Genomic DNA, 143,196 nt, shown 5'->3' with positions numbered 1-143,196 from the left:
ATCACCTGGAGCAGGGCACATGGAAACACATCCAGGTGGGTTTGGAATGTCCCCAGAATGTGACTTTAGGAAAAAGAACACATGCCTGGAGCTCCAACCCCTTCCTTTGGGTCTGTGCCAGCTCACCATCAGCAGCCTGGTGCCAGGTTCAAGAGCAATATCATGGCCAGAGAGTTTTATGGGCTGTGTCGGGCTCTGGCTGACACAAAGCAGCCAATAATTTATAGCAATCTCATGTACTACAAAGGCAAAACATGTCCCTCTTGGATGGAGCTCTGCAAGCCTGAGGGATAAATCAGCTCCAGCAGGCAGCAAAGATGAGAAAAGCAGAAAAAAAAGACCCAAAATGTTCTACTTGGATCCTGTGGAAGGAGGGGACAGAAGGGGCCCTGCAAATGCCCCCCTGGTGTGGGGTGTGTGGGCTGTGCTGTGGTTTCTAAACCCTGCCTGGACCTCCAGCATCTCCTTCCATCTCTTTTGTCCATGCCCACATGAGAACCTCACCCTCCTGGAGCCCACCTGGGCTGCAGGATGAGGAGATTTTGTCCCCCAGAGCTGTGGAGGGGCCGGGGGCTGCACCCCAGGAGCCATCGTTGGGTGGCAGGGGTGCACTCAGAAGCCACTCCTTATTCCTTATTCCTTATTCCTTATTCCTTATTCCTTATTCCTTATTCCTTATTCCTTATTCCTTATTCCTGCCTGGAGAGGAGGCATGGCCACAGCACTGCTCTCAGGTCTGGCACAGGGCTTGTGCTGTTGGCCAACAAATCCATCCTCTGGAATAATCCCAGGACACTCAGCTCTGCCTGAGATGCTGCCAGGAGGAGCAGCACCCATGGGTGCTTTCTGCAAGCACCACCTCAGCCTACACAGAGCAGCACAACCCAACCTCCCTGCACCTCCAGAGGGGTTTCACTGCACCAGCAACCAGAGTTCCTCACACCAGGACAGTTCCATGATGGTTCTGCCACAAGGACTGGGCTCCCTGGCCTGCTGATCGCTCATTTCCACCCTGTCTCAGGCTGAAAGCTGTAGCTGGATGTGTGTTCTGTTCCCATCTGTCAGAGCTGGGGCAGTTCTCTGCTGTTCATGCGGCAGTTTTTTCTTTATTGCTCCCACACCAACCCTCCCTCCAGGAGATCTCTGCTGTCCATGGCCACTGAGTGTCCCTGCAGGGCTGATCCAATCCCAGCATCCCATGGGGAGATGCTCCGCCCAGGGGAGGAGCCAAGCATTCCTACCTGGATCCAATCTGAGCCTGGCACAGCACAGCAGCCTTTGCCCCCTGCATTGCCAGAGGAGCAGCTTTCTGCTGCCCTGCATGGCCAGAGGGAGCCCAGGCCCATCTGCAGCAGCCCTGGAGCTGCAGAGGAAAACTCCCCCCTTGTGCAGGATCCCTGCTGCAGCAGAGCCACAGCTGGCACTGCAGGAGGGCTGAGCCCCCATGGATGGGGCTGGGACACTGCCCTGACACACAGGGGGCAGGGCATGTTCTCAGTCCATCAGGAGTTTTGTTTTTTGTACTATTACATTTGTATTTTTAAAATTTTCCTCATAAAGAACTGTTATTCCTACTCCCATATCTTTGCCTGAGAGCCCCTTAATTTCAAAATTATAATAATTCAGAGAGAGGAGGGTTTGCATTTTCCATTTTAAAGGATGCTCCTGCCTTCCTTAGCAGACACCTGTCTGTTCAAACCAAAACAACCAAATTTGCTCACCACGGTCTCACAGGCTGGATCGCTCCCAAATTATACGTGTGCCCTTCAATTTCTCAGCTAAATTAAGAGTTGTTTTTCTTGCAGCCAACCAGATAAAAACATGGAAAGACATCAGGAAACTCAGCCTGTAACAAGTCACACTTTTCCTCTCTCTTCTCCTCAATGTGGTGAAATTTCCAAGGAGAAACCATGGCGGAGCTATTAGTCTTTGTTTTTGGGAAGAAAGCAAGCTGATTAAAAGCAAACAAAAAGCAAGAGCTGTGGAGTCCCAGAGGCTCCCTTGCAGGAGTTCCAAGGGGGAAAAAAACGAATAAAAAACTGGAAACGTTAGAGCAAGACATTTAAGCTTTGAAGACCATATCAGTTATGGATGAATTAAACCAGACAGTAATTAGCACTGAAAGCTACAATACCTGAGGAGATGGGGAAAATTGGTTTCTTCATGTTCATCAAGCCCCTCCAGGGATGTTCCTGCCAGGATGGGTTTGGGGCCAGGCTCTGTGTTGTCCCTGGCAGTGTCTGCACGTGGTGGCTGGGCTGGGACAGGGGTTATCAGCATAGAAACACTGCTGCCTCCTGGTTTGGGATTGCAGCAGTCAGGAAAATTAATCCACAAACACCAGAGGTTTATGTCCAAAAAGGAGACAGAGGAGTCCATTTTTGTTTTATTTGAATAAAGGGAGAGGCCATGGGGCATTCCCCTGGGATCTCTCAAGTTTCTGGAGGATGCAGTCTTCCTTTTTATCCCAATTTCCCTCTCTCTTTCCCCATTGGCTGAGGTACTTGAGAGGTTCAGACTCCCTGGAATGCCTGATACCAGAGATTCCCCTCTAATGTACAACACTCCCTTTAATTTTTAATTCTTACAGAATTTAGGGGTTTTTCTTCCCCATTGTTTCTTTCATCTTTCAAGATCTAATTTCATTTATCAGCAAACCTGCAGTTTATTTGTAAAAGCAAACATCTTTTTCCATTCATCAATCAGTGCAACCCTACCATTGTTCCTTTCACCTCTCAGTGCTGGTTTTATCTGCCAGCAGACCCACAGCTGGTTTGGAAAGACAAATCCACCATTCCTCTCAAGCCCACCCTGGGAGCCCTGCCTGGAGCAGGGATGGGACAGCAGCCTCTGTGCTCCCCCAGGAACTGTGCTAATCCCCAGGATGATGCCACTTGGAGCTGGAGATAAGGAGGGAGCACAAAACTCCTCCAAGAGCCTTGGGAGGCACCTGAAGTTTATCTGCTCGGTGTCTGCTGGCTGGAGATTAAAGCTTTTATTTCCTTCTTTCCAGCGGCAAGAGAAAAAAAACCCAAACAGTAAACAGGGGAAAAGCCCATCCTGCATGCAAAGCATGATCCTCAAATAAATACCACAGCTATGTTATCCCATTAAAAAAGCATTTAGCTTTGAGCTCAGCACACCTCGAGCTGCAGGAGCTCTGGCTGTGGAGGGGAGGGGGATTGGTGGATTGGTGCCTGCCAGCTGCTCCTGCCTCTTGGCAAACCATTTCCTCCTGGGGCAGGAATTATTTAACAGAGCCACTCGACTACAGACCTGCCCAGGAGTTAATTTACTCGAAAAACCAATAAATTAGGTTAGGTACCTCTGTAGATCAGGAGTCCTGAGCAGAGATGGGATCCAGCTCTCCAGGAGTTCCACCTTTCCTTTATAAATAATCCTGTCATGCTCCCCTTGCTCTGCCCATCCTGCCTGGAGCTCTTGAGCTGCAAATTCCTCTGCTGGTCCTGCAGAAAAGGGATGGCTGGAAATGGATTTGTAAAGAGTTCTCAGTGTGCACCTGTATGCAAACTTTGAGATAAGAAATGGTGACTTAGAAATGCCATGGAAGGGGACAGACATTGCTGAGAGAGAAATGGAAAAAACAACACTGACAGAGTCAGAATAACACTGAAGAAACAAGTTACAAAGGATGGCCTTGCCAAAAAGACTGGATATTTTGGAGAAATAGAACTATGAAAGGTGCATTGTAGTACGACCCACAAACAGTAATTTTAGATTATTTGCTTCGAGGCATTTACAGCATGGTGTGGCAAAAGCTGAATGTTTTTGAAGCATGGTGTGGCAAAACCAGCATGGTATGGCCAAGAAACACTTATAGTGTATTGTAATTAGGAAATAGTTGGCTTCTGATTGTGATGGAATAAATTATAACATCTGTATTGTCTCACCCTTCACATGAGACTGAAAGTGGAATAAAAGTTTTTAAAACACCTCTCAGTTACCCCATCTCTGGGTCGGGAAAAGGGTATTGTCCAACAGCCTGGAGCTGGGAATGGAACTCTTGAGCTGCAAATTCCTCTCCTGGCTCTGCAGAAAAGGGATGGGTGGCCCATTGTGCTCTGATGGGCCTCCAAGGGCAGCGAATCACCCAACCTGCAGCAGATGAATGGGAAGGAAACGCTTCACAACACCGGGGCAGAGATAAGGATGCTCGGTGGGAAGAAAAAAATAGGGAGATCTCTATCAAATAATGTGCTCCTGTGTGATTCTCACAGTGGGGAGGCTGGGCTGGGCTCCCTGGCACTTTGGGAGGGAAATTCAGCACGGTGGAGATTACACAAAGCATTAAATTCTGTTTGCACTGCAACAGAGTTGATCAATTTGCATTTTTTTGGAGGGGGAGCTGGTAAAATGAGGCAGCAAGGGCCAGCTCCAGCCCTTCCACCCGTGTGGGTGCTGAGGGTGGGTGGCACTGGTGGCTGCACCAGCTCGGGTTTGGCACACTGGGTTTGCAGCTGCATCCCTTGTCCTTGGTGGGGTGACAGGAGCAGGGGATGTGTCACCCACCTCCATGGAGAGAAGCCCCTCTGTGGAGCCCCTCTGCCCTCAACATCCCCAACTCTTCACAGGTCCCTCTCCTGCTGCCTCTTCTTTACTTCTTTTTACCCCCCTCCCATTTTACAGCTTTTATCTCAATTCCAGCAGATCACAGCTGACCCTTCCTGACAAAACTTTCATCCCTTTAGATGGGAAGGATGTGAGAAATTCTCATGACTGCTGCCTCAGCAGCACATTTCAAACCCTGCCTCGGTGCTCCCACTGCTGAGGAGCTGGGAAAAGGGCATGGGAGAGATGATACTCACTTCCAAAAATTTAAATGGTTTATTAAAACCTTATCAAAAATACAACAGAAGACTGAATAGGGAAAATATTATGGGAGCAGAGGATTTTTCCCACCATGTGCTCATCCACACAATGGATGTTCTGCATTTTAACCCGTTTGTTCCTCCTGAAGTTCTGTCCATTGACTCCTCCTTCACTGTCCAGTGGTGGAGATCACTTCTTTACATCTTGATTGGAGGTCAGGTGCTGCCATAATAACAATCCAACCCTCCCAAATGTCCCAGACCCAGGCCACCCCATGATAACAACACAGGGAGGTAAAACACAACTATAAATCTTTAAAACTTCTCCTAACACATGATATTTGCCTTTTAATTGTGAGACTCAACCATCCCATTACTCATTCATCACAGGCAGCACAACACAGCAGGAGAACTGCATCCAGCAAGGGCTTGCTGTGGTTTTAAAAAGCTCTGGACCAAGCGTTTTCATCCTGAACCATAAATTTGAAAAGCCTTTTCACCCTGGAATATTTAAGCTTCCTGCTGAATGCCTCAGATTACCAAACATCCTTCACATGAGGGAGTTTGAGGATTCTCCTCCCATCATTTTGAGGCTTCTCCTGCCATCATTTCCCCCTAATCTTAGGAGAAGAGGACAGAATGAGGCAGGTACAGGGCTGAAAGCCATGCACCCCTCCCTGTTCCATGTCCCCATCTGCAGAGCTGAGATAGGCTGAGCCCTCCTTGTGGATACAGCTCTGAGCAACCTCAGGGCCACTAGGTGTCAGTGGAGACTGGGGATGGGGAGGGCGGAAAGGAAAAGTGGAAAAAAGGAAAAAAAGAAAGGAAAGGAAAAAGGAAAGAGGAAAGGAAGGAAAAGGGGAAGGAAGGAAGGAAGGAAGGAAGGGAGGGAGGGAGGGAGGGAGGGAGGGAGGAAGGGAGGGAGGAAGGAAGGAAGGAAGGAAGGAAGGAAGGAAGGAAGGAAGGAAGGAAGGAAGGAAGGAAGGAAGGAAGGAAGGAAGGAAGGAAGGAAGGAAGGAAGGAAGGAAGGAAGGAAGGAAGGAAGGAAGGAAGGAAGGAAGGAAGGAAGGAAGGAAGGAAAAATCACCCACCCCTTCCCACACCAACTGTTTAACATCCCCTAAACTCACCCACCCCTGCTTAAGACCCTCCTAAACTCCTCTGAGCCTGCAAATCCTTTCCTTCCCTTTCCAACAGGCTTTGCCCACAGGTGAAGGATTATTTTGGTTTTTCCCAGAGGATGAAGCACATCACAGCACCAGGCAGGCTGGGATGCTCCAGGGCAGAGGGCAGCCCCCGTCCCAACCCTCCTCTTCCTCCTCCCTCTCCTCAGGAGCTTTTCTGCTGCCCCTCACTGCCACGTCCACCTGGGACCCTCTCCAGCAGGCTGGGCTCACTCCCAGCATTGACACATAACAAATAAATACCAAATGCCTTATTTTTGTGGAAAATGAGGTGTGGGGATGTTACCAAGCAGAGAGATTTGATTTTGTGCTCACTGAATTATGACACATCAGTGGCAACCTCCCAATGAGATGCAGTTTCACATCACCAGTGGATGACTATTTAGACAGAGTTTGAAGTAATTCCTCAGCTTTTCCCAGCAAAACACTTCAAGATCACCTTTTTCCCAGCAAATATACCCTGCAATTTCCTTTTCTAGTAAAAAAAAATAAGTGCTTTGCATCAAATTCTCAACTATTTCTTCTTGTGGGCTGAAGGTTCAGAGCTATTAAATGCCACAGGAGGGTAAAACTCTCATTATCTTGCCAGCCTGGAGCTCCCTTTGTCATCCCTGTTTCCAGACCTGGCATCCATCCCTCAAATACAAAAACTTCCATTTTCAATTGCATTTCTGTTCTTCCAAATATGTTCCAAGACTCAGAGGGCTACAGAAGAGCAGCAGGGCCCACACCCCAAAAGCCCACACTGATGAGAAGATTTCACTTTATTTGAGCTTATTTTTTAATTTTTCATTCAGTTTGATTTTTGGTTTATTAATAAACCATTTCTTTTTCATGGTTTATTGGCTGAAGAGGTTTTTGGAGATAAAGGTTGCCTTGCATCCATGATGGGTGGATGGAGAGAGGTTTGCTGGGCTGGAATCACCTGTTGCCAACTGAAGGCAGAGTCAGGGGATGTTCTGCTGAATTTCCTGAGATTTTAGGCAAGATGTGCATGGATAGGGGATTTTGTAGCTCTGAGCTCTGGGCTGACAGGGAAAAACCAGCCCTGAGAAGATTTTCCAGGGAAAAAGCAGCCCTGAGCATCTCTTTAAGGGTAAAACCAGCCCTGAGCAGCTCTTCAACAATAAAACCAGCCCTGAGAATCTTTTCCAGGGTAAAACCAGCCCTGAGCAGCTCTGCCATGGTAAAACCAACCCTAAGCAGCTCTTAAAGGGTAAAACCAGCCCTGAGAGGCTTTTCCAGGGCAAAACCAGCCCTGAGCAGCTCTGCCATGGTAAAACCAGCCCTGAGAAGCTCTTCAAAGGTAAAACCAGCCCTGAGCAACTCTTCCTGGGCAAAACCAGCTCTGAGAATCTTTTCCAGGATAAAACCAACCCTGAGAGCTCTGCCCCATGCACACCCAGGCCTGGAGGTGCTCCCAGGGATGCTGCAAACCCTGAATGGGATTTGCACTTTATTAAACCACCCCAAAGATGCTTTTGGAGCCACAGGGATGAGGGGAGGCTTTAAGAGCCATTTAGGCCAAGGTCTGGCTGCCACATTTCAGGGTGGGAGTGGGACAGAGTGAGGCCACCCCTGAGCCCCCTGGCAGGGCCACGGAGCAGCCCTGCCCTGAATAATTCATCAGCCCCAGGAGTGAGAGCTCCATGCCAGCCTTTCCTGGGCAGGGCTGATCCAAATACAGCCTCCATCCCGGGATCCACAGGGCCTGGCCAGGCTGGGTGCTGCCTCAGAGCTCCCAGCAAGCAGGAAAACAGCTATTAGGCTTTTTGAAGCCTTCTGAAGGGAATTAAAATGGAATTAAGTGGCTTGCTTCAGCTTAGTCAGTACAAATAAACCTTCAGCTTTTGGATTAGCAATGCCGGAGCAGGAGCAGTGGCTGCTGGAATTTTTTTTCTTTCCATTTTTCCCCCCTTTTTTTATTTTTTTCCCTTCCCTTTTTAATTTCATTCTTGTCATTCAGGGCAGCAGAGTGTCAAAGCAGGCTGGATTTTCTCCAGGCAAGCTCAGCCTTTGCAGCCACGGTGCTACTGCTGTCATCCCTCATGGAAATAAAGGAAGAAGCAAAACCAACCACCCCAAAACTTTAATCCCAATTCACACTGGTGCCTTTCACCCGCACAAGAGCCCAATGCAGATCTCATTTTTCATGTATTGGGGAATACTTGGGAAATAAATGAGCAGTTTGCTCTGAAATCCAGAGCAGGGCTGGCACAAAGGCAGCCAGGGTGATCCATCCCTTCCCTGAAATACTGAATTAATGTGAGGAACACTCATTTCTTCAGGTACCTGACAGCCAGCTTGGGCCTCAGTTTACCCCACTGCAAAAACCCACTGCTGATTCCTCCAGTGCATGGATGCACAGAATCATTTAGGTTGGGAAAGACCTTTAAAATAAAGTGTAACCTTTAAAATCAAGTGTGACCATTAACTCAGCACTGCAACTGTGCTTATTTATATAAATATAGATAGATATAGAGATATATATAGATAGATATAGATATAGATGATATAGATATAGATTAGATATAGATATATAGATATAGATTTAATCATGGAAGCAGAGAATCATTTATGTTGGAAAAGACCTTTAAAATCAAGTGTAACCTTTAAAATCAGGTGCAACCATTAATCCAGCACTGGATATCAACTTGTAACTGTGCTTATTTATATAAATACAGATATATAGAGAGATAGATATAGATATAGATATAGATATAGATTTAATCATGGAAGCACAGGTTGGAAAAGACCTTTAAAATCAAGTGTGACCTATAACCCAGCACTGCATAACTGGATATCAGCTTGCAACTGTGCTTATTTATATGAATACAGATATATAGAGAGATTATATAGATATAGATTAGATAGATATAGATATTGATATATAGATATATTAGATGTAGATATAGAAGATATAGATCATATAGATATAGACTAAATATAGATATATAGATATATATTTAATCATCAAAGCAAAGAATCATTTTGGTTGGAAAAGACCTTTAAAATCAAGGGTAACTATTAATCCAGCACTGGATATCAACTTGTAACTGTGCTTATTTATATAAATACAGATATAGAAAAATATAGATATAGATATATATAGATTAAATATAGGTATATAGATAAGATATAGATATATATAGTTATAGATATATAGATTTAATCATGAAAGCAGAGAATCATTTAGGTTGGGAAAGACCTTTAAAATCAAGTGTAACCTTTAAAATCAGGTGCAACCATTAACCCAGCACTGCATGACTGGATATCAACTTGTAATTCTGCTTATTTATATAAATACAGATATTTAGAGAGATATAGATCTAGATATATATATATATATATATCTAGATATATAGATGAGATATAGATATAGATTTAATTATGGAAGCAGGGAATAATTTAATTATGGAAGGACCTTTAGGATCATGGAGTGCAACTGTTAACCCAGCACTGCACAATTGGATATCAGCTAGCAAATGTATTTGATTTATATAGAAATGAATATAATTATGGAAGCACAGAAAAGTTAAGGTTGGGAAGGACCTTAAAGATCATGGAGTCCAACTGCTAACCCAGCACTGCACGATTGGTATCAGCTTGCAAAGCTGTCTGTGTATCTATAAATGTACACACATACACAAAAATGCTATTTATAGTGGGAAAAATGTGAATTTCTGGCTATGATGGAGGACAGACACACTCAGAAGGGGTCACAGCTTTGCAGCCTGGAGCTGCATTTGCTGAGTTGAGCCAAGCAGGAGGCAGGACAAACAGCCAGGAAAGTGGATTAAGGAACCAAACCCACCCCCAGAACAGCCCTGCTGACCCTCCCTGCTGCTGGGGATGTCAGAACCCAGGACATTGCTCTGGAGGGCTCCAGACCCTGGCAGGGGGCTCAGAGACCTTGGCACGGGGTCAAAAACACCTGAGCCTTTGATTTTAGCCCATGGAAACAATTCCCAACTTTGTGTGAAGAGTTACAGGCCACAAGGGTTTGAGAAGAATGATAGTTAATTTGTCACAGGGTGAAAAAGTAGAATTTTGGGGATTTAGAATGGAGGTTCAAGAGGCAAGATGGAGGAATCTGGGCATGTCCTGCCCTTCTTCTTCTCTTTCTTGTCCTCCATCACCCAGTGCTGACCTCTTACCAAGTCTTTACACATCTCTTATTTTCCAAACCTCTGCTTTCTTGGGTGTGAACAACACTCACCCCCTCCATGGCTACCACAGAGGGAGGAGGTGTCACACACCTGGGGACAAATCCCAGAGCTGCCACTCTCTGCAGCCCAGGAAGGAGCAGATCCAGCCAGGCTGCAGGCATAAAACCCCAGCACAAAACACCAATCCAACCCTCCCCAAAACCAGTGGGGCTGCCCTGCCAAAATGTGAGTGTGGGAGCAGCAGCTCCTTCAAAGCCAGACTTTGCTGCCTCCAAGATGCCAAACCCCAGTGCCTCCCCCTCTGATGCTATTCAGCTTGACAATGTCTCTTTGAATAAATCCTCTGCCTTCCCAGGCCCTGTGCTGTCTGGCATGTAAAACTTGGGCTGTTAAAAGGATGTTCATCCCTGTTTTCCTCTCCTGCTGCTCACCTCAGGGCAAGGTTGAGGTGAGTTCCTTCCCCATGTGGATGCTCCAGTGTGGTATTTTTGGGGACCTTGTGGAAGGGAGGAATGATGAATCTGACTCCATGTTCTTAGAAGGCTAATTTATTATTTTATGATCTATGTTATATTAAAGAACACTATACTAAACTATATGTCTTGGTTTGGAAAGACAGGAGTCTGCTAAGGAAGGCAGGAGCCTCCCCAGAAATGGAAAATGTAAACCTTCCCCACCCCTCCAAATTGCTATACATTTTAAATTAAGGGGCTCGCAGGCAAAAATATGGGAGCAGGAAATAACAATTCTTTAATAGGGAAAGGAAAAAATAAAAGGATAAAACCAACAATGCAGTACACTGGAACAACACTGCCAGAGTCAGAAGCCAACCTGACACCCTGTGGGTCAGGGTGTTGGCAGCAGTCCCATTGGAATTGTGGCTCAGCCCTCCTGCATGTCAGGGCGGGTTCTGCTGGAGCAGGGATCCTGGAGAGAAGGATGGATTCTTCCTCTGAAGATCCAGGGGAAGAGGCAGCTGCTGTTCCTCTGGGGAATCCAGTGGAGAAGCTGTGCTGGTGTTCCAGAATCTCCAGATTATATCCAGGTGGGAATGCTTGGCTCCTCCCTCTGGGCTCCCATCTCCCAATGGGATGCTGTAGTTCTTATCAGCCATGCAGTGACATTCAATAGCTGTTATCAGCAATGTCCCCCCTGAGGGAGGAGTGATTGTGGTCACTCAGAGAGAGATAAGGCAAACTGCCCACTTGACAAAGGTAATCTGCCATACAGATGGTAATGGAAAACATCTTGCTTTGCAATCTGACACACTATACTAAAGAATAGAGCAAGGATACAGACAGAAGGCTGAAGGGTACTAATGAAAACTTGTGACTGCTTCTAGAGTCCCGACACAGCCTGACCCTGATTGGTCATTAAATTAAAACAATTCACATATTGGATAAACAATCTCCAACCACATTCCAAAGCAGCTAAACACAGCAAATGAGATAATATTGTTTTCCTTTTTCTCTGAGGCTTCTCAGCTTCCCAGGAGAGAAATCCTGGGCAAAGGGATTTTTCAGAAAATGTGACAGTGGCACTCCAGCCAGCCAGGGTCAGGGTGGGAGCAGCAGGGCCCTCATGGGGGCTCACTGGGTTCCTTTCAGGGTGCCAAGAGACTAAAACTGCTTTGTTTGAGCCCTCTGGGATGGGTGGTGCAGGAAAAAAAGGCTAAAACACATCTGGGGAGGATCCTGCCCCTGCGGGTTCACCAGCCCTGGTGACACCCCCTGACTGGGTTTTGTCTTTGCCTTGGCTGTGTATGCAGGGACAGCAAAGCACGAGCTGGCCCCACCTTCAGACACACATTTCCATCGCTGCTGGGCTATGGAGGGCATGCAGAGCCATCTGGGCATGAGCCCTGTCCCTGCAGAGCCCAGGGCATGCACAGGATCCCTCCCAGCCTGGGGAAACCCAGCTCAGGGACTTCTGAGACTGCTCCCACAGGCTCTGGCTCTGGACAAGATGTGCAGGGACACAAACTGGACAAAGGGACAGGGAACACATCAGGCAGTGTGGGATCAGCTTGTTCCCCACAGGAACCTGCCTGGGTTGGGAGCATCCCCTCCATGTCCCCAGATGCACAGGCACTGCTGCAGAGCTGCCTGGCAGGTGACGAATTTGGCCCTGGCCTAAAAATGTCACTTGATGTTCTCCTTCCCCATGACAAATGGGCTGGGGTTTGATGATAATCAAACTGGGGGCAGAACTCAGGGAAGCTCCAAACACAGACACAGCAACTGAGCTGTCCAATAAAACTTAACCCTTGAGCATCCTCTCTTCAGAGAGAGGATATTTTTCCAAGACAGAGGAAATATGTAAGAGCTGAAATGAGGGATGCAGGACTCCAGGCAGCTCTCCAAAATGCAGTTTATTGTATCTAGGGTGTCACAGCAGTCCAGGGTTGTAGGTGACAGAGCTGTGCCTACAGCTGTCAGCTCCAGCTGCAGGCAGGCCTGGAGACCCTTTGGTTTTGGTTACAATGCATTATAGACTTTTCTTTGCTGAGCATCTTAATACAGTAGAACCAATCTATACCTTAACTTTTATCTACAGCCTATCATAACTACTATAATTACCATATTCATGTTACTGTTCTCCAATCACTAAAAGTTAGTACATTACAGTTTAAGCTAGAAGTTGGTTTTCAGTTTTCTTGCAGTGGAAAATTCTGAGACCTCTTTTCTACTTGCAACATTTGCTGCCTTGTTTGCCTGTGCTCTCTTTCTGCTTGGTACAAACATCTTCTTGTTTGTGTGGGTTTATCCTTTGCTCTAAGCCATAAAAACCCCTTCTAACTAACACACCATTTGCCTCCTTGGTTAGCCAGCAAGACTGGCTCAGCAATTCCTTTCTTCTATATCAAAACTTGCTTCCATCTCTATTCCTTCTTCAGATTCTACATTTAAAAATCTTTCTGCTAAGCACACATATCTGTGAGACTTTCCTGTCAAACTTTCATCCTTCCCAACAGAAACTCCTTCATTTCAAGCAGCTGCTGTGTGGCCCAGGCCAGTGGTGAGGCAGAGGCAGCTCAGGAGCCCTGGGGAGGGTGGGCAGGGCTGGAAAACCTGCAGCAAACAGAATCCAACCCCTCTGGAGCACCAGGCTGCTGCCCCAGCCTGGAGCTGGTGCACGGAGTCACCAGGGTGAGCTTCATCCTGCTAATTAAATAATTGCCCATGATTGCCTGCCCTACTGGGATCATGGCCAACACCCATCACAGAATCATCATCCACCAGGAGATTTATTTGTTACTGAGGGAGGGAAAACAACAGCTCAGTTCTGCTGCCAGGCATGGCCTGGAGCTCGTGGGGGTTTGTGTGAGCAAGCTGGGACCCGAGGGCACTGGGACCATCCTGGGAGCCTCAGGCTGGACTGGGGGTGATGGTTTGTTCTAGCATACAAACCATCTGAGGGTTTAAAAGAGGCTGAATGAATGGGCAATGTCCTTGTTCCCATTCTCTGATTAATGGGGTTTGCTCCATCATTACCTGATCAGGGGAGAGAAGCTCAGGCACTGCTAGGGAAAAACAAAGAGCAAGCAAAAAGAGAAAAATGCCTACAATAGAGCTTTGCTAATAAAATCCATGACAAGGATAATAAATGAACCTTTCCTCAGCTGTCCTTCCTGTCCCAGAAACCATCCCTTGCTCTAAAGCACCACTGAATTTTTTCTCTTTCCAGCACCTGCCTGGCACTGCAGGATTTTTTTCCCAGCTTGGAGAAAATCATCTGAATCTGATCTCAGGGACCAGATCCTCATAAAGAGTGGAAATCTGTGAGCAGCTGTCACTCCTCACTGGGATATCCAGGCTGAAAATAAACTGTTTTTAGGGATTAAGATTTTGATATTATGTATTAATTCTTACTGGATTTTATCAAAGTGATAACAGTGAGCTGGGATCCAGGAGCACATCCCACACCCCTGGGCTGCAGGGGATAAATCCCTATGTTCTTACACAAGGCCAAGTGAAAACCACAAGTTTTTTTTGTGTATGTGCAGAATCTGATTTTTCACTCCCTGAGCATTGAGCAAAGCCTGGATTTGCTGGAGGTGTGGGCCAGCACCCCAAGGATGTCACTCTTGGGGCTCCTGGGATGGGACAGACAGCAAACCCCTGAGTCTGCCATGCATGAATCAAGATAATCAGGATATTTCCATGGGAGTGAATCAGCTCCTCAGCCATTTGCAGATGGAGCAAGTGTGACAGTGTTCACAGGGGTTCTTGGATGAGGATCTGACTCCATGTTTCAGAAGGCTGATTTATTATTTTATCATATATATTATATTAAAACTATACTAAAAGAATAGAATAAAGGATTTCATCAGAAGGCTGGCTAAGAATAGAAAAGGAGAGAGTGATAACAAAGGTTTGTGGCTCGGACTCTCTGTCCAAGCCAGCTGGGCTGTGATTGACCATTAATTAGAAACAATTAACATGGGCCAATCACAGATGCACCTGTTGCATTCCACAGCAGCAGATAATCAGTGTTTACATTTTGCTCCTGAGGCCTCTCAGCTTCTCAGGAGGAAAAAATCCTAAAGAAAGGATTTTTCATAAAGGATGTCTGTGACAGGGCAAGGGCCAAACGCCCACAACAACCACAGCAAACTCCTCTCACCAGCCCTGGATTTCCACACATCCCCTGTTCCACGGCACCCTGGGCTGGCACTGCAGGGTCCCATCCCTCCTCCAGCCCCAGCACAGGGGTCACTGGGCAGCTCTGAGACACCAAACCAGCCCTTCCCCTGTCCCAGTGAATCCATCCAGCTGCTGCAACCCCTGTCCCCAGCTCCCCTCATTCCCCATCCCTGACACCAAAGGCAAAACCTGCCCAGGACCATTTTCCCCTCTTATTTTCCAATTTCACATTTTTGCCCAGCCCTTTTCCCTGGCAATGAGCTTCCACAGAACCAAAATCTGGAGGATCAGAGCATTTAAATCAATTTCCACAGGATGGATTTGAGTGGACAGGTTGTGCTTCAAACTCAAGTACCCTCCTGGGGATTCATTACCCAAATCCATCCACTTCCCATTTGTTGCTAATGGGAGGGAAGATGAGTTTTGAATAATTAAAAGGTGGCTCCTGTCTGCCTGCTGCTGCTCTGCCCCTGCTCCAGGATCCCAGCCCAGCCTCTCTGGGAACCCTGCAACCCTCCTGAACTATTTACCAACCCTGCAACTCCTTAAATGTTTACTGAGGCTCCTCTAAATTCTTTAGGAACTCTACAAAACCCCAAACTAATTACAGAAACAGAAAGTGCGCCAGTGTTTCACCACCCTCATCACAAATAAAATAAGTTTATTCCTTATAGATATAAGGACATGTAAGGTCTGAATCAACCCTCTTTTAGTTAAAATATATATATATATAAGAAAGATGTCCCATCACAAGCTCTACTAAAAAGTCTGAATCCCACAAATTCCCAGCCAGCTGTTTGCAGGACACAAGCAGGATCCTGGCTGGGATGTGGATTCTGGGCTTTTCTGTGCACATCAAACTGAGCACCAGGTGAAACCAGACCTAAAACTAAAAAATCACAGCTTAACACTCTTCCACATTCAGGTGTGGAGCTGCTGGATCTCCAGAGGGCTGGGCTGCCCAGGCACTTTGGATGGCACTCACAAGGGCAGGGGGGAAAGTGATGACAAATTCCTCCAGTTAATTAAAAAGCCCCACTTCAGCAACATAGCAGAGCTTTTGAACTAATTTATGAGCGTTTATTCATTTTGTCCCAGCACAATCTCTGTGGAAATGTAAAATTCAGCTCCTGCATGATTTTTTTTTTCTTTGCATTGACTGGAAGGAGAAAGAACGAATAGATTCTGCTAAATTAATTATCAGCATTGATTTCTTGCCTTTTTCATATTTTTATCCCAAGACAGAGCCCTCAGTAACTTTGAAGAATCTCCAGCACTCAGGCTTGGAAAATTGATCTAGCAGGTTCTGTGAAGCAGCATTTCCAAGCTCCCCTTCCTCAAAATACACTCTAAATGTTAATTTGCATGCTCGAAAGGAACCAGGTGATTTGTCATTATATTTGCCTCCTCTCCCAGATGTAGCTACTCGTTCCCTTCTTAATTGATTTTCATATTTAGACTCAGTTCTCAGGAAAGTAATTTGGGGGCTGAATTGGGGACAGAATTAATAGCTGACAACAAATGGGAACTTGGATGAGACTTCATTAGGGCCATCCGAGTGCCCAGGCTGGGCCTCTCTTCCTCCAGCACTTTCATTTTTGTCATCTATTATAAATCATTATGGTGAAAAATAGCTACAGAATGGAGACTCCTCGCTGCTTCTGCAAAGCTGAGGTGAAAACTGCCTGATAAGGAGGAAGAATTTGCAAACATTTATTGGAATAAAAGGCCTGGAGGGTCCTCCTGGCTTCATCTTCCATTGCTGGTGGGAGATCAGGTGTGCAGGACCAGGGAATGCCTGCAGCCAGACCCAGAGCCCATGGGGATCATCTCCAGCAAGGTGTGATGTGTGTCCCCAGCCAGGTGTCACCTTGGGATGTGTCCCTATGTCTGCCTGCAGGATCTGATGGGTGTCACCCTGATTTTTTAAGATTTTGTTCCAGATGGCAAGGCAAGTTGTTTTCCATTACCATCTGTATGGCAGATTACCTTTGTCAAGTGGGCAGTTTGCCTTATCTCTCTCCTTGAGAGACTACAATCACACCTCCCTCAGGAGGGGACATCAGCTGATAACAGCTATTGAATGTCCCTGCATGGCTGATAAGAACTACAGCATCCCATTGGGAGATGGGAGCCCAGAGGGAGGAGCCAAGCATTCCTACCCGGACATAATCTGGAGATTCTGGAACACCAGCACAGCTTCTCCACTGGATTCCCCAGAGGAACAGCAGCTGCCTCTTCTTCCCCTGGATCTTCAGAGGAAGAATCCATCCTTCTCTCCAGGATCCCTGCTCCAGCAGAACCAGCCCTGACACTGCAGGAGGGCTGAGCCACAATTCCAATGGGACTGCTGCCAGCACCCTGACCCACAGGGTGTCAGGCTGGGTTCTGACTCTGTCAGTCTTGTTTTGGTTTACTGCATTATTTATGTTATCCTTTTATTTTTTTCCTTTCCCTATTAAAGAACTGTTATTTCCTGCTCCCATATTTTTGCCTGAGAGCCCCTTAATTTAAAATGTATAGCAATTGGGAGGGGTGGGGAGGGTTTACATTCTCCATTTCAGGGGAGGCTCCTGCCTTCCTTAGCAGACTCCTGTCTTTCCAAACCAAGACAGTTTTTCTAAGCTTTCTGATGTTTACATTCTTGTAACCAACTTTTTCACATCCTTTCTGTAAATAACTTATTGTTTTGCATTCTTTTATGAAAGAGGAGAAATTTGATAGACTGTTGGTTTGTCCAGTGTCATTGGAGAGGCACTGTCACCCTCCAATCCACTGTCACTTTTGGAAATCTATAAATGTTGGAGTCAGAAAATAAACTTCCCTTTTTTCTCCTTGAGAGAGCAGTATGTGTGTCATTTTGTTTAGTGACAGATGAGGAGGGGACAGGAGCCCAAGGAGGTGCCAGGACTTTCACAGCAGAGATTCTGTGTCCCAAGGCACCCAGGAAAGTGCAGCTGCAAAAAGCAGCATGGGAATCTCCTGGAATAATGGCATTCCAGGCCTTTTACAGCTGGCACCCACAGCCCACACAGGACACACAGCAGTGCTCGTGTCCCCTCCCTGCCTGGGGACCCCAAAGCCAGTGGGATGCTCCAGGTGGCCAAATTCCTGTGAACTTTGGCTAGGAGAAGCCCAAAGCCAAAAAACTCCTGGTGCAGCTGAGCCCTCCTGCCCCTGGGGCTGCTCTGAGCATCACAGGGCAGCTCCAGGGGATGGCAGAGCCCAGGAAAGGCTTTGGCAGCTTCACCCATCCCAGAGCTCTGCTCAGCATCACTTCATGGACAGCCAGGAGGGAACCAGGCAGGGCAGCACTGTCCCCAGCTCTCCTCATCCCCTGTTGAATTTCTGAGGTCCCCCGTAGAAGGAGAGGACTGATGAATCTGACTTTACGTTCTTAGAAGGCTAATTTATTATTTTATATTACTATATTATATTATATTAAAGAATACTAAACTAAACTAGACTAAAGAATACAGAAAGGATACTTACACAATGTTAAAAAGATAATAATGAAAACTCGTGACTCTCTGCAGAGCCCCAACACAGCTTGGCCCTGATTGGCCAATAAGTCAAATAAACTCACATGAAACCAATGAAACAATCACCTGTCAGTAAAGAATCTCCAAACACATTTCAAAGCAGCAAAACACAGGAGAAGCAAATCAAATAATTGTTGTTTTCATTTTTTCTCTGAGGTTTCTTGGCTTCCCCGGAGAAAATCCTGGGCAAAGGGTTTTTTCAGAAAATATGATGGTGACAATCCCCCATCACTGCTGGTGCTGAGACCAAAGGCAAAACCTGCCCAGGGCCATTTCCCCCATTTCCCAGCTGATGGGAATCAGCAAAGCAGCAGAAGTTCCCTGGCTGGATCAGCTCAGGAGCTGCACTTCCCCTCCACCTCCACTTTTAGCACCTGAACTTTTAAAAAACAAAAACCAAAAATACATGCCCAAACCAACCCATCTTTTAAGGAAGAACTGTTTTTTCCATCAGTACATTTCCCAGCCCTGTCTGACTGGAGAAAGTTTTATCCTCTCTCAAAACACAGTTAATTCTCTTATAAATTAACTCACACAGTGTCACAGTACATTACCTCACCTCAGAATATTTTTATCCTGAACTTGCTGTGGCTGATGAATGGAACAATGCATGGATTTTCTCTGGGGGTGTTTTACCCACAATGGAACTTATTAAAATACAGCTGACTGCAGAAGAAAGAGCACTTCCTCAACAGGGCCAGGGTCATCTGGTGAAACCCCAGATAATGAAGAATGGTTTATGGCAAAACTGTTAAATCAGCAGCTCTTGTTTGGACCAGCTCTGGGATTTCCTGTAACCACTGGAAGCTGCCAGGCAAGGTGCCATGGACCAGCTGGCTGGAAAGCAGGGGGGAGAATGGCACAAAGCCCCCTCAAAGGGGGACAACTGGGCTGAGCCCTGACAGTGATGATGTCCCTACCACCTGCAGTGGCCAGGGAGCTGTGCCTGCTCTGGTGGCTGCTGTGATTTATTCCAGCATTTATTCCATTTATCCCTGGCTTTGAAAAGCTGTTTGTTTACAGAAGGGGCCACCAGGCAGAGCAAGGTGGGTTCATTCGTGTATGTGTGTTTGCTTTCTCCCTGTGCCATCAGTGTGACCCTGGGGTGTCTCCATCTTTCCAGGACAGGTTTCCACATGTCCAGGGCAGATGTGTGCCAGTGGCTCCAGATGAAGGCACCAGGATGCCCCCAGCAGCACCAAAGCTGCTCAGGAACGTGGGGCTGGGGAAAGCCCTGGGCACGGGGGATAAACCATGGCAGAGCCCTAACCCTGCACTGCTCCCTCCCCCAGAACAGAAAGGAGATGCAAAGCCCATTTCCCTCCCTTTTACAGCTGAGTCAGGGAGGGGCCATTAACCCTTCCCCACCCAGACACCCTCCCCTGCAGCCCATCTGCCTCCCCCAAATGGTGTTTCCATGTGGGTCTCACCCCATTTCTTCCCTTTCCAGTCCCCCATCACTTCCCAGGGTGTTGTTTGGCTGCTGCAGGCAGTGCTGAGGAACAGCAGGAGGTAAATAGAGCAATTTTCTGGAGCAAGGTTAGCACTGAGCATCAGAGGAGCAAACAGAGCTGCTTAAAGGACTGAGGAGCTGTGGGAGATGTGGTGGTGCATAGGTTTGAACAGACAGGTGTCTGCTAAGGAAGGCAGGAGCCTCCCTTGAAATGGAAAATGTAAACCCCCTCCTTCTAAATTATTAGAATTTCGAAATTAGGGGCTCTCAGGCAAAGATATGAGAGTAGGAATAACAGTTCTGTACTAGGAAAAAATAAAACATTTAAAAAATATATAAAAATAAAAATACAGTAATACAAAACAGCACTGCCAGAGTCAGAGCAGTCCCTGCCCCCTGTGTGCCAGGGCGGTGTCCCAGCCCCATCCATGGGGGCTCAGCCCTCCTGCAGTGCCAGCTGTGGCTCTGCTGCAGCAGGGATCCTGCACAAGGGGGGAGTTTTCCTCTGCAGCTCCAGGGCTGCTGCAGATGGGCCTGGGCTCCCTCTGGCCATGCAGGGCAGCAGAAAGCTGCTCCTCTGGCAATGCAGGGGGCAAAGGCTGCTGTGCTGGGCCAGGCTCAGATTGGATCCAGGTAGGAATGCTTGGCTCCTCCCCTGGGCGGAGCATCTCCCCATGGGATGCTGGGATTGGATCAGCCCTGCAGGGACACTCAGTGGCCATGGACAGCAGAGATCTCCTGGAGGGAGGGTTGGTGTGGGAGAGAGAAAGGAAAAACTGCCCCATGGACAGCAGAGAGCTGCCCCAGCTCTGACAGATGGGGATAGAATACACACCCCCTGCCTAAACAGAGGGGCAGGGAAGGAAGGAACAACATCCCTTAGGTGCAAGAGGAGCAGGATGCCACCCAGCAGCCAAACTGCCCTGTGTCCAGGGCTTGGACTGGCTCTGGTGACACCCAGGGGTGCCACCTCAGAGCCGTGTCTCAGTTTCCCAGCTTGGCCTCACAGCTGCTCTGCACTGTCACAGGCTCAGCAGTTACTTCTCACACGTCCAAAGTACAGCGAGAATCTCTGCTGAGGGATGTAAATCCGAGTCAAACACTTGCTGTCTGTGTCTCCAGGGGAGAGCAGACAGGGATGAGCTGAGCAGCAGAGCCCCAGCTGGGACAGGGCAGAGCCAGAGCCTCGCGGTGTCCCTGGGCCAGGCTGAGACAGGGACAGCCCTGGGGCTGTGCTCACTGCTCAGACACCCCCAGCAATCCCCCCTGGCCTCCCTGCCCTGCCCACAGGGGTGGTCAGAGGTGCCAGGCTGCTGGAGGAGAGAGGGAACTGCCCCGAGGATTTTATGGGAACTCCCCCTGCTGTAGGTGCACAGTTCGGGGTCACTGGGATGGGGCTGTGTGTGGCACAGTTTGGGGTCACTGGGGCTGTATGTGGCACAGTTTGGGGTCATTGGGGCTGTGTGTGGCACAGTTTGGGGTCACTGGGCTGTGTGTGGCACAGTTTGGGGTCGCTGGGATGGGGCTGTGTGTGGCACAGTTTGGAGTCACTGGGCTGTGTGTGGCACAGTTTGGGGTCACTGGGGCTGTGTGTGGCACAGTTTGGGGTCACTGGGGCTGTGTGTGGCACAGTTTGGGGTCATTGGGGCTGTGTGTGGCACAGTTTGGGGTCACTGGGCTGTGTGTGGCACAGTTTGGGGTCGCTGGCAGTGGGGCTGTGGCCCAGCCCCATCCCCAGTGGGTGCACTGTGAGCAGCAGGAGAGCAGCACATGAGCCAGGGAGTGCCCAGGGGTGCTGAGCAACCACCCAAGGGAGCAGAGGGCACACAGGGGCAGTGCAGGAACAGCAGAGGTGTAAAAGGTTGGGTAAACAACATCAAAGAGTAGATGCTTGCAGCCTTCTGAAGTGGTCTGGTGTTATTCTGTATGGGTTGAAGCCTTCTGAAATTGTATGGTGACACTCTGCATCATGTCCATCTCAGCTGTGACACCCTGTGTTCATCCAGCTCATGCCAGCCCCTTCACCTCCACCCCCCTGACCTGGCAAGGCTTGGCTTGCACCACCCCAGACCCCATCCAAAACTTTCCCTTGTGCTGATTATCCTGCCCACAGCTCCCTGGGACCATCCCTCCCATCTTTTCCTTCTCCTCCAGTGGCAAATCTGCCCAGAGCCCCCAAGGAGCTCCTGGGACAGCCCCTGCTTCCCAAATCCCTTCATAATGAACGGTGAACACTTGAAAATCTGACCCGAGGTGGCTGTTGTTGAGTCATCCTCTCTTTAATTGCTTGCAAATATTGCTCTGTCTCACAGTGTGGGCTGTAAATTACCTTCAAATAAAGTGTGGAAGCTGTTTTGCAGCTAATATATTGTTTCTTGGCAAAGTTTGGGATTAAATGGATCTTCCTGCTGAGCTAACAGCCCCTTTCCCTGGGAATTGGGCTGTGTGAGTGCTGGGATGGGGCTTGCTGACCTCTTCTGGACCTTGCCTGCCCCTTGCAGGTAGGAAGAGCCACGGAGGGTGGGAAAACAAGAACTGGAGGCATCCAGTCCATCTGCTGTGATGATATTGGTGCCACTCACTGAGAGCCCCAGGAGTGCCAAACACTATTTATCAATATTTCCCAATACCCCCTAAGGTGAGTCTTTCTGAAGATTTCAACATGAGGGTTCATTAAGTGACTTCAAGTGAAAAAAAAAATAATAAAAGCTGCTGTTCAGCAGTACAGATTTCCCCAGAGGCTTCTGTTATTATCATCTTCCCAGTTATGAGTGATTTATTCTTAATGTTCCTGGCTTGGAACTGCAAATCATTGCTCCCGTTGTGAATCCACTGGGAAGAGGGGACAGCCACCAGAGGTGCCAGCATCCCTGTGCCTTCCCCAGGTGTCCCCAGGGCCTGGGCTGTCCCTCTGCTCCCCACCAGCCCAGGGCATCACCCCTGGCTGATGCCTCTTAAGCCCCAGACCTGGGAGATTCAAGGTTTTGCAGGAATTTTTTAGATTTGGGATGGAATCTGAAGGTTTTTGCTGTGGGGTGGGGAAGTCTTTGGGGCTGTGCCATGTGGAGTCAGGCAGGACTCCTGCCAGCAGCCAGCCCTGCCAGGAAAATCTCCAAGAAAATCTCTGTTAGAATTGCCCCCAGATTTAACCCCATTTATTAATTCCCAATTCTGCACTCTGAATGTGTCCATCACCAAAATACATCTTAAATTAATTCCCATCTCTGGACTCCAAGGATATCTGTCCATCTGAGATGCACCTGTCCCAGGGAAGGTGGTGGGAATTGTTTGGGAATTTGAGGACAGGGATGAAAAGCAGCAAACAGCAGAAAACACCTCTCTGGAGAGGAGCAGAGCACCTTGCAGAACAGATGGAGGCCAAGCAAAGGAAGGAAAAGTGTGACAGTGGTCACAGGGGTCTTTGGATGAGGGAAGAGACGAGGAGCTGACTCCATATTTCAGAAGGCTTGATTGATTATTTTATGATATATATATTACATTATACTAAAAGAATAGAAGAAAAGGCTTCATCAGAAGGCTGGCTAAGAATAGAACAGCAAAGAATGATAACAAAGGCTTGTGGCTTGGACTCTCTGTCCAAGCCAGCTGACTGTGATTGGCCATTAATTAGAAACAACCACATGAGACCAATCCCAGATGCACCTGTTGCATTCCACAGCAGCAGATAATCAATGTTTGCATTTTGTTCCTGAGGCATCTCAGCTTCTCAGGAAGAAAAAATCCTAAGAAAATATTTTCATAAAAAGATGTCTGCGACAGAAAAGGTGCCTCCCTTCCACGCCTTGAACTGTTGGTTTCTTTTCCTGGCACAGGATCAGATGAATTCCAGAGTTGCAGAGGGGCTCAAGGCTGAGCAAAAGTCCCAGCAAGGATTTGGCCCTGGCACCAGCAGGTGACTGCAACAGGATCTCCAGTCACATTAAAATGACAAATTTCCAAGCACGAAGCGATGACTTGGATGTGCTTTGTGTATGACTAACACAAAATTAGATTTCACATTGTTTTTAGATCGTTCTCATAGACACCCTGGGAGGAAATGGAAGGAATTCTTTGAAGCAAAGCATCCCCTCCCAAGAAATCAAGGTTATTTCAGGGGTTTATAACTTCCTGTTGGCCATCCAAAAACAGGAGGCAAAATCCACAGCGACCTCAATCAAACCTCCCCCAAACTCCTGTGCCCTTCTGTTTACCTAGAAAAGGCAAATTAAGAGTTAAGAAAGGCAAATTAAGAGTTAAGAAGGGGAAATTAAGGGTTAAGAAGTGCTACAGCTTTTCTCCCAACCTACCTCCATAACTCCAGAATGAAGGATAATTAATTGATGAAGGCATTTGCTCTGCAAACTAAAATTAGGTTTTTTTTTTCCTTTCAGTGTGTGCAACCCAAAAAATTGGTGATACCAGGGACTGCTGCTGGGGGATGGATCCTGGGCAGGTGTGGGTCAGTCCTTCAGTCCTTCAGGCCTTTCCACAGCAGCTCCTGGAACAAAGCGGGATTTTTCAGGATCAGCCAGTGAGTTTTGCTACATTTCAGCCCCAAGTGCTCTCCAGCTCCCTGAAAGGAGGTGGTGGACAAGTGGGGTCAGTCTCTTCTCCCATGTAACAAGCACTGGGAATGAATAGGAAAAGGCTCCAGGTTGCACCAGGGAAGGTTTATTTCACTGCTAGGAACAATTTCTTCGTGGAAGGGTCAGGCATTGGAACAGGCTGCCTGTGGGAACTCAGCACATCCCTTTGGATGTCCAGAGTTGCCAGGACCCCATTGAGGGGCTCGGAGACCCTGGCACACAGCCCAGAACACCTGGGGATTTGATTTTGACCCTTGCAGCGAATTGCCAGCTTTGTATGAGGACCTGAAAGTCACACAGGTTTGAATAGTGTAATAATAAAATATTCACAGGGTGAAAATGTAGATTTTAGGATTTTTGGTATGGGGGTTATGGGGACAAGATGGAGGAATCAGGGCATGTCTAGTCCTTCTTCTTTCTTCTTCTTGTTCTCCATTTTCTGCAGTGATGTTGGCACTTTGGGATTGGTTTAGAGTAGAAGTGCACTGTCTAACACAGGTGATAGGTATTGGGAATTAAGTGTAAATATGTTATAGGTAGTTTGTAGTATAAAAGGACAACACAGAGTGCCTGTGGCTGCCCTGCTGAGCAGATCTGGGCAGAAATAAAATTTTATAGATAAGAATAAATAAACAACCTCAAGACCGAAAAGTGAAGAGTCCAGATTCCTTCTTCAGTTGCGAAGGCTGAAGCAGAGACATCCTGCACATCTTGGGACAGGGAACATCAACAGCAACCCGAGGGCTGCCCAGGGCTGTGGTGGAATCACCATCCCTGTGAGAGCTCAACAATTGTGCAGCTGTGATGCTGAGGGACGTGGGTTAGTGTGAGCTGGCACTGCTGGGTTAATGGCTGAGCCCCATGGGTTTAGAGACCTTTTCCTACCTTAACAACTCTGTGATTCCACCCTAAGCAGAGGCAGAAGGAATTGATTCCACCCTGAAACAGAAGGAAGGAGAAGGAAGGAGTCTGTTGTCTGTCAGTCCTGCACCCCTGACAGCTTTGAAAAACTCTGCACATCCCCTCCTCCCCATCTGCTTCAGACACCTCCACTCGGGCCTGCAAAGGGAAACCACAGCTCCTAAGACACACAGGGATGAATTAGATTGATTTTTCTAAACAAAGATGATGGATGGAGAGGCTGTGGCTGTTTTCTGGGGGTGCCCAGTTGGGCTGCACAGCAGTGCCCTCACCAGTGCTTGGAAAACATCACCCACCCCTCAGGAAAAGCCTGGTGCAGTCAACAAACCATTTCCTCCACCAGAAATACCTGGAAGAGAGTAAAAGAAGTGGAGAGGAAGGAAGCTGTAAAGCAGAGGAAGCTGGAAGGCATTCCTAACCCCAGCATGGGGACACTCAGGAGCTGGAAAGGCATAAAAGAGAATCTGGCCTTTGTTCACTCCTGGAGCCACAGCACTGGCAAAGATGAGCAAGAACAATAAAAATTCTACCAGTCCGAGGTTTTCCTGGATGAATGTGAAGGCTTTTCTCAGTAAGAACTCTGAATAGTGTGAAAATAATAACATAAAGCATTTTTGTTGTCTCCAGGGAGGAAGATGCATATAAAGGGGGTTTTCCTGGCTGGGTTGTGCTGGGTACAAAGAGCTGCCACCCTAATTCCAAAAGCCACCTTGAAGGAACACTGGAAGGAAATGTGTCCTTCCCTCCTTCCCTCTCTCCTTCAGCTAATTTTGTATTTCTCTTTCTGGCTGTGCTGCAGAGTAATGAACGTGGGTGATTTGCCATCAGATAAATTGCACACCATTAGCTGCCTGTTTAGAGACCATATTTCCTCTTCGTGATGAGAGCTCAATATCTTTCCAATGAGTTATGGCTTGGAGATCTTCTAGACCTGGACTGTAAGTACCAAGCAATTACTGTGCTGTAATTCCAGGGCGTAATTCCAGGGCTGCTCTCCTCCCTGCTGCACAGAGCCTCTCATCTTCCTCAGGTTCTCCAGGTTTAAAGGAATGGATTAATGGCAGCTCTTTTCCAGCAGCTCCCTTTTCCCTTCTCGTTTTCCATCCCCTGCCCAGCGATGCTCAGTGAGCTCCAGGGCTGCAATTTGCAACAGGAGTGGGTTGGAAATCACAGCAAAATGGCCAAAATCTGATGCCTACACACAAATTAAACCCTGGTGCTGCTGGCCCATTGTTCCCAAGCTCCCCTGGAGGGACACACACATCCCAGCCCAGCATTTCCAGGGATGCAGCCCTGCACTGCCCTGCTCCCACCAGTGCTGGGTCAGGGCCACCTTCCTGTTTGCATCCTGCCTTGGAGTGCCTGCCCAGAGCAGAGGCTGGACAAGATTAAGAGAATAAAGTGGGTATTTATTAAAGGCCTTCAACAGATACACCCTGAACAGTCAAAAGCCTCCCAGAGTCTGCAATGGTCTCAAGATGTACCATGGCCATGAGATTTTCAAACAATTTTAACTTTGGTCCACTTACAAATCAGAGGTTAATACTCCAGTTACAGCTTCAGGTAATGAAGTCATATTCCCCCAGTTTGTGCCCCCCAAATTCACTTTTATTTGTACTTTTCTGGGCCTGAGGCTGTAGAGTGTCCTTGGATCTCAGGCCTAGAGGGATTGTTTTGTCTGACCAAAATGTGAAGACAGTTAACCAACACTTCATAAGGAGTTTAGAATTAGGTACTAATGCAGTACAGCATCTGAAAAATAGAAAAGCTAAAATCCTAAGGCATCAGCAGAGCAGAAAGAAAACCTTCCCTTCCCTTTAGAAAAATCTCTGTGCCCTGGGACGTGACCCCAGAGCCACGTTAGCATCTTTAATAGAAGTGATTATTGAGCTCTGAGAGCTCTGGGTGGTGGAACCTTCCCAAACCCTGCTGGGAGCAGAGTCAGGAGCTGGGCCCAGCTCCCAGAAAACAGCCTCATTCACGGATGATGGATAATATTAATTAAGAAAGAACATTCCTAATGAGCAATGAAACACCAGAGTAGCCTCAGATGGATGGATGGAGGGATGGGTGGTGAGCACCACAAACCCCTGATTTACCAGAGCTTCCTTTTCAGTAAAAATTATAAAAATGCTAAGCAGGAAACTTCCTCTATTTCTCTCCTTTTTATTTTTAACAGCTCTTCTCACTCCTGACATCACTGCACCATCAGGCCTTGGAAACTCTCCCAATGCACTCCCAAAAGGATCGAGTGCCTGTCAGGCTTGGTGGGGTGACCCCAGGCTGGGGAGCTGCTTCTTTGAATCAAAATTGTTCTGTTCTTCTTAATACTTTAATCCCAGGTAAAGAACCCCATCCTGAGACAAACCAGCTTCAGATTTGTCTCTCTGTTTCCCTTCTCCAGAAAAAAAAAAAATAAAAAAGAGAGGATTATTCTTTGCAATGAATATTTTTTTGAATGATAAGTAACAGCACAAACCTACAGGAGATATTTCAGCCTCCCAAACTGCTGACGTTGAAATGTATCCAGGAGACCATACTGTGAGTATTTTAAATAGATCAAATAATCCTCGCTTTGCAAAGCCAGATTTTTTGTGTCCCAGGCCCCAGGCAGGTGGAGTTCAAGTGAGTTTCGATGCAGCATTAATAGTGTGTTAATGAAGCCTCCACCCGCTCGCAATCTTCAAAGGCACTCTTGTTTTTGAACTGTAATTGTCCACTGAGAAATGACAAAACAAACAGCAATTACTCTGGAAAAGGGGCTTTTTAAAAAAAATGATGCCAGTAGGACTGGAGCCCACGAAGCAGCATTAGTGATAGATCCACATGGAGCTGCTGCCAGTCGCCGGAGAGCTGGAAGCACAGCAGCGCCTTGTTTTCCTGTTTTCCTTCTTTTGCCTTTTCTCATTATTAAATTTTTGCAGCGGGAGCGATGCCCAGGGATGGAGGCAGATGGTGCCTGTGAAAAACGCCAATCACTTGTTTTTAAAATTTTAAAAGTTTAATAGTAATAAAATGGTTATAAAAATAGTAATACAATTAGAGTAATAATAATTTGGACAATTTGAATTAGGACAATATAGACAACAAATACAAAGAGTTATGGACGTCCGGGTACCTTTTTCTGGGCAAAATAAGCCTGAAAAAGGACCCACGTTAACAAAGGATTAACCCTTAAAAACAATGGCCTGTTGTTTATTCATACATCTCATACATGATGCATAAATTCCATTCACACACAGGATTCTGTCTGGTCAGTGTCAACTTCTTCCTCTGAATCCTGACAGCGCTTTTGAGGCGGGAAGAAGTTCAATTTCTTCTGATAAGAGGACAATAAATTCTTTTTCTCTGAAAGATTTAGATGTCCTGTGGCTGCTATCTCGCTGCAAGTCCTTTCTTTAAAAAAAGGTATCCTACATAGCACAGTTTCTATTTTAACATTTTTTATAACCTAAAACTATATTTAACACAGTGCTTAAGAGAATTAATACAGCATTACTTTCTAACACAACACATACAATATTCATTTTAATATTTGCGAAAGGCCAATCATAAAATACACGCATTTTTCACAGTGCCTCTGCAGCCAGACCCAGAGGAGCTCCCAAAGCATCCCCAGGATGCGGGATGCTCCTCTGGCACCCCTGAGCTCACCGCAATTGCATCCCTGGAAATGCCAAATAATTCCCCCTCACCCAGAGGCCATTCCAGCATCAGCACCACAGGACGTGCCCTGAAACAGCTCCAGCCTCTCCAAAAAGGAGATCTCACCCACCCTGGGGGCGTTTTTATTGGCACCGTGCACATAATCCGTTATCTTTATTAGGATGGCCCCGTCCCTGTTTATGTGCAATCCGTGGAATTCTTTTCCTTGAGATAACAAAACCCCCCGGATCTGCCGGGCGGAAAACTGCTGATAACAGCACACAGCCATTTATTCTGTGTGGGATTGCTACAGTGAGAACCCCGAGCAGGCAGCAGTGGGCAATTACTGTCGGCTCTGACCTGCAAATGGGAAAAAATTCCCGTTCATAGGAAGGAGAACGAGAAATTATGGACTGGACTCAGTGCTGTGGCAAGGCAAATAATAATAATTCTCTGTGCCTGGAAAGGGCTGAAGTGCTCCCTGCCTGCTCTGCCACAGCTCTCCACCTTTATTTTTGGAGTGTTCCCAGTTTCAGAGTGGTTTTTCTTTACCTGAAATACGCTTTTTTTTTTTCCTTTTAATTAAAAATTTAGTTTGTTGTTGAGACGTACCCCCCTGTAATTTTAGTATCTTGTATAAAAACATCAGGCAGCACGTGGGTGCTGTCAGCTCTGTAAAGAAGCTCTAAAACCAAGGAAGTTTTAGAGGCTGAAGGGGTGGATCCAGCACCTCCCAGCATCCCTACCCTTCAAAATGCAGGCAAAAAAATTCCTTCTGCATTAACTTTTCCCAGTAATTTAGTCATTGCAAGCCCTAGGAATTTGGGATGAGGAAAAGTGGCAAAGCTCCTTTGCTTTTTCTTGCCTGTGAATAAATCCTAAGTATTATATTAATTTTAAACCCACAAAGAGTATGAAAAGTGGGAACAAAGCACTCAGCTCCCTCCTGGTGGATAGTGCTTATCTTGTTTAGGAAATCAGCTTTAAATGAACTCTCAGATAAGCTAATTTTTTCATCTGTGGCTAGCACATTTTAAATGGTTTTATTTAACGAATAAAACCCAATTTTGATACTGGTTTTTGGGCATCTTAAATTGAAAACCAATTTCCATCCAAATAGACCATGGCACACGGTGTGAGTCCAAACTTAATAATCATCTCATAAAGAAGAAATGCATCATTCCCTATATTATAACATAATAAAACCCAAACACAAAGAATTGCTGTAAATGTACATTAGGCTACATAATTGCTTAAGTAACCTCCCACACACAAAGTGTTTTCTTCTGTTTAGCAAAACAGAGGAGTTTTAGAAGAATCAAAGCTGCAGGTTGGTGGTTACCAATAAAGAATCAAATTATGGGAATAAATAAAACACACAAATGAGAAACAAGATTAAAAGCTGGCAATTTAAACCAAGCTTTCTGCTTTGCTCATTCAAATCATCATTAAAAGAGGTGGCTGAAATAAGTCATCTCTGGAATTTTCAGCTTTCAACTCCTTCCCTGCCAGGGAAAGCTTGGGAAGGATGAGAAGCAGCCCTGGCAGGCTGAGGGATGCAGCTGGAAATGGTGGGAGAGTGGCAGGGGGACTTCAGTGTGGTTGTCTTGGTTTGAACAGACAGGTGTCTGCTAAGGAAGGCAGGAACCTCCCTTGAAATGGAAAATGTAAACCTCCTCCCTCCGAATTATTATAATTTTGAAATCAAGGGGCTCTCAGGCAAAGATATGGGAGTAGGAATAACAATTCTTTATGAGGAAAATTTTAAAAATACAAATGTAATAGTACAAAAAACAAAACTACTGATGGAGTGAGAACGTGCCCTGTCCCCTGTGTGTCAGGGCAGTGTCCCAGCCCCATGCCATGGGGGCTCAGCCCTCCTGCAGTGCCAGCTGTGGCTCTGCTGCAGCACGGATCCTGCACAAGGGGGGAGTTTTCCTCTGCAGCTCCAGGGCTGCTGCAGATGGGCCTGGGCTCCCTCTGGCCATGCAGGGCAGCAGAAAGCTGCTCCTCTGGCAATGCAGGGGGCAAAGGCTGCTGTGCTGGGCCAGGCTCAGATTGGATCCAGGTAGGAATGCTTGGCTCCTCCCCTGGGCGGAGCATCTCCCCATGGGATGCTGGGATTGGATCAGCCCTGCAGGGACACTCAGTGGCCATGGACAGCAGAGATCTCCTGGAGGGAGGGTTGGCTGTGGGAGAGATAAAGAAAAAACTGCCCAAGGAACAGCAGAGAACTGCCCCAGCTCTGACAGATGGGGATAGAACACATCCCCAGCACATCTTGTAACCTAAGACAGTGCTGAACTCTCATGGATTAAAAATCCTAAATTACAAATGCTAGAATGGATTAAAAAATCCAAATGACAAGAGCCCAAAGCTGCCAAGATCATTCAATCCTCCCCAGCTCCATCAAACACCACATGCTTGGGAAGACACTTGTCCCACAGCTGTTCCTGTGTCCCAGGGTCAGGGAGAGAAAGGTGGGATTTGGGGAGAGCCAGGGACACAGAGAAGCAGCAGACTCGTGGCTGATGCTCCATTTTGCTGCACATCTCATGATGTTCAGGCACTGATGAGTGGCCCAGAGCCCTGCGGTGGGGAGATGGGATCCTGGCCCCCTGCAGCCACTGAATCCACCCCTTCCTGAGTTTTTTATGGACATGCAAGTTTTATAGGAAAATGTTAATAGGGATCCTCCCAAGGGGCATCCCACTGCCAGGATGAGGCGAGAAGGGGCACCAGTTGTGTCCCAGCTGGAAATCCATCCCTCCTGGATGGGAGCTGGATCCACCTTCCTGCTCCCACGCTGGCAGGGTGCTGTGGGGAACCCAGGGATGCAGGATCCCAAAGTCCCACAGAATGCCAAGACCCCCTGGCACCTGGATTTGCCACCATCTGGGGGTTTCTCAGAGTGAAGCAATGGAGGTTTCCCATCCCTCCATGCCAGGCTCCCGTGCTCTTGAGGAAGAGGAGTCCCTTTGGAGTGGATGGAGAGAAGACTGAAGAGAGAATTTTGGATTTTATCAGGACCTGAGGCAGCCCAGAGGCCATGCAGGGTCAGGGTGGGGCACCTCCCCACTGGCTGTGGCGGCATCCTGGGAAGACATTCAGGAAAAAATCCAATTCCTTCCTGGCATCTCTGGCTTGGACTGGCTTCCAGAGCATCTTCCTTTCATATGAAACAGAGAAGCTCAGCAAAATGTAGCAATAATGTGTTGTTTTCTATTCCACTGCTCAGCGAGGAGCCTCTGGGGATGGCAGGGAAGGAAAGGGACCTCAAAATAGCTGCAGCCACTCTGTGCAGTTGGAGAAGCACAGAAATCCCGAAATAGAGCAAACATTCCCCTTCCCTATTCCTGTTCCAAGGAAAGGGCTCGGGTGGGAGCACTGTGAGGTGCCCTCTGGTTTTGTTTGTTTGGGAAGGGACAGAGGATTCCAGGGGCACCTCAGAGAGCCCAGGGCATCCCTGGTCACACCTGCTGGGATGGGGGGATACTTCAGCTCCCCCATTATTGTATTTGTGGGGTTCCCAGATGAAGGGAGGAATGATGAATCTGACTCCATGTTCTTAGAAGGCTAATTTTTTATTTTATGATTTTATATTTTAGAATTTATATTTATGATATATTATGTTAAAGAATACTAAAGAATACCAGAGAATACAGAAAGGATACTTACAGAAGGCTAAAAGATAATAATGAAAACTTGTGACTCTTTCCAGAGTCCTGACACAGCTTGGCCCTGATTGGCCAATGAGTCAAAACAGTTCACATGAAACCAATGAAACAATCACCTGTGGGTAAACAATCTCCAAACACATTTCAAAGCAGCAAAACACAGGAGAAGCAAATGAGATAATGTTGTTTCCTTTGTCTCTGAGGCTTCTCAGCTTCCCAGGAGAATCCTGGGCAGAGGAATTTTTCCAGAAAATATGACTGCCACACCCACCTGGCCTGGCATCCATTGCTGCATCCCAACAGGCCATGGGCAGATGCTGGGTGTGGGGGAGAGGCAATCTCTGAGCAAGCGAGGCCAGAGAGAGAAATCCTAAAATCACAAAATCACAGCTGTCTCCTCTGGGAGAGGCGCCCACATTCCAGTAGCCAGGCTGGCTCCGGGAACTGAGATTAACTTTGGGACACTGATGCCTTGAGAAGGCTAAGCTGGAGCAGAGACTGGACAGAGTTAAAGAATAAAGCAGGGATTTATTAAAAGGATCTCCTCAATGGATCCACCTTGGGCAGCACAAGAGCCCAGCCAGGGCTGCACCCAAGATGAACCAAAATGGTCCCAAAATGCACAGCTGGGCACAGGGTCTCTCACTGGGATCAGTTCTGCTCCATTTGCATCTTGCAGTTCATTGTCCAGTTCCAGCTTTAGCCCATGCAGTCCCATCCTTGTTTTTCTCTCTTCACTCCACGGTGTTTGTGCTCTTGGGCTGAGATTTGGATCATTTGTCCTTGGTGCCCAGCTGGAGCAGGAATTGTTTTGTCTCCCTGCTCTGTGCACAGAGCTCACCATCCCCTCATGTGAAGCTCAGACCCACACACTGAAGCAGCACAGAATGTGGAAAATATAAAAGCCAAAACCTGAGGCATCAACACGAGGGTCCAAGAGGTCTCTTCAAACCTTAATGATTCCATGGCTGGCCCAGGGCTGCTCCAGACCCTCCCTGCATGGGAACAGCCCAGTGACAGGGCCACCCCCACCCACAGCAGTCACTGTGGGGACACTTCAATGCCCCCAGCTCTGTGCTGACCCCCAGGACCCCCAGGTCAGGCAGGGCCAGGCTCCAGCCCCCATCTGAAGCCCAGTGCTTGCAGTGGGAGCACACAGAGCTGTGCCTGCCCTGTCCCCTGCCATGGCTCCCAAAGGAGACCTGAGCATCAGAGCATCATCCCTTCTCCTCATCATCCTCCTGCCCCCAGGAAAGTGAGGAGACGCCTCCAGCCAGCACAGGGAAAGATGCCCAGTATCCAGGGCTGTGGATGGGATAATGGAAGCGTGAGGAGAGTCCAATTCCCTCTGGGGAGTACCCAAGCAGAGATTTGGTGTCTGGGAGGGCTCAGAGGCCCCTCTGCAGGTCCCACAGCCAGGTCTCTGCTCCAGGAGCTGCTGCAGCTTTTGGTGCCTGCCTGACTTGGGCTCTGGCCAACCCCAGCTCAGCCACTCCAAGCTCTTCCCATGGCCTTGTTAAACCAAACTGGGCTTCAGCTGAAAGCAGCAGCACCAGCACCAGCTGTCCCAGGTCCCACAGGAGCCTTGTTTGCTGTATGAGGCACTCAAGGCTTTCTTTGTCTTGCCAAGAACAAGTGTTAAGGCAAAGCATGGGCCTTGTGCTGCCAGGAGGTACAAATTGGCACCCTCCAGCCATCCCAAAATAACCCAAACTTGTTTGACATAACAAGGTGATTAAGCCAGTGAGAAATTCTGCTGCTCCGAGCCAACAGGACATGGTGACATAAAAGAGTTTCAAATCTCAGCTCAATTAGGGGGAGGATGCAGATGGTTTTGGGGAGGGGGACATCTGCATGGGCCTCCCAGAGCTCACTGTGCCCTGCCAGCAGTGCCAGGCTGGGGCAAACGGGGGATCTGCATTTACCCACAGCTCCCAGGGCTGGGAGAACACAGAGATTGCCTGATTTGTCTAATTCCACTCATTTTCAGCCCCTCAATTCGTTAGGGCATGTGAGGACACTGCTGCCATGTGTCGGTGACCTGCCACCCCCTCCCACACCCACTGCCCACTGTTCTGCTGCTGCAGTGGGAGCTGGGTGTGATAAAGCTGCTGATAACACAGACAGGTTGGGCTCTGTCAGCAAGGAACGTTTTGGAACAGAGTTTTTGCTTCTGCCTCACCAGGCAGGGGAAGCAAAGCCAGGAAGATGCTGCACAGCCCATGGACCTGGCATGAAAGGGAGGGAATTTGCCAGGATGGTGGGAAGCACCCACACAGGGTCCCGGGCTGGAGCAGGAGAGCAGCTCCACACCACAATGCAGGAGAACATCCAGAATCCAACCTGCTCCCAACATCAGCTGCCCCAGCAGCTCCCCAGGGTCCCAGGGGACATCCCAGGCCCCCCAGCCCTGCAGTGCTTGGGGAGACCTTCAGGGAGCTGCAGAGCTCACCCAGGCCATCTGCCCCTATCCCCCTGTGCAGATTCTTGGTGACCTTCACAGGGCTGTCTCTGCTTGGCCAGCCCTCATCCCTGATGATTTGGAGCCTCTCTGGTTGCTGCCATGCAAATGGAGGGATGGTAAATCTTTGGCCAGCAGTAACTCACAGCCAGACAGAGCAGGGACTGATGATAACCAAAGGGTTTGAAATCCAATAGTCCCTAAACACTTTCAGGTGCTGCCTTTGCCTTTCTATCTTCAGGCTTCAGGGACAAATAATTCCTCACAATCTGTGTTCCCGGCTCCTCTCTCCTGAACTCCAGAGAAGGATTTCAGTCAGGTCTAGCACAACGCGTGGCCATTCGTCATAAAATTATTTTCATTCATTTATCTCCATTCTGCCTTTTCAAGTCCTTTCCTTGCGTGCTACTTCGGCCAAATTCCCAATTCCCTGGATTTATTATCACTATAAAATGGTTGCCTGCTCCACAGCATGACCTAGACACGCTCCCCACTGCGATGCTTTAAAGGCCTTCGTCTGTTCCTATGGCAACTGAAAAAGGAGGCAGCCAGCACAGGGATGGATCCTGCCTGGATGCTGCCATCCCTTCCTGCCTGCCAGGAGACCAGGACAGCACGGGGGAATGCACAGTGCTGCAGCCAGCAGGGCAGGAACACGTTTTCCTGTGTTTTCCTGGTGTTTTCCTGGTGTTTTCTGGTGTTTCCTGGTGTTTTCCTGTGTTTTCCTGGTGTTTTCCTGTGTTTTCCTGGTGTTTTCTGTGCCCTGCTCACCTCGTAGCAGCTCTGCTGTGTCCACACCTGGCCAGGAGGATGTGGCAGTGCTGGAAGGAGTTCAGATTGCCCAGAGGGGCACAGGCTGAGCTGGGATGGAGGTGCAGGCACAGGGAGCTGGCAGCCCATGGTGATGTCCAGCTGTGGCCCGGCTGGGCTGGTCACTCTGATGGTCACTCTGATGTCCACTCTGTGCTCCAAGTGAAACACCTCACACAATCCCATTCCCTCCAAAGCAGGCAGCTCTGCCCCAAAAAGCTGCTTCTGCAAATCCCACTGCCTTCAACCTGTTGATAGACACTGAGCCCTTTCCCTTTCATTTACTGCTGTTATTCTCTTTTAATTCTTTATTAATCAATCCCCACATCAGCCACTCCATCAGTTTGCCCGGGATCGAAGTGGAGCTGACAGCCCTGTAATTATCCAGGTCGTCTCATTTATCCTATTTAAACACTGGCAGAGACCTCACCTGGGAAATCAGCAGAGCAGATTCAGTTTCTTGCTTTTGACACAGACACGATTTTGTTTTTCCTCCTGTGATGGGTCCCAGCCCTCAAGCTGTGGATCCTGTGGGAGCTGCCAAAGCAGAACTTTGCACAGTGCCATGTGCACCAGCACTGTCTCCTGCAGCATCCCAGCTTTCATTTAAAACTGGGAAAACAGCAGGGGAGGAAGGGCTCCCCATCCTCTCTGCAGCACAGGGGCTGGTCCCTCTGCTGCTCACAGAGCTGGGCTCCAGGGAGGGCACTCTCAGCTCTCACCACATTGCACAGAGCATTTCCTGAGCACCCCCTTCTCCAGCCTGAAAAAAGCTGTTCAAAAGTGAATAAAATTCTAACAAGTGAGGCAATTTTGATTATTTCCTTCTGGAAAAGGAAAGGCCCTGACCTCTCTGATATCCTCATGTGGCTCAGGGTGGCAGCACACAGGAACACCCCCAGAGCTGGCCATGGCTGTGGGCTCAGCCCCAAGGGGAAGGTGATGGGCAGGACCCCCCTGTGTCCCCTTCCTTCAGTGTTGCTGGGACCAGCAGCCATCCCACAGGGATTCACAGCTGATGAACTTTCCCTGGTCAATCCTGCCCAGGCTGAGCTTTCCCTGGTCCATCAAAGCCCTGTGAAGCTGCAATAGCCTCCAAGAAAGTGAGTAAAACAGCATTTGCAGGCAGCAAACATCCCTGCTAGGGTTCTTGCAGCAGGTGACTTACAGCCCCCATAAATCTGTGTGCAGCATCTTCTGAGGCCAGGCTGCTTTTAACACCCATCAAAAGCCACTGGAAGAAGAGAAAGGAGATGGAGAGGAGAGCCAATCCTCTGGAGATGAGCCCTGGCTGCGTGCAGGGGAGGCAGCACATTCACACACCCCCGCTGCCTCTGCTCCAGCTCCCCTTTGCTTCCAATTTTACACTTAGCAGAGATGCTGCTTATTCAGGCAGAGCCTTGAGCAACTGGCCCAGCCCCTGGGCTCGTGTGCAGATGGTGCAAAGCACTGGAGAGAGGCTTGGGAGAAGCTCCCCCTCCCCTGGCAGCAGCACAGCCGTGACACACTGGCAGCAGAGAGGGGCAGAAAAGCCTCAGCTCGCACCATCTGGAAGCCAGAACTCAGGGAGCAGGGCTGGAGGTGAAGGGGAAGGAGTTTCTCTGTTTACTCCCTTGCAGGAAGGAGGAGGAGGAGGTTAAACTGGGAGTAAGAGCCCCTTTGGCAGCCTGGCAGGGAGCACTGAGCTGAACTGGTGAGCTCTGCTCACCCCTGCCAGAGCTGCTCCCCCAGGGCAGGTGAAACACAGAGTTCTTGGTGCTGGGATGTGCTGGGAGTGAGAGCAGCATCACCAGGGTTTGTTAAACACAGAGTTCCTGGGATGGAGTGAGAGCAGCATCACCAGGGTTTGTTAAACACAGAGTTCCTGGGATGGAGTGAGAGCAGCATCACCAGGGTTTGTTAAACACAGAGTTCCTGGTGCTGGGAGTGAGAGCAGCATCACCAGGGTTTGTTAAACACAGAGTTCCTGGTGCTGGGATGCGCTGGGAGTGAGAGCAGCATCACCAGGGTTTGTTAAACACAGAGTTCCTGGTGCTGGGATGTGCTGGGAGTGAGAGCAGCATCACCAGGGTTTGTTAAACACAGAGTTCCTGGTGCTGGGATGTGCTGGGAGTGAGAGCAGCATCACCAGGGTTTGTTAAAACCCCTCTGGGAAGCAGCTTTAGACCAAAGGATTTGTGTGGGATTGCTGCTCAGCAGCAGAAGGGTTTGTTGTGAAGAGGGAGATAGCAGGGGATGAGGAAAAATGGCATTTTAAAGCCCAAGGCTGCCTAGGGCTCCCTGGCATTTCCCTCTTTGTGCCTCCCAGCAGGTCCCATGAGCCAAAGGGCAGCTCAGTGTGTGGAGGAGGTGGTGCCTCTGTGAGGATGCTCACAGGGACTGCTCAGCTCTGCTGCAAGCAGGGAGGGAGGGATGGAGGCAGCAGCAAACCCCACAGCAGCATTTTCCAGCCAGGAAAGCTTGGAAAAGGCAGCAGCCTCCAAGGAAGTGTGTGTGAGCATGGGCTCACAGAGGAAGCTCAGCACTGCTCCAAGGAGGCTGGAATTTGTGTCAAGGAGGAGATCAGGTCAGAGGCCTGACTTTCCCCACCTGAGGGCAGATTTGGAGGCTCCCTGGGCATGGGAAGGGATCCTTGTTCCAGGACTGTAGGAGCGCTGGGGGGTAGAACGGTGGGGATAGATGGAGATGAGAGATCTCTGCAGCCAGGGCTGGAACTTGGGGTTCATTGCAAAGGGCCTGGGTGCAGGGCCCTGCTGGGAGCTGCCAGCCACAGCTCAGAGCAGGAATGAGAGAAGAGAGGGGGAGAGAGGGTGAGAGAGTAAAAGGGGTAAGAAGGTGAAAGGGGTAAGAGAATAAACAGGGTAAGAGAGGGAGGTTCCCATTACAATACAATAAATATTCTTCTGTGTTGAATATTCTGATTCTCACTAACCGATCTAGTAAAAAATACAAATCCTACATCATTTACATACAGCCTATAAGAATCATTACATTACCATACTGTGTTACATTTTAAACCCTAAAAACTCCTCTTTGGGCCCCTTCTGCCAAGCTGGCAGGGTCTGCTCTGACCCTTGGAGCTGTCTGCAAGCAGAGGGTGTTGTTCCATCAAAAGGGGATTACCTTCAGCTGGTCACACCATTGTTTTCCAGTTGTTCAGTAACTGTGGGATCTCAAAGCTTGCTTTCATTTCAATCTCACTTATAGTTTCTATATTCTCAAAATCATTTGCCAGACAATCATATTTATAAGGCTTTCCTGTTTCATCTTCCCCAACACAGGACAGCTTGGGGGACATCATGGGATGGTTCCGTCCAAGACACTGAGCCCCAGGTGTGCAGAGCTGGCGAGCCCACACTGAGCTGGCAGGTGAGGGGCACCACTGTCAAAGCAACAGGGACATCTCCACCGAGATTTCTGAGCCTGACATTGCTGCCCATGCTCAGGCTGCTTCATGTTCCACCTCTCCTGGCTCTGAGCTGCTTTCCAGCTGACCCTGGGGGCTGGAAAATTAGCAGAATTGGTTTTGGGTACTTTCAGGAGCTCTTTCAATGTTGATGACTGCTGGTGGATTAGAGAAAATGAAGTCTCTTCCATCACAGAATAATAAATAGCTACTACATTACCTTTTGCCTAATCAGAAAATAAGACTGGACTCCAGAGCATTTCAGGTTTTGATCTCTCAGCCAAATCTGCCATGCAAGGAGCCTGTTGGTAGTAAATTTTTGTCTGTGTTTGATACAGTTCAGTTCAGAAAATGAGCAGAGAGGAGATTTCAGAAACAATGTGAGGAAATATTCATGTTCTGGCTAAATTTCAGTCCCCTGTGTAGCCTTTTTTTTTCTCTCTGCCCCTATTTCAGTGTACATTGTAAGAAAAAATGCCATTAACATTGAGAGGGGAAATGCCATTAAAATGTGAAGATGCCCGAATGCCAGGGCAATGGGGTCTGGGTAATTCTCCAAAACACCCTGAGGTCTGAAAGCTGACACAGGCTCTCCCTGTGTCCTGCCTTCCCTGTCCTTTCCCCATAGTGCTGGGGTGTTGGGAAGGATGAAAGTTTGACAAGAAAGTCTCACAGATATGGATGCTTAGCAGGAAGATTTTTAAATGTAGAATCTGATGAAGGAATAGAGATGGAAGCAAGTTTTGATATAGAAGAAAGGAATTGCTGAGCCAGTCTCACTGGATAACCAAGGAGGCAAAGGGTGTGTTAGTTAGAAGGGGTTTTTATGGCTTAGAGCAAAGGATAAACCCACTTCAAACAAGAAGATGTTTTTACCAAGCAGAAAGATAGCACAGGCAAACAAGGCAGCAAATGTTGCAAGTAGAAAAGAGGTGTCAGAATTTTCCACTGCAAGAAAACTGAAAACCAACTTCTAGCTTAAACTGTAATGTACTAACTTTCAGTGATTGGAAAACAGTAACATGAATGTGGTAATTATAGTAGTTATGATAGGCTATAAATAAAAGTTAAGGTATAGATTGGTTCTGCTGTATGAAGATGCTCAGCAAAGAAAAGTCTAGAATGCATTACAACCAAAACCAAAGGGCTCCAGGCCTGCCTGCAGCTGGAGCTGACAGCTGTAGGCACAGCTCTGTCACCCACAACCCTGGACTGCTGTGACACCCTAGATACAATAAACTGCATTTTGGAGAGCAGCCTGGAGTCCTACATCTCTCATTTCAGCTCTTACAGTGGCGCCCAACGTGGGGCACCATTTGTCAGAGCTTGAATGCGGGATGCAGGACTCCAGGCCTGCCTGCAGCTGGAGCTCACACAGGCTGTAGGCACAGCTCTGTCACCCATGACTCTGGACTGCTGTGACACCTTGAATACAATAAACTGCATTTTGAAGAGCTGAATCTGGAGTCCCGCATCTCTCATTCAGGCTCTTACATTGGGGTGCTCTCTCTCCAGCTGCACGAGGGGATGGCTGGAGGCAGGACGGACACCAGAGGTGAAGGAAACCCCCCAGGATCCCCCTGGCAGAGCCCTGGGCAGGGGAGGCAGGGCAGGAGCACAGCCCAGAGCAGAGCAGCTCCACCAGTGCCACTGTGAGAAATGATGCTCAGTTCCAAAAAAATGTAAATGGTTTATTAAAACCTTATCAAAAGTACAACAGAAGACTGGATAGAGAAAATATTATGGGAGCAGAGGATTTTCCCCACCATCTGCTCAGTCACACAGTGGATGTTCTGCCTTTTAAGCCTTTAGCCCCTCCCAAAGTTCTGTCCATCTACTCCTTCTTCACTGTCTAGTGGTGGAGTTTTACTTTTTTACATCTTTTTTTGAGCTCAGGTGTTGCCATAGCAACAAGCCAACCCTCCCAAATGTCCCAAACCCAGGCCAACCCCTGATAACAATGGAAAAGGGAGGGAACATAAAAATAATCTATAAAACTTCTCCTAACATATACATAATATTTGCCCTTTAATTGTGAGAGTGAACCATTTCATTACTCATCTATCACACCACAATCCAAGCTCACCCTGCACTTTGGAGAACCACCCTGGACACAGTGAGGACAAACCCCAAACAGGCTCTGGGAATGGCAGCCAGCCCTCCCACAGGTCCCTGTTCCCAGCACATCACACAGAGGAGCCCACTGCTGCCTGAAAGGCCCTTTAAAAGCTTTGTTCAATACCTGTGTGGTTGTTAAAAAGCCTGGCATCGATTCTCTTTGCACATCCCCATCAGCCCATCCCTCCCCGACCTCCCAAGCCCCCAGCACTGGGATCCCTTTGTGTGGCAGCAGTTTATGTAACACACTCAAAATGCATTGAAACTCTGCAGAGGCACCTGCAGAAAGGCCTTCTGAGCACACCTAGAGCTGTTTGTTCACCAGATGGGAGATACAGGGCACAAACTACTCACAGGGATATTACAGCATCTGCTCTTTGCTCTCAGGTCCTGGCACTACCCAGCAAACTTCCCAGGAATTCAGGAGAGCTGAGGATTTAATGGCTGCGGAGATGAGGCTTTGAAAAATAAATGGGCTTTGTTTGGTAGCTTCCTGCCACTTGTGGGAAACAAAGTGGTTTCAAACACCACAGCTTTTAAAGCTAGGTATTTTTAAAATAAAGAAGTGAAGGAGATTTTCAGCTGACATCTAAACAGCAAGATGAGCTTGGGAAGAGCTGGGGAAGGAGATGGAGGATTTGGAAATGCTCAGCCCTTCTTCCCTGCCACAGCAGCACTGGGAGAGAGTGAAAGAGCCTTCAGCCTCACAGGGTCTGCACCACACAGAGTGGGAGTAACCCTGTGAATGTCACCTCCCAGGTGCCGAGGTTTTGTGCATGAGCAGAAAAGATTTTGGGAAGATTTTGGGTGTGTGGGGTGAGCATCACCCCACTCACCTCAGGCTGGGATTTGAGGCAGGATGAAGGGCTCCAACCCCAGCAGGCAGCTGTGGACACAGAGCCCAGCAGCTGGAGGAGGCATTTGCCTTATTTACAGCAACTTCCCAGGACCCCAGGTCAGCACTGAAAGTGGTTGCTTTTTGAGAAGCTATTTAGACCTCTGCAGAGGAACAGACACCATCTCCATAAATTCCAGCTGTGTCGAGGGCAGCAGGATTAGAGAATGTGTCCTGACCACGAATCCATCAATCTCTTCAGGAAAGAATCAATTTTTATGTGCTCGTAGCTGTGGGGATTATTGTTGACCTTGTGTGATCATAAATAGAAGGCACTTTTGGCACAGCCCCTGCTTTCATCTGGCTCCTCTTTATCTTCCTCTCTCTTTCCACTTTCCCATTTTTGGAAGGTAGCTGCCTACTTTGCACCTGCCTACAGCAATCTCCTTTGGAAACATCCATGCATCTTTAAAGGCAGAATGCTGTCAGAGAATCACAGAGTGCTTTGGGTTGGAAGGGAGCCTAAAGCTCATCCCATCCCACTCCTGCCATGGCAGGGACACCTCCCACTGTCCCAGGTGCTCCCAGCCCTGTCCAGCCTGGTCTTGGGCATTGCCAGGGATCCAGGGGCAGCCACAGCTGCTCTGGGCACCCTGTGCCAGGGCCTGCCCACCCTCCCAGGGAACAATTTCTGCCCAATATCCCACCCATCCCTGCCCTCTGGCAGTGAAGCCATCCCCTCTTGTCCTGTCACTCCTGTCATTGCCCAAAGTCCCCTTGGTGCTCCTGGGCTCCATCTCCATCAGGCAATGCAGTGCTTGGGTTCCCATGAGCAGGACACAGCCCAGCTGGGGATGGGAGAGGGGCACAGAGCAGCCTGGGACTGCCCCCAAACCCTCACCATGCCCATTCACCCCTCCCCACAGCTGTGCCTTTTGCCACTCTGCACCCACAGATTGGAGACCCCAGGATGAGCTGAGCTCTTCACTGGGAGCTGTGGGAATCATCCCACAGCTCTGCCCTCCTCCACTGCCTTGGTTTGGAAAGACAGGTGTCTGCTAAGGAAGGCAGGAGCCCCCCCCAAAATGGAAAATATAAACCCCCTCCCTCCACATTGCTATAAATTTTAAATTAAGGGGCTCTAGGGCAAAAATAAGGGAGCAGAAATAACAGGTTTTTATTAGGAAAGAAAATAAAAGGATAAAATAAACAATGCAGTACACTGGAACAACACTGCCAGAGTCAGAACCCAACCTGACACCCTGTGGGTCAGGGTGTTGGCAGCAGTCCCATTGGAATTGTGGCTCAGCCCTCCTGCAGTGTCAGGGCTGGTTCTGCTGGAGCAGGGATCCTGGAGAGAAGGATGTATTCTTCCTCTGAAGATCCAGGGGAAGAAGAGGCAGCTGCTGTTCCTCTGGGGAATCCAGTGGAGAAGCTGTGCTGGTGTTCCAGAATCTCCAGATTATGTCCAGGTAGGAATGCTTGGCTCCTCCCTCTGGGCTCCCATCTCCCAATGGGATGCTGTAGTTCTTATCAGCCATGCAGGGACATTCAATAGCTGTTATCAGCAGATGTCTCCCCTGAGAGAGTATTGGGTGTGGAAGAGGTAAGGAAAACTGCCCACTGAACAGAAGACAGCTGCCACACAGATGGCAAACAGAATACAATTTGCTGGGCAATCCAGGGCATCCAGCCAGCCCCCACAGCTGCAGGACTCCAGGAGGATCAGCCAGATCCACTCACAATCATCATTAACTCAGGAAAACTGGGACATGAAATAGGACCTTGGGACAGCTCATGAAAATGAACTATTAACATTAACAGTGGCCAGCACGGGTCCCTCAGCCCATGGCTGGGGGCACACAGCCTGCCAGCCCTGCTCGTTCTCTGGGTTCTCAGCCCAGGGCTGCCTATTCCTCCTCCTCCAGCACCCAGCCAATCAACTGAATAAACAAGGAAGCGGCAATTAACCCAGCCTCTCCATCAGCCTGCTGCCCAGCCTCTCCCAAATGGAAGCTCACCGCTCTCCCTGCTGCTCCAGGCACAGGAACACAAGGTCACCAATTACTGTTCACCCTCTGCTCATCTCCACCCACACCTGAGTCAGCCTGAGCTGCCCCAAAACCAAGGACAGGCTCTTCCACAGGGCAGCTGGGGCAGGGCATTGCTGTCACACCTGCAGTGACCTCGGGTTTTTCCATTTTTCCCACTCTGCAGCCTCTCCCCAGAGCACCTCACCTCATTCCTGGGAGCATCACAGCAGCTTTCAGCTCTGGGATGAGCCACGAGGCTGGATCGTGTTTCCCACAAAGCGTCACAGCCTCAGGGATCCCCTAGGAATGAGGCAAGGCACAGGTTCTGTGAAATTACTGAGAGAGAAAGAAAAAATATATATATTTTACAGACTCATCTCCTGCACAGGCAGGCAGGACTTTGAAAGTTGCAGTGCCTTGTAAAATCTGGGTCAGTTTTGTGAGATTATTTTGAAGGAGTGGAAAATCATTCTGACAACATCAAACTACCCCGTTTGGGCTTTTTTTATTATTTCTTTTTCCCTCTGAGTGAAGAGCCTTGGAATGACTTTTAGTTCTTTATAATCTAGTGAAGTTAAATCAAAGTTAGAGCCAAATAAATGCCCCAAATGATTGGTGACAGAGCTGTGAACTCTCTCTGAGCAGCAGCTGGGTCTCTCACCAGGCCAGCACTGCCACAGCTCATCAAGTGAGGCAGTTCAAGCACCCCTCCCCTCTCCCTGCTCCCCCTTCAAGCCCAATTCCCTTCTCTTTCCAGGCTAGCAGTCACCACCCACCCTGAGAAACTCTCAGGTGGCTGTATTTGTTTAAATATTCCTATCTATATTTCAGAGTTTTCTTTGATTTGCCTTTTTTTTTTTTTAAATTAACAAAGGAAGTTCACAAAAGGTTGGCAAAGTTTACCGTGGTGATACTGTGAAATATTGCAGTTGTGTCCTGTATGTTTAAAGTATGAGGGATGTGACAAACTGGATTTGGCAGGTATTTTCTTGAAATTTTCAGGATTTTCAGGAAATTTTCAGGAGAGTTGGGAGTTATGTTCCCATCTTGGGAACAACTCATGGGCTCTCTATGGGGTGGGAATGAGAAAATATTTGCATTGCAGCACCCCCAGCTCGGGGGGGAAGCTGGTTTGAGCCTGTGCCTGGCAGGGGCACCAAGGGAAGGTCCTGCTGCCCCACCAGGGGCAGAAACCCCCCCTGCCCATTCCCAGCACATGCCAAAGCCACCACCCCACGTGCTGAGACCCATCTGGGGACATGGATCTGTGTGACAGCACAGTGTGAGACCCCTGGGCATCACCAGGATTCCGTGCTCCTGTGGGGATCCCCCTGGATCAGCACCATCTCCACCCCTCTGCCAGGAGGGACTGACCCCATCCACTGCTGGCACCTGCCTGAATGCAGCAGAGCACAGCCAGGTGAGCAGGGCAGTGGCCAAGGGGACAACAAGGCCACCCCATGGGCAGGGGATCACCCCAATACCTCAGGGAGGGCAGGGGATCACCCCAGACCCCTCTGGGAGGGCCATGGGTCACCCCAGACCCCTCAGGGAGGGCAGGGGATCATCCCTGACCCCTCAGGGAGGGCAATGGGTCACTCCAGACCCCTCAGGGAGGGCAGGGATTCAACCCAGACTCTTCAGGGAGGGCAGTGGGTCACTCCAGACCCTTTAGGGAGGGCAGGGGATCACTCCAGACCCCTCAGGATGGGCAGGGGGTCACCCCAATACCTCAAGGAGGGCAGGGGATCACCCCAGACCCTTCAGGGGGGCTGTAGCTGCCCCATCTGTGAGAGGGCCCCCACCCCAGGGTGCTCTCATGGTCACCCACCTCCAGCCCCCTCCAGGCACAGCTCATCAGGCTCTGGCTGTGAGGACAGCAGACAGAGCAGGTGATAATTTCATTTGCCTTGCAAATGAGCCCACGTTCCTTCCCCATCCCCAGCACCTCATCAGCAGAGCCATCATCCCCACCCCACTCACTTCAGCTCATCCCCCAGCCCTGACAAAGCCATTCCCACCTCTCCATCTCCCCGCAGACAGGTTTGCTCACCAGTGAAGTTAGCACAGTTAACTGTTGATATGAACACGAAGAACTTGCTTTTCCAGCAGATGTGGGTCCCTAAAGCATCATCCAGCACCAGCTCCTGCAGCCCTTCACCTGTGGCTTGGGGTGGGACAATGCAAAGGGTGCCCTATACAGAAAAGGGGCTTTGTGGACGTGGGAACAGGGCTGAGGTGTGAGATGTGGGTGCAAGAAAACCCAAACAGGTCCCATCCCACCACAAGGTGTGATGGTGTTCACAGGGATCTCAGGTTGAGGGAAGAGATGAGGATCTGACTCCATGTATATATTATATTAAAACTATACTAAAAGAATAGAAGAAAGGATTTCATCAGAAAGCTAGCTAAGAATAGAATAGGAAAGAATGATAACAAAGATTTGTGGCTTGGACTCTCTGTCCGAAACAGCTGACTGTGATTGGCCATTAATTAGAAACAACCAACATGGGCCAATCACAGATGCACCTGTTGCATTCCACAGCAGCAGATAATCAGTGTTTACATTTTGTTCTTGAGGCCTCTCAGCTTCTCAGGAGAAAAAATCCTAAGGAAAGGATTTTTCATAAAAGATGTCTGCCACACAAGGACCCCCCAAATCCCCTCCACTCCTCACAGGGAATATTTTATCCCTGTTTTTCCCCCTTTGCCTTCCTCCATCGAGGCTTTCCCAACCCCACAGCCCAAATCCACAGGCCCCGACAAGGCCAAGGCCCTGCTTTGCTGTGTTCCAGCATCCCTGGGAGCTCTCCTGATTTCCCCACAGACCATTCCCATCACAGGTGCTTTAAACTCCACCACGCTGGAGCACAGTGATTAAAAACAAGCCTGAAACCTTCCCAGGGAATTCAGAGCAATGCCCAGGCTGTGGAAAACTCCAGAAAACAAAGATTGGGAGCTCCTGAATCCCTCCTGGTCAGGGGAGGGGGGCAGCACTGGGTGGGGGTCTCAAGGGGAAGCCACTGGGTGATGGTGTCACCTCCTGAGGTGCCACCTGCCCTGGGGTCAATGCACAGACCCCAACGGCATCAATTCAGATCCCAGCAGGCTCCAACCTCCCAGAGGGCTCTGATCCTGCCCTGCCTTGGCTGGAAACCCTGCATTTAGGGGGGTATTCCTTCTGCCCCCCAGAGCCTCTCCTCACCCTGACCCAGCCCAGCCCATTGGTGCCCCCCTACAGCTCTGCCCTGGATTTTTGAGGCACTGGGGAGCCCTGACACACCAGATCCTGTCCCCAGCCCTCCTCCCTGCAAAACAGATGGGGAGCAGGAAAAGCCAAGAGTGCCAGCAGGATCCAGCCCCACTCCCCTTAATTTCTGTTGAATAATTAAACCCTGGGAAGTGAATACTTTCTGCTTAAAAAACACCAATTCCAGTGTTTGTAATTACTGTTTTATTGAAGCATTAAAAATTAAAGGGCATCCTGAGGTTACAGTGAACGTGAGAGCTGTGCTCAGCCCCAGCAAGGGCAAGCTGAGCTTTTGGGCACCAGCCCAGCCCTGGGGGGGCACAGCCCCTCAATGTACCCCCAAAACCTGGGGGTCTGGGCCACAAGCCCTGCCCAGCCCAGGCTGCCTCCCTGAGGAGAGAGGCCCACCACATTACTCCAGCCTGGGCTGCTGTTTTCTCCACTTTGGGGACTTCTTACTCCAGTTTGGCCCCTGATAACCTATGGGGGGGATGCAGTGGGGCTCAGCCCTGATCTGAAGCCTCAGACCCCCCCAGCCACCCCATGCCACATGGATCACCATCACCCCATACCCATGACCAGTGGGATGCCCCATAAACCCCAAACTGGTTTCCATGGCAGTCAGTTTCCAACCCTCCATAGCAATTACTCTTCTTGCTCACCATCCAGGGTGGTGGGGCACTGCCAGGGCTTCCCAGAGCACCCCAGCACATTCCCTGTGGCATTCACATTCTCTGAATATGATCCCTTCACCCAGGGTTTTTCTGCTGGGAAGCTGAAAGGCAGTGAGAAAGGCATCAGAGAAAAAGGAAAACAATTCTTATCTCATTTGCTTCTCCTGTGTTGTGCTCACTTGGAATGTGCTTAGAGATTGTTTACCCACAGGTGATTGTTTCATTGGATTCTGGTGTGAGCTGTTTTCACTCTTTGGCCAATCAGCGCCAAGCTGTGTCGGGACTCTGGGAAGAGTCACGAGTTTTCATTATTATCTTTTTAGTATATCTTATATTAAAAAGATATAGTATATTTTTATACTTATAAAAGTATCTTTCCTGTATTCTTTAATATAGTATAGTATGTAGTGTTTACTTGGAATGTGTTTGGAGATTGTTTACACGCAGGTGATTGTTTCATTGGATTCTGCTGTGAGTTTTGACTCTTTGGCCAACTGGGGCCAAGCTGTCTGGAAAGAGTCACAAGTTTTCATTATTATCTTTTTAGCATTCAGTAAATATATTTTTTGTATTCTTTAGTATAGTATTATTTTAGTTAATATAGTATTATAGTTATTATAATATAGAATAGTATTATCGTTATTATACTATATAATTGTATATAATATAGTACATTAATATAGTATCATCAAGCAATAAATTAGCCTTCTGAGCACATGAAGTCAGAAGCATCATTCCCTCCCCTCATCAGTGGACCTGCATTTACAATAATCCCCCAGTTTCCCCCAGCCCTGCCAGCAAACCAGCACAACCAGTGCAGCTCCCTCCACCTGCAGGGACAGAGCCCGTGGGGTACCTGAGCAGGCAGATGAGGCACAACCTCCCTGCAAACTCCAGGAAAATCCAAATTCCTTCCCTCTGCCCGCCCCTCACCCCATCCCTGCTGGCTCCCCAGTGCTGTCTGTGAAATGGGGCTGCCTGGCAGGTACTTGGCTCTCTCCCAAGCTGAGGGTTGCAAACCATCCCCGTGGCAGCAGAAGGAGAGACAAGCTTTGTAAAAGTGACGCACAGCAGATGCAGATTAATTTTATTTTACAGTCCTGCTGAGGCTTTTCAGCCAGTCACCAACACGGGACTAAAAATACCACCAGGGGCCTCAAGTTTTTTATTTTTCCTGTTCAACAACACTTACAACAAAAACACCCAGCCAAAATAGCAGCTACAAAACCGCCTGAGCCCCTGGTGGGTGATGGAGGAGCTGGGGGTGGGCAGGTGAGAAGGCTCTGCCTGTGCTGGGGCGGCCAGAGGAGGAGGAGGAGGAGGAAGAGAAGAAGCATTCCTCTGCAGCAGAGCAGGCTTCCAAGGAAGATAACCCCCAGATCTGTGTTGCACAATTCTCTGCAGTTTTGGATGATGCTGAGCCAAATGTAAGGAGCATAATCCTCTATTTTCTGTGCTGCTGAATGTTGGCAGTGTGGTTTTGTCAGTGAATTTGTCCTTTCTGGTGTATTTAATGGAGCTTTGTCTGGCTGCTCTGATGCATCCAGGACCCTGGGCATCCAAGATTCCCTTGTGGCCATGCTGGCTGCCAGACTTTGGGGAGAAGCCTCTCCAGGAGTTCATCTTTCAGCCTCCTGGCCAATTTTCAGGAGAGTATTGGCAGAATCCTTCCCTGTGCCAGGCAGGTGTGGGGATTTTACATCCATGGCTCTGGAAGCAAATTCCCCAAGGGAACAGCAAAGGTGTGCTGGGATGCTCCCACAGGAGAGGGGTGCTGGGAAGGGGTTTGGGGGTTTTGCTGGGGGGATTTAGGGAGCAGGAGTGAAGCAAGGAGGGTTTGGAGGCAGGACTGAGCTGCCTCTGGGATGAGAGGGATCCAGAGCCCCTCGTGTGATCCAGAACAAAGCAGGAGGAAAGGGCTGCTCCATATCCCTGCTGAGGCCACCTGGCACTGCTTGGTTAACGTGCCCAGAAAAAGGAGGACAAGCAGATGTTCTCAGCCAGCCTCTTTGCAGCACAAAGCAGCAGTGGGGGAGTCCCTGAAATGTCCCTGCACTTTGGTTTTCTGCTAGGAACCTGCTCAAACAGGAGCTCGAGCAGCTGAATTTGCAGCATTTCTGAAAAGGTGCTGCTGATGAAATTCAGTCAGGGGACACTGGGTCACACAGGGGTGTCCCCTCACCTGTCCCCCAGGTGAGGAGAAGCAGATTTGGGGACCAGACCCTCTCCCCAAGAGGACGCCTGGGTGGCAGCTCTGGTGTCATGGACCCATCACTGCACCTCCTCCCCTTTGTGATGCAGTTAAGGGAGATAGTGCAGCTGTGGCTTGGGGGAAAGATGATTAACCATTATAACCCCAATTACAGCTTCTAATTGGGATTAATTTGGTGAGTTAATTAAGTGTGGAAATCTGTTGCCTCCCACTTTTCTTTTATGAACTTCTTGCTCCTAAGCCCAGTCCCAGCCTGGGCACACCTGGAAGGGCAGAACACTGTCACTGCTGTCACTGCTGTGTGGTGACACAGAGATTGGGGTGGCTCTGCTGGTGACAGCCTGAGGGGCTCCACTTTAGCACCCAGCCACTGTCTGAGCCAGAAGCAGAGATGGCAAAGGGTGGGGACAGGAACCAAGAGGGCTCAGACCTCAGTACCAAACTTGAATGAGCAGAGGGACAAGAATGTCACAGGAGCCTGGGGACAGCTAAGGAATGTCTTCTTGCTGGTGCCCTGAGGGTTTGGTGGCTGAGGAACCTTGCAGGTAGATCTGGTGGAGCCTCTTCCCTGCACTCCTCTCCTGTGGGAGCATCCCAGCACACCTTTGCTGTTCCTTGGGGAATTTGCTTCCAGAGCCATGGGATGTAAATCCCCACCCCTGCCTGGCTCCTCCTTTGTCTCCAGAGCAAACCAGGAAAGGAAATCCTGGTGTGCCAGACTTGGTGAGGGTGAGGAACAAGGGACAAAGCACACCCAGGGGCTCTGTGGGCAGCAAAGGTGCAGGACTGGGAATGCCAGGAATGCCAGGGAAGGGAGAAGCAGCAGCTCCAGTGCCCAGTCTCTGTGCAGCTGCCAGGGCAGCCTTTCCCTGAGGAAAGCTTTGCTGGAAGTGCAGACCAGGATCTCCCCAGCTACAGCTTCTGTAAAAGGACAAGGGGGGCTCCTGTGGGTCCAGAGGAGACCCTGGAGATGCTCCAAGGCCTGCAGCCCCTCTGCTCTGGAGCTGGGCTGGCAGAGCTGGGGGTGCTCACCTGGAGAGGAGAAGGCTCCAGGAGAGCTCAGAGCCCCTTCCAGCACCTGAAGGGAGCTGATAACAAAGATGGTGACAGACTTTAGCAGGGGCTGTGGTGACAAGACAAGGGGTGATGGTTTTAAACTAAAACAGACTGAATATAAGGAAAAAATATTTTTAGTGAGGGTGGGGAGGTCCTGGTACAGGGTATCCAGAGAAGCTGTGGCTGCCCCTGGATCCCTGGAAGTGTCCAAGGCCTGGCTGGACAGGGTTTGGAGCAGTCTGGGACAGTGGAAGGTGTCCTGCCCATGGCAGAGGTTGGAATGAGATGAGCTTTAAAATTTCCAAGCCAAACCATCCCATGATTCTGTGATTCCCATCTGTCCCAGCAATGTCCAGGCCTGCTGTGCTCCCTGTTCCATGCGCAGACCCTGCCCTGCTCCCACTGCTGCACACAGCCAGACAGCTGGCAGAGCTGCTGGAGATCCCTATTATTTTTCTCAGCACTCTCCTGAAAATTAATTAATGCAATCAATTCATTAAATAAACACTCCTCCACACTCTGAGCCAGCTGTGCACGGTGTCAAGCTGCAAGAACATCACTCATTGCCAGGCTGAACTTCCAGGTCCCAGTCCCAGTGATGGCAAACTGGGGGAATTTGGGAAGGAATTGGGGCTGGGAGTGAGGGGTTGCAGTGCAACATTCAGCACAAAATGAAAATGAAATGCTTTGCACACAAAGCTCTGGAGTGGCTGCATTTCCATGCAGGTTGCAAAGTCTTCCCTTATTTCTTAGTGATGCTGTCAGATGCTTTGAATCCTTAGATGAAAGGCACTAAATTAGGACAGATCGTTATTTCCTGTTTTCTGGTTTATATTTAGAGAGAAGCTGATACCTCTGGCAGCTCTCTCTAACACTGAAAACAAACTTCTCTCCTGTTTCTAACTGGTCTCTGCTGGCACCTCAGTTCCAGAGGATGAAGGGTGGTGGGAGCCCTCTGTGAGATGGGGAGGAGATGGGAGCATCCCCCAGCCCCTTTCCTCTGGCATTCCAGAGCCAGCAGCCAGGGTTTGGGAATGGACACTTCATTAATTCATTTATTTTTGCCCTCCTGATGCCCTTTGCAGGCAGCAGTGCCACCTGTGCCAAGCAGCCCTGGTTGGAGGCCAAACCCCCCAGACATTCCCCTCTCTCCCCATCCTCCCCAAATTTAATTTCCCCCCTCTCCAGAGGTGCTGGATGCTCAGGGCTGGGTCCTGGCTCAGCTGCCACCCTCCCTGGGCTGGGGGATGTCCCCTCCTGTCCCCTCCTCAGGCACTGGCAGGAGAAGCTGCTCCCTCAGCATTCCTGCTCTGCTCTGGAATGGCTCTTGGTATTTCTGTGCCTGCCTCGGGGGTTAACATTGAATGGGCCTTATCTCTGCCGAGAAAATATCGATCCCGAGTTTTAATGGCTTTCCACTAACGAGCCACAATGAGCGTGGCTGGGCACCACTGCTGGAGCTGATAGAAACGGGAATGCTCAGCCCCACACCTCTGAAAAGCACTTTCACCCCCAGTCCACGTCCCTTCCACAAGATACAGTAAAATAAACAATTAAAAAGAAAGAGAAAGGAAAAAAAAAAAAAGGCAGAAGATTTTGCTGCTCTTTTCACCCAGTTAGTCTGAGGACAGATTTTCAATTTGTTCACTTTCTTCACAGCTCTGGATTTGCCACAGGGAGGGAGAAATGAGGGAAGGGGACAGGAGATGAAATGCATCCGTTTATTTCGGGAAAGTCATCCTAAAGGGGGAAAAATAATATTAAAAAAAAGGAAAAAGAGGTAGGAAAAACTCTGCCATCAGGGAGACAGGACTCAATTAAAGCAAGACCTTGAGATCCATAAGGCAGCAGCGCCAGCAGGGTCCATCAGCCATCCCTGTCAGGCTCCCGGAGGCTGTGTGGCAGCGAGATCCATCACCCGGGGAAATAACCACGGTGCTTACATCTTCAGCAGCTCCTTGATCTGCTGATAAACCCGTTAGGGGAAATAAATGGGTTTCTGCTGCCCGGACCGGCCACATCAGGGATGTGATTTGCTGTTTTACCGGGAGCTGATAAGCGCAGGATCAGGAGGGAAAAGCTGCTTGAACCATTTGCTAATAAAGGCTGAGATAAGAGCAGAGCAGCCCTGAGAGGTCCCCTGGCTGTGATTCCCAGCCCTGATCGCTGCTCCAGGCTGGCTCTGCAGGGCAGGAACTGCTGCAGGACAGGGATGTGGCATTCACATAGAAAAAAATGAAAAAATTCGGAAAAAAATTCCTTCACTCAGGGTTTTTCTCCTGGGAAGCTGAAAGGCAGCAAGAGAGGCATCAGAGAAAAAGGAAGACAATTGTTATCTCATTTGCTTCTCCTGTGTTGTGCTCACTTGGAATGTGCTTGGAGATTGTTTACTCACAGGTGATTGTTCCATTGATTTCTGCTATGAGTTGTTTTCACTCTTTGCCCAATCAGGGCCAAGCTGTGTCAGGACTCTGGGAAGAGTCATGAGTTTTCATTATTATCTTTTTAGTCTATCTTATACTGAAATAGTAAATATTTATACTTATAAAAGTATCTCTTCTGTATTCTTCAGTATAGTATAGTATATGGCGTTTACTTGGAGTGTGTTTGGAGGTTGTTTACCCAAGGTTACTGTTTGATTGGACTCCAGTGTGAGTTGTTTTCACTCTTTGACCAATCAGGGCCAAGCTGTGTTGGGACTCTGGGAAGAGTCAGGAGTTTTCATTATTATCTTTTTAGTCTATCTTATACTAAAAAGATACACTATATACTTATAAAGTATATTTTCTGTATCTTTTCTGTATTCTTTAGTATAGTATAATATTCTTCAATATAATATAGTGTCATAAAATAATAAATTAGCCTTCTGAGAACATGGGGTCAGATTCATCATTCTCTCCTCTCATCAGTAGCCCTGTATTTACAACAGAGGTGCCCAGGAGGCTGAGAGGGGACACAGGGCAGGGACCACCCATCCTCCCCCCACTGCACTGGCAGGGGAAGGGTTTGGTGCCAGCAACATTAAAAATAGAGAGACAAAAAAAAAACCCAAATCAACTCCATAAAGAAAGTTCTGTGTGGAATTATTTAGAAGAAGAGTGAGGTTCAGAAACATAAATCGCCCCTGGCTTCATTTCTAGGTAAGGAAAATGGATTTCCAGAACAATATCATTCTTTTGACACGCCTGTCCTGGTTTCACAGCTGCCAGAAAACAGGTTAGGAAAAAAATCTGAGAGATTCCAGGAGGCTCTGCTGGGTGGATGCCACCAGAAATCTGGAAATCAAAAGGTCCAACCCCATCCTGAGGGGACCCCAGGGGCTCCCCATGAACCACTCTGGCTGTTAAACAAACTGTCCCAGCCAGCAGCATCAGAGAGTGCAGCTGACAACTCCTCATTCCATTTTGCTTGGGTTTATTCACAGTTTTGACACCATTTTCCCCCTCCCTACAGGGGATTTATTCTTTGCAATTAGCTGTGGGAATTAGAACCTCTTTCATATGGCAGTGGCTCTGCTTCCCTTCAATCTCTCTCATGCTCCTGCTTAATAAATTGTGAATTTGATGTTTACATCCTCAGCTCTCCCTTCCAAATGGAAATGTGTCCTGGCCAGGGAGACCAGGCTGGAGACCTGCTCAGGAAAGGGCTTGAAAGGGCTTGGAAGGCAGCTGGGATGCCCCAGTGATCACCAGACACAGCCAGGGCAGAGAAAAGCATTTCCAGGTGACAAAGTCTTCTGTCCCACACCAGCAGCTCCATTCCTTGGTGCCACCTGCACATCAGGGTGCCACTATGCCCCTGGCACACACACTCACCACATAAAAAATATTTTGATGCCCATTCTGCATCCAAAAGTGATGTTAACACCCAGCACTGGCATTCCCAAAGCAGTCCAGACCCCAGCTTGCCCTGCCATGGGATTTTACAGAGCAAGGCATGTGGGATGGGGCAGGAGGGGCTGCCCCAGCAGCCACACTCTGGTCCCTGCTACATCCACGAGTGATGCTCCATCACCAACAGGAGAAGCTTTTTCCCCAGGCAGCCTCTGAGAGCAGGGCTCAGTGCCCACTAATGGGGCAGAGACATGCCAGGCAATAGCAGAGCCTCACTCAGCCCCACCACCCACATTTCCAGGCTGCCTTGAGATCTAGCCAGGCTCCAGACAGATCATTATTTCCCATGACAGCAGCGAAGGTGAGCCAGCCACCTTTTATTTCAGCCTGGAGAAAAATTCTCCTGCCAGGGGATAATTGGGGCTCTCTGCAGTGGGAGGCAGCGCTGCACTGCTGAAAGGTGAAGGCTATTTTAAAAGCAGCTGAGCAGAAACTGTGGAAAAAGCTGCCCAGGGAGCTGATGTGTAACAAGCGCTGCCTCACGAGGCCTCCCGAGCCTCTTGCTCTTTAAAACTTGCTTAGATCTCCTATAAAATCCAGTTTTATTTGGTTTTTACAACCCTGGGAAGTGAACTGCTGGTGGTTCCTGCTGGCAGACCCCCCGTGCCTCTCCCAGGCCAGCTCCTGCCCACCCAGCTCTGGCAGCACTGTGTGCCAGGGGATGCTTTGAGGCTGAGATGAAAGGGGCTGTGGAGAGGTGTTGCTGCTCAGCTCTGCAAAGTGAGTCTTGTGCTGCTTTTATTTAGACACACGCTGGCTGCAAGACACAAAAATTACTTAATCAATCCTTCCCCTGGGCTGGCGTCACAGGCAGGATGGAGGCTGCCCACGCAGCTGGGAGCTGAAGATGATAAATTGCTCTGGGATAACAGCAGTGTGTCCAGCTCATCCAGGGCAGGATGTGGCCCGGAGGACACAGCACCCTGTGGTGACACAGCAGGGACACGGTGAGGGTGGCTGGGCTCTGCCCAAAGCTGCAGCTCAGCTGAAGGAATGGGAGTTTCTCCCAGAAGCTGGCACAGGGAGGACAGGCTGGAGGTGCCAGGGGTGTGGCACAGCTCCAGGGCAACGTCCTGCACTCATTCTGCCACTGCTCTCCATCAGTCACTGGAGACAGAGGGGATAATTCTGCCAGGATCCTGCAGGGGCAGTGCCAGGTCAGGCTGCCACCCCACCAGCCTCCGTCACCAGCCAGGCCAGGAGCAATTCCATGCAGAAAAGGGCGAGAAGGAATTTCCAGCCCCTGATTTTCCAGCCACACATTTTATGGCATGAAGGAATCTCCTCATTCACCCTTGCAAACAGCAGCAGGGCTCAGCACCAACCTTACAGCAACACCTTGCCCTGGTGAGCAACCCTACGAGAACAAACCAGGTGACCCCAGCCAGCACCAACCCAGCCAGGAGGGGACACATCAGTAGTGGGGGGAAACCACCCCCAAAGCAAGAGGAACAGCACTAAGGAAAGTTGAAGAAGCAAAGAGTTCCATGGAAGATGGTTGCTTGGAGCTCACCTCTTGCTGTGCTGGCAACATCTGGGGCACACAGAGTCAGGATATTGCTCTTCAGCTGCTCTGCCCTTGGTCAGTGCCCACCGAGAATTCCCCCCATGTGCTGCAGCACGTCCTCCCCTCTGCCCACTCAGCTGAACCCCAAGCAGCCCCTGTGCCCTCACCTCCTCCTCCAACCATCCCTGGGGGAGATATTCAGCTCCATGAATGGCCCAGCAGGGTGAAGAGCAGCCTGGAGGCTGGAGGGATCATTTTGGGCACCTCTGCCCTGCCTGGAGAGCAGCAGCTTTCCCAGGAGCCCAACCCAGGCCCATCCCAATACTGTCTCTTCCTGGGGCTACCAGGGGTGCAGTCCCCAATGTGCCCATCAAACCCAGCCACTTTCCTTGTGCTTTGTCCTCCCCCAGCTCCACCCCCGTCCCACCCCCAATGCAGCTCTGGCCAAGAACTCCCACAGAAGGGCTGGGTGTGGATTCCCCTTTAATTTACCACTTGTCAGGGGGAGGGTTAAAAAAATCAATAAATAAAACAACTGAGGATGCTTGAAGAAGATGAAAACCCTGAAACTGCAGTCTGCTGGTGGCTTGTCCCATTGCCAGAGGAGGGGAAGGGTGTCCCCAGCCCCTCTCTCCCCACCACCCCATCCCAGCGCCACCAGGTCCAGGTGGGTTCGGTGCAGGATGCGCTCAGACGAATGCTCCTCTAGAAGAAAATGACTCCAAAGTTCAGGACAGGGTCATTCACAGCTGGCTGGTGGATCAAACAGCCCAGAGTCGGACATGGAACAGCCCCTGGGTGAGTCTGACAGCCCCGGCTCACCCACCGCGAGGGACCCGTCCCAGCTCCTCGGCTGCCGCGGAGTTCTGAGGAGAAGCCACCCGGTGCCGGTGTCCCCGGGGCGGTGGGGACGCCGTGTCACAAGCAGTCCCTGCACAGAGCCACCTGTCCTTGGCGGAAGTCGCGGCAGGGGCAGAGGCGCCGGTACTTGGCGTGGTGGCCGGCGCAGCTGAAGAGCAGCGGCTCCTTCTGGAGGTAGCACTCGCGGACGTTCTCGGCCACCGCGGGGTACAGGTGGTTCATCTCATACTCGGTGCTGTCGCACGCGATGCTGAGCCTGGGGGCCAAGGCAAGGTGGGCAGGTCAGGTGAGCTCCCATTGAAGGGTTTTTGTCCTTCTTGGGGAGGTTCCTTTGCTGAGCTGTGTTTGCCACCCCTTGGCTACACGTGAGGGCTCGTCACCAGCCCAACACGCCATGCGGGAAGGGGAGACCCTGGCAACTCAATCCTGCAGCCCAGAGATTGCCCCTAACCTACAGGTGGCTCAGAATCACCCACAAAACCCACCCAAATCTTAGGAGTTGGTCCTTGCGGGTCCTTTGCAGCTCATAAAATTCAACGGCTCTCTTACAGCCCTTTGCTGACCAAGGGGAGACCCTGGCAACTCAACACCCACACTGGCACCCACAAAACCCACCCAAATCTTAGGAGTTGGTCCTTGTGGGTCCTTTCCACCTCATGAAGTTCAATGGCTCTCTTACAGCCCCTTGCTGACCCACAGCTCTGTCCATGGACAGAGCTCCATGGACAGAGCTCCATGGACACCTCCATGGATGTAGATAACGTTCTGTTATTGTATGTTACTGTAGATAACATTCCCTGGAAGGGACAGGGGATCAGGGAATGCCCACATGCTCCCTGTTAGCTGGGATTAGCCAGAAAACTGAGGTGGGCATCAGCAAAAGCCCTGAGGAGCAGCAGAACTGCCCTGCCCAGTGTGGATTTTAACACCCCTCCCCTCCCAGATGGAGCAGAAGCGCTGGCACTGCCCTGCCACCAACCCTTCTCAGCTGACGAGTCCCTGAGCCAGCTCGTTTTGAGGTCTGGAGGAGGACGTGCAGGGGGAAAGAGTGAAAGGCAGGCCCCAGCTGTAATTTATCACATAAAAATGTCAGCGGGACACGCGGCGCCTGCCTGACCAGCGTGACAGCTCCGGCAACGCTCGCATTTAAATTGCCCAGAGAGCAGCACAGAGCACGGTGGCAGATTTATACTCTATTAAAACTTCACCACTGTGTGTTCAAAACGCAGTTTTATAGAGAGAGACATTAAAGAGGAGAGAGCACGCGGGAGGTGGAGAGGAATGGGGTTGGAAAGAGGCGGAACCATGCCTGGAAACGCTGCTGTTGCCTGCTGAAGAGTGAAGCTGGGCCCTGCCTGCACTGTCTTCATCTCGTACTCAATGCTGAGGCTGGGGGCCAAGGCAAGGTGGGCAGCTCAGGTGAGGGCCCATTGAGGGGGTCATTGAAGGGTTTTTGTCCTTCTTGGGGAGGTTCCTTGTAGGCGGATACAATATAAGAAAATAAAGGTAGTATAGAAAGTAAACTTACCCCATTAAGGAGTTGTAGCTGAACCAATTATTAGAGATTGGGAACAGACCTGATTTTAACAGGCCACAGCTGTAGCAAATAAGAGTGTTATAAAAGAGTGGATTGGTTGGTTGAGGGGAACTGGAGTCAGCTGGCAACTGCAAGGACAAGGAGGAGTCAGTGCCTAGAGGAGGTACCTACAAGAAAACATCGAGGCAGTACGAAACTCTAGCAATATGGAACCCTTCCAGTGTAATGACAATAGAACTCTTATGCTATACTGATGACAGTTCCTGATGAGGGACTCATCAGTTGAGAAGGGTTGGTGGGAGGGCAGTGCCAGTGCTGCTGCTCCATCTGGGAGGGGAGAGGTGTTAAAATCCACACTGGGCACTTCTGCTGCTCCTTGGGGCTTTTGCTGATGCCCACCTCAGTTTTCTGGCTAATCCCAGCTAACAGAGAGCATGTGGGCATGAGGGCTCATAATTTTGGGAGGAAAGTGGGTGCAGGGGATGGGAGGAGCAAAGGGAACGTCATGTGGCTGGTGACCCCTCCACAAGCTCCCTGAGAAGGCCCCAACTCACTGTAGAAACACCTCCTCCTTGTTGAGGAACCTGAAGAAGGTGGGCTCGCAGACCAGCCCGTGGCGCCGGCACGTCTCGGTGCACGTGTGCTGGGGCTCTGACACCCACACCTGCAGCGAGGCCACCGGGGGCCACGCCTGGGGGGCCCAGCCCGCGCTGGGGGACCACACCAGGTGTGTGGAGTTGGGGGACAGTGCCAGCGGGCTTGGAGGGCTTTGCATAGCAGGAGTCTTGGTCTTGGGAGACGGAGGAAGAGATGATGGGGTGCAGAAATCCTGGTGGCAGAGAAGATAACGGGTCAGTGCTCTGAGATGTTAACAGTGGGGAAGGGAGGCCACTAGTGGGACAGAAGGACACTTGGGATGATGACTTTGCTCATCAGGTTGAGGTCACCTGCATGCATAGATGGCACATCCTGCTGTGGGGGATGAACCTCTGTTTCTCTCACCCCTTCTTCTCCCAGTGCTGCCTCATTCCCTGCAGCAGAAAGGCCCTGACCCAGCCTCAGCACCCCCAGGTGTCCTCTACCAACCCCCAGCACCTTTGGGCCATGACAAACCTCCCCCAGCCCCATCTCCTGGTGCTCTCAGCAATCAGGGCACTGGCTGCACAATGCCCACAGGAGAACAGGGATGCTCCCCAGGGAGAAGAGGGAGAGCTGGCCATGAGGACAGAGATGGCTCCCCAGGGAGAAGAGGGAAAGTTGGCCATGAGGACAGAGATGGCTCCCCAGGGAGGACAGGGATTCTTCCTAACCTGGTGCTGAATGTAGGCGTGGATCCGCTCCAGCATCCCCTCGCAGGTGTACTCGTAAGGCAGGTAAGGGTCCACCTGTGAAGGGCAAGAGCAGAGCACAGGCAGCAGCTGGGGACAGCCTTGCCCTGCCCCTGAGACAGCAGAACCTTGGGCATGGCTCTCACACCCACCAAAGCCCACTACTCGTGTCTGTCCACCAAAGCAAGCAGGGAAGAAGAATCCTAGGGCTGGAGAAACCTCACAAGAGGTTTATAAAGTGATAAAGAGAGAGGAGTACTTTGAGTTTGACCTGTTGGTGAAAATGAAATCATCTCTGTTCCACTTTAATCTCCCTTTCCTCCACTTTTAGAAAGTTATACAATCAAATCAGTTTTCATCCAATAGGTCACTTCAAACTAAAGCATGAACTGTTCCAGCTCACAAAATGCTCTGCAGCTGTGGGCAAGGAAAGAGCAATCTTTAAAAAATAATTTTTTTAAGGAACTTTCTGCCCTGGGAAGACATATTTTTCCACGCTTATTTTCCAAAGAGATGTTACATGAGGTGCTGGAGGTTGGTGCCAGTGCTGGGACCTCCCTTCCCCTTGTGTATCTCTGCAGATCTTTATTCAGGAGGATTATAAGCAAAACCACCCAGAGATAATTAATCCAGAAAACACTGCTGCTTCTATTTTCTGAGCTCTGCACCTCCAAAATAGCTATTTCCTTTTGAAGTACCTGTCAAAACCAAGCTCAAAGGCTCAGTCTGCTGAGAACCCTCTAAGCATTTCCCTGCCATAAATATCCCACCTGAGATCTCAGGCAGGCTGGAAATCACAGCTGCTTCATCTAATTACAGATGTGCACGCTAATCAGGGCTGACACAGTGACAGGCACCAATCCTGCCTCTGAATTCCTGATGGGCTCTCAGTTAACTGGGGCAGAGCCCTCTGAAAGCAAAATTGCCTGTCTCAGTTTCAGAGCCAGGCTGGGGCTGCCTGGGATCAGTTTGGAGGAGACAAAGCCCCCCTTGCTCAGCATCCCCAGTGCTCAGTCTCATCTCACCACTGCCTTCATGGGGGGCTTTTCTCAGGACCCCCTTTTGCCAGGCATAGTGCAGACAATTCCAGAAACAGCCTCATCCCCCCAAAACGCTGCAGCACATCACACAAACCCTCCTTGAGCCTGCACAGGTATCAAAGGTGATGCTCCAGGTGCAATCCCACCTCTCCAGAGGCTCCCAGGGGATCCCTGGGCATCAGGAGCCCACTGCAGCCCCTGCTCCTCTCCCTCTCAGGGGCTCTCCTTCCCTTTGCTCTCCTCTCCAGGTTTTGTTAGGATTCAGCTCGTGCACTCAGGACTGAGAAAATGCCAATTTCGAGAAGATAATTGTTTAATTAAAATCTGACAGGCTCAGCCTCTTCTCAACAGCCATGTTGTTAATGGCACTCCTCAGCTCAGGATGTCCCCAGAGCCCTGGGAGGAAGGAGGAGGAGGAGGAGGGGGGTTCTGAGGTGGGGATCACTGCAGAAGGATGCACGGGATGGCATGGAGGGAATGGAGGTGTTGGAAAGATGGATTTTGCCATTCGTTCCTCAGCTGGGAGAGCTTCCCAGCCCCAGTGCTCTCTCTGTCAGCCAGGCAGGGAGTCACTGGTGTCCCATGGGAATGCCACCACGAGAGCCCTGCTGGAACTGAGGATGAAGTCTCCTTCATTCAAAAGGAAAAGAAAGCAGGGTGGAAAAAAATCTGAACGTCACCAGACAAATAAGTAGAAAAATAATGCAATTCAGTGCTGGCACGTAACAGCAGGCTGGAACATTTTAACCAGCTATTTTCACTGGGATGTTTAATGTGCCGCTCTTTCAGGCATAGTCTGAAATGTATAATTTTCCATTATAGTCCTGTATGTTTGACTTTAATATAATGAAGCCTTCTCCCTTCACTACACCAGAATATTGGGTCTATTAAATTGCTTGTGTAAGGACTGGTTTTGACAATGGGAAAAGCTGAAGGCCCAGAAAATGGTGGTGCTTGCAAACCTCTGTCCTTCTCCAGCCTCTAACCCCAAGATAACAGACAGAATCCATGAGTGGGACAAACCTCCAGCATCCCCTGTCCCAAGGGGACACCACCTGTCTCTCTGTCCCCTGTCCCTGTGCTGAGATTTGGTCTCTGGGGTAGAGGGGTTTGGGGCTTGCCTGGTTTTAATCTTCCTTATAAACAGTTGAGGGATGCAAACCATTCAGGGAAACCCAGAACTGCTCCCAGAGAGATGAATGGCAGAGTCACAGCCTGCCAAAAACCTTGCCCAGCAGCTGGAGGGTGACCTGGAACGGGTGCCCCCTCCAAAAGGATGAGAGAGGGCAGCACAAGGGCTGTTCCTGGGGGGAAAAAACACAGATTGCAAACCCAAGCCACGTCCCAGGCATGAATCAGCTCTGCCTCCAGAAGGAAGAAGTTTCTTTCAGGCAGAACTGGGTTGGGAGGGACGCCGGCTGCATCCCAACTGCTCTGTTTGCACACAGCCAGCAGCCAGGGGAGCTCTGCCAGCCCAGCAGCAGCTCTGGGATGGCACAGCCTGCCCCAGGATGCAGCAGGAGAAACTGGGGTGCTGCAGTGACAATAAAATATTGCTGAGAATCAGCAAATCCCCCTGGGAGCGAAGCTGGTTGTCAGCTGGACCATGCCAGGATTACTGCCAGGTTCATCAGCCAGCTCCCAAATTCCCAGACAGATCCCCAGCACAGCTTCCACCTGATGGCAGAGCCAGTTTTCCCACAAGATGTCACATCCCCAAAAATGTCTTACTGAGTTCTGCCCTAGAAGATGCAAAACATCTGTGGGATATGTGATTTTTCAGTCATACCACAACAAAAAATCCCTAAATAAATTCAATTTCAGGTCAGTTTTCAATTTTCAATGTTTTCACCCATCAGGGAGGGGGAAAATGTTGTGTTTCAGGTTCAATCTGTCTGAGTTAGTGAAGCAAAGGGAAATGCATCATTTCAGATCCAGCACTCCTTTCAATAAATTGGCAGGGTATTTCCAAACAAAGGCAGGCAGATGGGAAACAAAACCATAGTATTTCATTCCAGTAATTTTGAAATGAAATGTTTTGACAGAAAAAAAATAAATTGATGGTGGTTATTCTGAAACACAGACAAATTTATTAGATATTCCAATAACAGAACACCCCACTTTGCCTTTGGGAGAAAAAAAAATGGAGTCAGTAAAATAATTTCTCCGAACTCCAGTAACTGGCTGGGAACAGGAACACTAAATTGCCCAGCTACCATCTTTCTGCTGCTCCTCCTGCTAATGCCCTTGTTTTCAATTCCTGCTGTAACAAACAGTATTTTAAAGACAAGATACCCATGGACTCCTGGAGCCAAAGCCCATAATAAGGCTTTTAAACCTGTAAGGTAGGTCAATTTTTAGGCTTAATTGCCTTGACAGCATCTCTAATAAAGCAGACCTTTCTATTTAAAAGATAAAAAGGTGGGGAGGGGGGAAAGAGGCTGCTGTAAGTTATTCACACTCACTCCCTGCTCTGCTCTGGGAGGATTTTTACAATTTCTTCAAAACCCCAGAGAGGTGAGTTGGGGATTAACTCCTTGGTGGGAAGGAATCCCTCCTCTCCAGAGTGACTTCGTGGCACAATGCAAATGGGCCTCAGTGACTGGAGCTGTTCATCTGAGGTAAATTTAGGACTTCTAGCAGCTGAGGGTAATTCCAGAGGCTGGGATGGTTTGTGGGAGGGCACTGCAAAGTGGGGATCCTGATCCAGAGTGGTGAGAGGAATTTGTCTTTACAAACCAGCTGTGGGTCTGCTCATAGATAGAACCAGCACTGAGAGGTAAAAGAAACAATGGAAAGGATTCCACTGATTGATGGATGGAAAAAGATATTTGCTTTTACAAATAAACTGCAGGTTGGCTGATAAATGAAATTGGATATTGAAAGATGAAAGAAACAATGGGGAAAAACCATAAATTTCATAAGAATTAAAAATTAAAAGAGAGGGTTGTACATTAGAGGGCAATCTCTGGTATCAGGCATTTCAGGAAGTCTGTACCTCTCAAGTACCTCAGCCAATGGGGAAAGAGAGAGGGAAATTGGGATAAAAAGGAGGCTGTGTCCTCCAAAAATTTAAGAGACCCCAGAGGAATGCCCCATGGTCTCTCCCTTTATTCAAATAAAGTAAAAGGACTCCTCTGTCTCCTTTTTGGACATAAACCTCTGATGTTTGTGGATTAATTTTCCCAACAGTAGGAATGAGGAGAAGAGCTGAGACAGGAGCTTGGTTTGGGCACACCAGGGATGGGCACAGCAGCTGCTCACTCCAGTGAGTGCCCAGTTCTGGACACCAGCTCCTCTTGCCCAGTGCCCATTATGCCACCAAGCCCTTCCCTGAAATCCTTTTTAGTTCTTTAATTTTTAACCAGACGATTAAGCACCTAAATGACCTGGTGCCCATCCAGTCAACACAGCAGCAGCACAACTCAGCTGCCCAGGAACCAGTACAGCCCTTCCCTCCATCCTCAATCTCACCATTCTTTTATCATTTTAACAGCAAAGCAGCACCAGGCTTCACTATTTTTTCTCTCTTCTCTTCTGGAAAAAGTGAAAATTTCCTTCTGTCTCCCAAAACAGCTCCCAGCCTCCCACACACAGCAATTCCTTCACTTCAGGGCTGTCTCCAGCCCAGATGGTGGAGGGTCAAGCTCTGACAGCTGGCCTGGCAGCACAGCAGCAGGGATGTCATTATTTTTAATTTAATTCTAATCGAAATACGGGAATGAATGTGCAGAACAACAACTGTTTTCCTAAGTTGGGTTTGATGAGTCTTTACAAACTCACAGGGAAAATGAACGTGAGGTGAAGAGCTGCAGTAATCACCCTGGAGGAGGTGAGACACAGGGTGATGGCATGGCCATGTTACCTGAATCAGGCCCCCAGACTGGCACAGGCACCCCCCTCTGCAGCTTCTAATGCAGGGAAAAGCAAGGATGATCCTTCTCTGAGCAGCATCACAATCCTGTGCCCCCTAAATCCCACCCAGCACAGTGAACCCCAATGTTCCAGACTGCAAGGCAAGATGTATTCTATTACCATCTGTATGGCAGATTATCTTTTGTCAAGTGGGCAATTTGCCTTATCTCTCTGAGTGATCACAATCACTCCTCCCTCAGGAGGGGACATTGCTGATAACAGCTATTGAATGTCCCTGCATGGCTGATAAGAACTACAGCATCCCACTGGGAGATGGGAGCCCAGAGGGAGGAGCCAAGCATTCCTACCTGGATATAATCTGGAGATTCTGGAACACCAGCACAGCTTCTGCACTGGATTCCCCAGAGGAACAGCAGCTGCCTCTTCCCCTGGTTCTTCAGAGGAAGAATACATCCTTCTCTCCAGGATCCCTGCTCCAGCAGAACCAGCCCTGACACTGCAGGAGGGCTGAGCCACAATTCCAATGGGACTGCTGCCAACACCCTGACCCACAGGGTGTCAGGTTGGGTTCTGACTCTGTCAGTGTTGTTTTGGTTACTGCATTGTTGATTTTATCCTGGTTTTTTGTCTTCCCTATTAAAGAACTGTTATTTCCTGTTCCCTTTTTTTTTTTTTTTTTTTTGCCTGAGAGCCCCTTAATTTAAAATTTATAGCAATTGGGAGGGATGAGGAGGATTTACATTCTCTGTTTCAGGGGAGGCTCTTGCCTTCCTTAGCAGACTCCTGTCTTTCCAAACCAACACACCTGAGCCCACACAGCCCCAGGCAGAGCCTGAGTTCCACAGCATATCCCTGAACTCCAGCTCATCCCAAGTGAAGCAAATGGCCAGCAAAATGGCTATCAACACTTTCCTCCCCTCCAGGAAAACTGACTTTAATAATTTGGACAACTTGAAAGGCTCCTGCCACAGGGTGGGAGCTAAATATTCATGAGAGAGTGTTTCCAGAGTGGGCACAGCAGGAGTGCTGCCTTCCCTGGGGTTCTCCCCTTCCTTACATCCCTCACAGAGGCAACTCCTGAGTTATTCCCATTGATCTTCTCCATCCAAAGGAAACAATCAGTGAAGTGAGGGGAAGGCAGGTGGAGAGGGCTGCATCTTTCTGGGTTTATCTTTGTTATCACACCAGCTTGCAGAACTGCTCTCCCCCTGCAGCAGCCTCAGCCTGCTGCTCCCAAACCTTATCTCAGCCTTCCCTTGCTCCAGGCCTGCCCACAGGATTCCCAGGGGATCCTTCAAAAGCACAGCTCTGCCCTGGGGAAACACCTACAATGCCAAAGGAAGGTGGGAGCACCTGTGCCCCTGGGGCTGCAGGAAGGGACCAAAAAATCCAAAGGAGAAAGGAAAAGGGAAAGGGAAAGGGAAAGGGAGAGCCAGACTCCAACATCTGCTGCTGCTTGTTGTCTTAGGTTGGAAATGGGGGTCTGTATTCTATCACCATCTGTCAGAGCTGGGGCAGTTCTGTGCTGTTCATGGGGCAGTTTTTCCTTTATCTCTCCCACAGCCAACCCTCCCTCCAGGAGATCTCTGCTGTCCATGGCCACTGAGTGTCCCTGCAGGGCTGATCCAATCCCAGCATCCCATGGGGAGATGCTCCGCCCAGGGGAGGAGCCAAACATTCCTACCTGGATCCAACCTGAGCCTGGCACAGCACAGCAGCCTTTGCCCCCTGCATTGCCAGAGGAGCAGCTTTCTGCTGCCCTGCATGGCCAGAGGGAGCCCAGGCCCATCTGCAGCAGCCCTGGAGCTGCAGAGGAAAACTCCCCCCTTGTGCAGGATCCCTGCTGCAGCAGAGCCACAGCTGGCACTGCAGGAGGGCTGAGCCCCCATGGCATGGGGCTGGGACACCTCCCTGACACACAGGGGGGCAGGGACTGCTCTGACTCTGGCAGTGTTGTTTTGTATTATTGCATTTTTATTTTTATATTTTCTTTTAATATTTTTTTCCTAATAAAGAACTGTTATTCCTATTCCCATATCTTTGCCTGAGAACAAAATGTCAAAATTATAATAATAATTATTATATAATATATAATATAATTATTATTATACAATTTCAAAATTATAACAATTCAGAGGGAGGGGGGGTTACATATTCCATTTCAAGGGAGGCTCCTGCCTTCCTTAGCAGACACCTGTCTGTTCAGACCAAGACATTTGTCCAAACCCAGCAAGGGGGAGGTCACCCCAAAACTGCTCTTAGCCCTACCTCTGTCCTCATGATGGTTTTGATGGCAGCTTCGAACTCCTCAGAGTTGTTGTAGTCAACAGTCCACACGTGGGGTTTCCCAATGAAGTCCTCAGCATATGGGTGTTGGGAGGACACCTGAAACACAGCAGTGCCATCTGGATTTTGCAATCCCTGCTGGAATGGCTGCAGCTTCCTGCTCACAGCTGGATGGCAGAGAGGAGCAGCAGCCTCACACACACAGTGGGGTTTAACCCACTGCAATAGGGAGTGCTGGAAAATGGTTTACTCTGAATCCAGCTGCTCCCCAGCCTCAGGATGATGTGCTGTAATTCCCACTGAGTTGGGGTGCCCCATTCCCAACACACTGAATTCCTTTGGCAGCGTGGAATGTCTCCAATCTACTACAGGAACAATTTACCCTTGATCTGAGCCATTCTGTGGGTCTGATGGTAAAAACCCCCAAAGCAGGAAAGGCGTGTGAAGGCACCACATCTCCCAGGTTTGCCAGCTCTAGAAACAAGGCAGGGAGAAAATCCATTGCCACTGAAGGCTGGGAAAAGCTGGCACTGGGAGAGAGCAGTGCTGGAAGCTGCATGACCCTGATGCCACAGGCAGCCCACACACTGGTACTCCACAGGTACTGACATCCTTGCTTTTCCCTGGGCTGCCCACACAGGTGATTTTTGGGGACCTACCTCTTCTGTTTCAGCCCTGATCTCCTCTGGAAAGGGAAGAGAGAGGTTGCTGAGCAGAAGATGTGTTTTGGGGGCACCATAAAACATTTCAGAAGGGCCTGAGCCCCTGCCAGCTGGGGGAGAGGAGCTGTGTGGTTCATCCCCCTCAGTGCTGTCCTTCCTCATCTCTCTCCTGGAGATTGATCCCCTCTTTCTTCTCCAGCACAGAAACACCCCTAGGCATTTCACAGCCCTCACCCTGGCTCCAGGCTGAGGTACAGCCCCAGCCCTGCCCAAATGGGTGTTAACACCAAATTCGGGGGTGCATGGGGCAATCAGGGGGGACAGGACAGCTCAGTCCAGCTGCACAATTAACACCAAATTTGGGGGTGCATGGGGCAATCAGTGGGGGTAGGACAGCCCAGCCCAGCCCAAATTAACACCAAATTTGGGGGTGTATGGGGCAATCAGGGGGGGTAGGACAGCCCAGCCCAGCCCAGCTGCACAGCCCCCAGCTCACTCCCTGCTCAGTGAGGGAGCCTTGCACTGCATTATCCACTTTATTAATAATAAAAGAGGCAATTTTCCCAAGCCTTTAACTTTTAAAGAGTTCCTGCTCTACTTAGATTGAATTCCCAGCGCTGGGCAAGCCTGGGAGGGATTTCATAGCCCTGGCACACTGTGCAGGTGCCGGTGTCCCTCTGGGGGGACAAAGGGATGAGCGGGGGGCATTGCCCTGGGCTGGGAGCAGGGTGTGGGGACCTGTGGGTCTGGGCTGGTGGGGAAGGGGCTGGGGGTCTGCAGAAGGCTCCTGCACAACCTTCTCCTTGGAAACCCCAAACCTACAGCAGAGCCCCTTCTATCCAAGGCAAATCTCCAAACAGGAACCCCATCTGCAGACATCCACAGAGGAAATCTTGCCCAAAAAAAGTCATCTCAGCCCGGCAGCTGCTCTTCCCCAGGCTGGCCCAAGGCCTGGTGCCAAGGGGGTGGCTCCATGCAGCCCCCACATCACACTTGTGTTATAGATATATGTTATAATATTGGCTTTTTGCAAATATTAAAATGGATTCTATATGTGCAGGGCTAAAGTAACTTTGCTATGAAGACACAGATTTATTTCTGTTGTTAACTGAAACTTAGAAATAGCTTAGAAACTTAGAAATATCTTATATAGATATGCTTGTGTTAAAATGCTTGCTTGGATGGGATAATATCCAAGGAATATATGATGAGGACCCTGCTACTGATGTGCCAACTATCAACACTTACCATTGGTAGAAACTAAGGCCCAAAACTGAAGGTGATGATAAGAATGGATTAAAACCACAGCCAAGGAATATGCATGCTCTAAAAAGGCAGATCTGAGGTGGAGCTATGCTAAACAATTCTGGGAATATGTAAACTAGTTTTGGGGAAAAGTTTACTATTATATTTATATTTGTATTTATAATTTTAATATTTACTATTAGTAAATATAAAAAATATAAATATAATAGTAAATATTACCTACTAGAAATAGAAATAGAAATAATTTGGAAACACCCTTTATAGACCATTTCTATTGCATTAGCCTGTGACATATTAATAAACAATAGAAATATTGTATAATATATATAATTGTAAATATAAAGCAACATAAATATATTGTATTTATACAATATAAATATAATAGTAAATATAAAACAATATAAATATATTCTATTTATATTGTTTATGCATATGTCACAGGCTATTGCAATAGAAATAGTCTATAAAGGGTGTTTCCAAATTAGCAGGTGTGCTTTTGGCTGAATGCACAGAGGCACTGGCAGCAAATCCTTGCTTTATTGTCTTTGTCTTCTACTGTCCTTTATTAAACTTTTTAAGTGTTTACAGCAGAGTGAACTGCTGCATTGTGATTTCAGGATTTACCTCAGAACCTTGTCCCTCCTCTGATAATTCCCTGCCAGCTGTGTCAGTCACCTCTCTTTTCCCCTCCCAGCACTGTCTGTCCATCCTGGAATTCCAGAAGGGCATCGAGTGATTGGCAGATCCAAAGGATACCCTCTACCCCTGGGGGGCATTGGGCCATCCAGGTGTCCCTTTGTCCCTTTGACCCTCCTGTACCTGTTTGGTGGCTCCCTGCCCCTTCCCTCCCCTCTCCCCGGGGTTCAAAGGAGCAGCAACCACGGGCTCAGGGAGTTCTGTTGGAGCTGGTGCTGCATTCAGAGGCCTGTGGGCCAGAATAAAGCTCTGGATCCAAACCCTCCATCAGAACCCACTCCTTTCCTTCACCATCGCCTTAAAGCTTCTCCACAGAGGGAGACCTGAGGAGCAGCCCCTGTTATGGGGGGAAACTCCATCCCACCACCACCTGAGCTCCTGCAGGCCTAGACTTGTCCCCACAGGCCCAGTGCCGCACCCAGGCAGCCAAAAGTGTCTCAGGGTGAAACAGCACACACCCAGCCGGCCCAAAGTGTCTCTGGGGTGAAACACCACACACCCAGCCAGCCAAAAGTGTCTGTGGGGTGAAACACCACACATCCACCAGCCAAAAGTGTCTGTGGGGTGAAACACCACACACCCAGCCAGCCAAAAGTGCCTGTGGGGTGAAACACCACACACTCAGGCAGCCCAAAGTGTCTCTGGGTGAAATCACCACAGTTGCTGCTATTCGGTTCAGCACCAAGGGCCAGACAAGCTCAGGCACGTCCCATCCAGCCATATTGGTAATATTCCACCAGTGAACAGTGTTTTCCAGACTTGCCTCTCGGGACGTGGGCTTCCCGCGGAAGAACTCGTGGTTGAGGGAGCTGTGGGGAGGGTTGAAGCGCGCCTGCAGGAACACGCAGCCGTTGGCGATGGCCTCCAGCGGGGCCGGGCCCTCGTAGGGGAACCCAAAGCCAATGAAGAGCTGCAAGGCACAAACACAGTGCTGCTGAATTGTCGGAACCCAGGACATCCTCCTGAGCAGAAAGACCCCTGCCAGGGGGCTCAGAGACCCTGGCACAGAGCACAAAACACCTGTGGTTTTGATTATGACCCATGGAGCAAGTTACCAACCTCAGATGAAGATCTGCGAGCCATGACAGTTAAGTAGAATAACAGTGAATTTATCATGGGGTGAAAAGGTAGATTTTGGGGTTTTCTAGAATGGGTGTTCAGGGGGCAAGATGGAGGGATCTGGGCATGTCCAGCCTTTCTCCTTCTTCTTCTTGGCCTCCATCTTCTGCAGTGATGTTGGCACTTTGGGATTGGTTTAGCGTAGAAGCTCACTGTCTAACATAGGTGACAGGTATTGGGAAGTAATTGTAAATATTGCACACGTAGTTTTTAGTATATAAAGATAACACTGCCCCAAGGGCAGGCAGAGTGCCTGGACTGTCTTGCTAATGGACATCAGCTGGACAGGAGAAAATATTTTATAGATAAGGAACCTTGAGACTGAGAACTAAAGAGCTCTGACTCCTTCTTCAAGCACCAGACTGGGGAAAGAGACTTTCTAATGTATCTCAGGGTCACTCTGACCAGCAAGAGGCCACGAGACTGAGTGATTTTCCCCAGAAGGAAACCTCCCAGATAAACCCACCAACATCCCCTCCCCTCTCGGCTGCTCTGCTCCTGCACACCAACTCTCTAAAGGGGTTCAACAAGTTATGCTGAAAATTCCCCCTTTTCACAGAATTCATAGAATGACCAGGTTGGAAGAGACCTTCAAGATCATCAAGACCAGCCCAGCCCCAACCCCTCAGCTAAACCCTGGCACCCAGTGCCACATCCAGGCTTTGTTAAACACATCCAGGGGTGGTGACTCTACCACCTCCCTGGGCAGCCATTCCAGAACTTTATCACTCTTTCTGTGAAAAACTTTTTTCCCTGATATCCAACCTGTATTTCCCTTGGTGCAGCTTGAGGCTGTGTGCTCTGGTTCTGTCAGGAGAAAGAGCCCAGCCCCAGCTGAGCACAGGCACCTTTCAGGGAGTTGTAGAGAGTGATAAGGTCACCCCCGAGTCTCCTTTTTCCAGGATGCACGACCCCACTCCATCAACCACAGCCCACTTTGCACAGCCATGGAGTTTCCAGGAGCTGCAAGATCCCCCATGGTGCTTACAGCCATCACTTTGGCCCTGCATGGAGCAACATTGTTTTGCCACAGCTGTTTGGGCTGGTAAGTCAGGAATACTTCCCCCAGGCAGCAGCTGAAGGCAACGGGGATGTGCCCACACCCACACACTGCAAGAATCTGGTTTATTTTTATCACAGCTATAAGGTGAAAAAAAAAAACCCACCCCACTCAGCAATAAATGAATTAATGAGGAAACTTTGCACTCTGCCTGTGGACCCGTGGACAGTCTGCAAGGAGAAACTCCTTAGACACATCTTGATCTGAAATGTGCTCTGCTTGGCTCCTGCCTAATTATCCCTCGTGGTTAATTATCCCAGCTGGGAGTGCCTGCAGGCCTGGGAGGGGCACAGGTAATGGGGGACAGGGTCCTGGGATGGCCTCACCCACCTTTGCCTTCCTCAGCAGCTGCTGGAACTCGTGCTGGGGCAGCAGCCCGTGGTTCTTGACAAATGCTGGCACCTCAGGTGGCCTCTGTGTCTCATAATAAACAGTGCCATGGATCTCCATGTACTTGTTGAGGATGGCCAGGAACTTCTCCTTGCCCTGGGGAGGAAGGCAGACATGTGAACTACACCAAAGGATGGGTCTGACCTCCTCCCTGTGGTTATGGGGGTGTTTAACTCTCAAACTGCTGTGCCAGAGCACCTGCCATGCTTCAGGCAGACCCACAGCAGTGCAAAATCCCCACCTGTCCCTCTTCATTTCTTGGAAACACATCCTGGACTGCCCCAGGCTCCTGGAGAGCCCCAATGGCTGCAGGATCCATCACTCTGATCATCAGGTTCCTGCCTCCCCTGTCCCCTCCAAGGGCAGCTTCCACTCTGGAGCTGCTGAATTAAAGGCTTCAGAGGGCTCAGAAGGAACCTGAGCTTGCTAATAGCCTCTTATTCCAAGTAACAAGTTCCAAGGATTTTCTCATTCAGATTTAATCCTGTTTCACTACCTGGAAAATGAAAGGGGTCATCAATTTTCTTCTCTTGGAGGCTTCCCTCCTTTTGCTCCAAAGCAGCCTTTCTTTATTAACAATTTCTTTACTGGAGAGTTTTTTTGCTTGAAAAAAACCACAAAGGGCCCATCCTTTGGATTCTGGATTTTCCAGTGCTGCAACAGCCCCAAAAGAGCAAAGACCAGGGGGAATAAGGATTTCTAAATGGGGAATTTGAGGAAACTCTGTATGTTGCCTTAAACCCTCCTCAAATGCTGAATTTCTGCCCTCAGCCATGGATCCCTGGAATCCTCCAAGGCTCTAAGGCTTTCCCAGCTTATTAAAACTTCAGCTCCTATTGTGAGCCAGAGGCAAGAAGTTCAGAGGGGTAGGAAATGAGAAATAAAGGGAAGGGAGGTTTAATGAAATGTTTCTAAATGTCAAAAACATCCTGCTCTGGAGAGGGTGTTTGGTCCAAGGCTGGTAAATGAGCACCTGGCTCCAGAAGATGGAGGTGGTCTGTGCCTTTCTAGACCTCAAAATCACTCAAAATAAGGAAAAACTCCTCTATTCGCTTTTTTATTCCATGGAGTGTACAAGATGGGAAGCAAAGGCCAGGCAGTCTGGCCTCAAGGAGCCCCAGCCTCTTCACCCAGCAATAAATGACCCAAAATATGCAGTTTGGGGGAAAAACTGATGTTGTTTGTGAGTTCTGACTCAAAACAGCAAATGCCTGTAGCACCCTGGGTGGAGGGAAATGTCCATTCTGGGGTTTGAACTCTCTTTAGTGCCTTCCCAAATTACCTTTGCTAAGCTCCAAGGAAACTTCTGGATAAAAAAGGGCAGGGGAACGGTAGAAAAATAAGACAAGATGTTGCAGTTCTCCTAAAATGAGATTTAGTGGGTTTCAGTAGGGCTTTTAGGGAGCTCCAAACCAGGCAGAGGCAGGGGGGATTTGTTCTCAGACCTGGGCAGGGATGGAAACCCCACAAACACCAGCAAAGAGGAGACAGCCTGGCTGGATCCTGGCTCACCACAAGCATCCCTGCTAATTAGCAGCTGCTAATCAGGAAAGCTGGGAAGGGGAGGAGGTACAGCCCTCACTGCATCAACCCATATCAATCCCAGCAGCTCCAGAGGACCCAGCCCACGTCAAGGCAAAGTCGAGTCTGACAGAAACCTTTTCTCTCCCGAGAAGAGGAGCAGAGGCAAAGCCCAGCAGCAGCTGGTGTGGTACAGTACCTGCAACTGGAGCAGCCCCAGGCAGTGCACAGAGGGAAAAATAGAAATAAATCAACAATGAGACAATGAGAATTAGCTCCTTTTTACAGCCCTGGAAGAAAAAACAGCTTGCTAGCTCTGGATAAGGTGGGGGGAGCATGCACAGCCCCTCTGGAGATGCAGGGGGGTGTTTTTGGTGCCTCCCCACCCCTCTCCCTCAAGTGTTCCAGGCTCAGGGAGCACAACCCCTTTTCACAGAGTGCTTGAAAGCAGACACAAACTATCCCCATCATAATGCAGCAATCACTGCAATTAATTAGTGGCAATCATTATAGCTAATTACATAAAATCATCAATATGAAATCCTCAGCCTCAGAGCCTGCTGGGAGGAAGCACCGCCCAGAGCAAGGAGCAGGGAATGGTGTCCCACCAGCCTCTCCCTGTTTGTGGGAGGCTCTGGATGTGTCCCATCACTCCCCCAGGACCAGGACAAGCATGGTTCTCCACAAACACACCCAGATCTGCACCTCCACAGCTCAGGGTGAGATCCAGAGGCTGGGGCTGCCTCCCAGCCCTGCCTGTGCCTACCCCTGCCTGCCTGGCTTGTCCCCAGCAGCCCAAGGACACCCACCTTCCAGATGCTGGCCTCCTTGCCATACACCACGGCCATGCTGCTGACTTTGTTGGCCTTGATGAGCTGCTTCTCAGTCTGGTTGAGCTCCTCTGACACAAAGCCCATGAAGGAGTTGTCAGGGGTGTGAGCTGTGGGCACCAAGGGGAGGAGACAGACAGCTGGAGAGATGTTTTTTGGGATTTCCTCAGGGGTGGGGATACAGCCTGAGATGAGCTTGGCTCCAGAGCCTTGCTGAAGGAAAATGGAACTTGAATCCCTATCCAGGCAGCTCATGAAATCCAGGCTTCAGAACCCACTCGAGCAGCCCTTCACACAGTGAGGTGTTTTTAGGCTGCCAGAGGGGCTTCACACAGCCAGGAAAATGGAATGCTTGAGTCACCCAGAACCTCCCCTTTTTCTTCCTCTATCCTGCATCTCCTTTCCAACCCTTCTATCCCATTTGCTGTGGGCTCTCAATAAAGGTGCACTCCTTTTGATTGATACTGAAATCTCCTCTGTGTAATTTTTGCACTGTGAGATCAGTGAACAAACCATCACGACCTGTAGCAGGCCCTAAGCCTGCAAGGGCTCCCTGGTGGTCAGAAGCCTAAGACAGGAAATGCCAAGTCATGGTGACTGTGCTAGAAGCCCCTGTTCTGCCTTTGGACCCCTGCTTATCTCTCTCTAAGACTATAGGTCACTTTCCTTTAACTCTTGCTATTGGACCATTTGCAAAACACCTGAATCCTATATAGAGAGCTGCTTTTGCCCAGCTTGGGCAGAAGAGCTTGTCACAGACATGTTTTTATGAAAAATTCTTTCCTTAGGATTTTTTCTCCTGAGAAGATGAGAGGCCTCAGGAACAAAATGTAAACAATGATTATCTGCTGCTGTGGAATGCAACAGGTGCATCTGTGATTGGTCTCATAGAATTGTTTCTATTTAATGGCCAATTACAGTCAGCTGGCTCGGACTCTCTGTCCCAGACACAAGCCTTTGTTATCATTCTTTCTTTTGCTATTCTTAGCTATCCTTCTGATGAAACCCCTTCTTCTATTCTTTTAGTATGGTTTTAATATTATCATAAAATAATAAATCAGCCTTCTGAGACATGGCGTCAGATCCTCATCTCTTCCTTTATCCTGGGACCCCAACGCCATCACACCCATTTGTACAAGCAGATTGTGTCAAGCCCCTGCTGCAGGCAGCCACGCCAGGCTCCAGCACTCACGGAACATGGTCATGAACTGGCTGGGCTGCAGGTTCCAGTAGCCCCAGTTGGTGCGGTAGCCGCGCAGCGTGGCGTACTCCTCGTGGTTGTAGGCTGGCTCTGTCCCAAAGGTGTCGATGACCCGGACACGGCACCTGCGGGGCACACACCCCCTGAGGACACCTGCTGTCCCCAGGAACCCCATCTGCACCCCAAGGAGAGTGAGAGGAATGGTGGATTTGTCTTTACAAACCAGCTGTGGGTCTGCTGGTACATAAAACCAGCACTGGGAAATAAAAAAAAACAACAGGAAGGATTCCATTGATTGATGAATGGAAAAAGATATTTCCTTTTACAAATAAACTTTAGGTTTGTTGATAAATGAAGTTGGATATTGAAAGATGAAAGAAACAATGGGGAAAAACCATGAATTCCATAAGAATTAAAAACTAAAAGGGAGTGTTATACATTATCATGCCAGCAGGAGAACCCACAGTGTGAGGGGCAGGGGCTGCAGGAGCGGAGCAGAGATGCAGCTCCTTGCTCCTGAAGCTGTTGGCCGTGGATCCCAAGTGAGAGGAATAGTGGATTTTTCTTTACAAACAAGCTGTGGGTCTGCTGGTAGATAAAACCAGCACTGGGAGATAAAAGAAACAATGGGAAGGATTCCACTGATTGATGAGTGGAAAAAGATATTTGCTTTCACAAATAAACTTTAGGTTTGCTGATAAATGAAGTTGGATATTGAAAGGTGAAAGAAACAATGGGGAAAAACCATAAATTCCATAAGAATTAAAAACTAAAAGGGAGTGTTGTACATTAGAGTGGAATCTTGGGTATTAGGCATTTCAGGAAGTCTGTACCTCTCAAGTACCTCAGCCAATGGGGAAAGAGAGAAGGGAAATGTGGCCAGGAAATTGAGGTAAAAAGGAGGTTGCATCCTCCAAAAATTTGAGAGATCCCAGGGGAATGCTCCATGGCCTCTCCCTTTATTCCAGTAAAGTAAAAGGACTCCTCTTACTCCTTTTTGGACATAAACTTCTGAATTTTCCTGACAAAAGGGTGCAGCAACATCCCAAGGAGCCCTTCCCAGCACTGCTCCCTCCTTGCAGGACAATTTCCCTTTGCAGGACCCTCAGCTCCCCAGCAACTGTGAGAATGATGAATCTCCCAAAAGTCTATTATTAATGCCTTTCCCAATATCCTGGGAATGCTGAGGCAGGCACTACCAGCACAAGGCTGAGGAGAGAAGAGGAACAACAAGCAAGGGAAGAGCGAAACAAGCTGAATTCAAAAGCAAATGCATTTATAATAAAAGCAATAACAGAGCTTGTCATTTTTCTCTCTAATAAAATTGTGTAGGATAGTGGAAGAGATGGGAAAAAATGTAATAAATAGCTGGTCTATCAGCACTAAATTAAATCGCAGATTTTCCAGGCTGGTGATGTACCAGGGGATGATGACATTTGTCTTGATGTTCAAGGAGCCAGGGATAGGGCTCCTTACAAATTCCCAAGGCTCACCCTCCCCTGGCTGCAGGAATGGAATGGAAGCACACATCAACACACTGCAGGCACATGCAGGGTTTGGTCTTTCCCCCAACTCTCTCTCTTTTATTGAGGTTTTTTCCTAAATACCTGAGGCTCAGAATGCCTCATGCTGTGGCAGAAGGGGACACAGCAAGGCACCAGGCAGGCAAAAATCAAAGGTAAAATCAAAGGGTCTGGCTCCTTGGGTGGGTCATTAATCTTTGCTTGCTAATTAATGAAATGGAGATGAAGAGCAGGCTTTGCTTACCTGTATTTCTTAAAGGAGAGCCCCATGTGCTGCTTCATCTGCTGGAGGCCGTGGTAGTCGGTGTAAATCAGGTCGAAAGGCAGAGGACTGGTCAGGGGGCAGTTCCCCCGTCCTGGAGGCACCCCTAAGTGACTGGGGAGAAGCAGGAGGGATCAGCCCCCAGCACAAACACTCCTTTCCCTGCTGAGCCATCAAACAGCTCCTCTTTGATGGAGGGGGAGGCAGATGGTTCTCCTCGCCCCAGTTTTTATTTCCCAGGCCAAAGATCGGGAGAGTCCTGGTCCCTCCCCATCTTTGCAGCTGCTCCAGCTGAGCTCCTGCTCCTCCCAGATGGACTGTGAGGCACAGCATCCCCAGCCAGGGCTCTCCAGCATCCCAGTCCCCACACACCCTCCCTTGGACCTCTCTTGTTGAAGACACCAGATTTCGTTTACTTTCATTGCAGTCACACCAGTGACAGACTTGTAAAGCCACATCTTTCCTCTCCTCTCTGCCTGCAAGGTTCCCAGCTGAGCCTAAAGCTCCCTGTTCCCAGCTCCACATCCCTGGAATGTCTCTCTTATTCCACTCCTTCCCCACCACATCCCAGAGCACTCTCAGCTTTCTCCTTGACTCTGCTGGCAATGCCTGTCCTTGTATGCTGGACACATTTCATTCATATTTCTCACTTTTGGTCCCATTTATGAAATAATTCCATAAAACAGGGGGCAGCTGGGCCCTGGGTCTCACTCAGGGGGTTCCCAGCCGTTCCTTACAAACAGCCACACTCAGCCCCTCTGCCCTGCTCCAGTGGATAAAATGCACTATGAAAATCCAGATAAACTCAACTGACAGTAATCTCTTTATCAAGACCATCAGTTACCTTGCTGCCTGAGCAAGATGTGATTAATCCAGCAAGATACAGGGCTGCTAAACCTGTGGTGTGTCTCCTTCCATTTCCAATTACCTCTGTGAACTGATGAATCCCTCTCTCCAAAGCTGTTCCACCAAGTGTACCACTGATGTCAGCCTGACAGCCCATCTGCTTGTCTGGACCATATTTCCTCCTTCTCAGAAAAAAAAAAAAAGCCCTGTGACACCTTCCAGCTTCAGCAGGTTTCTCAAAAATCCATGTTGCTTGTACTTGTGATTTCCCAGTGCCAGTTTGCTCAGAGGCTGATTCACTCCGCAGTTTTAATGCTCCTGTATTTTGTTTTTCCTCCTAAAGATGATAATTTCTCATCCTCCTAACTTCATTCACACCCAAAAAGCAGAATTATCCTCATGGAAAACCAAACTGCTGAGCTGCTTTGGTCCACCCAGGCTGTCTCACTCCCACTACGCAGTTGTCCCGTTCCATTCTCAGTCCTTCCAACAAGGCTGAGGAATTCCTGGTTTATTTCACAAGTCTGAGCTCAGACACTGTGAAATCTCACCCTTAGCTCCTGCCTGCCAGGACGTCTGTCTTTGTTTTCTTCTGGGTTCTTCTCTTACTCCAAACCTCTATTTGTAGATGGGAATTCATCCCAGCCATGCCTGTAGGTATTTTCTCTTCTTTAAGGAATAAAAGTTCTGGTCAGGCTTTACACTCCCAGGCTTTGAATCTTTCCTTCTGTGTGAGCTCTCTTACTGGTTCTCTCAATTTCTCAGCATTTTCCCTTCTGAACCTGAGAATTCCCTTTCCAGCCCTACCTGGGGTTTATGTGTTCCTCAGCTGAAGCTCAAATGGACCCATGGCCATCCTCTGAGGAGCACTTCCATAAGGTCCTCAGCCAAGCCCTTCAGCATTTCACCTTTCAATCCCATGGCTGCTTCCAGAGGGAATTGATGGCTTTCCTATCCAGGAAAAGCCAAGGGACACAATTGTCACAAGGATTTACTCTCCACAGAAGGAGAACGAGCCACCCAGAGCCAGAAATTTGTTGGCCATAAGAAATATGATAAAGGGCTCTTGGTTGTCTCCTGGCCACACCTCCCTCCTCTTCTGAACCTGACCTGGAGGAAGATGCCCCTGCTCATTGCAGGAGTTTGGACCAGAACACCTTTAAAAGGTCCCTCTGAACTCAGACTTTTCTATTATTCTGATGTGGCTCCAAGCCCTTGAGCACTGAGAATCAAGATCCTTCTTCCAGCCCCATCCCAACCTGACCCAGTGCAGAGCCACCCCAAACTCCTGACTATGACAGGGACTCCAGAAAATGTGTAAATGTGGAACAACCTCGCTGGCCAAAGCCAGGAAAAACAGAGAATTTCAATTTAAGACAAAGAGCTGCTTTTGCAGCTGCTTCATTGCTCTTGTCAGAAGGAATCTCAGCATCAGCTCAGGGCAGCCTGGCCGGGGATGCCGCAGGGGGAACAGGTTGCAGTTTTGTCACTTTTATGCACAATTTTACACGACAGGACTGATTGGGAAGATGGCAGGAATAGAAAGGCTCTCACCTCCCACAGCCACCTCGGTACAATAAATAGGGCACCAAGGAGACTCAGTCTCCCGGGAAGGCTGAAGGGGAATTTTTAAGCCAGGATTTTGTAGAGATGGAATTCTAAACAACACATTTGCTCACACAGTGCTGCTTTTTCCTCAGTCATCAGACAAACAGTGATTTACACCAACCTGCACTGTGGTGGAACCAATCCATAAAGCTTGTATTTAACTAAAAATCCCCAAACCATTACACTGTGCTTGCAGCACTCACCATCCTCTAGCTGGTACATGTCACACAAGCCACTGCACTACAAAATAATCTGTAATTTAAGGAAGCCCTAACCAAGCTTGACGAGGGGCTGCAGGAGGCAGCAATTAGTGTAACTCATACTGAAGCCTCCAAAAAAGTTTCCACCAGTTGGGAAGAGCAGGTCTGACTCTCCCAACTCCCATCAGCACCACAATCTGCCACACATCCCCTCTCCAGGTGCTCAGGACTTGCCACATCCATTTATACTCCCTGTGCCATGGCTGCGTGGCTGGAATAGCTCTGAGAGCAGGAGCAGTGCTTTGAGCAGAACATCCCTCCATTTACCCCCCTTATCCTCCCTAAACACTTTATAACCACTGATTTTAATATTCCACTCATGCAAATCCAGCCTGCACCTCTGAGATGGGGGCGGGGGGGAGAATTTTTTTTTTTTTATTCCTCCTTATTTAAACATTCTTTATTCAGGCTTTCATCATTTGCCAGTTAAGTCAACTAATTTTCTACTAAACCCAATTTCACTCATGGTTGGAGTGCAATTTCCCTGATTTTTCCTCGTGCCATGTACTATTAATGGCGCTTGAAATTACGCAAATAAAATTGATGAGCGCAAACGCCGCCTTCGCCGCCAGCACAGCCCGGGGATCTGCTGGGGAAACCTCCCCTCCCAGACCAGCCATGGGTGGTGACCAGCTCAGCACCTCTGGCTGGTGATCCAGGGCTTTGTCCCATCCCAAATCCTGCATCAGCTGAGCCCTGGCTCCTCTCTGGGAGGGAGCAGCCGGAGCGGCTCCGATCCAAGCGGATGCCGAGCTCGCCTCCCCGCCAGCTGCCTCCACCAGCTGTGCCTACTCCAGAATAAATCTCCAGCAGCTTCTTGCCCTGCTATTTTCCTCTCAGAGGTACTTTAATCAGCCAGGGGACCGTCTCCTCCCTGGGCATGGTGCAGGCGCTCTGGAGTCAGATGACTGCAGGGTTATCTTTACATCCCATTGACCTATTTTCAAATTAACCCGAAGCTTCTTTCTGCACTATCACTCCTGGTGCTGAGAAGTCCAGGACTAAATGGATCTCGTGGGCATCTCCTGGCAGCCTGGGCCAATATTTTGTATTATGTTTAATTGCATCTTCTCTGCCCACATCTGTGCCATCAGCAAGGCTGAGAACAGACCAGGGATCCTGTTCTCACTGCTCCCTGAGCTGCAAGAGCCCAGCAGGCACAGGGATGTTATCCAGGGATTAAAGGTGCCAGAGCCAGGCCTGAGCAGCTCCCAGGGGTCTGTGACAACCCCATCACAGCCAACAAGTGCAAATCTAAGCCCACAGAATGAACATCCTACTGCTTGCCCTCTGCCCCCAGCTCTTTCCCTGCTGGAATGAACACTCACTGCAAATGAGGTTTTCAAACCAATTTCAGCACCTGCAATGGTTTCACTTTTGCAAAGTACACCTGGACTGTTTCTCTGGTCCATCATTGATCTTGTATGACACAGCCCTACCCATCCAGGGAGGAAGTTCAGTAATCCTTTTATTTATTTCCAAGATCTAGAGATGCACAGGACGGCGCCAGAACAAACACTTCTTTCTGGTCAGAGACTCAGCAAATATGAAGGAACTTCCCAGGAAAGGAGAAATCAATACTTGGATTCCTGCAGGGAGGAGCAGAAACTGAGCACTCACGTGCTGGTAGTGCCTGAGCAGACCCTGGGACAGATGGGCTGCTCTCCTGCTGTCCCAGCTGCTCCAGCAGCTCCAAAAAAAGGAAGAAATTCTCCCTTGTGAGGGTGGTGAGGCCCTGGCAGAGGCTGCCCAGAGAAGCTGTGGCTGCCCCACCCATGGGAGAGCCCAAAGTCAGGTTGGAATCGAGCACCAGGAGCACCTGGTAAAGGCTGAAGGTTCCTCCCCAGTGGTGCAGAGCTGATCAATCCACAGCTTTTCCCTGCAGCTCCATCAGGATCACATGGAATCAGCCACTTCTGGCTGTTTCCACAAGCAGTTCCTTTCTCTCCCACACAACAGCAGGACTGGTTTCGCCAGCTGGCGAGGGGAGTGAAGCCAGAGCCTGGGCATGGCGCAGGTTTTCATGTGAACAGATGTGAGACAGAAAGATGGCTTTAATCTGCCAGGAGACAATCAGAAATGTGCTTTCTGGACATGGTGTTTCCATCTGAACAGCCCTTTTTGCAGCCTGAGCACACCTCAGTGAGCACAGAAAGAGCAGGAAAATCACAGCTCTTGCTGAGTGCCAGGCACTGAGAGGAGATGGGGCAGTGGGAGCAGAGCCAAATCCCACCACAGCTCCAAGGCTCCATCCTCCCCACCCCAGCACAGGGAGGGTGGCTCAGCACCCAGCATGCTGGCCACAGCAGGAAAGGGCTGCCAGCACCGGGTACAGGCACGTGCTGCAAACCCAGCGCTTTGCCAGGACTAGAATTAAGAGTCCAGAACTTGACACAGGAGCAATTAAGCTCCAGGAACGCTTTGTAAAGCCCTGACCCCAAGAGGCATCAAATCCCATTTTCTTCGACTTTCTGTCCTGCTTTATGAGCAGTTAATTTCGAGGGGACCATTGAGAAAATCACCTTTCAGTGCTTTTCTGAACTCCCCAGCAGCTCACAGCTCTGCAGCCCCTTCTCCCCCAGCCTCTTCCTTAGCTCCAGAAAAGCAGCTGGACATGCCAAGATGACCACTCCCATGGCTCAAGGATGAGGGTAGGAGATGCAGCATCCAGGAGTGCCCCTTGTGCTGCTCCTCCCAGGGAAAAAGGCTGAGAGGATCCTTCCTGCCTGACCCCAGGGCACGGGTTTATTAAAGCTTTTTTCGCGGGCACAGCCATTGCTCCAAAGTGCTGCTTGTAATTTTCCACCATCTACTCATGAGCTGCCTCATTAACAACCCAGCTCAGAGCTTTCAGGCACTTCCCACTCCTCCCCTAGCAAGCAACACCAACACTGGCCTGGATTCTCACCTCCCTGAAAGCACTTTTGGGCTACCAACACAGCACCAGGGATCTTCAGCATGAATCAAGTGTTGCTGTTCAGATTTGGGGTTCTGCTTCTTCCCTCCCTGCTTCAAGACAAGGCTCAAAATGCTGCTGGCTGCCCACCCAGCACAAATCTCAGAGAGAAAACAGCTCCTGGCTCCCTGCTCCAGCTCAGCAGTTCGTTTTCCTTCGGGGAAGATGCACACAGAAATACAGAATGGTTTGGGTTGGGAGGGAACATATAACCCTGTGATTCACCCTTTACCTCTCCAGAGGCACCAGAAGCAGCTCACAAATTCACTGTGAGTTCAAAGGAGAATAAACACCTGCACTTAGCTCAACTACAGGAGAAAAAATAGCCCCTGGGTAGGACTCGCAGTGGAATTCACAGATCTTTAAAGTCTGTAGTGGGTAAAAGATAACCCAAATAAACTGGCCCTGAAAAACCAATCTGTGATCTCAGACCCCACAGGGACATTTGGACAGTGCTGAGCTGAGCTGAGGATGAAGTCTGCAGATTCCCTGAGCTCCTTATCTTTGTTCCAGATTAGCATCGGTCCCTGAACCAGAGGAAGAAGCATTTGACACCCCTGGCCCTCACTGCTGGGCAGGGAGAGGTGCCCAGCACACACATGGGTGTCACACTCCCAACATGTTTTCACCCCCAGCCCTCCATCACCAGCTTTTTTGACCAGGGCCTTACTTCTCCTCCTTCATTTTCTTGATCCTCAGCATTCCTGACCCACTCCAGACCACTCCAGGCACTGCTGCATTGCAATCAATACAGATGCTAATCATGAACAGCTCTGATAACCACTGGCTGAAGTGTATGCAGGCAAATCTTCCAGTGATCCCTTGCCAATGATCAATACACGCAGAAAAATCAGCTCAGAAATTTGAAGAGACGAAAAAAAAAAAATCCAAACCAGGAGAGAGGTTAATCTGTGCTGAATAATTTATGGACTCCAGTGAAGGCTTTGCTGGGCTGGAGCAGCCACAGCTCCCAGCCATGAAAAGAGCAGGGTTTGCCAAAGAAAAATACACAAGGATGGTGTCAACATTTCACACTCCTGGAGCAAAATATCCCCAAACCCACCTTAACACTGCACAAGCAAAATATCCCCAAACCCACCCCTACACTGCTCAGGCAAAATATCCCCAAACCCACCCCAACACTGCTCAAGGTCAGCAAGAGACAGCCAGGATGGGAGAGGACAGATTCAGGCTCAGTCTACAGAAGAGCAAAGCTTTGCTGCTTCAAGGGGGTGCAGGGGACAGCAGGGACAAGGAATCAGAGTGCCTGGGTTGCCCCTTCCCCAGGGACAGGGATTTGGCTTTGCTGCATCCCCCAGCACAGCTCCAGCCCTTTGTGCATCCCTGGCTCTCTGCAACCCCTGCCCAAGGCTGTGGCTGCAGGTAAAACACCTCCAGGCTGTAAGGAAGAGCCCGAGATTAACTCTTAGCACACCTCAGGACTAATTACTCATGTTCTGCTAAGCCTCCCACTCGCTCCTGGTCACAAAAGCTTTTCCCAGCTCTCCTCAGAGGCAGCAGCCCAGCAGCAGGGATGTCACTGAGAGATCTGCAGGATCCAGCACCAGGATTGCTGGCACTATTCATTCCTCTGCCCCCCTGTGACACCCACATTAACCCATCTCCTGAGGGGCTGCACAAAGGTGCCACTGGTGGCACTCCAAGCACTGGGCTTGGTCTCCAAAGGGACAGAGGGATGTGGTTACATCCCAGCTCCTGCCTGCACTGACCCCAGCCCACTGAGAGGAATAGTGGATTTGTCTTTACAAGCAAGCTGTGGGTCTGCTGGTAGCTAAAAGCAACACTGGGAGATCAAAGAAACAATGGGAAGGATTTCATTGATTGATGAATGGAAAAATATATTTGCCTTTACAAATAAACTGCAGGTTTGCTGATAAATGAAATTAGATGTTGAAAGATGAAAGAAACAATGGGGAAGAAAAACCCCTAAATTCTGTAAGAATTAAAAATTAAGAGGGAGAGTTGTACATTAGAGGGGAATCTCTGGTATCAGGTGTATGGGAAGTCTGAACCTCTCAAGTACCTCAGCCAATGGGGAAAGAGAGAAGGGAAATGTGGGAAATTGGGGTAAAAAGGGAGGCTGTGTCCTCCAAAAATCTGAGATCCCAGGGGAATGCCCCATGGCCCCTCCCTTTATTTGAATAAAGTAAAAGGACTCCTCTGTCTCCTTTTTTGCACATAAACCTCTGGTGTTTGTGGATTAATTTTCCTAACACCATCAACATGAAAGTGAGCACTCAATGTGGGTGTCCAGCATTTAAAACATCACCAAAGGCAGGCACAGGACATGTGTTTGGGGAGGTGGGGACATTTTCTGGGACACTGAGAAGAGCAAGATGTGCAGCCCCAGCCCAGCTCGCTCACTTCCCATCTCAGCTACCCAGGGGAAGAGACAGAGCTGCCATTCCCAGGAGTCCCAAGGGACACATCCAAATCTGCATGAGAGGAGGAGCTCTCATCACTGAGAGGTGACGGGGAAGCTCCCAGGATTCTGGCAAAGGCAAAATACTCCAGGCAGCAGGGCAGCTCTCACCAGAGTCACTCACAGAGGGAAACGGGTGCTGCAAAAGCTCCCCGCCTCCCTAAACAACCACCATGAGGTTTGTCATTATAAAACACAAACAAGAACCACACAACAACAACAACACAGCCCTCCCAGCCATTAACTCCTTTCATCCTTGACTACACGGGTATTATTTAGCATGTCACTCCTGCCTCTTGGAGGAGATGCTGCCTCTTGCATTAGGACCGGGATTTTTTTAAAGTTAATTAGTTAGGAGCTAATTCCATCCATTAATTCTGAATGCTGCAAGGGCTGGGTTGGGGGTTTTGTTGTTTTCTCCAGGATTGTTGGGGTTTTTTCACTCCCTTTTCAGCATGGCTCATTATGTGGCTGATGCTGGCTTAGCATCTCCTAAAGCCTGCCCAGTCCCCGAGGCAGCTCCAGGCTCTTCTTGATTTATAACCCATCTAATTTGCAATTTCCTTGGTTCTTGCCCTCTGATCAGGAGGAGAACAAACCTTATGAGGTGACAGAAGGCAGCAGTGTCAGCCCAGTAATAACAGAGAGGAACATCAGCAGAGAGGAACAGGGCCCACTCTTAGCTTCTCCCTCTTTTTCCATCTAATATTGGTTTCTCTTGGAGACTGCCATCCTGTGTTGCCCCATGTCAGAAAGAGACAATCCCTTTGTGGGAAGTGCCTCCAGCAGCAGCAAATCCCCCCACAGGTCCCCAAGTCACCCCCAGCACCTCCTGAGGGGGAAGGGAAGGGAAGGGAAGGGAAGGGAAGGGAAGGGAAGGGAAGGGAAGGGAAGGGAAGGGAAGGGAAGGGAAGGGAAGGGAAGGGAAGGGAAGGGAAGGGAAGGGAAGGGAAGGGAAGGGAAGGGAAGGGAAGGGAAGGGAAGGGAAGGGAAGGGAAGGGAAGGGAAGGACTGCTCAACCACCAGCAAAGCCCCAGGGGCTGAGTGCAGCCATGCATGGTGGGAAGAGCCAGTGACCCACAGGACAGCTGCACCCTGCAGCCACCTGGCCACCAGTCCAGCAGGGAGCATCCCTGGGGAATGGGCTGGCAAAGGGAGCTTTCCCATGGCCAGCTCCAGGCAGGTGTCAGGGGACACAGGTGATGCTGTGTGCTGGCAGCAGGAACCATTCTGCTCAGATCAAGCACTGAAGCCACAGGGCAGAGCCCTGCTCCAGATATGTCCACATCAGCTCCATGCAAAGCATCACCATCAGTCCTTCCCACTTTCCAGGGATGCAGAAGGATGGGATCTCTCCTAGCCGCAACACTGGTGGTGCAGCACAGCACCAGCACTGTCTGAGATGCAGGTGGGCAAAGAGCCTCCCCCAGCCTTCTCAGACCTGCTGCTTCCACCCAAGACCTTGATGCCATCCAGCACTCACCTCTGCAGCTCCTTCAGGGAGACTGTGACCCTCAGGCTGTGTCCCAGCATGAAGAGGGCAGCCAGGATGTCAGCCCACTGCACCATCTCACCCAGAGGGCCTCCCTTCAGCACCCGTGGGCTGAAAACGTCCCCTGACTCCTCTGTCAGGAAGCCAATATGGACAAGGATCTGCAGAGACAAGGAGAGGGGTCAGCACTGGGGAAAGGAACCATCTGGGTTTTCCAGCCCAGAATGACTTATGGTCCCTGATTCCCTCCAGCTCCTTTGCAGGCTGTAATTACTCAGGGAGCTCAGTCAGGTGTGCAGACAAATGAGCCGTGTCCAATTAGCACAGACCCAATGGCCAGAGCTTGGCCCTTTGACTGCCATTCTATGTCCTGGGGCCTGGCTTGTGCTCTCCATGTACATCACAGTCTGAACCATGGGCTGGAGCTGAATTTCCCAGCACACAGGGGCCAAAGGCACAACAGAAACGCCAACAGGAGGGCCAGGAACCTCAGCTTATCCTCAGAGGAGACCTGTCACACTCCAATGGCAGCCAGACACCATCTCCACCCACCAGGACCCATTTCCAAAATTCACCCCACTGCTCAGCAACACCAGTCCTGCCACATCCCAAATGCCTGTGAAGCCATGCCCATGGACAAGAGACCAACCCTACAGACCCACATGTGGCATTCACATTCTCTGGAAACGCCCAAATGCCATTCTCCCTTTGCCCAGGATTTTTCTCCTGGAAAGCTGAGAAGCCTCAGAGAAAAGGAAAACAATTCTCATCTCATTTGCTTCTCCTGTGTTGTACTCATGTGGAATGTGTTTGGAGATTGTTTACCCACAGGTGATTGTTTCATTGGATTCTGCTGAGTTATTTTCACTCATTGCCCAGTCAGGGCCAAGCTGTGCCAGGACTCTGGAGAGAGTCACGAGTTTTCATTATTATTTTTTTAGTATATCTTATATTAAAAAGATATGCTATATCTTTACACTTAAAAAGTATTTTTTCTGTATTCTTTAGTATAGTATAGTATATAGTGTTTACTTGGAATGTGTTTGGAGATTGTTTACCCACAGGTGATTGTTTCATTGGATTCTGGTGTGAGTTGTTTTGACTCTTTGGCCAATCAGGGCCAAGCTGTGTCAGGACTCTGGAGAGAGTCATGAGTTTTCATTATCTTTTTAGCCTTCTGTAAGTATCCTTTCTGTATTCTTTAGTATAGTATAGTTTAGTATTCTTTAATATATTATAGTATCATAAAATAATAAATTGGCCTTCTGAGAACATGGAGTCAGATCCATCATTCCTCCCTTCATCAGGGCACCCTGTAAACACAATACCCACACGCTCCCATAAATGAATTTCCCTCCCAGCTGGGTTCAGCTGCCTCGAGTGTCCCCGTACGTGTTTCTGGTCCCGCTGCCGTCCCGCCAGCCTCTGCTCGAGGCGCCGCGCCGCCCGCAGCCACTGCTGGGCCAGGTGCCGGATCCTCTTCTTCATGAAGCTCAGGGACTCCTTGCCCGTGCCAATGAGCTCCAGCAGGCGAGCCAGGTCCCTCCGGAACGTTGCCTAGGGAAGGAGCACGCTCTGCACAGTGAGTGTAGGGAAAGAGGAGCCAGAGGAGCCCCTGGGCTGCCCCGTGGCCTGGGGGAGGTTTGTCCATCTCAGCAGAGTTGATCTGAGCCCTTCCTGCTCCCCTGGAGCCATGGCAGCTCCTCCACTTAATGCCCCAAATCCCAGAGGGATCCCACTGAACACAGTGTTCCTCATGAGAACCCAGATTCCTCAGGAGGGGAAAGGCATGAATGTGTTGGAGTGGATCAGAGGGATGAAGCATCTCTGCTGTGGAGAGAGCCTGAGGGAGCTGGGGGTGTTCAGCCTGGATAAGAGAAGGCTCCAGACACATCTTCTTGCAACCTTTCTGTACTTATAGGGACTTATAAAAAGACAGGGACAGAATTTGTAGCAGGGCCTGTAAGAGCCGAAATGAGGGATGCAGGACTCCAGGGGCTCTCCAAAATGCAGTTTATTGTATCCAGGATGTCACAGCAGTCCAGGGTTGTGTGTGACAGAGCTGTGCCTACAGCTGTCAGCTCCAGCTGCAGGCAGGCCTGGAGACCCTTTGGTTTTGGTTACAATGCATTATAGACGTTTCTTTGCTGAGCAACTTAATACAGTATATTATACAATCTATACCTCAACTTTTATCTATAGCCTATCATAACTACTATAATTACCATGTTCATGTTACTGTTCTCCAATCACTGAAAGTTAGTACATTACAGTTTAAGCTAGAAGTTGTTTTTCAGTTTTCTTGCAGTGGAAAATTCTGAAACCTTTTTTCTACTTACAACTTTGCTGCCTTGTTTGCCTGTGCTTCTTTCTGCTTGGTACAAACATCTTCTTGTTTGAAGTGGGTTTATCCTTTGCTCTAAGTCATAAAAACCCCTTCTAACCAACACACCCTTTGCCTCCTTGGTTATCCAGTGAGACTGGCTCAGCAATTCTTTTCTTCTATATCAAAACTTGCTTCCATCTCTATTCCTTCATCAGACTCTACATTTAAAAATCTTTCTGCTAAGCACACATATCTGTGAGACTTCCTTGTCAAACTTTCATCCTTCCCAATAAGGCCCTGTTGCAACAGGACAAGGAGTGATGGCTTTAAACTGAGAGAGCTGACTCAGAATAGATATAAAGAGGAAACTTTTCATGGTGAGGGTGGTAAAACACTGGCACAGGTTGCAAAGAGAGGTGGTGGATGCTCCATCCCTTGCCACACTCAAGGCCAGGTCGGGCAGGCTTTGGAACAACCTGTTCTACTGCAAGGTTCCCTGCCCACAGAGAGCCCTTCCAACCCCAACCACCCTGTGAATCTGTGAAAACCCACATCAGGCATCATGGCCCTGCTGAACCGGAGTGTTTATTTCCGCTGATGCCTCCCCACAAAGCCCCTGGCACAGCAGAGGCCGAGCTGGGCCCACCTTACCTGCACGCGTGGCGGTGGCGGCGGCGAGGGCACGGCCACCGTGTGGTTCCTCCAGGGCAGGGGGGGACAGAACCACTCGACCTCGCTGAGGTAGATGAGGAAGGAGCACTCGGTGCCATCCACACCAAAGAAAGCATAGCAGGGGTCAGAGGTCCAGCGGGCCCTCATCCACTGCAAGCGGCACAGAAACACGTGAGGCCCATGGAGGAGGTGTGCCAGCCCTGCCAGCTGCCCCTGCTGTGGAAAACCTCTGTTCTCCATCCCCTTTCTCTGTCTGACAGATAAAAATGAAGGGCAAAGGGTGGAAAAGGGCTGCAAACCCAGCCCCAGTGCCACAGGGCTGGTGTTCACCCACTCAGGGTCTCCAGGGAATTTGGGGCAGAGGAAGAGCCAGGGAGGTTTGCTGGGGCTCCCTGGGTTTCCAGCACTGGTTCCAGCCTTCCCTGGGGGCACAGCCATTAATCCCCAGGAAATGATGCACCACAGGAATTTCTTGTGGCTGGCTTTGCTGGGGAGCTGCTGATCTCATCGCCCCTGGAGCAGCAGGGCAGCAGACAGATCTGCCAGCAGTCCCCAGGGATGATTTCACACAGAGGAGAATAACCAGGGACCAGAGCAGCGATTTATCATCCCCCACAACGGCTCTTGCCAGCCTCTTCCTAATTCAACTACAAAAACAAATCTGCTCAGGGACAGGTTGCTGTGCCCAATCTGTAAAGCACAGCAATCACCAGGAGGGGAGATGGGATTACAGCCTTCCACAATTGCATTACATCCTGAATTTACTCAAATCGTGGAAGGAAAGAATGGCTAACACCCCTGGAAGTGAAAAATCCACAATATTTTTTTGTACCCCCCACGTCATTTTCTTGTACCCTTCAACATCTTTCCAGGGAGACTGGGCCCTGCAGAAGCCTGAGCTTGAAGCAGGTTGGCAAGAGGAGGGAAAAGGGCAATGCTTTTAATTAGTTGATGTAAATATGCTCTCTGACAAAGCCATCATGCTCTGGGCCAAGTGCCAGGCTGCATTCCAGTATGAGGAGCAGGCTGGGCCAGGCAGGACGGATTGAGGTGGAGGTTCTGGCCACCTGAACGAGGTGCTGTTCTGGGCACTGCTGGGCTTATTCACCAGGGAATGCTCCAGAGATTCAGAGGTGATGTGGCAGAGCTTCCTCCTCGCTGTGCTTCTGGCATTGAACACACAGACTGCAGGCAGGGAGGGCTGTAGGCAGAGGTAGGCCCACAGATGATTCTGCCACAGCCTCTGGCTTCAGGGCTTTCTATCACTCCAGCTAAAGGCACATTTGGGGAGGGTATTACTGGGGCAAAACAATCCCATTTCTGTAGCAAAGCTGCCAGAGAAGATTGGACACCTCCCTCGTGTTTTCTCTTCAAAGCACAGCCCTTCTTTGCTTTCCACACCTTTGACTCTGCTCGTCCTCCTTCAATGGGCTGCACCTTTCCAATGTTAACAAACATTTTGTCCTGGAAATCATCCCATTCCCCACTGCCCTTCCCAGTTTAACCCCCAGGGTCACTGCTTTGGGCCCTTCCATCCCAGCTGGAGACCCTCTCCCAGACAAGGGACCCCAACTCACCTCCACCTTCCCAGCACAGTCGGGGTACTTGGGGTCCCTGGGCACCTCACACTGATCCCTCCTGCCTTCCATCCCTGCAGAGAGACAATTTGGGCATGGGGAGAGCTGGAGTGTGACAGAGGAGCAGCTAGAAATGCTGTGAGGAGAATGGGATGGGATGGGATGGGATGGGATGGGATGGGATGGGATGGGATGGGATGGGATGGGATGGGATGGGATGGGATGGGATGGGATGGGATGGGATGGGAGCCCCCAAGCATGTTCACTGGTGCCATAGCTGGGCTGGCAGACAGCCCCATCCCACTGGATGGAGCAGGACATCAAGATGTGAAGCATCTTCAGCACCCTTCCCAAAACAGGAAAGAAACAGAGAAAACCACCCTGCTTCAATGCAGGGAATGTTCTCTTTGCCTAAATCTCAGCAGGTGCATTTCCAGCACTTCCCTGCACCCTCTGCCTGGTCCAGACCCCAAATTCCACCCGTCCCCGCTCTTGTAAGCAGGCTGCAGGATCTAGGGAAGCACTTGACAGCCTTTTATGCTGTAAACTTGCAATAAAAACTGTCCTGCTGAGCTGCTGGAAGAAGACTCATCCCCCAGGGTGAGTTCCAGAATAACCCATAAAATGGTTAAAATGGCATCAGGATCTTTTCTCCCTCCATGGCTGGGCCAATAAAAGCCACCAGCCCTCCTCTAAGCCCTTCTTTGCCCATAATTGAAAAGCATGAGGTGCAAGAGGCAGTGGAAGGATCTTCAGCCTAAACCCCAATAACCATGCAGGCATGTGAGGAAACATCTGCAGAGCCCAGCTGCCCTCTCAGCAGTGCCACAGGGGGGTGGGAATGTCTCTCCTGGTGCTAAATCCCAGCCCCTGTGAATTTGGATCCAAACCACCAAATTTTTCTATCCAGGTGCTTGTGCGCTGCTCCTCATCTTTAATTTAGCATTTAATTCTTCATCATTTGTTCCTGACAGCCATTCAGATTTGTCACGCACGAGTTTCCCAAGGAAGGCAGCCTCAAGATCAGCCTCCATTTCTGGGATTTTTACCAAATTTGTCAAGGTTGGACCTTCCCATGGGCACAGCACAACACACAGGGGGTTTGGGGCACGGGGACCACTGACCTTTCCCATTCAGGAGGCTGTTCCGGAGAATCTGATCCACCTTTATTGCAATGTCCGACACGTTCTGAGCAATGGCCTGGATCCTCTCCATCAACCCAGCTGCTGGCTGGAACCTGGGAAAGAAACCAAATCAACCCTGAGAACTTGATGCCTCCTGTGACTGTCATATTTTCTGAAAAATCCCTTTGCCCAGGATTTCTCTCCTGGGAAGCTGAGAAGCCTCAGAGAAAAGGGAAAACAATATTATCTCATTTGCTTCTCCTGTGTTTTGCTGCTTTGGAATGTGGTTGGAGATTGTTTATCCAGCATGTGAATTGTTTTTATTTAATGGCCAATTATGGCCAAGCTGTGTCAGACTGAGGAGAGAGTCACGAGTTTTTCCATAGTATCTTTTAGCCTTCTGTCTAGATCCTTTCTCTATTCTTCAGTATAGTTTAGTATAGTATTCTTTAATATAATAATAAAATAATAAATTAGCCTTCTAAAAACATGGAGTCAGATTCATCATTCTTCCCTTCAACAGGGGTCTCAGAAAATACCACAATGTCCCAGTGGTGACACTCAGAGGTGCTCAAAGAGAAATCCATACCCAGCAGATTGAACTTAGCTCCAGGATGAAACACAGGAATGCCTGGTGCAGCATTTAACAGGCAAAGAAGTCACTGCCTTCCAGGAGGTTTGATTGAAAACCTATTTAAATCAGTGTTTTATACATATTCTGCCATTTTTTGAAGTGTGTTGTTAAACACGGATCCACCTGTGCATTTTATGCAGGAAAAATATTAAATAGACTGGCAAAAAATGTTTTTTTCTTATTTTAGATATGCTGTGTTTGAAAATCCTCTGCTGTGATAATTGGTCCTGCAGTACGAAGCTGTGCTAAAAAAATGAGTAAAAGAATAAAAATACAGAGAAAAAAAGGTAAAACTGAGGATGGCTGAGGAAGTTTGTGAGTTTGGAGCAGAGCAATGAAAAACACACAGGACATGTGGATCTCCTGATCCAGCCCATCCACAATGGTGGGGATCAGTTTTTCCTCCCAAGGAACAAGTGACAGGACAAGACAAAACAGACTTAAGGTGCACCTGGGGAAGTTTAGATTGGATAACAGGAAAAATTTCTTCACTGAAAGTGAGGCCAGGCATTGGAACAGCCTGTCCAGAGAAGCAGTGGAATCATCATCCCTGAAGTATCCCAAAAATACCCAGATGTGGTTCTTAGGGACAGGGTTTAGTGATGGGCTTGGCAGTGCTGGGTTAATGGTTGGATTCAATGATATCAGAGGTTTTCCAGCCTCAGAGATTCTGAGATTCAGGTGAGTGGACTTCCAGCAAGGAGCAGCAGCCAGGGCTGTGCAGGCCCGGGAAGCTGGGGCTGAGCTGGATCAACATCGTCCTAGCTGAACAGCTCCATTGAACTCATCTAAGGAACACGTTGTGTGAACAGGAAAAGAGAGCCCTGTAAAGAGGCTCAGTGTCAATTAAAACCTGGTGTAAGCTGGAAAAAGGCAAAGAGAACTCCATCCATCAGCAGTAGAGCCTGCCAGGCCTGACAAGGAATGAGCCCTCCCACTCCAACAACTCTCCTGTGTCTAGCAGACAGGTGTCTGCTAAGGAAGGCAGGAGCCTCCTCTGAAATGGAAAATGCAAACCCACTCCCTCTGAATTATTATAATTTTGAAATTAAGGGGCTCTCAGGAAAAGGTATGGAAATTGGAATTACAGCGCTGTACTATGAAAACTAAAAATTACAAAGACAATAGTACGAAAAAAACCCAGAAAACAAGCCACTGAGAGTCAGAACATGCCCTGCCCCCTGTGTGTGGCACAGCCCCATGCCATGGGGGCTCAGCCCTCCTGCAGTGCCAGCTGTGGCTCTGCTGCAGCAGGGATCCTGCACAAGGGGGGAGTTTTCCTCTGCAGCTCCAGGGCTGCTGCAGATGGGCCTGGGCTCCCTCTGGCCATGCAGGGCAGCAGAAAGCTGCTCCTCTGGCAATGCAGGGGGCAAAGGCTGCTGTGCTGGGCCAGGCTCAGATTGGATCCAGGTAGGAATGCTTGGCTCCTCCCCTGGGCGGAGCATCTCCCCATGGGATGCTGGGATTGGATCAGCCCTGCAGGGACACTCAGTGGCCATGGACAGCAGAGATCACCTGGAGGGAGGGTTGGTGTGGGAGAGATAAAGAAAAAACTGCCCCAGGGACAGCAGAGAACTGCCCCAGCTCTGACAGATGGGAACAGAACACACACCCCCAGCACATCTTGCATTTCCAGCCTCAGATACCTGCCACTTCCACCACAAACAGCCACCACGTCTCCATGAGTTATCCCAGTAAATAATTTTCCCTTCTTCAATGTCTGGGCCGTAAGTTTTCCCTCCTGCTGCCGCTGAGGTCGTTACAATACAGGGAAATGTCACACGCAGTGAGCAAAACCAAAAGGGCTACCTTGAATACTCATGGCACAAAAAATATGTGCTGATGTCAGGTCCTTCGTGGTGAAGTTTTATGTTTGTTCTCCAGCAGATCAGTGAACCCAAAGGCTGGGATTTAAAGTACCTCTGTCCTCAAGGCTAAAAAAATCCTGGTTTTATGAACCGACACTGCTTCGCTTGTTGATTTAAAGTCCATTTGCCAGCAGCGAGCAGCCCACATTTTTCCTTCTGGCATGGTTTACGACCATCAATATTCAGGCTGCATATCTCCACAGGGAGCCACTGATCTTGGGCTTTTAAGAAATAATAATTAAATGCAGAGGACACCGTTGCCCCCAAGTCACTTCCAACCTTTGCAGAGAATAAACCCCAGGTATCCTGCTGTAACCAGTGCAGCAGGGAGGCTGCTCATGAGGCCCTGGGAAAATATGGGCACAAAAATAACCTGAGATAAGCTCTGCTTGTCAACATGGCTCCAAGGAGATAAAATTGTCCTGGTCTGAAAGCTTGCAAACCCCCATTTCTGCAACCCTTTTTTCACCAGCAGAGGCACTCAGTAAACACCTGGGATGGGCAATTTAGGAGGAAACATCACATGGATGCTGTGAATTTAGAGCCAGTGAGCCCAAACTCCTGTTTTCAACAGGAAAAGGATGTGGGCTTGGTGAAGATGCTCCCCAGGTTTCTCCATCACTCATGGCAAGGAGAGAGGATGACCACAGCCACAGCAGCACTGCTCTCACCCTTCAGAGCACTTAGATCAGCTCACAGTCCAGCTTCTGCCTCTTCCCAGAAGCTATCCCAATCCTCACTTGCTCCCAAACACCCAAGGAACCAGGTGAGCCTCAAAAATCAACAGCAACCTCAGTCCTCAACGCCTCACTGATGACCTCCAGAACTCAGCTCAGCCAGGGCTGAGCACTGGGCAGCCATAAAAATGTTCAAACAAAAATCAGGATTGTTATCCTAAATAAATTGCTTTCTTCCAGCTCAGCCTTGTCCTGCCAGGCAGCCACAGTGCTGGGTGGTGGAGCTGGCCCAGGCTCTGTGCCAGCCTGCCCAGCTCTTGTTAAGCTACAGCTGCTCCCGGAACACAAAGATTTCACCTCAAAACGTTTAGATGCGAAATGTATTTCTGAGCATCACACTCCAGTCCTCCAAACAAGGTGGGCATTGCATGAGCACCACAAGGCTTTCTCCAAAACACAGAGGATTACTGGAAAGGGACATTAAAAATGTCCACATGACTCCTGGAACATATGAAAGTGATGCCTTGAGAAGGCTGACCTAGAACAGAGACTGGACAGAGCTAAAGAATAAAGCAGGGATTTATTGAAAGGCCTCAATGGATCCACCTTGGGCAGCACAAGAGCCCAGCCAGGGCTGCACACAAGATGAACCAAAATGGACCCAAAATGCACAACCGGGCACGGGGTCTCTCACTGTGATCAGTTCTGCTCCATTTGCATCTTGCGGCTCATTGTCCAGTTCCAGCTTTAGCCCATCCAGTCCCATCCTGCTTGTTTTTCTCTCTCCAGCCCACGCTGTTTGTGCTCTGGGGCTGAGATTTGGATCATTTGTCCTTGGTGCGCAGCTGGAGCAGGAATTGTTTTGTCTCCCTATTCAGTGCAGAGAGCTCACCATCCCCTCATATAAAGCTCAAAAGTAGCACAGAATCTGAAAAATGTAAAAGCCAAAACCTGAGGCATCAAAAGGAGAGGGAGAAAAGCAGAAAAGTCCCTTTGAAACACAGAACCAGGCTCAGATCTCCCATGCTCCTCATCCTTGGATGCCACCAAACCCTCGTGGGGTTTTTCTGAGGGAGGGATTTCACACCTGGGGAGAAGAGCCACGCTCCCAGCTGGGAACACTGACAGGTCCCTGTGTTTGTATCTGCTGGGTAACAAGGCCATCACAGGAGCAGCACATTTCATGTGAGGCATTAAGGAGATGACAAGCAGGTTAAGCATAAGTTACATCAACTATCAGCACAGCGATTTGTCACCCAGGCAGGGGACAAGAAAATAAGGCAGTTAAAGGTGTATCTTCAATGTGAAAAGGTTCTCTGTGCCTCGTAGGAGTTTGATGCCTTGTTGTTAGTAACTGGAGACACCAGGAAGGACAAGGTAAGTAGCTTGTTCTGCTCAACAATAGCTCAGCAGAGCAGGGATATCCCACCACGTGGTGGATCCAAGCCAGGATGCCAGCACAGCCCTTGCCAGCCCAGTGGAAAAAGAATCTCCTTTCTTCCAGCACCACCACTGCCCAGGGAGCAGCTTTGTGCCTTTTCCCTTCCTGCTTTTTAAGTTTTTCCATAGTGACATGCTAAATGCCACCAAAATGTGCTGGCACTCTGCCAGCTATTGAAACTACACTAAATTACCACAGCTTTCCTAGAATAAATTTTTCTCTGGGACCTTAAAACCGTTTACTACAGCAAATACAGTATTTTAACTCCTAACCATCAATATAGATTTTGTCTTTATTATTTTCAGATTTATATTTCCCCCTGTTGATTAGGATTCAGATCACACTGTGCCTTATAATGCTCTGTATACAGTATTCATCTCCTTTCAAAAACTGCTATTAAGATGTATCTTTCCCCACTGACAGATCATTTGCCATAGAATATAGCCGGAGGTTGGGTTTTCTGTCACTTTTTTATGCATTAATTTGGTTCCCTTCACTTTGCTCTTGTCCCCAACTCCACAGCACCAGCTCGGATTCAGCCTGTTTATCCCTTTACAAGCCACTGTATTTTTATTGCCTTTTATAAAAGTGGCATTATGAAAAGATGAATCTCTTTCTCTTTGTGTGTTGTCTTCATAATACAAGCCCTAAACATATTTGCTTGCTCATCCAATATTTCTTGCTATTAACTTGTGAAAGCCATGGCTTTGGGAAGACCAATACAGATGGAGAAAAGCAGATGTTCTGAAGATAATACATCAACAAATTCAGCATTTGCACAGAGCAGTTTACCAAAGGATTTCCACTTGTGTCTGTGCTGCCATTTGCCTCTTTAAATATTTTCTTAAGTTGTTTGCCCAAAGACCCAAAGCAGAGCAGAAAGCAGCAGGGCTGGTGCTGCTGTTTCACTGCTCTGGGGACACAAATTACATTCAGCCCCACAGTAGCCTCAGTTTCCAGAACAGGGAGCTGAAATCCCACAGGGAAGGGAAAGGGAATGCCAAGGGAAAAAGGATCTTTTCTGTCCTCCTGGTTCTTGTGCAGCTTGTGAGGTGGTGCCTGTTCAAACATCTCCAGGGAAAATGAGCCCCAAGGGCAGCTCCAGCAGGTCACCCTGAGGGCTCAGGATGCTCTTCCCATCCATCCATCTGTCCCTTCATCCCCAATCCCCTCCAATGGGAAACACTCAGTCACCCAGCTCTGGGAAGTCACCAACTCAGTGGCTGGAAAGCTGAGGGGTCCCAGGGATGTGGGGAAAAGCTCTCATCAGAGTGCTGGATAACAAAAACAGTCATTAAAATGTTCAAGAAGATGGAGAAATTAAAAGTTTTGCTCCACAAACATAAGAGAATACAAGTAAAACTCATCCATGCTGGAGGAAAAATGTTTTTGGGAGATCCGTGCCCTGATGCGCATCTCCACATCCTCTCTGAGATGGTTTGTATCCAAAAACCCAGAATCCAGGCCTGCCCATGTGGGAGAGGGCAGGACACAGACCCAGGGGGGTTATTGGGGGGCTGATGCTCTGTCTGAAATTTGTGTCACAGTCCCCTGACACCGACAACCCCAACACAGGAGGTGGAGCACAAGGGGCAGCAGTGGCTCAGGAGGCTCAGCTGGGCATTTTCTGTTTATTGGCCTTGTAACCCTGGATTTAATCTTCATCCCTGCAGTGCTGCTCCCCTGGGCTTGGATGAGTGCTGCTCCTTGTGGTGGGAGGGCAGCACACCCCGTGCTGGGATGGGATGTGCAGGGAGGGTTCCACATCCTGCCCCATTTGGGAAAGGCTCAGACCCCCAGCAAGCAGAGAAAAAGCCCAAAGCTCTGCTTATGATCATCATGGTAGAAATTTAGAGTCATGCTGGAGGGAAGAAGGGCAGGGGCTGAGGCACAGCTGCTTTGCTCCCCCTGGAGGGGGCTCTGCCAGGTCACTCATACCCTCAGTGCCTTTCTGACATTGGACAAGGACAGGGCACCTGGCTTTGCACATGTGAGAAGGTCCATGCCACTGAGAAGTGGGTTTATTCTTCACAGGCTGCTCCTGCCAGTCAAATGAAATAAAAATATTTTTTAAAAAACCAGAGGACAGTATTTGTTCCCAGTGTAATTTCTGGGGTCTCTGTACATCCCAAGGTTTTCCACCTCAGGGTGACACAAACAGCTCAGTCTCCCCTCCATGAACACCTGAGTAAAGACCTGAGCTCACTCTGTTTGTCCTCACTGGGAATTCACCCTGGGAAATTCACCCAGAGAACATGATTTGGGATGGGAGCATTCCTTGGAAACTCCTTTGAAGCAAATGCCAGATGATGCATGGGCAGAGCCCTGACTGAACTGCTCCAACACCAAGTTACATAATAAATCACATAATAAATGCAGCAGCATTTAGCTCACTAAAGCACTTCCATTTATTTTCATTTCAGCTGATTGTGGGTGATATTTCTCACACAAATACTTTTCTAAGAGGCCCTGAGCTATCCCAAAGCCCATGGCTGCACACCCCAGGGTGGGACACTGACATTTCAGTGAGCTGGCAATAAACTTCATGAAAAAAATGATGAAAACCAGCTTTCCAACCAAACCCTGTAGCTCACCAGCACAGCCAGCAAAGTATAACCAACACCACTAATTAAAATATTTTATCAATGCTATATATTTTATCAATACTCTCAGAGTGCTTTGAGATCTTCCCCAAGCAGAACACAAAGCTGAAGCCACAAGCCCAAAACATCATTTTCCTCCTGACCCTCAGAGCAGAACTGGGCTGAGCCACAGGCCTGGGCAGCTGTGGGTTTATTTATGGGAACACAGGGGATCATGAAAAGGAGGGTTATGGGATCACCCCTTTGTTGGGGCATAAATCAGATATATTTATCTACAGGCTGGGAAAAACTCCCTTCAGTGAGCTGGGAAGGCATTGCCAGCCTCACAGGCTTCACTAAGAGGGACCTGCCTAAAAGTGAGCCCAAAACCACCAGTTGTGGTCAGAATCCTTGGGGCAGAGGATCCCCTGGGGCAAGATACATTCCTCAGCCCCCCATTTCCTTTGCCAGCTGTGTGCTTGGTGCTCATGCTGTGTTTCATTTTAGCAGGGGTATTTTGGCCCTCTGTTTGCTCCAAAATCAGGGGATCTGCTGGAGGTTAACAGTCTCTGATTTTCTTTGTGGGGTAAAGCAGACACACAGGCTGGCTAAAGGCAGCCCCACACCACCACTGCCCAGCCCTGCCCCTGTGCAGCCACCCCAAAACAACCACAGCACAAAACCAGCAGTGACTGCACTTGGCCTCAGGTGCTCGTTCAAGAAACCTCATTTGCCAGCCCTGTGATAAAGCAGTTTTCAGTGTGTCAATGCTTTGGCATGGGAATAAAATTAATTATTAATTATTAAACATTAAATAAATATAAATATAAATATAAATATAAATATAAATATAAATATAAATATAAATATAAATATAAATATAAATATCCACTTATATAAATATGAACTATAAATATAAATTTATATTTATAAATATTAAAAATAAAATTTAAAAATAAACAGAAAGCAAAGCCTCTGCTGAATTAATTTCAGCAAATTGAGCAGGAGGTGCTGGGGGAGGTACAAGCCTGGGAGCAGGAGGGGAGGGTGTGAGTGACCTGGGCATACCTTGGCACCTGTCCTATCACCATGCTGGTGATGCCCAGCACCATTTGGGCTGTGGGGCTCTTCCATGAGGCCACAACCCTTCTGGAAATGTGGGTGCATGGATGGACCCTGCTGACCTGCTGGCAGCACACAGCCACCTCCCTGCACTGCCTTAAGAGAAAAGCAATTTATCTCAGCTGCTCAGGCCTGAATTCCTCCATTTATGTCCTCTCCTGACCCTGATGGGGACTCCAGAGCAGCAGTGAGTCCCTACACTGTGCCCATCCTCTCCAAGTAACACTGAAATGGGGGTGTTTAGCCTGGAGAAAAGGAGATTCAGGGGTGCCCTCATCACTCTGCACAGCTCCTGAAAGGTGCCTGTGCTCAGCTGGGGTTGGCAGGACAGACAGAACCAGAGCACACAGCCTCAAGCTGCACCAAAGGAAATACAGGTTGGATATCAGGGAAAAGGTTTTCACAGAAAGAGTGATAAAGTTCTAGAATGTGCCCGGGGATGTGGTGGAGTCACCACCCCTGGATGTGTTTAACAAAGCCTGGATGTGGCACTGGGCACCAGGGTTTAGGTGAGGGGTTGGGGCTGGGTTGGACTTGATCTTGAAGGTCTCTCCCAACCCAGTGATTCTGTGAAATCATCCACAGATGCAGACATCCTCAGGAGCTGACAAGGAAAAGCTCATCCCCTCTGTCAGGATGGAACGGGCTGTGGAACCTGTGAGGAAGGTGAGTGCTGGGGAGGAAGGCTGCTGTCTCCTGATGCACCCCTGCTCCTGCAGCAGAGCTCAGCTCAGCAGAACCAGCACCCAGCAAAGCCAGGCTGGACCTCAGGGTGGTCTCACCTTCCCTGGGCTGCTCTGAACAGCTTTGCCCCCTCTGAGCCCCTCAGGAGATGGGAGCCAATGCTCAGAGGGGTTCAGGACTGCTCCAGGCTCACCTGGGCTGCAGGACACCACTGCCTTGGCAGGGATTTCTCTGCAGCCAGCTCGCCACCAGCAACAATTCAGGAATTAATAGAGCCAGGCTGGCAGGATGCAGGAACATCATCCATTTAGTGTCATATTGCGAGACTTTTAATTACTGGGGGAATATGGAGTCATGTAATGATTACAAGAACAAATACTTAAAGTGTGTGGAAATTAACTGAGCCTTGGCAGTAATTAAGCTTGAAGATTAATCAGTCGTTAGCAAATAACACCCTTTGCAGGCTAACCACCACGTGGGGACAGGGATGACCAGGAATGCCAGTGCTGCAGACCCCAGCCTTGCCCTCTGCCATGTCCCTGGGGCATGAGGTGGGCAGGGGCAGCCCAGCTCCTGGAAAAGGGCTTTTCCAAGCCCCAACACTGCTGGGTTACAGTGCCAGCTTGGGTCAGCCACTCAGACCCTATCCTCCCCTCCCTCCCTCCCTCCTAAGCACTTTTCAGCAAGAGATCAACACTTCCCCTGCAAACTAATATTTTTCCCTTGCCCAGTAAACAGCTCTCCAGGAGGCTTCCATAAGTACTCCTAATTTCCTTCCCCTCGGATGATTTACGAGGGTTGCATTCAATTAACAGCAGTATTGATTTTCCTGCAGCTGACTGGCAGCCTGCTGGCCCTCGTTAGGGAATCCATCCTTCCCTTCCCAGCACGGGCAGGATGCAGGCAGCAGGGAGCTCAGGCAGGGCTGGAGAAGGCAGCCAGCAACCCCTGGAGTTCACAGGTGCAGCCTGTGTGCCATGCCACAAAACTTCTGGGCAGCTCTTCCAAGGGGGAGAAAATTGGAGCGGGACATTTGGGTTTTCCAAGAGTTTTATCAGCTGGAAATGGAGGCACCTGTGAGACAGCCCCAATGGAACAAGAAAGATTTTGCAGCTTGGAAATCTGGGAGGCTTTCCAAGGCAGGCCATTAATGCCACCCTGCATATACAGAGTTTTCCTTGCACTTTCAAAGGGGTAAAGCCACCCCAAACCTCTGCTGGAGTGGTGCAGTGCTCACAGGTTATTCCATAAAGCTCAGCAAAGCCTTCACCTCCTTCCCCTCAGCTGGAGCTCTGCAAAACCCAGCCCTCCTGATTCCACTGGAGATCCAGCCTTAAGCAGGAGAGCACTTTGTAAAAACAAGAATTAATCCACTTTTGGGCAACTGGAAGCACAAAGCCCACACTGGCAGCTGTGCAGAGCGGGAAGGAGACGAAGGCAGCAGCAGTGCCAAGCAGGGACGCTTTGAAGAGTAAAATCCCTTTGAAATTACCACCCTTTAATTGTATTATCTTTCCCTGACAGCCTCAAGTCGGTCACTGGTGATCAAAGAGACGGAGGCAGGGAGGGAAGGAGACAAGCCCTCGGTGGAATCCCGGGATCCTAACAAGGAACAGCTCCTGGGTGTCTCCGTGGGGCTGATCCAGGTCCAGGAGTCATTGCTGGGTCCTGGGGCAGCTGGAGGTGCCCAATCCACCTCAGCACAGGGGGGTCCCCAGGACTGCAGCTGGTTACACTCAAGGGACAGTGTAGGAGCATTGTGGGGTGGGACAGTGGGGATGGATGAGAGATCTCTGCAGCCAGGGCTGGAACTTGGGGTTCATTGCAAAGGGCCTGGGTGCAGGGCCCTGCTGGGAGCTGCCAGCCACAGCTCAGAGCAGGCCCCAGAGAAGAGAGGGGGAGAGAGGATGAGAGAGTGAGAAAGTAAAAGGGTAAGAGAGCGAGGTTCTCGTTAGAATACAATAAATCTTCTTTTCTGTTGAATATTCTGATTCTCACTAACCAATCTAGTACAAGATACAAATCCTATAGCATTTGCATATAGCCTATAAGAATCATTACATTACCATACTGTGTTACATTTTAAACCCTAAAAACTCCTCTTTGGGCCCCATCTGCCAAGCTGGCAGGGTCTGCTCTGACCCTTGGCGTGTCTGCAAGCAGAGGGTGTTGTTCCATCAAAAGGGGATCACCTTCAGCTGGCCACACCATTGTTTTCCAGTTGTTCAGTAACTGAGGGATCTCAAAGCTTGCTTTCATTTCAATCTCACTTATAGCTTCTATATTCTCAAAATCTTTTGCCAGACAATCATATTTATAAGGCTTTCCTGTTTCATCTTCCCCAACACCCACCCACAAGAAACTCCCCTGTGGTGGCTGCTTCACCTGGAGATGCTCTGTCCCATGACCAGAACGGGATCTTCAGAGGCCAGGTGAGAACAAGGAGAGGAGACAGATGGGTTTGGATGCAGAATCAGGTGAAGAGAATTGATTTCTCTTTAGGGGTGACTTATAAGGAGCAAAAGGTGATAAACTCGTTGCCCCTGAATTTCCATTACTGGAAATTAAGACATCTGTGATCTCAGCCCCCAGCTCAGGCCCATCTGAGCACACACACAAAACCTGAGGCTCTTTTGATGTGGGTCCATCAGCTCCCATCCTCTCTCCAGGTGATGGCCCCAGAGCCATCACTCCCACAGCAGATCTGAAACACCAAATCCCCATCTGCAGCCACTGCTGCCAGCCCACAGAAATGCTTTTAAGTTTCTCTCTTGGCTGCTGGTGTAGAGAAACAACCATCACCTGAAATTAGTGGTTCTTTTAACACAAGACTGGCCAAGAAAATCGTTCAATGTGAGCAAGCACCTTCCAGTGCTGGCTGTAATAGTCCTGTCCACTCCTCTCTGGGATTATTGGTGATCTCACTCACTTGGGTACCAGCCAGCCTCGGAACAACAAAATCCCAGCACCTACCGTGGCTGAGGCAAATTATATTTTCTCAGTGCTGGAAATGATGGTACATAAAAGTCAGGACCACGCATTCCACGGCTGCCCTGCAGCTCTAGCTCAGGTGTGCAGGCACTGTGGCAGAGCTCAGCCTTTAATTACAGGCTCACTGACTCTGTTTTCTCTTATAGGCACAAAAGAGGCTCGTGAGGAAAGCGAAGGAGAGGGATGGAAATGCTGATGGGAGCAGGGGAAAGCACAGTGATGGCAGGAGCTGGAGGTGGGAATGTTATGAGGGATCCAGCAGGATGCAGCACAGAGCAGGGCAGGGGTGACCCCTGCATGTCACATCCCTGCCATCCACCTCTCCTGTGTCACCTGAGGCTCCACCTGAGCAAAATCCACACTGGCATCTTTTCCACACTGCCAAGCTTGTCCCAAGTGCTGCCCCTGTGGTTTTTCATCTCTGCTCCCCCACCACCAGTTACCATTTGTGCACTGACACTCCAATTAGTATCAATGAATGTTTAAAGGCTCCCAGAGCACAGGGAAATGTCTTTTTAGTGAATCAGTGTGCCACAACAGGGAGGTCTGATGGCGCCTCTCACACTGCCAGCTGAGATGTGCAGCACAGGGAGCCAGGGCATCATTTTAGGCCCTTCTGCACATTTTAAACCTTGCTCAACTCCAATGCTGAGCACATCAGCCCTGGATTCTGAACAGCCACCAGCTCCACAGCTGCCCATGGAGTACAGGCACAGAGCAAGGGTCCTGAGCTCAGGGAGCACATCCCACATGCCAGGTGCTGCTTGGCATGTCCCACCTCCAGCGGCACCACAGCACAGCAGTGCAGACACTGCCACACCTGCAGCTGGGACAGCTGCTTCAGGAAATCATGGAATCGTAGAATATCACAACAACACCCACAAGGATCACTGAGTCAAGCTCCTGGTCCTGCACTGGACACCCCCAAAAATCACACAGTGTTCCTGAGAGCATAGTGCAAATAATTCTTGGACTCTGACAAGCTTGGGAGTGACCACAAATCTTAAAAATCACAGTCAGCTCAGAAATCCCAAAAGAAACAGCTCCAGACATGGCAAATGAGGCTAAAAAAGATCTCCTCAAGTCCTGTTGGGTCCCACCACCCTCAGAGCAGCTCAGCACATTGGGGTGTTCTGCTCCTGCAAAGCCCCCACGCCCAGCACTGCTCCACAGGGTCTGACTGACCTGTCCAGAGGGAATCGTGCTTCATCCCCTTTGTGGAAGTCAGTGCTGTTCTCCAGCCTGGCCAGGATGTCCATCCTCTTCATCAGCATCTCCAGCATGTCGCTCATCCTGCGCAGCACCCCTCGGGACTCCAGCGCGCCCATCACTGCAGCACACAGAGGGAGCTGAGACACGGCCAGCCTGGCATGCACACCCCACCCTGGGACCCCAGCTCCAGCCCCACAGCTGCCCCTGCTGCTCCCCACCCACATGAGTGGGCTCGGTGGTGTTTGGAGCATCTCAGTGCCCTGCTGTCCCCGTGTCCCCTCCCTGGCTCTGCCCCACAGCCCCATCACACTGCCCAAGCAGGGTAAATCCCTGCCCAAATCCAGCTGGGCTCCTCCAGTCCCATCAATGATGGGACAGAAAATACAGGATAGCCAGTGGTTATCTCAGCCTGGATCCAGCCCCCTCACCAGGCATGAAATCCTGACTTATCCACCTGATCCAGCCTATCCCTGTCACAAACACATTTTCTGAAAAATCCTTTCCTTAGGATTTTTTCTCCTGAGAAGCTGAGAAGCCTCAAGAACAAAATGTAAACAATGATTATCTGCTGCTGTGGAATGCAACAGGTGCATCTGTGATTGGTCTCATGTGATTGTTTCTAATTAATCACAGTCAGCTGGCTCAGACTCTCTGTCCGAGACCAAAGCCTTTGCTATCATTCTTTCTTTTTCTATTCTTAGCTAGCCTTCTGATGAAATCCTTTCTTCTATTCTTTTAGTATAGTTTTAATATAATATATATAATAATATAATAAATCAAGCCTTCTGAAACATGGAGTCAGATCCTCATCTCTTCCCTCATCCTCAGACCCCTGTGAACACTTTCACAGTCCCGAGGGCTTATGGCAAACTGACTTCATTCCCAAGCACCAAGCAAGCAGCCTTTCATTTGCCACTTCTATTTTTCACTCTGCACCTAGCCCAGCATCCTGCCTTTGACAGCAGCCTGCAGAGGATGCTTAAGGAAAAACATGGGAAGTTCATCAAAGGGGTGGTGCTCCCCAACACATCCTCCCAGCAGCACCAGATTTTCCTGTTCCAGAAAAGAAGAAATTTTCTGCTCAAATCTGCAATGGGGTGGGAGACCTAGCACTGGAAATAGCTCAAGTGCTGCATCAACTCCCCCAGGAGGGAAGGCCCCCAGTTCCCAGCCCTGTTTAACACTGTTTCTCCCATGGGTGTGCATGGCACTGACCTGCTGGAAAGCACAGGGGGATCCAGGAGCTCCTGGCTCCCAGCTTGATTTGCCATCTAGTGACAGGCAATGAGCCCAGAGCCAGGGAACAGAAAATAAAGCTCCTGTTTCATCTCAGCTCGGCTCATTTCACGTTGGTAATAACTTAATCAGTGCATAATCCCCTGAACCTCTCCCGTTTAGCTTATCTCTGCCGTTCCACTCTCATGTGCTTTCCAAGAGGCAGCACATATTTAATTTAGGGAGCAGCAGGAGCCAGGGGGGTGGCACTGGGAAGGAGAGCAGCTGCTGGATGTCCTGGTTTGCTATCAGGACTTAGGAACACCTCATGCACCTCCAAACAGATGCACAACCAGTCCTGCAAAGCAGACGGAGTTTGGGATTCCCTATCCTGGCACAGCCAGGGTGGCAGAATGGACCAGGGCACCCCAATGGCATGGCGTGCCAGGGACAGCCCTGGCATGGGCTTCTGCTCCCCACAGGAGCTGGCTGAGCATGTGAAACAGCACAGAGGCCTTGGTGTGGGTGTTTGGGTGTTCAGATGGGAGCAGGGTGTGGCGTGGTGGATCAGGGCCACCGTGACAGCTCCTGATGCTGCTGCAGAGCTGCAGCCCTGGCTCCATCCCTGCTTCCCCAGGAATTCACCCACACTTCAGCCAGAGCTCCCAGGGGCTGGGAAGGCTGATTCCCGGGGAAGGCAGTGTAGGAGCATCGGGGCGATGGATGGAGATGGGAGATTTTTGAAGCCAGGTTGTGGAACTTGGGTTTTATTGCAAAGGGCCTGGGAGCTGCCAGCCACAGCTCAGAGCAGGCCCCAGAGAAGAGAGGGGCAGAGAGGATGAGAGGGTAAGAGAGTAAAAGGGTAAGAGAGCAAGGTTCCCATTACAATACAATAAATATTCTTCTGTGTTGAATATTCTAACTCTCACTAACCAATCTAGTACAAGATACAAATCCTACAGCATTTACATACAGCCTATAAGGATCATTACGTTACCATACTGTGTTACATTTTAAACCCTAAAAACTCCTCTTTGGGCCCCTTCTGCCAAGCTGGCAGGGTCTGCTCTGACCCTTGGACCTGTCTGCAAGCAGAGGGTGTTGTTCCATCAAAAGGGGATTACCTTCAGCTGGCCACACCATTGTTTCCCAGTTGTTCAGTAACTGAGGGATCTCAAAGCTTGCTTTCATTTCAATCTCACTTATAGTTTCTATATTCTCAAAATCTTTTGCCAGGCAATCATATTTGTAAGGCTTTCCTGTTTCATCTTCCCCAGCAGGCAGCACTGGCACTGCAGCTCCAGCCCCCACACTGCCCTGCCAGGCTCTGGGATAACATCGGATCACTCACGAACACGGCGTTGTGAGCCAACCCTTAACCCCTCCAAGAAGATGACACTGGGCCAGCCAGACCTTGCCAAAGGCTGCCTTCCACGCTTGGCTGGGATTATCAGCAGCACATTATTTTTCCTGACTCTATCTAACAAAACAGAAGAAACATTGAGAGCAAAAGCAATTCCTCAAAAAAAAAAAAGAGGACAAACCACCATTCATGGAGAGTGAAACTGGGCTCTTCCCCAGACATTCCCTCAGCTCCATGGCAAGAATTAGTGACTTCTGCTTCAATCAGTGGGTGCCCAAGGTCCTGTGCAGCCCCAGACTTTCCTGGGTGGGTTTGGGAGTGCAGGAGCCACCTTGCACACCCACCAGGAAGGTCACCCTGTCCCCTGCACGATATCAAAGTCACAGCCTGTCCCACTGAAGAGCAGCAGCACTAATGAGCCTGCAATTAAAAGATGCTATGGGGAGGTAAAAAAGTGGAATTTTGGAACCTGGGGCTCCGTTTTCACAAGGGCTGCCCCAAACACAGCTGAGAAAATCAGGAAAAGGCACAGCTAAGGGAAATGGAACAGCTCTGACATGGGCTTAAATCTGAAAATCCACTTTAGTTATTTGTCCATAGACTGAGCCCATTCCAGGGACATCCCTCCCACAGCTGGGCTGTGTTCATGGGTTGCAGCCCCCAGCACCCTCTCTCCACCCCAGGACTGACCATCCCCCAAAATGGGCATTTCTACTCAGAATTTGTTCCTGCTCTGACATCCCAGCATGGCCAGCAGGTCAGAGCTAAGACCTTATACTCAGTTTTTACATGAGGCAGTGATTACTGATCCCTTGTGCTGCAGGGGGTGAGGCTGGAGGTCAGGAAAAAGACCTGACCCAAACCCTACAGTGTAGCCATATTTTCTGAAAAATCCTTTTCTTAGGATTTTTCTCCTGAGAAGCTGAGAGGCCTCAGAGGAAAATAAAAACAATGATTATCTGCTGCTGTGGAATGCAACAGGTGCATCTTTGACTGATCTCATGTGGTTGTTTCTAATTAATGGCCAGTCACAGTCCAGCTGTCTTGGACTGTCTGGTCAGTCACAAGATTTTATTATCATTCCATTTTCTTTCCTTTCCTTGCTAGCCTTCTGATGAAATCCTCTCTTCTATTCTTTTAGTATAGTTTTAATATTATATATATCATAAAATAATAGATCAGCCTTCAGAAACATGGAGTCAAGATTCTCCTCTCTTTCCTCATCCTGGGACCCCTGTGAACACCACCAGCTGTGAACACTTCAGCTGGCCAGAGAGGCTGAAACCACCACCCCCAGATTCCCATGGAGCCCATCCTGGCCTGGGGATTTGGATCCCAGCCTGTTTGGGGGGTCAGGTTGTGACAGTTTGCTGGGAACACACAGAGGCTGTGCCTGGGAAGGCAGTGGGGATGGAGAATTCCTGGCAGTCCAGGCAAGGATGATGCTCCAAAGGTTCATCACAGAAGCACAGCTGACAAGACAGCTCTGCTCCCAAATCACTACTGAGGGATGAGGATATTCCCACCAGGGCACAAATCCACTTCCCTGTGGATCCCAGAGAGCCACAACTCCACTCTGCACCCACCACCAGCCTGGCCCCTGACTTTCCCCGAGATCTCCCCTCCTGTCACTGCCACCATCCCATTCCCAGCTGGTTTTGAGCCACTGCAGGATGCTCTGAGAGCAGAGCTCTGAGCTTTGCTGTCAACAGTGAGCCGAGATATTCCTTCTCAAATAAAGAAATTTAAAAAAAAATCCCAAATACTAAGTAAAAATAGCAATAAAAAAATAAAAATCCCAGCTTTCCCTGCATTATCTTTTGGGGCAGCCTGCCAGAAAGCAGAGCTGAGGCAGGACACATCTTCCCCAGCCCTCCCCTGGCACTCGGAGATGAAGCCAAAGCTCTTCCGCATCAACACCTCTCTCTTTCTGTTCCTGGGCTTTGTTGTTGTTGTTGTTTTTCCAGCAGCTTAAGGAAGCTAACAACGCCTTGACATTTTTTGGCAATGATTATTACATCTCTTGGAAAGTGTGTCTCATTAAAACCAGAAGAAAGGAGCAAAAGTGCTGAAGCGACTCTTTTAAAAATGCAAGAGCCAGGATTAATTTGTTAACCTGGAACAGAGACTCAGACTCCCACCCAGGGATGCTCAGCTGCCTGAGCCTGCACAGGGATCCAGAGGATGGAGGAGATCCTGGCCAGGAGCTCAGGCTTCTCCCTAAAGCCAGTGATGAAGATCCCCAAGGAGATTTTACCCACAGCACTGCAGGCAGCCAGGATAAACCCAAACCCACCTTAACAGCACAAAACTCCAGTTCTGAAAAATCAAACAGTGCTGAAAACCACTTTCTTTTAAAAAACAAAGCCACCAAGCTGCTAATTAGAAAGGGAAAATATTCTGATTTCCCCTGATAATCAGCAATGATGGGACAGCGAATACAAGTAAACCCAACCAATAGATTAATTGGAGTTTGTTAAGGTATGACAGGGTTTTGACAGTTTTCCTGAGTGGCAGCCACGCTTTCCAGGCAATCACTGAACTGACAGAGGTTTTCAAAGCAGCACTAGGAAATAATGATTGCAATCAATCATATCTTACCGGATTTCATGAGACACGCTGGTAAACACAGCAGAGGGAGGAGAATTATTTATGGGGCTTCTGAAGAGCACACAGCTAAGTAATTGGATGAAATCAGGGGAAAAAAGGAAAGCAACCCCTAAGGGTGATGTCTTGTGGAAGAAGGAATAGCTTCTCTGTGAAACCAGCGGAATAGTCAACAGCCAATATGCTCAAATTTGGATGGGCTGAAACCCTGGGGAATTCACTAATGATGCACTTGTCTTTAAAATACCTGCTTGGAGTGAAAGCAGCCATGAGCAGGCGTCACCCCCTGCCAGTTCCTGCCACTGGGACCTCCAGAACAGGAGCAGGATGAGCAGCCAGGGCAGTTCTGCTGATGTGCCAACCTGAACTCAAAGGGGAGGCTCAGTGGAGCTCAGTGATCCTTGTGGATCCCTCCCAGCTCAGGATATTCTGTGTTTGTGCAGTTCTCTGACCATGCAGGAGTGGAGAGCATCTCCTTTCCTCCCTGGCCACTCCTTGGTGTTATCAGAGTGGTTTGGGTTGGAGGGGACCTTAAAGATCACCTTGTTCCAACCCTCCTGCCATGGGCCAGGGCAACTTCCACGAGATCAGGTTGCTCAGAGCCCCATCCAACCTGGCCCTGAGCACTTCCTGGGATGGTGCATCCATGCCTTTTCTATTCCTGTGTCTCATCACTTTCACAGTGAAAATTTTCCTCAAGTGTAGTAGGTAGTATAGTATAGCTTAATAAAGCTTTTATTCAGCCTTCTGAGTCAAAGCTCTTTATTCCCTTGGCTGGGGGACCCCTGCCACAATAGAACTTTATCATTCCATCTGTAAAAAACTTTTTCCTCATATCCAACCTATATTCCCCTTGGTGCAGCTTGAGGCTGTGTACTCTGGTTGTGTCAGTGCTGCTGGAGAAAGAGCCCAAACCCAGCTGAGCACAGGCACCTTTCAGGAGTTGTAGAGAGTGATAAGGTCACCCCTGAGTCTCCTCTAAAATGCAATCCCACACTGTATTCCCAATATCCATAACCTGGCTGGTTGGCTGTTGGTCCCCTCCCTTCTCAGAGTGTCACAGCCCTGCCTGGCCATCCCACAACAGCAAATCCCCTGCTGCTGCTGGAGCTCAGACACAGTGAGATATTACCTATGTCCACTGAAAATACCAGCTGAATTAATTTCAATCTAAAGCATCATTTGCTGTGGTTTTCTCCTTTAAAGGACAACTCCAGGCTATTTAAACCCCTCAAAAGGGCAGCACAATCTTGAAAGATTTATTGTAGAGGAAAGCAGAAGATCTCTAGTGGGGCTGAAGCAGACCCAGACCTCACGCCCAGCTCCTTGGAGTGGTACCCAGGGCTGTCCTGGGATCCCATCCACCCTGGCATCTCCCCAGGGAGCAAAGCCCCAGCCCTTTGATTGCCTGCCCCTCTGATGCTCCTCTATTTACTTTCACTATCGATTTTGATTCAAGCAGATTAAAAGACCAAAGAGCCAACTAGCCAAGGACTAACTCTGACACATAATCCATTGCAATCACAGCCCAGAGACCCAGCTCTAACTGCAAATGAGAGAGCCCAAGGCCAGGCTCAGGTTGGCAGCAATGGCCCCTCCTGTCTCCATGCCTTTGGGGAAGCTGCTCCAGGGATGGAGAAGGTCCCTCAGGGTGGCTGCACCCCTTAGAGGCACCCATTCCCCAGCATGGGCTCACAGCCAGTTATTGCTGCCAGCAAATCCACCCACATCTGCCATTACACTGCTCCAGATTCACTAATTTAAATTATACAGAGAAAACACAGATCTGCTTAGCCAGGGCCCCAAAGGAAGAGAGCAGCAGGAGGCACACAGGGAGCTGCCACACAGCTGGAGCTGCCCATGAAGGAGCTCAGGGGCTGCTGGTGAAGGGGACACTTCAGCAGAGCTCCAGCAGCACCATCCATCTGCTGTTGAGCCCTGGGAGCACTGGCAGTAAAGCAGCTCCTGGTAATCAGCCAAATTAAGCAGCCTTAAGCCACTGGCTGGTAAAGTAGATTATGTCCCACCTGCCTGTATCACCTACTCCTGGATTGATGCCTCCCCTGTTGCACTGCTGTGTCAGTGTGCAGCCTCAGGGTGTTTTCCCTCACTCTCCCTGCACCCCTGGGCAGGCAGAGCCTGTCAGACCCTCTGTGCCCTCCCAAAAACCAGGGCAGGCAGGACCTGACCCAGGGCTCCAGTCCCAAATTGCAAGGCAGGATGTATTTATTCTATTTGCCATCTGTGTGGCAGCTGTCTTCTGTTCAGTGGGCAGTTTTCCTTATCTCTTCCACACCCAATCCTCTCTCAGGGCAGACATCTGCTGATAACAGCTATTGAATGTCACTGCATGGCTGATAAGAACTACAGCATCCCACTGGGAGATGGGAGCCCAGAGGGAGGAGCCAAGCATTCCTACCTGGATATAATCTGGAGATTCTGGAACACCAGCACAGCTTCTCCACTGGATTCCCCAGAGGAACAGCAGCTGCCTCTCCTTCCCCTGGATCTTCAGAGGAAGAGACTGCACCTTTCTACAGGATCCCTGCTCTAACAGAACCAGCCCTGACACTGCAGGAGGGCTGAGCCACAATTCCAATGGGACTGCTGCCAACACCCTGACCCACAGGGTGTCAGGTTGGGTTCTGACTCTGTCAGTGTTTGTTTAGTTTACTGCATTGTTTATTTTATCTTTTTATTTTCTTCCCTAATAAACAACTGTTATTCTTTCTCCCATACTTTTGCCTGAGAGCCCCTTAATTTAAAATTTATAGCAACTCATAGGGAGGGGGTTTGCATTTTCCATTTCAGGGGAGGCTCCTGCCTTCCTTAGCAGACTCCTGGCTTTCCAAACCGAGACAGCTCTGCAGGTGCAGCCGGGTGACAGCAGCAATTGCAGCCCTTCCCTGGGCTCAGGAGACCCCCCTGCCTTCCTGCAGCCCCCCACAGCAGCAGTGCCTGGGGTCCATGGCAGTTCCCCATTGTTTCTTTCACCTTTCAATATCCAATTTCATTTATCAGCAAACCTACAGTTTATTTGTAAAGGCAAATATCATTTTCCATTCATCAATCAGTGGAATCCTTCCCATTGTTTCTTTTACCTCTCAGTGCTGGTTTTATGTACCAGCAAACCCACAGCTTGTTTGTAAAGACAAATCCACTGGTCCTTTCACTTGGAATCCACGGCCAACAGCTTCAGGAGCAATGAGCTGCATCTCTGCTCCCCTCCTGCAGCCCCTGCCCCTCACACTGTGGGTTCTCCTGCTGGCATGATGCCCCAGAGGCTTCCTGGAGGAGGAAACCACCCCAAGGTGTTCCTGTCCCAGCCCCTCTGGCTCTGGGGTCTCGTTCCTCCCTCCCTCAGCTGCAGGACCCTGAGCTGACCCTGCCCAAGAGGGTCCTGATGCTTTTCCACCCCTCCAGCTCCCTCCCATCCCAAAGGAAGCCCTGCAGGAACAGCCTGCAGCTCCACCCAAACATGTCTGCTCCCAGTTTCCATACAAATAAGAAAAGGCAGGAAAATGAACAATACAAACACTCACACTCCCAGTGAGGAGCGTTTCACAGCTGTAAGGAGAGCTCAGGGCTGTTCCCCCCAGATTTACTGCTTCTTACCCCACCATACACACACCAGAGACCTGATGTCCCCTCTGGGACATGGGGACAGTCCCAGGAGTCCTGCCATGAGCCATCACTGCAGGTAAAGGGAACTGGATCCCCTCCTCTCCCCCACAGCCCCTAGATATGGGTTGGGGGAGTTGGGAAGGAGAGATGAATACACACAACCCCAACACAAGCTGCAGTTCAGCTTTTATTTCTTTTTATATATTTTTATGTATTGTTTATATTTTTAATGCATCTTTCTTCCTTCTTCTCATCCCCCCTTTCACTTTTTTCTTTGAAAAGAGCAGCAGCAGGGAGTTTTTAGTTGCTTCTCTATTGCCAGCCAGCACTATTTTAAATTGCATTTTAAGCTGTTCTGCAGCGCTTCAAACACCTCACACTGCAGGACAGGCTTCCAAATTACAAGATTAACATTGATTTTAAATTGCTTCCTAAAACACCAGGGCTCCAGCACAGGGATGGAAGAAGGGCAGCTGCTGTAGCAAAGCCCAAAGGACAGCAGAGCTCCTGGGGCATGGCTGCACCCCACACTGGGGTGGATGCTGTTGGGACTGGGGGCAAACTGGAGCCTGGATTTGCAGCTGAGGCCCCCAGTTTGAGGTGAAATCAGCACACACAGGTCCCACAGGACAGGGACTGCCCCACAGTGATTCCACGGACCCAGGGACCAACCTTTGTGTGGGTTCTTGGTGTTTACAGGAGGAGTCTCTCCAACAGCACCAGCATTCAAGGTTCTCCTCCTGATGGTCCCCACTGCCCATCCAGGGACAATTGAGCTGCCAACAGCCAGTGCCCCATGGATTGCAGGGAAGGGAGGATTGCACCCAGCACTTGCACAGCCCTAAACCAGCCAGGAAAGGCACCAGGAGGTTCAGCACCCCATCAGTCCTCCAGCCCTGCACACCCAGTGCTCCAGCCCACAGCCACGCTCACAGCTGCCCCAAAAGGTGATTTCTTCAGAACTCACTCATTTAACACTTCTAAAATGATCACCCTTTCTCCTTCAGCCAAAAAGATTGGCCAAACAGTGCTGGGCATCCTGCCACTCTGCTTCCAGGGGCAAATAAATCATCCCTTCCTCCAAACCCATCAGTCTCCAGCGAGCCCAGGGGCCGGATCCTCCAAGCAGGGCCAGAGCTGGGGGGCACTGGCAGAGCTGCAGGATGAGCCTTAGCTAATCTCTTCTCAAGCTGAACTGAGCCCTGCTCTCTCGTTTAAGGCAGAGAAACAAATAAATCAATGGGAAAACCCAGCTCTTACAGAGGCTGCTATGGTTCCCACTGTGCTAGTTTTATTTTCTGAAGTACCTGCTGCCTCCCGGGCTCAGGATGAATTTTGATTTAGGAGTGAAAAGGGGTAATAAAAGCATAAAGAGCCATTAACATTCCTCCTGGCCATGGTGGGGTGTTGGCTCATCACAACTTGATGGAAATGCCATTTGACTTCCTTATGAGCTATAGAAAATCAATTAATTGATTTAATCATTCCCTGGGTGTCCCTGCTTATGGAGATAACAGAGTGCCAGGGCAGCAGAAGCTGCTCCAGCCTCCTCTGACACAGGGCCAGCACACATCCCTGACGTCCTCATCACTGCTGCCCCACTTCAAGGTGTGTGAATTCACACTTCCATTTTCCAATAGCTTTGGTGGCATAATTTTTTTTTTCTTCTCTTGAAGCCTGCAGGCATTCAATCCTGAGCAGTAATTGCATGAAACAGGCACTTCTTCAGGAAGAGACATTTTCCCAGGATGGATTAAGCCTTAACCACTGCAACAGCAGCCCTGACACTTCTCTTTACCCCTCTGTGCCCTGCAAAGCACCAATCTGCATTTTGCATTTTGCACATCCCCACAGAAGTGGGCAGGAGAATCCAGTGTCACGTGGAGCCCCAGGGATGCCTTTATTTTCATTATTTCAACAGCTCTCATTTCCCTGCCTGCAACACCAATTTAATAAGGGCAGTAAAGTTTTACACCTCCATTTAAACTCCCTCTCCACGAGTCGGTCAAGGATGGGAGCACAGTGCACCTAATGATGGATGCAGAGCTTGGGGCTGAAGTGGGGACAGCAGCAGCAGCAGGAGAGGCCACATGATTTTATTTAACCCAGACAAAACAATGGTCTGCTCCCAAAAAAATGCAGATTAAGGACACTCCTGTGTGGCCATGGGGTGAAACCCCAGCACAGTGACACTGCTGGCACTCATAGATGATGTGTCACCTGCTCAAAGAGCCCTTGGGGCAGCTGAGCATCCAGCAGGGGCTGGCAAAAGGCAAAGTTTGGGGCAGAAAGCCCTCACCCTGCAGATGGGCTCTGCCTGGCTTTGGTGTCTCCCTTAACTCCCTCCTTCCCACCAATGCTTGGACAAGGAAGGAAGAGAACGGTGTTGGGAAGGATGAAAGTTTGACAAGAAAGTCTCACAGATATGAATGCTCAGCAGGAAGATTTTTGATTGTAGAGTCTGAGGAAGGAATAGAGATGGAAGCAAGATTTGATTTAGAAGAAAAGAATTGCTGAGCCAGTTTTACTGGATAACCAAGGAGGCAAAGGGTGTGTTGGTTAGAAGGGGTTTTTATGGCTCAGAACAAAGGATAAACCCACCTCAAACAAGAAGATGTTTTTACTAAGCAGAAAGAAGCACAGGCAAACAAGGCAGCAAATGCTGCAAGTAGAAAAGAGGTCTCAGTCCAAGAAAACTGAAAAACAACTTCTAGCTTAAACTGTAATGTACTAACTTTTAGTGATTGGAGAACAGTAACATGAATATGGTAATTATAGTAGTCATGATTGGCTATAGATAAAAGTTAAGGTATAGATTGGTTCTACTGTATTAAGATGCTCAGCAAAGAAAAGTCTGTAATGCAATGTAACCAAAACCAAAGGGCTCCAGGCCTGCCTGCAGCTGGAGCTGACAGCTGTAGGCACAGCTCTGCTACTCATGACCCTGGACTGCTGTGACATCCTGGATACAATAAACTGCATTTTGGAGAGCAGCCTGGAGTCCCACATCCCTCATTTCAGCTCTTACAGAACGGTGCCAAGCTCAGCATTTCCAGGGGAGCCCCAGAGCCAACCATGCTGCTCCAGGAGAAATCAAAACCCCATCACTCCCAGCACAGCTCCTCAGCAAGGAGATGCTCCCAGAGCCAGCCAGCTCCACTTGGCACCAACCACACAACTCCTTCCAGCATCAGCTGGCTGCTCCAGCCTCCGAGGATCCATGGAGTGGCTTTGGAAGGGCTGGAGCAGAGAGGCTGGAAGTGAGCCCCAAGCACTGAGGGGCTGCCCAGCCTGCTGCTCCACGTGGCTTCCCCCTGGCTGGCACCCACAGGCTCCAGGAGAGCCTAATGCAGCTCTGCATGCAGCAGCAGGACGTGCAGGATCTGCAGGTCCCAGCTGGTGCTGAGGAGGTGATGCCACACTCAGACCCACACCTGGCACCTGGGAAAGCAGCCTGGATAACAACACCCAGGCAGTGCAGGAAAAGGGGATGGGAGAGGGTGCTGGATTAATTTTTTTTTTAATTTAGAGATGGGGTAACATTGAAAGGTGTTTTAAAAACACTAACAATAGTGTTAATACTACTCTTAATACTCTTAACAATATTTATCCTATTCCATAACACTTGTAAGTCAACATTTGTTATCTTAAAATTTACATCCAAATACACACTACATAAAGCTTCTATCAAGTTTTAAAAATTTTCTACAAATTCATTCCCCACAAGAGGGGAACCTCTTGTCTTTTGAGGGAGTTTTACCTAAGCAAACTCTGGATTCAGACCCTGAGAAGAGTCTGATCCCTCCTCCTGGAGCAGCATCCTGGGCTCTGCCAGCAAGACACGCTCCAGCATCCGCTGATCCTGACAAGCTGCTCACAAACACTGCAGTTATCCAGGGCTGCTCAGCAGACAACATCAAAACATGACACCAGCAGCCCAGGAGAGGCTCATAACTCACTCAGGAAGAAACTGGGGATAATTAGTGCCCCGTTTGTGAGCAGAGCCTGCCCAGCTCCCTCCCCTCCCTGTCACTGTCACTTGCTCACACGAGCTTTCACAACTGGTTCTCCTGTCGCCTCCGCTGAGCGTTAAAGGCAGCAAGATAAATTTAAAACTCACATGATTTCTTGAATATTGTATTGCTGGGAATGTCCCAAGGAAGGCAGGAATGATGCATCTGACTCCATGTTCTCAGAAGGCTAATTTATTATTTTATGATACTATATTTTGTTAAAGAATACTATACTAAGCTATACTAAAGAATACAGAAAGGATGTTTCTAGAAGGCTAAAAAGATAATAATGAAAACTTGTGACTCTGTAAAGAGTCCTGACACAGCTTGGCACTGACTGGGCAAAGAGTCAATCAACCCACACCAGAATCCCATGAAACAATCACCTGTGAGTAAACAATCTCCAAACACACTCCAAGTAAACACTATATACTATACTATACTAAAGAATACAGAAAAGATACTTTTATAAGTATAAAGATATACTATATATTTTTAGTATAAGATATGCAAAAAAGATAATAATGAAAACTCCTGACTCTTTCCAGAGTCCCAACACAGTTTGGCCCTGATTGGCCAAAGAGTCAAAATAATTCACACCAGAATCCACTGAAATAATCACCTGTGGGTAAACAATCTCCAAACACATTCCACATGAGCTCCAAACATTCTCCACAACACAGGAGAAGCAAATGAGATAAGAATTTTTTTCCTTTTCTCTGAGGCTTCTCAGCTTCCCAGGAGAGAAATCCTAGGCAAAGGGATTTTTTCAGAGGATGTGAATGCCACACTTGAAAGCAAAGGGAACAGGAACATCCCTGGAACCACAGGTCTGTGGGCTGTGTCTCAAGGAGGCAGCAGCCCAAGCCCTCATTCCCAGGTGCTCTCCCCACCCAGAGCAGGTAAGAAAAGGGATTCCCAGAGCCACAAAGCAACTTTTGGGTGTTCTGCCCACCCCAAGCTCCTGTCAGAATAACTGTATGCTCAGCCCAGAAGCTGACTGGGATCTGTCACAAGTGGCAGCGACCCAAATTTTCAAATGGGTCCAGAAAATTACCTTCCCTGAGAGAAAGGGAGAGTAGCCTCACATTTCTCTTCACAGAGAAAAGCAAGGCACAATTCTTCCCAAGAATATTTCTGGGTTTCACATTCTCTGAACATCAGAGAAAGAAAACACAATTCTTATCATTTGCTGTGCTGTGTTTGTGCCCAAGTAGAATGCAACATGGAGATTGTTTACCCACAGTGATGGGGTTTTGTTTCCTTGGCCTGTCAGGGCCAGGTGTGTGTGTCAGGATTGTCACTGACAGTGACAAGATTCTGTGCAGGGTTGAGTGCTTGGCAGGTTCAGTTTTAGCTGTATAGAACAATATAGTATAATAAAATAATTAATTAGCCTTCTGATAAGATGGAGTCCTCCTCATCATTCCTCCTTCATCGGGGCCCTCACGGCACAGCAATAAGGGAGGGTGAACACACCTGTGTTTTATTTTAAAGCTCCACTGGGCTGAGCAGCATCTCAGCGCAGCCAGGATGGAGCTGAACTGAGCTGTGCCCTCCTCTGCTGTCAGCCCTCACAAGGAGAGGGTACACAGGGGGTCAGGATCATGGACAGATCCCTCCTCCTCCTCCTCCTCCTCCTCCTCCTCCTCCTCCTCCTCCTCCCAGCACAGCTGACTGAGAGGGGGATGGCAGAGTTGCTCAAGCTCACTCTGATCATCGGCAAATCCGAGCCTGACCTTTCTGCCTCCTCTGTGAGAACAAATGGTGATGTTACCTGGCCATGCTGACCCAGCTGGGACGCTGCTGGAGCAGAAGGAAAAGCAGCAGAGCCGGGAGCAGGAGCAAAGGACCCCTCTGAGAAGATCATGTAGGTTCTCACATTTCTATTTGGCCTCTCTGCTCCTCTCCTCAGGGAGCAATCCAAGGCATTGAAATAACATGAGATCCCGTTGCTTCACGGTGCTGTGGCTCTGAAATGGTGAAAATGCCCTACAAAACCCCGAGCAACCTTCAGCATTACCATCTGCAGCACAATTCCCACCCCTCCACGACACCCCTGCTCTGGAGAGAAACAGAAACCACAAACAGCAAAGCTTACAGCTGAGCTGCACAGCCCTGAACATCTCCCTCTCTCCTCTTCTGTGTTCACTGATGGAAGAAATCGCTTTAAGCAGGTGAGACTCCAGGAACTGGAGCAAGCAGGAGAGGCAGAGTTGGAATACTGAGAGGGTTTGAGGAGAACAGGGCAGGATTCCTGCCAGGTGACATTACACACCATCTCCAGCACAACACGCCTTGGCTGGTGCCTCTGGATCTCTCCTGAGTCCTGTAGCCCAACGTGGCAAACCAGAGCCATTGTGACACCACAAGGGAGCCCCAGTGCTCAGCCTCCCTCCCCATGGTCTGCATGTGGGGCAAGACACTCCAAGCGAGCAAGGGCAGGCTCCCACATTTTATATATATATATATATATATATATAATATATATATGTGTGTGTGTGTGTATATGTATATGTATGTATTTTTTTTTCTTTTCTACATTTATTTTTATTCTCTCCAAAATGAACGTAAATAACCAAATCTTTTTGCAGCAGAAGCTGTTCTTTGGTGACCTGCAATTCTTCTGGATCACAGACCATGGGAAGTCACTGCAGGGGCTGCACTGCCCACCCCCAGACACATTCCAGGTTGAGTTACCATTGCCCAGCTGCAGTGATGCTGTAGGACTAGGAAAACCTCTTTTCTAGCCCACAAGCTGCTTATCACCCCATCAGAGTCCATATCCTGCAGCCCTGAGATCAGACCCCAAAACACCTCTCAGGAACCTAGCACAAGGTGCAACAGCCTTGTAGAGGCTGAGCTTCACCTCTTCACACTTCTGTTTTCCAGCTTGTGCTCTAAAATAAGCTCTCCCCCACTTTTGTCCTTCCTTCATCCCATTCCCACCAATCCTGCTCCTAAAGCAGTGGAGGAAACACAGCACAGGAGCCCAGCTGTGCTCAGCCACAGGAAACCAGCTGGAGATGCTGGGGTGGGAAAAGGCAGGTGTTGAGCTCTGCAGCTGAGCAGCAGGAAACACTTAAATAGAGGTTGAAAAAACAGTTATGGGAACAGCAAACACAAACCCCAGAGCTCAGCAAAGCCCCACTTCCCAAAGGCAGCGGATTCCAGGACCCCTGCAGCAGTGACCCCAAGGACAGAGATACCTGTGAGCCACTTCAGATGCTTCTATCAAAGGTCACTGTTGAAGATTGCAATGCAAGATGTTTTCCATTACCATCCCCACCTTTGTCAAGTGGGCAGTTTGCTTTATCTCTCTCTTTGAGTGACCACAATCACTCCTCCCTCGGGAGGGGACATCTGCTGATAACAGCTATTGAATGTCCCTGCATGGCTGATAAGAACTACAGCATCCCATTGGGAGATGGGAGCCCAGAGGGATGAGCCAAGCATTCCTACCCAGATATAATCTGGAGATTCTGGAACACCAGCACAGCTTCTCCACTGGATTCCCCAGAGGAACAGCAGCTGCCTCTTCCACTGAGTCTTCAGAGGAAGAATCCATCCTTCTCTCCAGGATCCCTGCTCCAGCAGAACCACCCCTGACACTGCAGGATGACAACACCTGACAATTCCAATGGGGCTGCTGCCAACACCCTGACCCACAGGGTGTCAGGTTGGGTTCTGACTCTGGCAGTGTTGTTCCAGTGTACTGCATTGTTTATTTTATCCTTTTATTTTTCTTTTCCCTATTAAAGAACTGTTATTTCCTGCTCCCATATTTTTGCCTGAGAGCCCCTTAATTTCAAATTTATAGCAATGTGGAGGGAGGGGTGGGGAGGGTTTACATTCTCCATTTCAGGGGAGGCTCCTGCCTTCCTTAGCAGACTCCTGGCTTTCCAAACCAAGAGAGGCAGCTAACAGCAAAGTGAGCTGAAATCAAATCAGACCCCTCTGCAGGCAGCAGGAGCCCAGCACAAGGGCAGGGCTCTGCTCCAGCCATTTCAGGACCTGTCCCACACCTCCCCTGGGTTTGCAGCAAATTCCTCCAGCACCTCACACCCAACCCTGCAGGAACCAACAGCAAGAGGAATCCAAAGGCTTTTGATTCTTTGAAGCAGCCCCAGCAGTTGCAGGCACCATTCCAGCCACATCTAATCACGTTTTAACACTTAATAACCTATTTTCCCTGGCTAATCCCCTGCAGCAGCACGCTCCACCAGCGGGATGCACATCCCACCAAATCCAGCCTGAGGGACCACAGCCAAACCCCTCCCAGCACCATGATTACAGAATTTGGTGCTTTTTCAGCAGCAGCCTCCTGCCCCCTGACTCTAGCAGTAAAACAACTGCAAGGAAGATGCTTGGGGGGAAAAAGGATCGTCAAACATATTAAATTCTAAATGAGAGGGCACAGAAAACTCAATCTCCTGAGTCTAGAGCCCTTCCAAAGCATCTCCCACATTCAAAATTTATAGACTTCTCTGTTTCCCTTTTTTATCTACATCTTTGTTTGCTGAATAAATTCTCTCAGTGGCCATTTCAAAACAAAGGAACCTCTGTCTGTGTTTACTTGACAGCAGAGGATTAGGATAAAATAACTTGCATTTCAGAAGGGTTTTTTTATTTATTGTTAAGATGCAAAGCCTCTGCTGCAGCGAATCACCAAGCAGAGAATCCATCTGAGGAATGATTTCTGGCACACACCAAGAAACTTGGCTTTTGGAGAAAGCCTCCAAGAAAGGTATTCACATACAAAAATCAAATTTTAAATGGGATTAACTTCTGGACTGTGACATTATCCATTTCTCCTGTTCATGCTCCTGCCTCACATCTATGTTTATTTTGGTTATGACTGGCTGCTCGCACAGTTCAGGAGCCAGGAAAGCCCTGGGCAGGGCTGGGGCATTTTCATGTCTCCCTCCCTTTGAATTGCAATAGATGAGACTCAAAGCTGGGCTGGGCAGGTCACTCAGGGAGAAACAGGAACAGCCTCAGCCTAAAGTGGACCAGGGACCATGAACTTCAGCATCCATCCACAACCCAAAGGATTTTTTGGATGATTTTAAAGCAAATAATTTTTTGACATCCCCCAGTCTCAGGGTCTTTCTGGGTCGCTGCGACCCCGAGAATGTTAAAAGTTTCTTTTCCCAGCCTGTGTGCTTGAAGAATGAGTCGGAGCTCTTCAGTTTAGGTCTCAAGGCTGTTTATTGTTTCTTATCTATAAAATTTTTTCTCCTGCCCCGCCGAGGTCCATCCAGCCGGACAGTCCAGGCACTCTGCCTGCCCCAGGGCGGTGTTGTGTCTTTATACTAAAAACTATGTGTACAATGTTTGCAATTGCTTTCCAATACCTATCACCTATGTTAGACAGTGAGCTTCTACTCTAAACCAATCCAGAAGTGCCAACATCACAGCAGAAGATGGAGGCCAAGAAGAAGAAGGAGAAAGGCTGGACACGCCCAGATTCCTCCATCTTGTCTCCTGAACCCCATACCAAAAACCCCAAAATCTACTTTTCCACCTTGTGATAACTTCACTATTATTCTACCTAAACTGTTGTGGCTTTATGATCTTCATAAAAAGCTGGTAATTTGCTCCACGGGTCACAATCAAACCCACAGGTGTTTTGGGCTCCGTGCCAGGGTCTCTGAGCCCCCTGGCAGGGTCCTTGGCCCTGCTGGACAGACAGAGGGATGTTCTGGGTTCCCACACCACAGCCCTGCACTGAAGGGCTCAGGCAGCTTCCCCTGCTCAGCTGGGTCTGCAGGACCCTGTGAACAAGGAGCAGCACAAACAGCCACAAAAGCTGGGCTCAGCCCCAGGAAGGAGCTGACACTCACCACAAACCCACCCCATTTATACTCCAGCACCTGTGTAGAGCTGCCCACCCCAGAGCACGTGGAGGGGGATGTTGGCAGCTGCCCTGCAACACCCACCAGTTACTGAATGATGCTCCAAAGGGCTCTTACAGGAGCCCAGGGGGAGCAGGGACCAGGCTCCTTCCCACCAGAAGCCCATTCCTGGGAAACACTCAGGCCTGGGCATGGCAGAGCTGAGGCCATACCCAGGACCCCTCCCCAGGTCACTGGTTTGTGCAGGTTCCCATCCCTCATCACACCAAAAGCTCCTCACCAGCCTCACAATTAACCTGCTCCTCTGAGCTCGCCTCAGCCCAGCACTGTGTGCTGAACAGCCACCACCACTGCCAGGAATATTTCCTGGCCTTCCCTGGGATCCAGAACACATGTTAATTAAATGCCAGTTTGTTATTCAAACAGACCTTTGGAGACTTCACAGTGTGGATGTTCACTGCACGTGAGCTGCACCTCCCCTCAGCCAGGAGAGCCCCCTGAGCTCCTGCCCCAAGCACAGGGCTCAGCCCTGCCCTCTCCTCACCTCAGAGTCTGCAGGGATGGATTCTCCCATCTCCCCAGAGGCTGTGATTCCCCATTTCCCATTCCCAGGGAGGCTCCCTGTGGGAACTCAGCACATCCCTTTGGATGTCCAGAGATGCCAGGACCCCATCAGGGGGCTCAGAGACCCTGGCATGCTGCCCAGAACACCTGGAGACTTGATTTTGACCCCTGGAGTAAGTTGCCAGCTTTGTATGAGGATGTGAAAGTCACACAGGTTTGAATAGTGTAATAATAAAGTATTCACAGGGTGAAAATGTAGATTTTAGGATTTTTGGTGTGGGGGTTGTGGGGACAAGATGGAGGAATCAGGGCGTGTCTAGTCCTTCTTCTTGTTCTCCATTTTCTGCAGTGCTGTTGGCACTTTGGGATTGGTTTAGAGTAGAAGTGCATTGTCTAACATAGGTGATAGGTATTGGGAATTAAGTGTAAATATGTTATACGTTGTTTGTAATATAAAAGGACAACACAGAGTGCCTGTGGCTGCCCTGCTGAGCAAATCTCGGCTGGGCAGAAAGAAAATTTTATAGATAAGAATTAATAAACAACCTCAAGGGCGAAAAGTGAAGAGTCCAGACTCGTTCTTCAGTTGTGCAGGCTGAAGCAGAACCATCCTACACATTCTCAGGGTAGAGAACATCAACAGCAACCTGAGAGCTCCCCACCCTTCCTGCCTTGGCCATGGGTGGATTCCTGGTTCTCCAGCCACCAGATCCTCCCCTCAACAGCCACAGCCTGTCCCAGGTGACAGAGGGAGGTCTCTGGTGACACTGGCAGCTCCTGGCCAGCACATTCCCTGAGCCTTGGTCCCACTCTGCTTTGGGGGTTACTCACCCCTGGGAACAGCTCCATCACCCTGGGGCACAGCCAGTCCCTACAAACACCCCAGCATGGCCAGGAGGAATGTTAATGGCTCTTTATGCTTTTATTACCCCTTTTCACTCCTAAATCAAAATTCATCCTGAGCCTGGGAGGCAGCACATACTTCAGAAAATAAAATTAGCACAGTGGGAACCACAGCAGCCTCAGTGAAAGCTGTGACAGAAAGTACTGAACCCCAAAAGCCTGAACCAGGTGTTAAAGAGTGAGAAAAAGCCTCTCAGGTTGTGTCTGCCAAGCTTTGGGGACAAAGAACACAACCTCCCTCCAGCATCTTCCTCCAGAGACAGCAGAGAGGATGCTTTGTGTTTAAACCAGTGTGTGAGGCCATGAATGAAGCTCATCTTCCTCAATAAGCAGCACAACAACAGCCAAATGTGCAGCAATTCATCTGGAAGCAATAGTTTGTTTGGCAAAGCCACTGAATATAGGGGAAAAAATTGGATTTGCATCGAATTTTTGAGCTTTCTAACAAAGCAGGATTTGCCTTACCCAGTTAGAAAGCTAAGAGACCAAAACCTTGAAAAATTAGAGGACCTAGGTTATAATTTACTGCTTTTCTTCTTTAAATGAAACCAGTCAGGCATTACCAGAAGCAGCATTCAAGCTGCACCACCTTGGAGCAAAGCAGCATCTCTCCCAGCCAGCAGGGCTGGTGCTCACAGCCCTCAGCAGAGACAGAGAGGCTCTGGTACACACCTTGATTTAATCACCTGAACCCCTGAATGTGGAGGATTTGAGGTGTGAGGGCCTGAAAAAAGGACATTTGTTTTAAATCTGTTTTGTTTTAAATTTGTTTTGATTTGGGGCAGTGCTGACACTGCTCCCAGGAAACAAGGGATAGACAAGGATGCAGCCAGTGGATTCAAAGGTCTGGCCCAAATTAAGGATAAGGATGGGAAAAGCCACTCCAAGGTATCCAGAAAGGAGGTGAAGAGCTGAGTAATGGTATTTTTGCCATCATTTCAGCCCTTTAGAACCTTCTGGGCTGACCCCAGGTGCTTCTGCAGGTTTCTGGAAACCTCTGCTGCTCTTTGTGCCACAGCTCAGCTGGGCCCACCGCTCATCAGCGTTTCTGCCTTTCCTTCAGTTCCCTACAAACCTTTCAATGGCATTGGGGCTCCTCTGGGCCACAGGGCAGCTGTAACAGTGACACCCTTCATTTCAAGGTCAGCAATTTTTCAGAGCCCATCTCCTCAAATGCCAGCTCTGGAGAAGGTGCTGCTCTGGGGGCTCCTGCCCGCTCTCCTTGTGCTGTTTCTTATCCCAGGAAGAAAGAAATCCCCTCAAAACAGACTTCATTCACCAGGTATGTGCTTGGCTTAGGGACAGGAACATAAACCCACCCTCCCCATGGGGACATGCACCCTGAGCAAGGGCAGGAGCACTGAAAATCACCAACCCTGCCACCTGCTCCAGGCTGGGGCCACCAGGAAAACACCAGACCTCAAAAAGGGGTTTATTTGAGCTGGTGATGGGAACAGCCAGGGGAGCAGAGGGGAGGAACATCAGCACCATGTCCTCCATCCACAGGGAGAACACAGATCCAACTGCCACAGGCTGCAAAAACAGCTCTTGGAAGGTCAACTAAGAGGTTTAACACCATCCAGCCTCTGGAAAACATCACTTTATCCCCTTCCTCCCGCAGGGAAGCAGCTGGCACATCTGCCAGCACCTCAAGGAAGGGATTTAATGCTCCAAAATCACATCCTGGGTGAGGCTGTGGAGCTCAGATCCTTCCATGGTTCTAGTATGGAGGAGGAGAAGACCACAGTGGCCTGACCAAGCCCATCTCACCCTGCTCAGGGCAGCTCAAGCCAGGCAGTTCCCTCTGTGCATTTCACCTGACTGGAATCTCAGAGAAAACATCAGGGGAAGCTCAGTCCATGGCAGCAGTGTACTCCCAGAGCAGGGCAGTGACTGTCCCAGCACACAAGTGTCTCCTGAGCTGATTTTGTGTCTTGCCAAAACAGGTGTTAAATACAACATAACACTTGCTAAAAATCAGAATATTTCTCTTCTACATTTCAGTACCTGCATTAAAAAAAAGGCTTTGCATAAAACCTGCATAAAAAGACCTGCATAAAACCACAAAGGCCTTTTATTTCCCCTTCCCTAAAGAACAATTCCCACTCCCTGCAGGCCCCAAGTGCTCAAACCCACCGAGACCTCCAAGCACCTGAGCCAGACCCTCCACAGGTCAGACCAGAGGCAGCCCACACACCCACACTGATGCCAGTGCTGATCCTGATCCTGCTGCTTTCCCATTTCCTGCTGGGAGCCAGGGTCAGCATTCCCAGCACTCAGTCCCACCTGCCACAGCTCTGGGTGTGAGCACAGCCAGGTTGGAGCCACAGGGCAAAGCCACACACGGCAAGAGAGGCCAACAGGGCTCTGAGCCATCCTGATAATCCCAAAAAGGGCCAGGAAGGAGCTGGGTGTGACAGTGTTCACAGGGGTCTGAGGATGAGGGAAGAGATGAGAATGTTGACTCCATGTTTCAGAAGGCTTGATTTATTATTTTATGATATATATTATATTAAAACTATACTAAAAGAATAGAAGAAAGCCTTCATCAGAAGGCTAGCTAAGGATAGAAAAAGAATGATAACAAAGGCTTGTGAGTGACCGAGACAGTCCGGACAGCTGGACTGTGATTGGCCATTAATTAGAAACAACCACATGAGGCCAATCACAGATGCACCTGTTGCATTCCACAGCAGCAGATAATCATTGTTTACATTTTGTTCCTGAGGCTTCTCAGGAGAAAAAATCCTAAGGAAAGGATTTTTCAGAAAATATCATGGCTACACCCATAGGAATGGAAGATCCAAGCACCGTCCTCCTGCATCCCTGGCACTCATCAGCTCAGCTGGACCAAACACATGGGGACACCACATGGAGATCTTAGGTTGGAAATGGGGGTGTGTGTTCTGTCACCATCTCTCAGAGCTGGGGCAGTTCTCTGCTGTTCACGGGGCAGTTTTTTCTTTATCTCTCCCACACCAACCCTCCCTCCAGGAGATCTCTGCTCTCCATGGCCAGTGAGTGTCCCTACAGGGCTGATCCAATCCCACCATCCCATGGGGAGATGCTGTGCCCAGGGGAGGAGCCAAGCATTCCTACCTGGATCCAATCTGAGCCTGGCACAGCACAGCAGCCTTTGCCCCCTGCATTGCCAGAGGAGCAGCTTTCTGCTGCCCTGCATGGCCAGAGGGAGCCCAGGCCCATCTGCAGCAGCCCTGGAGCTGCAGAGGAAAACTCCCCCCTTGTGCAGGATCCCTGCTGCAGCAGAGCCACAGCTGGCACTGCAGGAGGGCTGAGCCCCCATGGGATGGGGCTGGGACACCGCCCTGACACACAGGGGGGCAGGGACTGCTCTGACTCTGGCAGTGGTTTGGTTTCTTTTTTGTACTATTGCATTTGTATTTTTAATTTTCCTAGTAAAGAGCTGTTATTCCTATTCCTATATCTTTGCCTGAGAGCCCCTTAATTTCAAAATGTCAGGTGTCAGGCTGTGTTCTGACTCTGTTAGTGTTGTTTTGCTTTACTGCATTGTTTATTTTATCTTTTTATTTTCTTCCCTAATAACTGTTATTCCTGCTCCCATATCTTTGCCTGAGAGCCCCTTAATTCCAAAATTATAATAATTCAGAGGGAGGGGGTTTGCATTTTCCATGTCAGGGGAGGTTCCTGCCTTCCCTAGCACACACTGTGTTCCCAGTGGGCCAGGCCAGGCTGTGGGGCCGTGCTCACCTTCGGTGCGGATGGTGAAGGGGGAGTCCCCCAGGCGCTTGGCTGAGAACTGCCCTCCCAGGGATGTCATCAGGAAGCACAGCGTGAAAAATCCAATGCCCAGCACGAAAATCCTGCAGAGAGAAAGCAGAGCTGGAGCAAGGTGTGATGAGCAGCCAGCCCCAGCACCCCGTGCCCCTGGGGTAATCCTTCTGCACAGCAGCAGGAGAGGCTTTGGGTGTCTGGGGCAATCCCAGCTCCGTCCCTGTGCCTCACCCAGCCCTGGCAGGGAGCAGCATCTGTGCAGTCCCAGCCCCACCAGCACCTCACCCCAGACCCTTCACAAAGAGCCCAGGACACAAACCCTGGCACTGAGCAGGGGGTTTTGCCTGAGAGGCCCCTCTGAAATCCCTGCAGCCTCTCCAATGCAGGCCGTGAGGAATTGAGGCCTTGAGGAATTCAGGAATTGAGGCCTTGAGGAAACCCCCATGCACTCAGGGGGAGTGGTGGATCTGCATCTTCAGCAGGGAAGCTAAACCAGACCACAACTGCCCTGTGATGCTCCAGCAGGGCCAGCCCAGCAGCCCAGAGCACAGGAACCACTACAATAAACAATTCCTGTGTTCCTCTGGGAGAGAGGAGTAAAGAGAGACCTTTACCTTCCCTTCCTCCCAAAGGATCTAAAAAAAAACCCTTTTAGTTTTTTATACAAAGCCTTTTGTTCCCCTGTAACTAGGCCAGCAGCACTGTCATTGTGTCCCCTGTGCACAAGGGGACAAGCAGGGACCTGCACTCGTGTGGCCTGGGGCCACCCCAGCCCTGCCTTGCTCACAGGGCTGGCAGGGAAGTGGCTCCCAGGGGACACACAGGGCAGGATGGCACCTCCAGGAGGGACAGGAGCTCCCAGCACTGCTCCTGCCCTGCCCAAATTCAGCCAAGTCCCTCTTTTGGGGGTGGAAGGGCTGAAGGCAAGAGCTCTGTGCCAGGCTGGAGTGAAAAGCAGAGTGCTCTGTGCCAAGGGATGGATGTCTGGCCTCCTTCCACTGCTCAGAGGCGCTGCCATCATCCCCAGGACTCCTTGGAGGTGCAGCAGCCACAAAAAATAAAAATAAAAATAAAAAAAAAAAGGGAAAAGCCCTGGCAGAGCCACTGCCAGGTGTCAGTGTGACACTCCCAGAGCAGCAGCGTGATTCAAACCCAGGGGAAATCTCCAGGAGGAGAAAGAGAAAAGACAACCCCAGCCAGCCTGGAGAAACAACAGGTTTGTAACAGGTAAATCAATCCTGAGTGGGGCAGGGAGCCCTCAGGGGTGCCCTGGCATTACTGCCTTTCAGCATCCCTGAGCCAAAGGGAAGCAAAGCACAGAGCACAGCAGCCTGCAGCTCTCCTACAAGCTCTCAGCATCCTCCACAGGGCTCAGGAGCCGCCACAGCACAGCCACCCAGGCTGTTCCAGGGCCAGAGGAGCCCCCAGCCCTCCACTGAGCATCCTGCACTGCTGAAAAGCACAGGAATAGGAAAAGCCTTCAGCTCTGCACTGCAATTATCTGCTGCTGGAAAGGGCTAACAAATAAAGTGACCTGCTTCAAAGCCCTTGTTAGTGCCTGGAGATGTTGTGGAGAGCTCAAGTGCCAGGTCAAGCAGCTCAAGAAGGGCTGGGCTTCCCCAGGGAGATCTGGTGGAGGAGCTCCCTGCTGTCCCTGCACAGCACAGCCAGGCTTTCCTTGCCTGGAGAGGCTCCTGGGCACTGCCAGGGGATGCCCTGAGCTCCTACCTCCGTGCAGGCAGCTCTGATGCTGCTGTCACACAGACAGCACACACCTGAGCCCAGATCCAGGGCAGCCTCATCTCAGCAGCAGCCAGCTCAGGAACAAAGGGTTTCTTTGCCTGCTCCAAGAGGATCAGCCTTGCTCACAGCAGACAGACCCCTAACTCCTGCCCATCCCCATGGATCAGCCCTGCCCCATCCCCAGGGATCAGGGGCGCCTGGCTCTGGGCAAGCCAGTCTTCTCACCTCCCACCTAATCAGGGGGTAAAAGCAACACCCTGGGCTTGTCAGCACCAATGAGCTGTGCCAGCAGCACACCCAGCACCAGCGCAAACCCTCCCTGAGAGCCAGGCCAGAGCTGAAGCTGGGAGAGCTGATCCACCTGGGAGAGCTGAACCTGGGTGAGCTGATCTACCTGGAAGAACTGGAGCTGGGAGAGCTGGAGCTGACCCACCTGGGTGAGCTGAACCTGGCAGAGCTGACCCACCTGGGAGAGGGGATCCACCTGGATAAGCTGAACCTGGGAGAGCTGAATCTGGGAGAGCTGGGAGACCTGGCAGGGCAGACCCACCTGGGTGAGCTGACCCACCTGGCAGAGCTGAACCTGGCAGAGCTGACCCACCTGGCGAGGGGATGCTCAAGTGCATCGCTAGACCTGCCTGACATTCCCGTGCAGCCTGGACCAGTTCAGATCCCTTTATTTCTGAATGAGCTGCCCCTAGAGGAGTGGAAAGCAGTTTCTACAGGATGCCTAAACCACTGTGCACTCACTGATCCAGGCTCCCATCCCTGCAGGCACAGCCCCACAAGCAGTGAGCAGCGGAGCAGAGCCACCCCCTCCCAAGCTGTGGGATGTGCACACAGACACCACACAGCCCTCAGCCCCTCCAGAGCTGGCTGGGAGGAAGGTTTGCAGAGAGCTGAGGTCCAGCTCCAGCAGGGAGGTGATGGTGGAGGCAGCAGAGCGTCCCTGATGCTGCAGAGTAACGTGGTGTCCCATAAATAGCTTGGAGAGGGGGTGATCTGGGGACGTCAGTGCCTCATCTGCCATTGCCACTGCCTGAGCCCAGAGCAGGGAAAGGCTCTCAGGAGCACCCTGGAGGGCATTGCTGCACCCAGCTTGGCTTTGGAGGGCTGAATTTGCCCTCAGGGAATGCTGTCTGGAGAGAACAGCGGGCTGGAGAAGAAACAAACTGAAAGAGCTCAAAGTCCAGGCAGGTCCTGCACCCCAGGGTCCATCCTGGTCCAAAACCCACCCATGGCCCTGTCCTGGTATCCCCATTTTAAAAAAGCATCACCTCAATAAATGCTCAGCCCTGATCCTGCTCTCACACCTCCTATTGACAATATCTTCATCATTATGCAAGACCTTGGTGATGCTTTTTAATCTTCATAATTATAGTCTGGCAAGGAGGGATCCTTAAACACTGAGCAGAAAGAAAAAGGGGAAGGGAAGAAAAAGCTACAAAGGTGATCTGTGCTCTACCATCTCCCTAGGAAACTAAACCTTTTTCATTTTGACTGGATTACAGAGAGAGTAGGGGAGATGCAAGATGGTTTTTTTCCTTTAAAAAAATTAGAAAAAAGAAAAAAAGAGGAATTGGAGCTTTACGGGAATTGCTGTCCTTGGGAGATGAGTGGATCCAGCCCAGAGCAGTGCTCCAGGGAGCAGGGATGGTGCAGGGCTGGGCTTTCAGCCTGAGAACCCCAAATCCTTTACTTTTGCTCCTGTTCTCCAGGTGAATAAAAGTGCCTGGCCCAGACTCACCTGAGTGGAAACTCCCTATACAGAAAACAAATTTACCACAAAATAGGTAAAACATACCAGATCCCAGATGGTCCAAATGCACTGGGTTCTCTCCCCCCAAATCAAAACTCTCTGAAGACTCTGGAGTTCCAAGGACCAAATTACATCTATCCTGCATGCTGGCTTTGCCTGTCATCCATGTCACGTTTAATTCATCACTTTGGCACAGTTTGGTGCCAAGTCACTCTCCACATCCTCCCCAAACTGAAATGTTCACAGTTCTGGGCTCTGGCTTGGTGCCCAAAAGAAAAGAAAGTGAAATTCCTCAAGTGTTAAATGAAAACTGGAAGTGATGCCCCAGCCATGGAGGATTTTGGCCCATGGAACTGAAGGCTGGATGTGACCAGGAGGGTCTGAGTGCTGAGCTGGGATGTGCTGGGGGAGGAAGGCCAGCACACCCAGCAGGATGGGGCTGTGGCACTGGGGATGTGACACTGGGACTGTGCCCATGGTGCCACATCACCCAGCTGGGACCCACAGGAGAATCCTGCAGGGGGAAACCAAGGGCTGCAGGTCAGGTAACACCTTTAATTCGACAAGATTTCAACTCCCAAAAGCTGAGCCACCATTCCTACCAGCAGAAGTCAGGCTGATGAATGACTCCTCTCCCTCAAACCCTTTTTGCTTGGAGCCTGACAGGGTTGTGGCGCTGTCACACTGATGCTCAGCCATGGGATCCATGCAGGGACCAGAGTGAGCTCTCCCTGACCACTGCCACATCCCACAGAAAGCCTGGCTTGGGTTCCCAGCTGGTGAACAGAATCACAGAGCCAAGGGCTGGGTGAGCCGGGCCAGGGCTCCTTGGTGAGTTCTTGCCTGGACCCAGCTCTCCTGCCTGGGCCCAGCTCTCCTGCCTCTCACCATGACGAGTGAGACCCCTTTGGTGCTGAGATGGAGTCAGAGCCACCCCTGGCCATTGCTGTGGTTCCCCAGACTGATCTGCTCCCTCTCTGCAGGTGCTCTCCCAGCTCAGGGCTTTGCTGAGCGTGTCTGGAGGGAGGTTAATGAAATGTTTTGGTGCACAGGATCAGGTTTCCTGCTGCTGTTTGCCAATAGCACCTATCCCCATCAGGCAGGGGATCACACCAGGGATTCCCAGAGCAGGGAGGCTTTGCCCAGCCAGCAGCAGGGAACCTGTGCATTTACAGGACCCGTCCTGGCTGCCAGCACCTTCTCCCACTGAAGATAAAAATAAAAAAATAAAAAATGCAAATAAATAAATTAAAACAAATTAAAACAAATTAAAACAGATTAAAATAAAATAAAAAAATTAAAATAAAATAAAATAAAATAAAATAAAATAAAATAAAATAAAATAAAATAAAATAAAATAAAATAAAATAAAATAAAATAAAATAAAACTGCTGGGGGTTATCCCTGACCCACAGCTGAGGATGGGGGTGCTGATGTTAGGGGAGCAGAGCTGATTGGCACCAGGCTGGAGCTGGGCAGTGCCAACACTCAGCCACGCTGGGCTGGGAGCAAGGTGACACAGGACTGTGGCATGGGGGGGTGACATTCATGGCAGCAGCAGGGAGGAGGGGCAGAGGTCCTGGCACTGTGGGACAGTAAGGAGAGGGGCTTGGGAATTCCTCCTCTTGCACAGGGAGAGCCTGGCTGTTAAATCAAGGTAACCCTGGTAGTTCCAGTGGCACCAACACTGGTCTGTACTGGTTGGAGAGCAAAAGCCAGCCCAGGGCACATGGCCAGGACTGTGCAACCAGAGACCATCCAGCCACCACAAACCCCTCACCCACACTCATCCTCACCCCTGATGGGGCTTTGTGATCACCTTGCCATCCCTGTGCTCTCCCCTGACCCCAGGTCACTGCTGGAGATGGGGTTCCCCTGCCTCAGGGGTGATGCTCAGGGCACACGGATGCTCCAGCCAGCCACCTCCCCATTGTGGAACTCAAACCCAGTTCAGAGAGCAAACAGCCAGGCAAAGAACATCCCCCGGGGTGAGTGTGCCCTTCAGTCACTCCCTGCTCCACTCCTGAGCTCTGGGAGCCCTCACACCTCTGTCAGTGCTTTGTGCCATCCCCGTGGCCAAATTCCTCAGTCCCAGGGCAGTGCCAGGCAGCTCCCGAGGAGAGGCAGGAAACCTCTCACACCTGAGTGCCAGCCCAGCCTGTCCTCCCTCCCTCCCGACAGGCGGTACCCGGGCTAAGCAAAAGGCACCGAGCCGATCCCTGCGGTGACCCCAGAGCTCCGAACACAGCAGGGAGCGCTGGAAGCCGCTGGGCTGGGCTGGCCCCACCTTGAGCTTCGTCCCCCGGCACGTTCCCCTCTATCTCTAAGGGGTTTTGGTCCCTCTCCCCATCGGAAAACCACCTAAGTGCCAACATCTCCCAACATCTCAAGCTCGGGACCAACCCAAGCACATCTCCGGCGAAGCAAAGAAGCCGGAGAGCAAGGGCTGGAGAGGGGAAGCGAATGTACGAAAGCAGAAATGGGGAGTTACAGCAAGGGGAAAAAGCAAAGGGTGGGTACGGGTGTGCTGGAGCCGGAGGGGTTCAGGTCTGGACATCCACCCCAGCCCCACTGCCAGCTCAGGGCGGGATTCGGAATCCCCAGCTGCACCAGCCCGCTCAAACCAGAGGAACCGAATCCCCTCGAGTACCAACATCTCCAAGAACCTTTCCCAGAAAAGCCAGCGGCAGCAGCCCCGCGATAACCCCGGAGACACCGGGGCGAGCCGGGACCGGCAGCCAGCGGGAGCTGCAGGAGCCGCACGGTGCCCACGGGCAGCCCTGCCCGGACCCTGCATGGATCCCTGCATGGATCCGTGAATGGATCCCTGTCCGGACCCCTGCCCCGCGGGCAGCCCTGCCCGGACCCTGCATGGATCCCTGCATGGATCCGTGAATGGATCCCTGCCCGGACCCCTGCCCCGCAGGCAGCCCTGCCCGGACCCTGCATGGATCCCTGCATGGATCCCTGCCCGGACCCTGCCCCGATCCGTGCTCGCATCCCTGCCCCGCGGGCAGCCCTGCCCGGACCCTGCATGGATCCGTGCCCCGATCCCTGCCCGATCCCCGCCATCCCCAGCCCTGCCTGGATACCTGCCCCGATCCCTGCCCGATCCCCGCCATCCCCAGCTGGGCTCTATCCCCAGCCCTGCCCCGATCCCTGCCCGGTTCCCTGCCCATTTCCCATCCCCGCCATCCCAGCCGGGCTCCATCCCCGCCCGGATCCCTGCCCCGCAGCCGCAGCCCCCGCACCCTTCTCTCTCCGCCCGCAGGATCCGGGCGAGGCAGAAGCGCCAGGAGGAAACCCCAACTTTACCTAAAGGGTCTCAAGGTGACGAGGCATCTCCTGACCATTATCTTGCCATCCGCGTTGACAGTGATCATCGTTCGGAGTCGCGGGCAGGGGGCGGCCCCGCGCCCCCCCAGCAGCGGCGAGCGGGGCTGTGCGGGCCGGGGGGCGCTGCGGGGACCCCCCCCGCCCTAGCCTTGCCCCTGCCCGCTGCCGGCCGAGCCCATGGCCGGGCCCCCGGGCTCCGCTCCGCTCCGCGCACCCCGCGCTGCGGCTCCGCTCCGCCCCGCGCCGCCCCGCGGAGCCTCCGCCGCGCTCCGCCGCGCTCCGCGTGCCATCTAGCGGCTGCCGCGCCCGCGCAGGGGGGGTCGGGCAGCGGGGAAGGGGGGGTGAAGGTGGGCACCCCCCCGAGGTGAGGGGATGGCGTTTTGTGCAGGGGGGATAAGCGGGTGCGGGCGGAGAGGGCGGCAGCATCCCCCCCGCAGGTGACAGATCACGGCGTGGGGACCCCGGGAGGCAGGGATGACCAGAAATGCCACTCAGCACCGTGCCCGGGTGATGTTTGATTTGGGGGGGAGGTTAGGCAGAAAAACCTGGCAGAAAAACCAAACCTCCCTTGTGGGTAAAAGCGGGTCTGAGTCTGTGACAGCACCAGGCTGCAGCCCTGCAGCCCCATCTCTCTCGGGGACACAGTCACAGCCACAACGTGGCTCCCCAAAGTCCCCGGGTGCTCCAGGGTGCTGCCAAGGGGACCAGGGTGGTGTCCTTGAGAAGACAAAGAGCTGAGGCAGGGGAAGCAGTGCTGAGCTCAGCAGAGGTGTTTCCGGCTCTCCTGTGGAAGGTGACAAGCACAAAAACCTCACAAAAGTTGGGGCTTAAAGGAGCCAAGTGTGCACAGAGCCCCATTTCCAAGCCCAGCCAGGATGGGGGGTGAGGGAAGGGATGCAGCACCCTGGGGTGAGCACAGGATGGCTGGAAGGACAACGCTGTCCCCCTTTGGCCAGGCTGTGGTCTGGGGGGCTGTGGTGCCAACAGAGCCCCTCATGCCATGCTGGCCCCATGGCTGGCTGTCCCTCTTTGCTCTGGGTACCACCACAGGTACCATAAAGCACAGGGTGACACTGCAGACAGCTGTCCCTTTGCCTTGTCCACAGTGGGATGCTCTCCTCCCATGGTCTTCCCCAGCCTTTCTCCATCCCAATTTCCTCCAGAGAGAGAAACCTCCCTGCAGCCCCACCTGCCTGGCCTGGCTCAGTGATCTGCACCTCAGGTGCTGAATTCCAGCACCAGCCACCCACTCCTCTACAAACTAACCCTGCTTGTGCACAATCTCAGGGTTTTCTCTGAGTGTGAAATGCCAGGGTTTTCCTGGGGGGCCGAGGAGGAGGAAATGCTGCTGTGGTGCTGCATTTCCATAGGCACCCCAGATGCTCACACTGCTTCCTTCTCCCCAGTGGAAGCCAGGGTCAGCAAAGCTCCAGGGAGCATGAAGCTGCAACAGCACCAGCCACGAGTGAGCTCAAGGACAGCAGCTGGAAATTTACCCCAAACCAGAAATTTTTGTCATAAAACAGCACTTTTTTTCCAGCCAGAAGTGAGAGGCAAAATCATATTCTCCAGGATTTCTTAAATGCTGGAGGATTTTTGTGTTTATCCACACTTTTTGTGGGCAGGTGCCAGGGAAGGAGCCATTGCCACAGCAGGTCTGGGTGGGATCCCAGCAGGATGCAGAGGGATGGATGCACAGACTGAGGACTTGCAGCAAGTGTGGCTCAGCAGGAGCAGCCAGCAGTGCCAAGCCAAGCCCTCAGGTCACCTTGGCAAGGACACCCTTCCCTGGAGCCCACCCTTATGTGGGGACCTCATGGACACAACCAGCAGCCCCCAAACACCAGCTGGGTGCTCATTTGCTCTTTTGGGTGCAGCTGGGAGCACCAGGGCTCCTCTGGAGAAGCCACCTGGTGTTCCTCACCTGGCCATTGGGCAGGGAGGGAGCAGCAGCCTGGTGAAGGTGCTGTGGGGATCCTGCTAGCCCGGATTTCCTGCCTGCTCACTCCATTCCCAGCTCCTGACAGGAATCACCTGAGCTGTAAAACCACCTCAAAATCTGGTGCTGCCCTCCAGAGCCCGGCTCCAGCCGGCAGCAGGAGGCAGAGCCCTTCATTCCAAAATTTCTTTCCAAGATCAGCTCAGCTCCATGGGGCTGGAAACCTCCCTAGTGCACACAAACACTGCATGGAGGGGGTGGTGGGGCAACCTGGGCACGGCTGGTGTGTGCCAGGATCCAGCTGTGCCTTCCCAAGAGCCTGGGAGGGACAGGGCACATCCCAGCCAGGAGTGCAGGGCAGGGGGGACCAGGGCTCAGTGAGGGGGAAATTCTGTGGGGTGGGACCCTCTGATCTCCATAAGGAAAACCCCAAAGTGCTTCTGTGCATCCCACAGCTCTGGGTTGTGCCAAACCAGCTCTTCCCAGTGGCAGCAGCTTCCCAGCAGGAAAGGTCTGGGGTGTGGTGGAGCACCACAAATTAATTATTTAAGGATTAGGGGTGAGTGACACTGAGGGGAGAAGGGACCAGGGAGGAGATGGTGTCCTCCCATTCCTCCTTCCAGAGCTGATCCTGGGCTGGAAAATGCCCCCAAAGGGTTTGGATGTTTCTTGGGCAGGCAGAAGGCAGCTCAGCCACTTTGGCTTCCTCCAGTGCCTCCTGCAGTACTGACCTGGAAAATAAAATAAAAATAAAATAAAATATAAAATAAAATAAAATAGAAAATAATTAAAATAAGAAATAAAGTAAAATAATTAAAATAAAAATAAAATAATTTTAAAATAATATTAAATAGTTAAAATAAAAAATAAAATAATTAAAAAATAAAATGAAATAATTAAAATAAAAATTTAAATAACTAAAATAAAAATAAAATATTAAAATATAAAATAAAGTAAAATAAAATAGTTGAAATAAAAATAATTAAAATATAAAAAAACAAAATAAAATAAAATAAAATAAAATAAAAATAGAAATCTGCTCTTGTCAATCTCCATGCCCATCCTGGCAGGGTGCTGGGATCAGAGGAGAGCGACAGTCAGAGTTAGTTCTGCAGCTCCCAATTCCCACCAGGATCAGCCATGCAGGATCCATCCCCCCAGGGATGGGAACGTGGCATTCCCCACCCCCAGGGCCCTCATCCCCAAGGAGAAGCTCTGCAGCAGCCAATCCTTTCCCTGTGCTGCTGCTTGAAACAAAAGCTTAATTAACTACCAGCTCACTGTCTGTTTAGAGGGATAAATCTACAATCCAAGCATGGTAATAAAGCACTGAATTATCTTCTTCAGCAGCTGAGAAGCAATAGCCCCAAAAATCAATGTGCTGGAGTTATACTGCACACACACACAGATTTGTTTGTTGTCCTGAATTCAGCAGCAGCAGGGAATGGAGAGAACCAACTCAGCAGCCAGCTGGCCCAAAAGAAACCAGTTTGGCACCAGTTAGAGCCCCTGCCCACCCAGAGGGAGCATCCCTGGTGCAGGGTCCTGCCTGTAACTGGGGCAGGGCCAAAGCTCCAGATGCAGCACCAAAGCATCCTCTGGGAGATGGGACTCACCTGCACCACTGCCCCAGTGTCCTGGTTTAGGGCAAATTTGGGAGGAAAACTCCAAATGGGGTCCCTGTAGAAAGCAAATTCAAGTGGCCCCTCCCCTCTGCTGGTCTTTGAGACAAACCTCTGTCACAGACATCTTTTATGGAAAATCCTTTCCTTAGGGTTTTTCCTCCTGAGAAGCTGGGAGGCCTCAGGAACAAAATGTAAACAATGATTATCTGCTGTTGTGGAATGCAACAGGTGCATCTGTGATTGGTCTCATGTAGTTGTTTCTAATTAATGGCCAATCACAGTCAGTTGGCTCGGACTCTCTGTCCGAGACCAAAGCTTTTGTTATCATTCTTTTCTATTTTATTCTTAGCTAGCTTTCTGATGAAACTTTTTCTTCTATTCTTTTAGTATAGTTTTACTATAATGAATATAATAAAATAATAAATCAAGCCTTCTGAAACATGGAGTCAGATCCTCGTCTCTTCCCAAATCCAAGAACCTCTCTGAATACTGTCACAAACCTCCTTTGAGACATGTGGAAAAAACTGTTTATTTATCAATTAAAAACTGTTTATTTAACAAGGAGAGTACTCACAGACATGGAAAATGAATAATATTAAACAATGGAACCTCTCACTTTTCTGAAGAGATGGCAAACTCAGAACATCCTTTTGCTTGCTCAGTCTCCATCAGTCCCTCTGGCACTGGAAATGCCACATCCAGGCCCCAGTGGGCCACAGGTGAGAGCTCCTGGCGTTTTTCTGGGTGTTCAGTCCAGAGCAGGGCCAATCAGTTCCAAGAAAAAGAAAAACCACAGTCCAGAGAACTTCTCTGCCTCAGCCAGCTAAAAAATAACTAAAAGCAGAGGAGAGCTCTGTCCTGTTGTCTGTCCGTGCTGCAAACACAGTTCGGGAGAAGGAATGTGGAGGAACAAGTGCAGCTTCTGAAAACCACACTTTGTTATTAACTCTGTTATTAAAAAATAACAAAATTTGTGCTTAACAAAAATTGTTGAACCACTCTTTGTTATTAACTTTGTTATTAACTTTGTTAACAAACTCCACACTTCTTCTCACCCTCTTTGCTCTCAGAATCAACCTTAAAGGTGCAGAACTTAATATCCAGCACAAATAGAACAGACAACTGGGGATAGAAGCATCATAAAGTCACCCTGGGACACCCAGCAAAAGACCTTGGGGATCTTCAGCTGATCCTTGGTAGCTGTGCAGCCCCTCAAAGCTCCCTGCACAGAACGTCATGGTTTGGGTCACCACAGCTGCAGGAAAGGGGTAATAAATGCAGGAGGGCTGTAACCCACCAGAAATAAAGCCTAAAATACATTATTGCAAAGGTCACAGAGGCACACACATCACTGCTCAGCTGGGGGCTCCTCCAGACAAGCCACAGTGACAGATTTATCTGGGCTTTGGTGAGCAGTGCCCATGTATTCTTTAAAAAAAGAATACAATCTCTGCGATCGGATAAATACTGATTTCCCAATTACGCTGTGGGCCCTCAAGCAGCCATCAACAAAGAGTGTGTTAAACTCTACACTACAAAAATGTGAGAACTTTATAACTCCCTCCCCATTAACAGGCTAACCTATCTTTAAATAGGAGAATTAATGCTAGAATGAATAACCAGGGTCCTGCCTCTACGACACAAGCTTACATCCATACATTATTAACGAATCACCAATATATGACAAATCAAACAAGCAGAGTATTAAATATCTTGTTAATGTGCTGGGGGTCCAAAAGCAGCCCAGGACCCTCCAGAGCCTCCCCACTCCAGCCCAGGACCCTCCTCAATGCTTCCCAAAGCCTGGGGCTGGATCTGCCCGTGTTCCATCCTCTCCAGCCCCGAGCTGCTGGGTGTTCATGGACAAACAGCGATCCCAGAGGGGGACAATGCCAGCGAGCAGCAGAGTTGTAATGTGCTGTGACAAGGCACTTCCTGAAGTTCTCTCCGCACACAGCCTTGCCCTTGAGATAACAGAGATAATTTGATTGCAGGAGCTGCCGTGCCCAAGCGC

The 143,196-nt window shown here is 49.8% G+C and overlaps 1 protein-coding gene across 1 annotated transcript; it reads right to left on the bottom strand.

The window, feature by feature from the left end:
* Positions 1-57,373: 57,373 nt before the first annotated feature.
* Positions 57,374-137,851, bottom strand: MGAT5B (alpha-1,6-mannosylglycoprotein 6-beta-N-acetylglucosaminyltransferase B). Its single transcript, XM_064728303.1, has 17 exons — positions 137,598-137,851; positions 130,757-130,869; positions 106,854-106,998; positions 93,670-93,782; positions 92,546-92,619; positions 90,948-91,118; positions 89,363-89,527; positions 87,962-88,131; positions 78,348-78,479; positions 76,572-76,705; positions 75,359-75,489; positions 72,969-73,124; positions 71,223-71,369; positions 67,818-67,934; positions 60,616-60,690; positions 59,860-60,134; positions 57,374-58,024 (listed from the first exon to the last, which is right to left on the bottom strand). Exons 1-17 carry the CDS (start codon positions 137,663-137,665, stop codon positions 57,826-57,828), a joined length of 2,385 nt encoding a protein of 794 aa, XP_064584373.1. The 5' UTR covers positions 137,666-137,851; the 3' UTR covers positions 57,374-57,825.
* Positions 137,852-143,196: the final 5,345 nt, after the last annotated feature.

Source organism: Zonotrichia leucophrys, chromosome 18, assembly GCF_028769735.1.
Source record: "Zonotrichia leucophrys gambelii isolate GWCS_2022_RI chromosome 18, RI_Zleu_2.0, whole genome shotgun sequence".
NCBI classification, from domain to species: domain Eukaryota; kingdom Metazoa; phylum Chordata; class Aves; order Passeriformes; family Passerellidae; genus Zonotrichia; species Zonotrichia leucophrys.
The sequence above is the reverse complement of the archived record's forward strand: the minus strand, read 5'-3'. Positions and strand labels throughout refer to the sequence as shown.

Coding starts and splice junctions, on each gene's coding strand:
- MGAT5B (XM_064728303.1), bottom strand. CDS start 137,665: ATGATCACTGTCAACGCGGATGGCAAGATAATGGTCAGGAGATGCCTC. Junction 91,119..92,545: donor ACTGTGCTGGGAAGGTGGAG/GTGAGTTGGGGT, acceptor TGCCGCTTGCAG/TGGATGAGGGCCCGCTGGAC. Junction 78,480..87,961: donor TCCCTGAAGGAGCTGCAGAG/GTGAGTGCTGGA, acceptor GCTTCTCCCCAG/TCACTTAGGGGTGCCTCCAG.